Below are 144179 nucleotides of genomic sequence, written 5' to 3'. Positions count from 1 at the left end.
ACGTTATTCTTGCCTGTGAGCTCTGTAAGCTCATTCATCAGACTGCCTCGAAATGTGCCAGAAATGTGTATCTTGTGGACTTGGGCTGAGGAGAAAGACCAGTGATATTTAAAAACTTGGACTGTGAGGTTTGCAAGTTACTGGAGCTCTCCTGGAGTCTGAATGCCTATAGGACATGAGTGTTTAAAAAGAAATCCTATGACTTAATCCTTAAAAAGAATGAAATAATGCCATTTGCAGCAACGTGGATGAACCTAAAGATGGTCATACTGAGTAACATTAAGTCAGACAGAGAAGGAGAAATATGATATGACATCCCTTATTTACATATTCTCAAAAGAAATTATGCAGATGAACTTATTTACAAAACAGAAACAGACTCACAGACTTAGAAAATGAACTTATGGTTGCCAGGGAGGGGAGAGAGAAGCAAAGAGAAAGTTAGGGAGTTTGGGATTGATATGTGCTATGTTTAAAATGGATAACAACAAGGACCTACTGTTGTTATATGCAGCACAGGGAACTCTGCTCACTGTTATTTGGCAGTCTGGATGGGAGGGGAGTTTCCAGGAGAATGGATACAGGTACATGTATGACTAAGTCTCTTTGCTGTCCACCTGAAACTGTCACAGCATTGTTAATTGCCTATGCTGCTGCTGCTAAGTCCCATCAGTCGTGTCCGACTCTGTGCGACCCCGTAGATGGAAGCCCACCAGGCTCCCCCGTCCCTGGGCTTCTCCAGGCAAGAATACTGGAGGGGGTTGCCATTTCCTTCTCCAAAGCATGCATGCATGCAAGCTAAGTCGCTTCAGTCGTGTCCGACTTTGTGTGACCCCATAGACGGCAGCCCAGCAGGCTCCTCTGTCCCTGGGATTCTCTAGGCAAGAATACTGGAGGGGGGTGCCATTTCCTTTTCCTCCAGTTCTATGCTGATCTATGTTAATACTTTTGTTTCTATAGCTTTCCCTATTCCAGACTTTCACATGAACTGAATCACTTATTATGTAGGCTCTTGAGACTGGCTTCTTCACTAATGTTTCCAAGGCTCATCCTAGCTTTAGCATGTATCAGTCCTTCATTCCTTTTACAGTCAATTAATAGTCTATTGTATGGACATCCTACATTTTGTATATCCATTCATTGATCCATTGATGGACACTTGCGTACTTTCTACTTTTTAGCTATTATAAATAACTCTGCTATAAGCATTTGTGCACAAGTTTTTGTGCAGGCATGTTTTTCTTAGATATATACCTAGAAATGGAAATCCTGGGTCATCTGGTAACTCTTGTTTAACTGTTAGAGGACAAACTGTTTTCCAAAAGTGACTACACCATTTTACCCTTTCACAGCAGTGCAGGAGAGTTCCAATCTCCCCACATCCTCAACACAGTTTATCGGGCTTGATTTCAGCTATCCCAGTCGTAGCTCACTGTGGTTTTAGTGTGTACTTCCCTGATAACATTTTGCATCTTTTCATGTGCTTATTGTCCATTTGCATATCTTCCTTGGAAAATTAACTATTCAGACCTTTGCCTTTTAACTGGGCAATTGCCTATACTCCAACATAAATAAAAAGTTAAAAAAATAATTTCTGAAATAATCTTTTCTAGTATTAGCAACAAATTTTTAGATGTTTTATTTAATTTCAGAGTCCCATAAGTTAGGATAAGGGTGAGAGCAGAACTGAAAATGAATCAGATCCAGAGCAAAATGTGCTTGCTTTTTAAATTAGGGAAGAGTCAAGCACAGCAGGGTCCAATCACCATTTACAGCGCCTGCCTTCTCCTCCAGTTCCCCCTCTACCCACTCAGCCAGGGTGCATCTGTAATTGGGCACAAGAGAAAATCTGATGACATTCAGTACCTCAGGCTGGTAGGCTGGCAATGCATGGGAGGTGTCTTGGGACCTCATGTATTTGGAAAATAACTAAAACGAGAAGGAAGGCTATTGCTGTGGGATGCTCCTAGTATGGCATGCCAAATTTTGGCCCTTGGGACTTTTGCCCCTGGTACTACACACGAGTTGTAGTTCAGTCGCTCAGTCGTGTCTGACTCCTTGCAGCCCCGTGGACTGCAGCACACCAGGCTTCCCTGTCCTTCACTGTCTCCCGGAGTTTACTCAGACTCATGTCCATTGAGTCAGTGATGCCATCCAACCATCTCGTCTTCTGTTGCACCCTTCTCCTGCCCTCAATCTTGGTAAAAGTAATGGCCTAAAAATATAATTATACCCTATTCTTACTGTTGAAAACTTTATCAGAATTCAGGATAAGACGATAGAGTCAAGAAAATGCTACAGTCCCTGGATTCATTCTCTTCCTGAGATTTCCCAGATGTTCAGGTATGTTGAACCATAGGACTAAGTTCTGGTTAAAAGAACGTGGGTAGAAGAGACAAATTACGACTTCCAACTTGGCCATAATTGTCCCCTGCAATCTTCCATTTTCTCTGTCCCCTCTCCATACATGCTAAAAATGAAGGAAGCCATCATAGCATAGCCAGAAAGTAGAGGGCCTGACATAAGGTTTCAAACTTTATATTTGACTCTCTACTGTTACCATTATTTCAAATAAGGAAGGTTATTTTAATATCAAATTAATAGGAAAGATTACATTTAAAGATTATCATCTTGGGAGTTTCCTGGTGGTCCAGTGGCTAAGACTCCCCATGCACGGGGCCCAAATCAATCCCTAGTCAAGGTACTCGATCCCACATGCAACAACCAATAAATGGCGCAGCCAAAGAAATAAATTTTTTAAAATGATCATCTTTCTTTCTCAAAAGAGATTAGTTGACACCTTTATATGATATGCATATATCATATTGTCTTTTATCTTTTTCATTTCACCTTCTATTACTGAAACCTTTGTCATGGACCAGCACTGACTTGAAGACAAGGGGAATCAGTCTACTGGGTGGGATCGTAAATGACATGTTCCCTCTAGGAGGGGACTGTAGAGCCCCTGGATGCTCCACCAGCATCAGAATTTCATGAGGACAATGAAGCTGAAGATTCAGGGCCCTCACGTGTACCGCCTCTTCCAGAACTCTGAAATATATTCACATGTTATATGATTTTACGAAATCCAAAAAAGTAAGATATTTTACCCACAATTAGTGAAGAGTTCTGTCTTCCTCCTCCCTGACTTTCCCTTATGTTCAATGCCGTTGCCACAGGCACTTCTGGGGTGAAATGAAGATACCTTCCGTTCACGGTCAGTTCCATATTCAGTGAAGTTGCTGCCAGCTCTCCCAGTGTAGAAACCGCTTCCTGGGACACCCTCACCATTGTTGTTGTTGTTATTGTTTAGTTGCCAAGTTGTGTCCAGCTCTTCGGACTTCAAGGTCTTGCAGCCTGCCAGCTCCTCTGTCCATGGGATTTCCCAGGCAAGCATACTGTGGTGGGTTGCCATTTCCTTCTCCAGGGGCTCTTCCCCACCCAGAGATCAAACCAACATCTCCTGCACTGGCAGGCACTGGCAGGTGGATTCTTTACCACTGAGCCACCCTTACCATACAGGCACTGTGCCAACTCACCTGGCATGGTGAGGTTGGAAGGATACAGCCAGTTCAAGAAATGAACCTCTCACATTGCAATTGGCACCAGAAGCACGTGGGTTGTTAATGAGAAACAGGTTTGAAATCTATGGAGACAAGACTTAGCCTGCAAAATTGATTCCAACATCAGACATGCAAAAAAGCAGTGAAGGAATCAGTTCTCATCTACACCTTGTCAAAGCAGAAGTTCACCTCTGTCAATAGTATACTCAGTGATGCAGTATATACACAGTTATAAAGACTCAGACATTATTTTTTCTTTTTTATGAGAATGGCATACTAAATTTCAACTGCAACTTGGCCGGAAGTTTAGCTTTTTGTTTTAAGTGAGAAATTACAAACCCCTGATTTGATTTTTATATAAAGCATAGCTTGTTTTATAATGTGAATGTGTTTAATAGATAGGAAAAGTTAAGATAAGTATCTACATTTAAAATAAATAAAAATGTTAACAGTTTACTTCTTTGCAAAAGCAGTTAGGATGAGAATAAAATAAATTGAACTTAATCTAATCTCAAGATTCAGATCAGATCAGATCAGTCCCTCAGTCATGTCCGACTCTTTGGGACCCCATGAATCACAGCACGCCAGGCCTCCCTGTCCATCACCAACTCCCGAGTTCACTCAGACTCACGTCCATCGAGTCAGTGATGCCATCCAGCTATCTCATCCTCTGTCATCCCCTTCTCCTCTTGCCCCCAATCCCTCCCAGCATCAGAGTCTTTTCCAATGAGTCAGCTCTTCGCATGAGGTGGCCAAAGTACTGGAGTTTCAGCTTTAGCATCATTTCTTCCAAAGAAATCCCAGGGCTGATCTCCTTCAGAATCGACTGGTTGAATCTCCTTGCAGTCCAAGGGACTCTCAAGAGTCTTCTCCAAAGTTTAAAAGCTTCAATTCTTCAGCCTCAGCCTTCTTCACAATCCAACTCTCACATCCATACATGACCACAGGAAAAACCATAGCCTTGACTAGATGAATCTTTGTTGGCAAAGTAATGTCTCTGCTTTTGAATATGCTATTTAGGTTGGTCATAACTTTCCTTCCAAGGAGTAAGCATCTTTTAATTTCATGGCTGTGATCACCATCTGTAGTGATTTTGGAGCCCAGAAAAATAAAGTCTGACACTGTTTCCACTGTTTCCCCATCTATTTGCCATGAAGTGATGGGACCAGATGCCATGATCTTCGTTTTCTGAATGTTGAGCTTTAAGCCAACTTTTTTACTCTCCTCTTTCACTTTCATCAAGAGGCTTTTGAGTTCCTCTTCACTTTCTGCCATAAGGGTGGTGTCATCTGCATATCTGAGGTTATTGATATTTCTCCCAGCAATCTTGATTCCAGCTTGTGTTTCTTCCAGTCCAGCATTTCTCATGATGTACTCTGCATAGAAGTTAAATAAACAGGGTGACAATATACAGCCTTGACGAACTCCTTTTCCTATTTGGAACCAGTCTATTGTTCCATGTCCAATTCTAACTGTTGCTTCCTGACCTGCATACAAATTTCTCAAGAGGCAGACCAGGTGGTCTGGTATTCCCATCTCTTTCAGAATTTTCCACAGTTTATTGTGATCCACACAGTCAAAGGCTTTGGCATAGTCAATAAAGCAGAAATAGATGCGTTTCTGGAACTCTCTTCCTTTTTCTATGATCCAGCGGATGTTGGCAATTTGATCTCTGGTTCCTCTGCCTTTTCTAAAACCAGCTTGAACATCAGGAAGTTTATGGTTCACATATTGCTGAAGCCTGGCTTGGAGAATTTTGAGCATGACTTTACTAGCGTGTGAGATGAGTGCAATTGTGCGGTAGTTTGAGCATTCTTTGGCATTGCCTTTCTTTGGGATTGGAATGAAGACTGACCTTTTCCAGTCCTGTGGCCACTGCTGAGTTTTCCAAATTTGCTGGCATATTGAGTGCAGCACTTTCACAGCATCATCTTTCAGGATTTGGAATAGCTCAACTGGAATTCCATCACCTTCACTAGCTTTGTTCGTAGTGATGCTTTCTAAGGCCCACTTGACTTCACATTCCAGGATGTCTGGCTCTAGGTCAGTGATCACACCATCGTGATTATCTGGGTCATGAAGATCTTTTTTGTACAGTTCTTCTGTGTATTCTTGCCATCTCTTTGATTAGATTAACTGTAAAATCTTTTTCAGATCATACCAAAAACAACAATTAAGAAAAAGTGATAAATTTCAAATAGAAGTAGCTAGTAGGTGTTTAGATTACTTGAAAAATCTAAATAATAAAGAAAGGTGAATTATTGAAGAATGTTTTAGATTTTGTTTTTGCTGATTTGACATCTACAAAGATATACAGTAAATATAATGAGGAGGTGGACATCAAACTTATTCATGTGTCACCAATTCAGAGTATTTACAATCAATCACTGCATAGGCACATTTTTGATGAACTGAAATCTTTATGGTCATAAATGAAAGAAACATGAGAGATGTTTTCCTAGATTCGACAGTATTTTAGGTTGAAATGTGTCCTTTTAAAATTCATATAAGACTTTCCTGGTGACTCAGTGATAAAGAATCCACTTGCAACACAGGAGACATGGAGATGTGGGTTCAATCCCTGAGTCAGGAAGATCCCCTGGAGAAGGAAACGGAAACCCACTCCAGTATTCTTACCTGGAAAATCCCTTGGACAGAGAAGCCTGATAGGCTATAGTCCATGGGGTCGCAAAAGAGTCGACATGAATGAAAGACTTAATCACCACCAAAATTTACATTGGAAGGTTGTTGCTGAGCCATGAAAGACACCAGGATTCTTGGCCTCTGGTGGAGAGAAATTCAATCTGGGGCCAGTGACAAGGCTTCATCTCTCAGAGCTTTTGTGTAATAAAGTTTTATTAAAGTATAAAAGAGAGTAAGTTTCTGACATGGACATTAGAAGTGGGCAGAAAGAGTGCCCTCCTGCTAGTCTTTAGCCAGATGTTTTGTCTGTTAGAAAGTTATTAATCAGATAAGAGAGATACCTCAAGGCTGACAGAGTTTCACCAGGCCCCTCTGCCACAATATGCATTTTTGAGATAGGATGGCATGAGGTGTATCATCCCGCAGCCATAAAACATTTGATATGAATACTGATTTATTAAGCTATTATCCGCCCAAGGTTTGAGAAAATAAAAAATGTTAGTCTCAGGTGGAACGATTTTGAAGAAAGGCCAAGTCCAAGGCAAATACACAGTTTCATTAACATAGCTTAAGAAAAACAATTCCAGAAGAAAAATTGCAGTGGTTAGCTCAAGGTTTGAAAGGAGTTAAGTTCAAGTGGAAACAGGTGTCATCATGGCAACACAGACTTTCAAGAGAAATCTCCTTTTAATTTTGTATAGAGAAGGAAAAAAAAAAAAAACCTGACACTTGGAATTTGTTTCCTCCTGCCACTTCAGGAGAGAGAAAAAATGTCTGACCCTTGCAGCCTGTTTCCTCCGTTTGGAGACCCCTGGCCTTCCTGCCTGTTACCCTCTCAATATGTTGAAATCCTAACACCCACTACTGCAGAATATGACTACATTTGGAGGTAGAGCCTTTAAAGAGGTGATTAAGTTAAAATAGGGTCACTGGGGAGAGCCCCAACTCAACCTGCCTGGTGTCCTAATAAGAAGAGGCGATTAGGACACAGACGACAAAGACCAAGGGGCCACCTTGGGAAGACGCAGCAGGAAGGCAGCCGTCTACAGGCCAAGAGGAAATGCCTCAGGAGAAGCCAAGCCTGCCAACACCTTAATCTTGGACTTACAGCCTGCAGAAATATGAGAAAATAAATTTCTGTTGTTTAAGCTACCCCATCTGTGATGTTTTGTTATGACAGCCCTGGAAAACTAACACAGACAGCAATTTAAAAGTTTCATTTCAGTTTCAGACAGCCACACTAGGGAATTAATAAACATATTTTATGGCATTTTTCATGTTTGTGAGATTGTCAACTTTTAAAAATTTGTTATGCTTTTCTGATTCTGTGGAGAAAAACTTCTTACCTAATTTTGTATTATTTTTCTTAAAAAGAAGTCTAAAATTTTACAAGCTTCAGGCTCCACACCACCTGGCCTTCACTGGAGGCTCAGTGGTAAAGAATCTGCCTGCAATGCAGGACACGCAGGAGGCATGGGTTCAACCCCTGGGTTGGGAAGATCCCCTGGAGAAAGAAATGGTAACTAGCGCCAGTGTTCTTGCCTTGAGAATCCCATGGACAGAGGAGCCTGGAGAGCTACAGTCCCTGGGGTCACAAGAGTCGGACATGACTGAGCGACTAAACAACAACAAGAGGTAACTCAGCCCAGGTTGAGAGTTGCCGTCCTGTGAGGCTAGGGGTGTCATGCTTTGGGCGCTTTACAAAGGGTGGGTCATCGCTGATTATGGGCTATGGTATCAGTTTAGTGAATCCCAATCAGCACTGGCTTTTTTTTCCTCAACATTTTTTAACAGCTTTATTTCAGCATGATTGATTAGGTCAATTTAGAGTGCTTATTCAGAATATTCTCAACAGATGGAAACTGGCTGATTATCAACATTATACTGTTTTGCTTGCTTTATTGAAGTATAGTTGATTTACAATGTTGTGTTAATTTCTTCTGTATGCCTAAGTGATTCAGTTATGCATATATGTACATCCTTTTTTATATGCTTTTCCATATGGCTTATCACAGAATATTAAATATAGCTCCCTGTGCTATACAGTAGACCTTATTGTTTATCCACTTTATTTATAATAGTATGCATCTGCTCACCCCAAACTCCCATTCTATTCCTTTCCCACCCCCTTGGCAACCACAGGTCCCAATCAGCATTGTTTTAATAGGATGGAATGTGTGAGCCTGCACCACCAGGTTAATGGTTTCAGTTACTTCTATTTCGTTTCGTAGTTACAGGATCTACACTGCCCCCACAGGACCCATTTCTTATGTGTTTAACTATTTATAAATAGCCTACCTTACTTATATCTTAGGGATAACTTTATTATTGGACCTGTGGGGGAAAATTCAAGATATAGAAATTATGAGCTCCCCAAATTTTTTTTCCCAAGGGATGGTGATTGTGGGGTGTGTGTGTGTGTGTGTGTGTGTGTGTGTGTATGTGTGTTTTCAAATCCTGGAAATACTAAAATAGCTGTAGAAAGAGGAAAGGAAACTTGAGACTAAAAAAAAATTATTGTTTTACTATGCAAAGTGGTAAGGAAAGGCAATAGGAGTTTGGAAAGGTTTCCTTCCATGTAAGCAACAGTTTCCATCTGTGTGCTTGAGAAGGAAGTAATAACCGCAGACGAAAGAACGTGGTAGGAAAGGGAACGGTGTGACATTTGTAAGGCACAAAGACCGAGTTCTTTCTACTCAAAATAAAATGCTTAAGTGATGCTGTCTGGCAAAGCCCACTGATGCTTATAATGTGCTTATACCTGGATGTCTTTGTTTCCTGGAGGCTCTAAAAATAAAAGGACATATTCTACGCGGCATTTAGACTTAGTCATCAACTCACCGGACTGTTTTCACTAAGAACCTGCTGCCCTTTAGTTTGGACAGCAGTGAATCATCTTTTCTTCCAGCATTCGTGAGCTGATTATCATGAGCTTAGAAGACCTTCAAAATTTAATTCTGCATGCCTCAACAAAGATCCCATGTGTAGTAAATAAGACCTAATGCAGCCAATTTTTTAAAAAATCACCCCATAGCCAGCTCTCCTTCTTCTTCACTTCATTTATATCCTAGAATTTATCATCAGCTTAAAAATTATATACAGTGGCTTCATGAAGACAGAGACTTGGTTTGTTTGCTGCTATATCCCTATGCTATATGCCAGGCAGTAGGAACTCAATAAATGTGTGTGTAATGAATAAGTGAGTGAATGAGGACTTTTACTGTTGTTATGTATCATGTCTATATAGCAGATTTTATTGTGGACTTGAGCTAATGGAGGTTATCTACACCAGAGCTCAGAACAGGAAACCACTTAAAAGGGACCTCTTAACATCTCTATTTTCCAAGCTCCTGGGAAATCCCCCACAGGGGAATTTCTCACAAGACTTTCTCTTCAGACCATGTTTGTGACTTTCTTGGAACTTCTTTCCCCTTCTCTTTCAGACTCCATCTTGTTCCAGGTGCCAGGCTCTTGTTGCTCCCGAAACTGATCAACCAGGACTATTTCTGCACACTCAAAAGCCCAGTTGTTGTGTCTCCAACAGTAGGTGCATGACACTTGTTAAATCGTGATCCTTGATCCATGGCACAGGACATGACCTTGGACCAGGCATGGCCTTTTTTTTTTAACTTACTTACATGTTTGCTTGTCAAACAATAAATGCCTGTATACGTATTAATGGGCTTCCCTAGTAGCTCAGCTGGTGAAGAATCTGCCTGCAATGCAGGAGACCCAGATTCAATTCCTGGGTCGGGAAAATCCCCTGGAGAAGGGATAGGCTACTCATTCCAGTATTCCTGGGCTTCCCTGGTGGCTCAGATGGTAAAGAATCCACCTGTAATGTGGGAGATCTGTGTTTGATTCCAGGGTTGGGAAGATCCCCTGGAGGAGGGCATGGCAACCCACTCCAGTATTCTTGCCTGGAGAATCCCCATGGACAAAGGAGCCTGGCAGGCTATAGTCCATGGGGTCACAAAGAATCAGACACAACTGAGCAGCTAAGCACTAAGCACACATATGTATTAATACTACTAACATGAAAATGAGAGCATTCAGCATTTCTAACAGACACTTACGTTCTCTTTCCTTTCCTGTACCCTGCCTCTCTGCACTGCAGGTCACAATCTGGCAACTTCTATTATTCCCCTAGCCTTTTAGAAGGACAGTTTCACCACAACACAGATATTTCTTAAAATAACTTTGGGTAGTTCTAGTCATAACTTTAAAAAAAATACCAGATATTGTGGTTATATCTAATCTTTAGTGGTTTACTTTTTACTCAAATTATATTCCTCGGATACATTTACATTCACTTTCTTTTGGAGTAAAATATTTCACTGTCTGAACATACCACTAATTATCAGTTCTATCGCTGGGTGTAGGGATTTTCCTTAGTTTTTGCTATTTCAAATAGAACGCTTCTGTGAACACTCTTGTGAGTGTGTCTCCTAATATATGTGCAAGAATTTCTTTGGGGTATATATCCTGGAGTAAAGTTATTCATCATTGGTTATATGAATCTCCAACTTTAAAAGATAATGCCAAAAATAAATAAATAAATAAAAGATAATGCCGAATTATTTTCTGAAGTAGTCGAACCAATTTACACTACTGACCAGCAAAGTATAAGCTAGGCTATTCAGGCACATTCTCTCCAATATTAAATGATATTAGATGTCTTCAATTTACAAATGAATTGGGTTTAAAATTGTATCTCATTGCAGTCTTCTTTTTAGGCTGTAGATGTCCCTTTCATATGCATGCATGCTCAGTCCTAAATTGTGTCCAACTCTTTGCTACCCCACGGACTGTAGCTCACCAGGCTCCTTTGTCTATGGGATTTTCCAGGCAAGAATGCTGGAGTAGATTACCATTTCCTCCTCCAGGAAATCTTCTCAACCCAGGGATCGAACCTGAGTCACCTTCACTGCAGGCAGATTCCTTACTGCTGAGCCACCAGGGAAGCCCTCCCTTATATATATTTACTATCAATTCTTTGCCAAGGTGTTGCAATTATTTTGTTTCTATTTTTCTTTTTCACTTTCTTAAAGATATCTTTCAATACACAAAAATTTTCAGTTTAATATGTGAAATTTATTTTATGAGAGAAATCTGCTCTTATAAATATTCAAGGGGTAGCCTTAAAAGATAATAATAAGGAAAATCTCCTTCAGACTGTAGACCTGAACATCCACTTTCGGTGAAGAAAGAAGCAGTGAAGGTTAGAATATACAGGACCCACGATCAGTGGCAGATGCTTGGCCCGCTGGTCAGGGACCATGTTAGTTTCCTGGAGCTGCCATACAAATTGCCACAAATTGGGTGGCTTTTTTTAGACATATTTCTTCATAGTTAAGGTGGCCAGAAGTCTGAAATCAAGGTATCATCAGGGTCGGTTCCTTTGGAGGCTCTGAAGAAGAAACCATCCCACGCCTCTCTCCTGGCTTCTGGTAACTGCCAGGAATCTCTGGCATTCTTTGGCTTCAGACTCATCACTCCAGTTTCTGCCTTTATTATGACATCACCTTCTCTCTGTACCTCTGAGTGTCCTCTCCTTAATAAGAGCACCAGTCATTGCCTTAGGGCCCACCCTGATGTCATCTCAAGATTTTTAACTAGTTACATCTACAAAGATACTATTTTCAAATCAGATCACATTCTAAGGTTCTAGGTAAACATGAATTTTTGAAGGAATCTGTTAAATCCACTACAAGGCCTCAGAAAGATTAGACTATCAGGGAAAAAGAAAGTCCAGGAAACAGATATATCGCTGGACATGAGAGAACGACCATGAAGTATGAAGAGCTTCATAACACCCACCCAACAGCACCAACGTAGAAGAGGCTTCAAACAACCAAGGAGACAAAATGCTGAGCCATTTCCTGGCCAATCACAACGATTGTCATTCTCTGCCACCACACCTACTGCCAGCACTGTGGGCAAGTGAGTGGAGTGGCTTTATGTCAGGGAGAAAGGCTATGCATGTGCCCAGTGTAGAGTCCTATTCACTAAGACTGACGTAGCCACTGCCCGTGCCAAATGTACAAACCGCAAGCAGGAGAAACCAACACTAAGGCTCCATTTAGCATCTTGCTTACAATGTAGATACCTGGGTTCAGGCCCCGGGTTGGGAAGATGCCCTGCAGAAGGGTATGGCTACCCACTCCAGTTTTCTTGCCTGGAGAATTCCATGGACAGAGGAGCTTGGCAGGTTACAGTCCGTAGGGTCTCAAAGAGTTGAGCAACTAACACTTTCACTTATCTCACTCAATAAATTGTGTTGGGACTTCCCTGGTGGTCCAGTGGTTAAGACTTCACGTTCCAATGCAGGGAGTGCAGGTTGGATCCCCGTTTGGGGAGTTAAGAGCTTCCCAGGTGGCACTAGTGGTAAAGAACCCATCTGCCATTGCAAGAGATATAAGAGACACAGGTTCCATCCCTGGGTCTGGAAGATCCCCTGGAGAAGGGAATGGCTACCCATTCTAGTATTCTTGCCTGGAGAATCCCATGGACAGAGGAGCCTGGCGGGTTACGGTCCACAGGGTCACAAAGAGTTGGACTAGACCTGAAGCAATTTAGCATACACGTACATAGGGAACTAAGATCCCACATGTCTCCTGGTCAAGAAAAAACAAAACATAAGACAGAAACAGCATTGTAACAAATTCAATAAAGACTTTATAAATGGTTCACACAAAAATAAATAAATTGTGGAAATTGCTAGAAATCATTTGGATTCTATCTAATTTATTATTTTTAAGAGCCACACAGTACTCCAGGGTTCCAAGGCTGTTCCTACTATGGCCTCCCTTCACATGACAGCACTGTATTAAATTCCTCTTGTGGCAGGAGAGTGGACCAAGCAGCCAAGAGCAATAGCCAGTGAGGACACCTGAGAAGAGCTCCCCCCGCATCAAACAACATTCTTCCTCTTCTGCTCCAATTTCATGTTACCTATCTACATTTAATGGGCTTCCCTTGTGGCTCAGCTGTTAAAGAATCCACCTGCAATATGGGAGACCTGGGTTCGATCCCTGGGTTGGGAAGATCCCCTGGAGAAGAAAAAGACTACCTACTCCAGTAGCCTGGAGAATTCCATGGACTATATAGACCATGGGGTCACAAAGAGTCTACATTTAAGAGCTCGGAGCATTGAATTTCTTCAGCTGGTTAAGTTGAATTTTGGGAACTGACTTATGTATTTTAAAGCCATTTGGGGCCGCAAATCAATAAAGCTCCTGTTCTCCCAAATAAATGATGAAAACAGAGAAACTGAGAACCTTCCCAGGAGACTTGGCCCTAAGGCAACAGTGCTCAAAAAGTTAGCTGCACAAACATTCTCGGGGTCATTGTACATAGAGGAAGGTCAAAAGCAAGTATCCAAATTCTGGCGTGAAAGTTCACGTAGGTCCTTTTGGAAGATCACTATATATGCACAGTTTTCTTCCTGATAAGCCTCTGATGGACACACGCTCGGCTGACTTCCAGCTGTCCATGGAGAAGCAGCTGCTGCTGCAGGATGTCCTTACATGGCATGCGTTTCCTGTTGTCCCCAAGAGGAGTCTGCCGGGACACAGCCAGGCAAGTGGTACTTGCCATTTCCTGGAAGACAACCACAGGCCAACTCTGTAATTACTCAGAGGCCCCGTCTAAGCACCACAGCAGTAATCAGGCATCGGTCACCAGAAGCAAAGACGTATTGGGCTCTGGGTAGACATGTTGGTCGGGGAGGGTGAAGGGTCCAAACCGCACCTGGTCAGATCCTATCAGTAAAGTGATCCCCCCACAGATGCTGTAAGAAATATTTCTACACACAGCGGTTAACTACCACCTCAGACTGCCCTGCTATCCAGAACACGTGAGTGGGGGCAACATTTCATGGAAGTGTACGAAGACGTCTGGAATGTTTAGAGACTGCCGTTTGTATTGGCAACAAATCCTGTACTAGGTTAAGCTAAGTAGTTTTGCAGCTGCTTTGTCTTGCATAACTGGATCTCAGATTAAAAAATCACTGGTCTACCAGCTATCGGCTGGTTTTAAACAACTTCGAGGAAGACTCCACCAACAGTTTTATTTCCCTGAATGCAACAAGCAGGATACTAGTTATGGTTGCCATCAGCATCTGTAATTTCATAACATACAAATTCTGATGCCATGTCTAAAATATGAGGCTATTTGTAACCACCTCCCTTGGAAGTTGTAACCATTTGTTACCATAAATAATAATTCAAACTGCCTTCTAAAGCACAGCTACTGGGAATTCCTTAGCGGTCTAGTGGTTAGGACTCTGAGCTTCCACTGCCGGGGTCATAGGTTCGATCCCTGGTCCAGGTGTCCAAAAAAGAAAAAAAATTTAAATAAAGCATACCTACTTATTTTATTAAAAACTAAATTATTGTACACGATTTGATTTTTAGTGTCTCAAGAAATTTCTGTAAACTTTCAGAAGTGGTTTTCAAACTTTATCCCAGAAACTCTCTATAAGAAATCTTCCCAGAGGTATAAACAGATAAAAGTGGAACTACTCTAATTAAAGCATTTCCTCCTCTCCTCGCTTTCTTGTTGTTCAGCCGCTGCGTCACGTCCAGGCACATTCTTTACCGTCTCAGCCACCAAGGAAGCCCAAAGTGTGCAATAGCCATTTCTTGAAGGGGTATGACCTGGAACTGGCACACTATCACTTCTGCTGCCATTCCATTGTCAAGAACTTAGTCATAAGGGCACAGCTGGCTGCAGGTGAATTTCGGAAATAGAGTCTCCAGCTGAAAAGCAGAGTCTCCAGCTATGACTCAGGAGTTTTAATATTAAAGGAAAAGGGGCAGAATAGATATTTGTAGACAACTCATCATCTCTCTTGCAATGACTAGTGATTCCTCAATTATAACCAGCTCCCCATCCCTTTCATTATTTCCAGTATGTCACCAAGTCCAAGTCCAAAGGAAATGACCTGGAAAACAGGAACTTCTGCCCTCAAAGATGCTATTCAAATGACAACCCAAGGCATTTCAAGACTGCTTCTAGAGTCAAGAATATGAAGTGCATCCTCTTCCTCTAACGTCTTGCTAACATTCACTAATTTCTGTTGGTAAGTGATTGCTCTTCATTGATAAACAAAAAAATATATAAATGGATAGGAAAGAGCAAGAAAGTTTTTTAAAACTATAAGCAGAAGACTGTTAAAGAGTAAAGTTTATGGGTTTTTTCTTTTCTCCAAACTTGTCACATTGCCTAGTAATAAAACAAAGGTAGATGCAGTGGTTACAATAATAGTAATAGTAGTAATTGTAGTGTCAAATTAGAGAAGATGTCTTTTATGGCACACTTGTTATATGTCAGGTTTTCCCTAACTTATTTGTCTATGCCATTTTGTTGGATCCTTATAAAAGTCCTTTGCAGTAATTTGCCTCTTGAAAATGAAGCAGAAGCAAAGTAAGGTGAAGCATCTTGTCCCAAGTTGCCTAGCAAGTAAGTAACAAAGCCAGAATTTTAATTTTAATGGCTGCCTATAGTATACGTACCTAAGAGCTACCCTTTATTAAGGCACCATGATAGATACTTTGCATATTTATTAGCTCATTCTAGCCTCATATAACCTCTTGGTATTATTCACAGTGGCAAAACTGAGATTAAAAAGGTTAATAACTTTCCTAAGTCACACAGCTCTCAAATAATGGAGCCACAGGACTTCTTTGGTGGTCCAGTGGTTGTGACTCCGTGCTTCCAAAGCAGGGGCACCGGTTTGAACCCTGGTTGGAGAACTAAGATCCCACATGCCTCATGGCACTAATAATAATGGATCCAAGATTTAAGCCCTGGCAGTCTAATTCCTGTCCCCCAGACTAATCCAGAGCTCAGGCTCAGAGCTGTGCTCCCTAGGAGCACCCCTGTCCTGGGGAAGAACGCATAAACTAATATAACCTTATTGTCTTCTAATCCTCTTTCCCTCCTGCCTTCTAATTCAGCCAGTGCACACTGGGATATGAAGTTCAAACAGCTTCCCAGGAGTGAACAGGTGGGTCTGTAACACTAGATTTGTTTTGTCTGATGAGTCATCTTTGTCTTGTGTCTGGTAAAGATGAAGTTGTTTGGTCTCATTGTGGGCCTGAGAGATATTTGAGATCATATCCAGGGATATCTTGAGTTTGTCATCTTTGTCTGATGATAAAAATAAAACCAGATGGCCTGCTGCAGGTATGAGCAAGGAGGTTGGGTGTAGAGATGTGGAAGGTATGAGAGATTCAGTGAGTGACAGGAAATTTTTCAGCCACACCATTGCAATTTCTTGCAAAAATATCCAAGCATTTTCCTGCATCTCAGATACCCATCAAAATCAACCCTCGGAAAATTCATGCAGTGCAATATATATCACCGCTCTGCTCCATCTCTGTCTTCCTTCTGTCCTTGTTTTCAGAGTGTCTTTGAGCTGCCCTCTTGACACTCAGAAGTTCCTCATTAAGCCCCTGCCCTAACTACAACTCTGTACCTAGCTATATTTTAACCAACTCACTCTTTTATTCATCAAATATGAAAGACATGGCTACTGTGAGCTGGGCACAGATCTAGGCTCTTGAGACCCACTAGTGAGCAGAACAAAAATCTAAGCCCTTGAGAAATTTACATTCCAGCAGAGGCAGACCGAAAATAAACACATTGCATCATAAATAAATAAATTACTGGACTTCCCTGGCTGTCCACTGGTTAAGATGCCACCGTACTTCCACTGCAGGGGGCATGGGTTCAATCGTGGTTGGGGAACTAAGATCCCACATGCCACGTGGTACAGCCAAAAAAAAAGAGTGATTATTTAGCTCGTTAAAAGTTTGTAACTGTTGTGTAAAAATGGACAGATGTTGAGCAGGAGAGGAGAGAAGGATCGAGACAGCTGAGGGGTGAAATTAAAGGTGTGGTTTTTGATATTAAATAAAGCATTCAGAAGAGGTCTCCTGGAGGAGAAACTGCAGCAAGGACTTGAGGTTGTCAGAGAATGAGCCAAGTGGATAAGCAAGAAAAGAACATTCCAGGCTTGAGAAAGAGCAAGTACAAAGGCCCTGGGTCAGAGTGTGTCTGAAGGGTTTAAAGAGCAGTGAGGAGGCCTGCATTCCAAAGCAGAGTGATCCTGTGAGGGGAGAGGAGCCCTAGATGAGGTCAACGAGACCATGGTCATCATAGCCTCTGGACCTTGCAGGCCAACACCAGAAATCTAGATGTGAAATGAATGCAAATAGAAAGTAAATCCCATTTCCTCTTGAATTTAATTGATCTAGACAGAAGATTTCTCCTTTTTCAAGTTTACTTCAGATCAGTCACTCAGTCATGTCCAGCTCTTTGCAACCCCATGGACTGCGGTGCACCAGGCTTCCCTGTCTATCACCAACTCCCTGTGAGTTCAAACCCATGTCCACTGAGTTGATGATGCTATCCAACCATCTCATCCTCTGTCATCCCTTTATCCTTCTGTCTTCAATCTTTGCCAGCATTGGGGTCTTTTCCAATGAGTCAGTTCTTCACATCAGGTGGCCAAAGTATTGGAGCTTCAGCTTCAGCATCAGTCCTTTCAATGAATATTCAGACTGATTTCCTTTAGGATGGACTGATTTGATCTCCTTGCTGTCCAAGGGACTCTCAAGAGTCTTCTCCAACACCACCGTTCAAAAGCATCAATTCTTTGACACTTAGCTTTCTTTACGGTTCAACTCTCATATCCATACATCCTTTTTCAAGGAAACATATAAAAACCTAAAAAATAACAGAGTGGGAGGGCCAATGACATTACCAATGCAATTTCCACATCCAAAGTGTTTCCAGTTTGCTAGGAAAGAGCCTTGTACTGGATGCTAGTCACTAATCTCCCTTAAAAACTTTTAGGCAACTTAACTAGAAAGGCACATAAGTGTAAGTGTTAGTCATTCAGTCGTGTCTGACTCTTTGTGACCCCATGGACTAAAGCCCGCCAGGCCCCTCAGTCCATGGAATTCTCTAGGCAAGAATACTGAAGTGGGTTGCCATTCCCTTCTCCAGGGGATCTTCCCAACCCAGGGATCAAACCTGGGTCTCCTGCCTTGCAGGCAGATTCTTTATCGTCTGAGCTACCAGGGAAGCCTGGTACATAAGGCACATAAGTCCATCTTAAAATATATTCTTTTAGTCTGCATAACTCTTTGAGAAGATGTTCTGTATGTTGAAGCTAGAAGGTTCCAACCCTTCAAGTTTGATCTCCATTCATGTAGAAGCCACTGTTACCATGCGTGTTCTATGTCCCAATGAACCTAAGACCTCTAGAAAATTAACAAACAAACAAGGACTTCCTTCTTGGTCCAATGATTAAGAATCCACCTTTCAATACAGGGGACACAGGTTCAAACCATGGTTGGTGAACTAAGATACTGCATGCTATGGATTGCCTGCATGCTACAACTAGAGAATCCTGTGCACTGCTGTGAAGGCCCAGCCAAAGCTTAAAAAAAAATTTTTTTTTAATTAAAAGAAAGAAAATAAAAAAGATTAACAAGCAAACATGATTTCTTCCAATAGAAACTTGACAATTTAGATTTAGTAGACATTAGAAAGTGAAAGTGTTAGTCACTCAGTGGTATCTGACTCTTTGCAACCCCATGGACTGTAGCCTGCCAGGCTCCTCTGTCCATGGGATTCTCCAGGCAAAAATACTGGAGTGGACAGCTACTCCCTTCTCCAGGGGATCTTCCTGACCCAGGGATTGAACCCAGGTCTCTTGCATTGCAGGCAGATTCTTTACTGTCTGAGCCATAAGGTTTAAAGCCACAAACTTCTCTTTTCAGCCCCAAGTTAATATTTAAGTGAAGAGATTCTTTTCTCTGGTTTTCATTTTTTGTGCAATTCGCTATTTACCCATCACTTGAATAGAAAGGATGAGATGGGATCAAACTAATATACATTCAAGGGAAAACATTTACATTAAGACAAAGAAGAGTTTCTTTATCTAAATTTGTCTTGTAAGGACACTATATTTGTTCAGGAAAAAGTGCCGGCAAGCTTCTTGAGTGAAGGCTGAGACCTCAAGGGAATGCTTGAGTAACAGAAGATAGTTGATGAAATAACCACTGAATTAAGGGAGAAGGGATGAGAGGTTGGAAGAAAGCTATCCTTCAGGGAAAGAAAGGGGCCAGGAATGAGGACAGAGAGGAAGGAAAACGCTGGGACAGAGCAGCCACGGAGAGTCCGAAAAACACAAGCACTCTAGCTGTGGGTTTCTTCCATGGATTTCTGCACTCTGTGTCCTGTGACCTTCTCTCTGTGACCCCACAAAGGGACAACAGACATAGAGATTTTAAGTGTCTCTAAATTATTTAAACTTTTTTAAGAAGTCCTGAAGCAATAGAGCCACAAAATCTGGAGACAAGTAATTCTCTCTCTTAACAAAGAGTAATAATTCTCATTGTTAGGGATTTTTAGTGTTTGAATGGTTTACAGCATTTTATGGTCATTACTTCCTCCCAGGGAAGGACGAGATGTGCAGCTGTTATTAACCTAAGTTGCATATGATGACATCACCAAGGCAACAAGAAAGCAAATGGCTTGGGAAGGAAAAAGGAAAACGCTAACCATGTTATAGGGCAGGGTTTTGCAACCTCAGTACAACAAACATTTTGGACAGGAAAATCCTTTGTTGGGATGTTGGGGGTAGAGGGATCCTATCTTTGGCATTGTAGAATGTTTAATAACATCCCTGGCTGATGCAAAGTTGCACTAAGATTTCTATTAGTGCCTTCCCAGTCATGAAAATGAAAAATGTCTCCAGACTTTGCTAAATGAAAAATCCCTCCAGTGGAGACTAGTTGCTATTGTTATTGCTGTTCAGTCACTAAGTCATGTCCAACTCTTTGGGATTCTATGGACTGCAGCATGCCAGGCTCCTCTGTCCTTCACTATCTCCCAGAGTTTGCTCAATTTCATGTCCATTGAGCCAGTGATGCCATCCAACCATCTCATCCTCTGTTGCCGTCTTCTCCTTTTGCCTTCAATCTTTCCCAGCATCAGGGTCTTTTCCAATGAGTCAGCTCTTTACATCAAGTGGCCAAAGTATTGGAGCTTCAGTTTCAGCATCAGTCCTTCCAATAAATATTCAGGGTTGATTTCCTTTGGGATTGACTAGTTGTCAGAGAGTGACCCTATGGTACTATACATAATTCTTAGCTCATGCTCACCCTCAAAGAACAGTCAAAAACAAAAAGGAGTCTGATGATATGTATGTAATTTTGAAAACTATAACTGATTAAAAGGTCAACAGAAATAAAAAAGAAATTTCATAATTCTGCTTAGATGGGATCCAATTAATGCCTTTGCAGTGACCACGTGGATATTTTGCATAGAAAAGACACTATTTTATATAAATTGGTGTTTGCTGATGTGATCAAGAAATGTAATTCATGTAAAAAAAAAAAAAAAAGTATCAATTGCTGAAGGAACCGGAAGGCTGAATATTTTCTTTCCTTGGTCAAAAGGTGAACTTGTCCCTTTCCTTCTTCTTTTTAGTGAAATAAAGACATAGTTTGAAAACACACCTACCCATTTGGCTCAATGGTTAAGTCTTGTCTGGCTGTAGTGTAAAAATAGACATTCCTCTGTCTGAACATGAAAATAGTACTTCCCCAACAAAACCCAAACATCTTCGAGCTGCAAAAGATGTTTACTTTTATATAAAAGACTTTTCCTCTGGTGTTTATTTTGAGATCGTGTAGGTGTTCTAGCAGTGGTAAGCAGGTATATAAGGGTCAGAGGCAAACCTATAAGAGCATGCTTCCTGCAGCAGGTGAGAAAGTTGTGATAGTCACAACTTTCTACATGTTAGGTTGAGAATATATGCCGGTGTAATGGATATCCTCCCCTTATGAAAAGTTGTAGATGCATGAAAATAATAATGATAATTGTAACTAACTGTCTAATCTTTGTGGAACACTTTATACTCATTCATTCATTCAACAGCTATTGAAGACTTACTGTGCACTTTTCAGGCCACAGTGTTTCTCCCTCTGCCATTGTAGGGCAAAATCAGCCATAGTCAAGACATTAAAAAATGAATCCGATTGTGTTCTAAGAAAACTTTATTTACAAAAACAGGGGGTCATAGTTTGTTGACTTCTGAAATAGGGTGAAAGGAACAAGGAGTTCAAGAGGGCCATCAATTTAAAATGAGATGATCAAGGTGAGGCTCAATGAGAAGGTAACATTCTATCAAACACTAGAAGGATTACTCAGCCATAAAAAGGAATGAATTTGAGTCAGTTCTAGTGAGATGGATGAATCTAGAGCCTGTTATACAGAGTGAAGTAAGTCAGAAAGAGAAAAACAAATATCGTATTAATATATTAACACATATAAATGGAATCTAAGGGCTTCCCTGATAGCTCAGCTGGTAAAGAATCCGCCTGCAAGGCAGGAGGTCCCAGTTTGTTTCCTGATCTGGAAGATCCCCTGAAGGGATAGGCTACCCACTACAGTATTCTTGGGCTTCCCTGGTGATTCAGATGGTAAAGAATCCACCTGTAATGTGGGATCCCTGGGTTGGGAAGATCCCCTGGAGGAGGGCATGGCAACCCACTCCAGTGTTCTTGCCTGGAGCATCCCCATGGACAGAGAAGCCTGGTGGGCTACAGTCCATGGGGTTGCAGAGTCGGACAGTACTGAGCGACTAAGCACAGTGCAGTATGGAATCTAAAAAATGGTAGTGATGAATCTATTTGCAGGGCAGGAATAGAGATGAGGATGTAGAGAACAGACTTGCGGACACAGTGGGGGAAGGAGAAGGTGTGACAATTGAGAGAATAGCATTGGCATATATACAGTACCATGCATAAAATAGGTAACTAGTGGGAAGCTGCTATATGGCACAGGGAGCTCAGCTCGGTGCTCCGTGATGACCTAGAGGGGTGGGGTGGGTGGGGAGGAGCCTCAAGAGGGAGGGGATGCATAGATACTTCTGGCTGCTGATACAAGTTGTACAGCAGAAATCAATACCACAGTGCAAAGCAATTATCCTCCAATTAAAAATAAAAGCAAATAGAAGGAGGTGAACAAGTCAGACACTTGGTCATAGACAGGAAGAGCATTCCAGGCAGAGGCAGCAGCAAGTGCCAAAGTCCTGTGGCATCACTGTGTCAGGTGTGTTTAGAAGCTCAGGAAGGAGACTGGTCTCATTAAAACAGAATGAGGGAGTTACTCCATTTCTAACCACTCTCAACTGGTCTCTCCAATTCCTTTTCCTCTTTTCTCCTTTGTTTCCCCCTCGCTTAAATGAAGGGTGTTTTAGAACAGTAAGTGAGGGCTCAGAAAGGGCTTCCCAGGTAGCTCTTATGGTAAAGAACCCACCTGCCAATGCAGGAGACATAAGAGACAGTGATTCAATTTCTGGGTCAGGAAGAGACCCTCGAGGAGAGCAAGGCAACCTGCTCCAGTATTCTTGCCTGGAGAATCCCGTGGACAGAGGAGCCTGGTGGACTACAGTCCATAGGGTTGCACAGAGTTGGACAGGACTGAAGCAACTTAACACACACATGCACGCACACACACACACACACACACACACACACAAGTGTTCAGAAAGGTAGCAACACTGACACATGTTTTGTTTTGTTCCCATGAAAGTCTTGTTTCAACTCAATGCCGAGAACTGGAGTGACCAATTCAAGAACACCAGCCACAGGGGTTTCCTCTAAGACTCTTTCACCAACGCTTTTCTAATCCTCAGCCCAGCTGGCAGAGTGAAGGCTTATAATCAAAAAGCAACTATAGAATACCGCCTTCTTATTCACTCGGCCTGTTTGTTCCTGTGTGTTTTTAAGAGGCTGAGGACGGTAACACTTAACAAAACCAGAAGGCAGGGGTATTATTTCTAAATTGTATATAAACCTGTCTTCTAGGAAGAACTCTCTAATTCTTGATCCTGACGTGCTGCAAAGGAGGAATCACTCGGGATGCCATCAGAGCAAAGCCAATCTGTTCTCAAGCCCACGGGTTCACTCAGAGGGACCTGAACACCTGTGTCTGTGAGTGAAACCCCATGTACACGAGTGAGCCTTGATGGAGTCGTGATACGTGTGTGAGATTGTTTTTCATGTAACGTCTGATGGAGGCAGTTGGTAATGCAATGCAAGTACGGGAATAATGACGTTTAATTTATCCCCCATCTTGTTCCACAAAAACCAAAATGTTTTTGTTGTGAAAAGATGACACACACACAAGATAGAGGGTGAAACAGAAGCCTGGGTGAGCCCAGGGTGGAGTCTACCTGCAGTACAGGAGATGCAGGAGACACTGGTTCCGTCCCAGTGTGGTCAGGAAGATTTCCCTGGAGGAGGGCATGGCAACCCTCTCCGGTATTCTTGCCTGGAGAATCCCATGGACAGAAGAGCCCGGAGGGCTGCAGTCCAGAGGGTCACAGAGTCGGACACGACTAAAGCGACTGGTCACACATGAAAGACCACCCAAACCTCGGTGTCCTCTCAAGCCCGGCCTCATCCCTTCCCCACCTGTATCTACACTTCAGCCCTCCTGGAACTTACCTTCCAGTTGCCAGGATGCACGATGCTGCTCCCTTCGGTCAGGAATGCCAGTGCCCCACCCCTCCAACCCCACCCCTCACCTCAGGCCATTCCTACTCATCCGCAGGTCCAAAGGGCACGTCTGCAAATTAAGTCCAGTCCCCCTTACAAACGTCATGCTATAAAGCTTCCTTTCCTTCATCGCCCTTTTCAGTTTACACACTGACCTGTATGATTAATGAATATCTGTCCCCTCCACTAAGCTGCAGGCTTCACGAGGACAGAAATCCCCTACTTGCACTCCCCATCACAGCTGGCACAGAAGGGGTGCTTCATAGATACCTGTTGGATAAAAGAAGGCTCCCGGCACAGGGAAAGAGAGAAAGATGATACATTAAAGCATTTACAAAGTCATTGAGGAAAAGCAAACAAGTTTTTCAGGCAAAACACAGCTTTTCCTATGTTCTGAGTTTTGAATAAATTTTCTCCCATAGGCCCTCAAAAACAGAGCATTGTGTGAATTTTCAGGCAATATCTTTATGTTGATATAATAATACATTTTAAACAGCTGTCTCTTAAAGTATCCCTAAATATAAGCCTATGCATGCATACAAAGTTGCTTCAGTCATGTCCAACTCTTTGTGACCCTGTGGACTACAGTCTGCCAGGCTCCTCTGTCCACGGGATTCTCCAGGCAGGAATACTGGAGTGTGTTTCCATGCCTCCTGCCGACCTGGGGATCAAACTCACATCTGCCTGCATCTCCTGCATTGCAGGTAGATTCTCTACCCACTGAGCCACCTGGGAAGCCCCATACATATAGAATATATACCCCCTCTTTTTTTTTAATTTTCTTCCCATTTAGGTCACCACAGAGCATTGAGTAGAGTTCCCTGTGCTATACAGTAAGCTCTTATTAATTACCTATTTTATACATTTTGCTTGCAGTGTATATATGTTAATCCCAATCTCCCAGTTCATCCCACCCCACCCCATCCCCTCTTTCATGTCCATATATTTGTCAATATAAACAATTCTTAAGGGGAGCAGAACAAGGTGATCTATGAGTGCAGGTTTCTCAGGGTTCTGGCTTAATGCAAAGGTAACATAACGTCAGCAAAACTGAGAGAGAGGGTTGCTTGTCCTTCAGGTCCTCTTCCCACAAATATTTCTTGCAGTCAGGATTAAAGTGTAAATAGACAGCGGAGAGCTGAAGGTTATATTCTCTGCGAACATAGAAAGGGCAAAGCCACACTCATCCTCTGACCATCAGCTGAAAGGAGCATGATTGTTCAGTTGACTGTTGCTCTGAAGGAAGCATGCGTTCAGCTGGAGAATTCTTCAGTTCCTCTCATTTGTTTGTGAAAGATGACAGTGGTTCATACTCCCCTCTTGTGGCCACTTTCAAGTTTACTGGCTTTCAGGTACACTACAGGAGCATAGTAAGGCAAATGAGAAATCATATTCCTTTTCTCAAGTCAGGTAATCTTAGAATCACCCCATCAGTCATTCTAGAACATCAGACCAATTTTTTTTTAAGTGGCAGGATGTTTAACAGTTTCTTAAAACAACATTTGAGTTAAAACTGGCAGAAGATTTGATGAAAATACATGAGAGGTCTGATCATTCCTTGTGTATTACCCTTCCTTAATTACATTTGGCTTATCTCAATTTGGGCTTCCTGGATGGAGGAATCTGGAGGGTTACAGTCAGACACAACTGAGCGAATTTGCTTTCACTTTCAGGGGAGATAGGGACTTATATACATATAACTGTATCACCTGATGAAAAGTGATAGATTCCAAAGAAAAAAAATAATACTCTCTTCCCCTCTGACACAGGACAATACCAGAGATGGGAAGCGTTAGGGGCACAGTAATATGCTACGTCTCCTGAACCAACACATTCTAGTGCAGGACAAATACGGACAAAGCACTTCCTCTGCATCAGATAATCTAAGCATCTTATCAAAACTAGTATGCTATTCACTCCACACCCATTAGGATGGCTGCTATCCAAAAAGAAAATAACAGAGACTTCCCTGGTGGTTCAGTGGTTAAGACCCTGCAGTCCCAGTGCAGGGGCCCAGGTTCGACCCTTGGTCAAGGAATATCTCACATGCATTGTTGCACAGCCAAAAATAAACTAGTAAATAAATTTTAAAATTTATTTAAATTTTAAATTTTGCAATTCTCTTTTTAAAAAAGAAAGGAAGTGTTTGCAAGGATGTAGGTAAATTGGAATCCTTGTGCACTATTGTTGGGAATGTAAAATGGTATACCTACTGTGGAAAACAGTATGGCCATTCCAGTCCTCAAAAATAAATAAATAAAATTGAATTACCATATCATCCAGCAGTTCTACTTCTGACTACATTACCAAAAAATTCAAAGCAGGGATCAAAGAGATATTTGTATATCCATGTTTATAGCTGTAAAAATAAACAATAATAAAAACGTGGAAATAACCCAAGTGTCCATTGATAGATGCACAGATAAACAAAAATGTGATACAGATGCACAACAGAATATTATCCAGCCATAAAAAGGAAGGGTATTCTGACATCCGTGCTGATGTGGATGAACCTTGAGGACATTGTGCTTAGTGAAATAAGTCAGTCACAAAAAAACAGTTACCACTGTGCAATTCCATTCATATGAGTTACTTAGAGTAGTCAGAATTGTACAGACAGAAAGTAGAATAGTAGTTCCAGGACTCTGAGGGATGAGAAGGGATAGGGGGCTATTGTTTAATGGGTAGAGAGTTTCAGTTTTACATGATGGAGAGTTATGGAGATGGATGGCCTAAAAAGTATTGAAAGTGTTAGTCGCTAAGTTGTGTCTGACTCCTTGCGACCCCATGGACTGTAGCCCGCCAGGCTCCTCTGTCCGTGGGATTTCCCAGGCAAAAATAGTGGAGTGAGTTGCCATTCCCTTCTCCAAGGGATCTTCCCAACCCAGGGATCGAACCCAGTTCTCCTGCACTGCAGGTGAATTCCTTACTGTCTGAAAGTGAAAGTCACTCAATCCTATCCAACTCTTTGCAACCTCATGGAATTCTCCAGGCCAGAATACTGGAGTGGGTAGCCATTCCCTTTGGTCAGTATTTGATGAGCATATAAAGTTTCAGATTTCTGACTTCTCTTTAAAATAGTAAAATGATCTGGCAACACTGAACATTTATTCCCCCATAGGAATAAGAATGCAATAGTAGAACAACAGCTGACCCCTTTTAGATCAGGGGTCCCCAACCTCCAAAATCTAATGTCTGATGATCTGAGGTGGAGCTGATGTAGTCAGAATGTAAATAAGGTGCACAATAATATAATGTGCTTGAATCATCCCCAGACCATCCCCCCACCCTGGTCCATGGAAAAATCGTCTTGCATGAAGCTGGTCCCTGGTGCCAAAAAACGTTAGGGACTGCTGCTTTAGATGGATCATACTTTACAGTTCCCAAGTCCCAAGCACTTCCTCTTGTCTTCCTGACACAGGGCCCAATGTCAGCTGCCAGACGTCATCGTCCCGAGTGTTGCTTTCTTGCCTCTGACCTTCTCTATTCATTCTGTGTCCTTCCTGGCCCTTGTGGGCAATTACACCTGTGAATGTGAGTCCAGAGGGAGAGAAGAGTTGGCTGTGAGGTGACCAGTCCTTCCCATCAGGAAGGTGACCACAGGAATGAAGAAGAAGGTCATGTGCTAAAAATACTTTTCCTGCTGTTTTTTGCTGAATCTCAAACTATTAACATATAACCCAAGAAAAGCTGACAAAATGGAACAAAACACTTATGAAAAATTTGACTACATTTCTTCAGAAAAGCAACTATAATCTTTTCAAAAAGTTTTCTGATCTTGTTCCTTTATATACGTTTTAGAGTAATGAATGCTGTTAGATATTGGAAAAGGTGTATGATTCATTACATATTCTAATGTATTGTCTATAGATTATAAGATAAAATCAAGCATGTACCTGCTGATACTTTTTAAGTTGACCTGTCTTTATACTTAGAAATGTCTCTTAATAGTAGGCTTCCCTGGTGGCTCAGATGGTAAAGAATCTGCCTGCAATGCAGGGAACCTGTGTTCAATCCCTGGGTTGGGAAGATCCCTGAAGGAAATGGCAACCCACTCCAGTATTCTTGCCTGGAGAATTCCATGGATAGAGGAGCCTGGCAGGCTACAGTCCATGGGGTCACAAAGAGATGGACATGACTGACTATCACTCATATATATTAAAGAGTTCAACAGGAAAACATAAATGACTCAGTCTCTCCAACCATGAATTATTATAGTCAACTGAGTGTGTGTGTGTGTGTGTGTGTGTGTGTGCACGTGCTAAGTCGTGTCTGACTCTTTGCAGCCTCGTGTACTGTATTGTAACCTGCCAGTTTCCTCTGTTCATGGAATTTTCCAGGCAAGAATACTGGAGTGGGTTGCCATTTCATACTCTAGGGGATCTTCCTGACTCAGGGATGGAACCCACATCTCCTGTTTGGCAGGTGGATTCTTTACCACTGTGCCACTTGGGAAAGTGATGAAAGTGAAAGTTGCTCTTTCCAACTCTTTGCGGCCCCATGGACTATAGAATCCATGGAATTCTCCAGGCCAGAATACTGGAGTGGGCAGCTGTTCCCTTCTCCAGGGGATCTTCCCAACCCAGGGATAGAATCCAGGTCTCTCACATTGCAGGGAGATTCTCTACCAGCTGAGCCATCAGAGAAGCCCAAGAATAGTGGAGTGGGTACCCTATCCCTTCTCCAGTGGATCTTCCCAACCCAGGAATCAAACCCAGGTCTCCTGCATTGCGGGCAGATTCTTTACCAACTGAGCCACCTGGGCAGCTTCAGTCAATTGATTACACTACAATAAATTGTATGTTTTTAAGCATGAGATGTGCTTTAGTCAATTGTTAAGGCTCTTTAGTCAAGGGTGCAAAACTGATTCTTGGGAGAGGTAAAAAATCCTATTCTTTTTTGTATATAAAACACAAGTATGGATAGAGTACATAAATGCATGTCCAGTGTAGCTATGGTATTACAGTTTCGTGAAGTGAGAAGAGCAGAGGCACTCAGGAAAACAGTTTCAAAGGGCCTTTGGGAGGGTGACAGTAAAGAAGCAACTTCGAGAACTACTAGACTAGAAAGAACAGGCATTGTTCAAATCACCCACTGTGTCTCCACTTGAGGTGCCAGCCAGTTAATGCCAGTGCAGACTCTGCGCTGTTTGTGCTTAGTTGCCCAGTCGTGTCCGATTCTTTGAGACCCCACGGACTGTAGCCAGCTAGGCTCCTCTGTCCATGAGATTCTCCAGGCAAGAACACTGGAGTAGGTTGTCATGCCCTCCTCCAGGGGGTCTTCCCAACCCAGGGATCGAACCCAGGTCCCCTGCATTGCAGGTGGATTCTTTACCATCTGAGCCACCAGGAAGGCCTTCTGATCAGTCCTGATCAGGCTTTCTCATCATTTGCTAGAGATGGAGCCTCAGTTGTAGCACTGCCAACACTCACGTGTACAACCAAGGCACGTGACACCTCTCTAACAACCCCAGTGCTCTTCCACGACTGAATTGTTGACAAAAACACAAATGCATTTGCTCAAAACCAAGAAGAAAACACAAGCAGTGGAGCACATTTCCAGAACAGGATTGAATTATTACACAAACATGACTTCTTAGTCGAAAACATCTTGCTCTGGGAACTTGACAGTACAGCCAAAAACACATCAGACAGATTTAGAGGAGGGCGGCCTTTGGCTAAGAACAGCAAAATGACCTCACCCCTGAGATGGCCTGAGTATAAACTTCAGTCCTGGTGAACAAGACACATCCTGTGAGTCAAATGCACAGAAATATGAAGTCCAGCTGCACCTCACTTGGACAAGAGATCCAAACACCAAATGTTTGATAGATTGCGTTGTGTGTCTAGCCCAAAGTGGGATCAGGATGAGAGCAGCTCCATGGCTCACACTGCTAGTACAGGGCCACCCAGATTCCCCCAAACTCAATGAGGGCTCTGTCTGAGAAAAGACAACAATCCAGGCCTCCACAGATGGATGTGAGCAGCTGCTGTGTTTGTAGAGCTTAACTGAAAGGATGTGTTTTATCCCTCTGCCTGAAAGCCATTATCCTTCAGAGGGTTTATTAGCAGTTTTTGTGAAAAGAGAGGGCGTTCTAATCTCTATTGCAGAAGGCTCCATGACACTTCCAGCAGCATCCAGCTTCCTTATTGGTGGCTTCACCATTCATTTATTCCCTAAATAAATCCACCACGGTTTATTATTATTATTATTATTAATGTATTGCTCCTATTCCAGTCATGCATTAGACAAAGCATTATGCAGACATCATCTCTTCCTCAAAGTTACCCTATGAGGTAGGTATTGGGTTGGCCAAAAAGTTCTTTGGGGTTTTTCTGCACCATCTTATGGAAAAACTTGAGCTACCTTTCGGGGAAACCCATTATTATTAACATCTTCATTTGACAGATGGGGACCTGAAGACACAGAGAGGTTAAGTAACTCCCTCAAGGTCACACAGCTAGCAAGGAGCTAGGACTTGAAGTCAAGTCTGTCAGACTCATCTATTCTCTACTGTACTTCATCCTGGGAGAAGGGTTTCCAATACATGCTCCATCACCTGAGAGCCGGATTGGTATAAATCATATTGAGAGGTAGTAGAACTTGTTTTTGGTGATATTCAATCACATCAGTGATTAGAAATATCCTGTACCTTTTTAATGTCCTTTGATAATCTGGCATCTGATAGGGAAGTCAGCACAAAAGATTGAAGGTAGAAGAAAATGACAGGCATTGAATTTCAACTTTTAATGTCCTTCAATTTAGAATTTACCAATTCTGAGTCAAATCACTGGATTTATGTATCTACGGATAACTTTTTAGACTGGGACTCAGACATGGGTCTTGCATCTTAGTAACAAATTTAACAATTATGTTCATAGTCAAATACTATCAGACTGGGTCCTTTAGGAATCTTTCAGTGGTGATTAAAACTTCTCAGGGGACAAAAAAGGAGAGAAAAGATTTCTTGCTATTGTGATGAAGGACTTCAAGAACACAAAAATGGAGACAGACGCTTAACTACTAAATGAAAACCATCTGCTCATATGCAGGTGCAAAAATATCATCATGAACTGGGCAGCATAAAAAACAGCTGTGGATTTTGATTAAGCTGAGAATAAACTTAGGCAATTACAGAAGACAAAAATATGTATGAAATTCTCCTGTTTCCTTCATCAGGCCATTTCAGCTTCAGTTTTTTAAATTTCAACTTTATTTTTTAAACTCAGCTGTCTAGAACAGAGACACAGACATAGAGAATGGACATGTGGTCACAAGGTGAGGAAGGGGAGGGTGGGAGGAACTGGGAGATGAAGACTGACATATGCACACTACCATATGTAAAATAGACAGCTAGTGGGAACCTGCTATTAAGCCCAGGGAGCTCAGCTCGATGCTATGTGATGAGCTAGAGGCATGGGATGGAGCAGAGGAGGGGCAGTCCAAGAGGGAGGGGATATATGTATACATACAGCTTGATCTCCTGAAGGAGATCAACCCTGAATATTCATTGCAAGGACTGACAGGAAAGCTGAAGATACTTTGGACATCTGATGCAAAGAGCTGACTCATTGGAAAAGACCCTGATGCTGGGAAAGATTGAAGGCAGGAGGAGAAGAGGGCAGCAGAAGACGAGATGGTTGGATGGCATCATTGACTTAAAGGACATGAGCGTGAGCAAACCCCAGGACATGGTGGAGGACAGGAAGTCCTGGTGTCCTGCCTGGGGTCCCAAAGAGTCAGACACAACTTAGCAGTTGAACAACAACAACACAGCTGATTCACTTTGCTGCAGAGCAGAAACAATACAACACTGTAAAGCAGTTATACTCCAATAGTAAAACAAGAAAAGAAAAACTGAGCCCTCCACCTGAAAGTTACACACAATCATTATTTTCCTTATGTCTTCAAAGACTTCTCACATGTTCCCAGATTGTCAGTAATCACATCTCCAACTCTGTAGTCTCTTGCATGGCTCATCCGGGGTCATCCACTGTCTGGGAAGCTACTTGAGGTGGGTCCTGCTCTGAGACCCATGACTGGGTCACCAGCCATTGCCCCCTCCTATTTAGTTCCTATTTAGTGCCCTTCTTGGGCACCACTGTTAGTGCCTAAGCCACCAACCTCACCAGGCCCTCTGCCTCTGCCCAGTACTGTTGCTGCTGGTCGACATCACTATTGCCATCACCCCAAGGGCCTATACTGTACACTGCTGCTGGAGCCATTGAGGTGCTCCAAGTAGCTCCATGTGCTCTGGAGTCATCCATACACCAGAGCCTGCCATGCCTTGCATGACACTGAGTCACGTGGTATGCAAGGAGGACTGCTTATCAAATCAAGAGACTTAATTAAATAGCTTGTTCCATTTAAACCTAGTGTCCCGCTCTTCCCAGAGTGCACTTGAGTCCACTGAAGACTGGCTTAGGGTCAAATATAAGAGAAATAAACTGTTGCACCACTCCAAAGGCTAGATTATGGAGCTAATCTTATCTCCCTGGCTTCCTGTTCCCTTAGAATGAGTCTTTCCCATGAAGTTCTTAGTTCTTCCCAGAGGATCCATCCCACTCATCCTGCAGGCATGCCCAAATTTTTCAGTTGTGCATACAACTAGGGGCCAACTGAACCAGAGAATAGATATCAAAATTTAATTGCAAATAAGAATTACATTTTTTTTGGAGTTTTGCTAATATCAAAACTGAAGGATAAAAACCAAACTATCACAGATTGTTACTGTCTCACAAAATCTTTTATTTAACTAGACTTTAACATTTTTCCATTACCTATCCACCTTAAGGATGTTTTAGGAAACAGTGTGATATTGTAAAGAAGTGTGATATTGTAAAGAAGTGTGATATTGTAAGCATGCTCTAAGGGTGCCATTTGCTGCTCTATATAGTGCTTTATATGTTTTTTTGAAATTTGTTTACCCTATGAGTTTTACCATTCATCATAGTTTCCACATTCCTTCAATTAAACCGGAAGCTTATGGTTAAATTGCAACCCACCTTGTAGTGGGTCAAGTTGTGACCCTCAAAAAGATATATTCAGGATCTTCCTGGTGGTTCAGTGGTTGGGAGTCTGCTTTGCAATGCAGGGAATGCAGGTTCCATCCCTGGTCAAGAAATTAAGACTCCACATGCCATGGGAAACTAAGCCTGTGCCCTGCAACAAAGCCTGGGCCAGTGCAGCCAACATTTTTTTTTTAAAGATATATTCAAGCCTCAATATATTCAAGCCTTTGGTCAATGAAATGTGGACAAAAGTGATGTGTGTCACACCTGGCAGAAACTTTAAGAACTAAGCAGAGTTTCATCATTGATCCTATGTATAAAATAGGTAACTACTGAGAACCTGCTGCTACTCAGTGGTGACCAAGTGGGAAGAAAAAAGAGGGGAATATATGTATACATATAGCTGATCCACTTTGTTGTACAGCACAACTGCTGCTGCTCCTCTTTCTGTGTTGGTCAACCCGAATCCTGAGTAAAAACAATGCAGAGAAGAATTTCCATAGAGCACGATACACTTCACGGCAAATAGATGGGGAAACAGTGGAACCAGCGGCGGACTTTATTTTGGGGGCTCCAAAATCACTGCAGATGGTGACTTCAGCCATGAAAGTAAACGATGCTTGCCACTTGGAAGAAAAGTTATGACCAACCTAGACAGCATATTAAAAAGCAGAGGCATTACTTTGCCAACAAAAGCCTGTCTAGTCAAAGCTATGATTTTTCCAGTATTCATGTATGGATGTGAGAGTTGGACTATTAAGAAAGCTGAGGGCTGAAGAATTGATGCTTTTGAACTATGGTGTTGGAGACTCTTGAGAGTCCCTTGGACTGCGAGGAGACCCAACCAATCCATCCTAAAGGAAATCAGTCCTGAATATTCCATTGGAAGGACTGATGCTGAAGCTGAAACTCCAGTACTTTGGCCACCTGATGCAAAGAACTGACTCATTGGAAAAGACCCTGATGCTGCGAAAGATTGAGGGCAGGAGGAGAAGGGAATGACAGAGGATGAGATGGTTGGATGGCATTACCAACTCAGTGGACATGAGTTTGAGTAAACTCCGGGAGTTGGTGATGGACAGGGCGGCCTGGTGTGCTGCAGTACATGAGGTCTCAAAGAGTCGGACACAAATGAACAACTGAACTGAATTGAACAGTAAACATCGAGCAGGGATGAAAACAAAACTTTTGTTGTGGGCCCCTGATTTTCTGGAATTCTTTTGTTATTTCAGCATAACCTGTCTTGACAGATGTATTTTATGTTTTTGCCTTCCTACTCTTTCTAATCTTCCAGAGCTCCTTTTTACCCAATGATAAAAAAAGCCAAATTGCTTAGCCTCACATACAAAATTCACCCAACCCTAACCAATATTCCTCTTTAGATTTTTTTTTTATTTGAGTTATAAGGAGAAAAATGGCAATTAATCACATTCAGCACATGATATTTAGCAAAATACTTTGCATATCTGCAGCTGTCTTACTTTTTAATTACTTCTGTCAGTCAAGCCTCTGCTTAAGACCTAGTAGAGGGTATGACTAAGCCCATAGGTGTGCTGGGCCAGGGGAGGATGGCTACAGCAACTTCTGCAAGTATCCATAGTCAGAAATTGACCCCACATCTGAGACATTAGAAAAACCAATTCAACCTCTTTCAGCACAGTCATCTCATTTCTAAAACAGGCATTTAATATCTACTGGGCTATTATGAAGATAAAATGTAAAACAGAATGTTTAGTGTTAGTCACTAATCATATCTGATTCTTTGTGACCCCATAGGCTGTAGCCCATCAGGCTCCTCTGTCTATGGAATTCTCGAGGCAAGAATACTGGAGTGAGTAGCCAGTCTCTTCTCCAGGGGAATCTTCCCAACCCAGGGTTCGTACCTGGATCTTCTGCACTGCAGGTGGGTTCTTTATCGTCTGAGCCACCAGGGATCCCATAGGAAAATAGAAAATAGTGATGGAATAAGTAAAGAAAAACTATATTCTCTAACTCAATAAAAAAGTATAAAGGTGAAAAAGAAAATTTAACTGAATGAGTTGATAACCAAGACAGAACTGAGAGATCTGAAGTGGTTTGGTGTCAGGATATGATGGTAGTGCAGAGGAATGAAGGAAATTCCATAGAAAGAGGCCAGAGACTAAGCCAGAATTGAGAAATGAGTGTGGTTCTCAGAAGTAAGGCCCATAAAGAAATAAATTAAAAAGCCTGAAAAATACATGGGATGCTATGGACTGAATTATGTCCCCACAAATTCATATGTGGAAGCCCTAAACCCCAATGTGACTGGATTTGGAGAAAGAACCTTAACAGGTTATTTCAACTAAGGTGAAATGAAGTCAAAGGGTGGGACCCTAATCCAACAGGTCCAGCACCCTCATAAGACACGGAAGGGACACCAGGGGGGTTTGAGAGCAGAAAAAAGAAGATAAAGTGAGGACACAATGAGAAGACAGCCATCTACAAGGTCAGGAGAAAAGCCTCAGGAGAAACCAGCCAGGCAGCACCTTGGTCTTGGACTTCCAGCCTCCAGAACATAAAGAAGGCTGAGCACCAAGGAATTGATGCTTTCGAATTGTGGTGCTGGGAAAGACTCATGAGAGTCCCTTGGACAGCAAGGAGATCAAACCAGTCAATCCTAAAGGAAACCAACCATGAACATTCATTGGAAGGACTGTTGTTGAAGCTCCAATACTTTGGCCACCTGATGTGAAGTGCCAACTCATTGGAAAAGACCCTGATGCTGGGAAAGATTGAAGGTAAAAGGAAAAGGGGGTGACAGAAGATGAGATGGTTAGATAGCATCACCAAGTCAATGGACAAGAATTTGAGCAAACCCCAAGAGATAGTGGAGGCAGAGGAGCCTGACAAGCTACGGTCCATGGGATCACAGAGTCAGACACAGCTTAGCAACTGAACAACGACAAAGCTTCCCAGTGTGTGTACTTTGACCCCAGAGAACTAACACAGGGCATCAGCAAGGAGAAGGTCCTGCAGACTAGGTCTTGGCCAATAGAATCATGGACACTCTGTTGTCACTACGTCTCCCCTTCATCCAGACTCATTTCCTACCTGGGACTTTCCACTCTGGGAAATAAAATTCCTATTTTATGGGACGACAAGAAAAATTTAAACATAAACAATTCTCCGCCCTTTGTTCTCCCCTCTCCCTCCCTGTGCATTGTGTATCTGTATTATACACAGACCAGCCCTCCCCCATCAGCAGGATTACCTGCCCAACCATAAAGAGCGATGTTCTCTTAGCATCAACACAACAACTTCTTTAAACAATTGCATTCCTTCTTGATCTTGTACAGGGTCGCGTGAACAACCATGAAGACACTCAGATCTGGAGTAGGTAAACTGTCAGGAATAATGTTGTCTGATCATTCTATAAGTCTGTGAGTGCTTATATTTAAAATGGATAACCAACAAGGACCTATTGTATCACACAGGGGACTCTGCTCAGTATTCTGTAATAACCTAAATGGGAAAAGAATTTGAAAAAGAGTAGATACATGTGTAAACATAAGTAAATCACTTTGCTGTACACCTGAATATAACACAGCATTGTAAATCAGCTATATTCCAATATAAAATAAATTTCAAAAAATATTATGTCATTTGATGTACAGCCCTCTGTCTCAAAAAAACTTATATAACTGTGCCTTGACTTCTAATGGGTGGAACAAGTCTCAGAGCTTGCTGAGATGTTCTTCCTGGGCTATAATCCTCAAATCTGGCTCTATTAAAAATTTCCTTTTTTTTCTTAGGTCAGCTGATTAATTGTTCATCAACAACTTGTCCAAGGGAACCATGCCCTCTTCTGACAATGAGTGTACTCTTGTCTCTTAGGTTCCTATGATGCAGAAACTATGACATTTCTCTACTATCACCCAGAGATTTGTGCTGTGTATAACAAAGGACTTATCTGATGCTTGAGGACTGATGAATGTGTTCCCTGGCCCTTAACCTGAATCAAAGGTTCTTAACTTCATGGAATCCCTTGGGGGAGGGGAGGTTCATGGATGGACTTTAGGAGTTTGGCCACAGCTTTCACTAGGGTAAAAGGGAGTCCTAGCAATAAAAGCTTGAAAAACCACCAACTTTGAAAAAACACTTCTAGGGCCTGACTTTTGTTGGATCCTTCTGACAGAAGCTGATTTTATGTGGGTCAGTTCATATGCAGGAATGTAATAAGCTCCTTTTTATCAAAGTTCTCCCATCACATTGAGATACTGGATAAGTGTCTAAATCCATTCCACAGCTCCATCTGTTAGTGCGGTATTGGAGTAGGCTTATTGTCCTCAACTTCATGAGCTGTAGACTATTTTAGAAACAACAATTTTAGAAACAATTAGTTTGGATATCTGCCCATAAGCATTCCCAAAATAAAGTCATACTTAGATATTGTGGATTCAAGGTCCTTTTTAAAAAAATACACACACTCTCTCTTTTCTCTGTTATCTAATTGTAAGAAATACAATGGGTCTTTTTAATCATTTAGATTAATAAGACCTAGAGCAAAATCCTGTATAACTGAGAGTCAAAATTCTCAAGCTTTGCCACCTACAAATTCCTTAGGTACATATTTACATTTGAGAGATAAATCCAGTTTACTCTAACCAAGTTATTTGTTATGTTAACAGATTTCTGTAAGAAATTTTATTAGGATCATTTTGTAAAAACATAAAATATCAATTTTAGTATTAAAAAAAATACTTTCCTCAGTCAAATCTTTTCCCCACAGCCCTCCAGCTGAAACTTTCCCTACCTTCTCATTGAATTGATGTAATTACCTGAAACCAATCTCATGAAGCCATGTCAAACAAACAAGGAATGTTGTTACAAGAAGTTAACATTTAGGTCCCAGAGAAAATCTCCTTTAGCCTTTCCAGGTAAAATCTTCAGTAACGCTTGTCCTTCAGTAACGCTTGTCCTGTGTACCCTGTAGGGCTTCCCAGGTGGCACTAGTGGTAAAGAACCTGCCTGCCAGTGAAGGAGACTTAAGAGACATGGTACCTTCCCTGGGTTGGAAAGACCCCCTGGAGGAGGGAATGGCCACCCACTCTGGTATCCTTGCCTGGAGAGATATCCCATGGACAGAGGAAGGAGCCTGGAGGGCTACAGTCCATGGGGTCGCAAGAGTTGGACACGACTGAAGTAACTTAGCTCGCACACACGTCCCCTGGAAAAGTCCCACCACACCTGAGGTCCTCGGAGCCTTTGAAGAAATGGTGCCCATATCTCCCACACTTCTCAGACCCAGAGATGTGTGCAGAGGCAAAGCAGAACCAGAGTTTAACACAGCCCACCCCTTTGATCCTTCTCTGAGGAGACTGCTCACACCCCGGACCTTGGCTAAGGAAAAACATCCCATTGTCTGAGGCAAAAGGACATCACGTCATTTCATCCTGTGCTTCGCAAGGCAGTTTGGAACAAGCGATCCTGATTGCAGAGACATTGAGACAGTTCCCAGCTGCACCGTGACTTGTTTGCAGTTCCTAGGCAACTTGCCCAGTTTCCTCTGCTCCCAAATTTTCCCAACTGCAAAACTGAGATAATTCTTATTACCTTTCTCTTGCAGTGATCTGAAAAATAAATAGGGCCAACGTGACTAAAGACAATTGTCTGAGGGCGTATTTGCCTACAATTACAGGTGGGGTTTTTCTTTCTTTTTGATAATGTTGTTTGGCTTTTGTACTGATTTTGGCATAAACGTAGTAAAATTTAAAGCTACTTTAAACTCTGACCTACCTAATGTCAATGGAACGTTCACATTATGCCAAGCACTTCGCTAGGCACATGGAGAAAACAGAGGAACGTTTCCACCCTCAGGGACCTCGCAGCTTACGGAGAAGGAAGTGTTAGAGCCTAGATATTGTGTAGTGTCAGTCAGCAAGGTAGCTGGGTTAGAATCCTGCTCCACATTCTACGAGCTAGAGACCCTGGAAAAGTCACTCAGCTTCACCAAGCTCCCGTCTCCTTATGTAAAGCATAATCACTAACATTTGAGGGTCTACTGGGTGGCAGGAGGTATTTACCTACTTAGGATGCAGAACAGCTGCCTGAGATGGACACTATTATCATCTCCTTATCTGTATCCACATCTTATAGATAAGGATTCTGAATCATAGAGACGTTATGTGACTCATCCCAGGTCATACACAGTTAGGAACCAATGTGCAAACCCACGCGGCGTGACCTCAAACGTGCAAACTTTCCCACCAAACCACACTATCATCGAATGGACGTGATGGTCACTTCATGTAGACTGGGCAGGATCAACTGAGACGGGTGCGTAAAAAACTGTTAACCAATGTCTGACACATAACAAATGTTCAATAAATGTAGAAGTTGCAGTGGAAGAGATGAGACACATATAGAAGTAAGGAAAATGCTAAGTCTATTTCATGGGAAAGCTCCCTCTTACAGATCAATCATTATACAGGGGGTTATGGTAGGGAGTTCTGTTGCGGAAAGAATGGTTTATGAATTGCAACATTTCTGGATCAACATACGATGAAGGAATAGTGCTTCATATATATGTAAATTTCTGAAGGTCATCTTTTGAAAAGGTTAAAGTACCTGCAATATCCTGCTGTTAATAAATTCAGACGCATTCGTGAGAACAGTTTTTGCACAGGGGACATAGAAAATGCATCTGCTACGATTATTCTTTCCCCTTCTTTAACCCCCATCCCCCCTCCAATTTCCTTTAGGAAGAAACCACAGCATGGAGTCTCTTTTCAGTCTCTTTTAAAATTTAAAAACCCCCAAAAAGAGATCCTGCTTGTAAAACCTTTCAGAGTTGTTTGAAAAAGAGAAGGGGGAAAAAAAAAAGGCATAAGGAGCCAAGTGCTTATATTCTGGCCAAGTTATGAGCCTTTGAGAACAACAGCTTGAGGGGAGGACAGTTAACCCCATTCTCTTGGGCAGAGTGAGCTCCTTCCCACGGGTCTGCACTGCCTGTGACGCTCAGCCCACCCTCGCCCTCCTCGGGAGAGGCTGGACCGCCGGAGAACTGCGGGAATCTGCAACAAAAAAAACGATGACAGTCTGAAATACGTCCCAGTGCCAACCTCCGAATTCGTCCGTCACCTCAGACCCTGACGAGTTGACAGAGCAGCAGAATTTCAACTCCAATAGACCTGAATGTGTTTCTGGGCAAAGAAGCAGAGCTAAACAAGGACAGAGATTTAAAGAATATTGGGCATTTGTCAAACTTATTTCCAGGCTGTGTGCGAAGACAGGATTCAGCTGCAATTTTCTGCCAAGGGTCTGGGTCCAGCCACCTACCTGAAGGTAAATTTTAAGAAGTTTACTGTATTGACTTAATTGTATTTGTTAACCTAGTTTGCATGATCAGACAGAGAGGTCTAATATTTTTGCCTAATACAAAGCCACTTGTTAACAACAACAATGAAAACAAAAATCCTTTTGCATGATTTACAGAAAAACTACTTACTAGGGAATTTTAACACTAGAATTCATGTTTCCTTTTCTTCCCCATGGTTAAAGAGCAAATACTAATAAATGATGCTTAGAAATGGAAAAATATTGTTGGCCAGACTAGCATTCAGATCTTGGTGAAGTCTGAAATCCTGAAATGTGTTTTGCAGAAATACTTGACTAACTGTATTAAATAAATCAAAAGGAAAGTGGTTGTTAAAAATGAACTTTCAAATCAAAGTAATTTGGGTGTTTTCCCTGTTTAAATTATCTAAAGTTATTCAATCATCACCACTGTCCCAGTCTTTTACCTAATAGCAATGTAGAAATGGAACATTTTGCTTTTCCAAAAGATAAGAAACTTTCTATAGTATTATATTCATCTTTGATCATTTCTTTAGTTATTGTGACTATTTTTTTCCCGATTTCCTTTTAGAGTTTTCTGACTCAGTGTCTCTTGTCTCCTTCCATTATTTTTTTAGGATGCATACTCACATACACAAAATTCCTAATTCCTAATAATGTCTTATTTAGGAAGAGATAAAGGGGGAAGGGAATCAAAGAGCTAAAAAATTATCATAACTCCTATATTGTAAGGTATCTTCATTTCTGACTCTGTCTTCTAAAATAAAACAATAATGCAAGCCATGCTCCCTCATTCCTCCTGGGAATTAGAGGTCACCCTGGAGGAGAAAGCCGTGCTTTCAACTGCAGATCAACGCTGTTGATCTATAACCAAGAGGTCTTGCGGAGAGTGTATCCCTTTTGAACTGCCATTAATCTGCAAAGAGGTTAAATATGTCACCTTGGCATTATATCCGAGCTCCCCTCTGGCCCAGGGCCTAAGTACACTGAATAGAAATGTCCACTTGGTCCAACTCAGCAGAAATCCTTTTTTTTTTATTCTCCCCTTTCTCGTGGATATCAGTCTTTTTCAGTTCACAGCTTATTCAGCTCAACCCTGATGGTTATGACTATCATTCACTATGACTATTTAAAAAAAAAAAAAGGACACCCCTTTCAGGAAATATTTAAGTTTGTATTTCCGTCCATCCAGTAAGATCCAGCAAAGCACAGCAGTGTGTTCCATCTGCTGACCACCCAGTGCTGCTTTCCACATTTTGGAAAACAATATATACGTGTTATTAGTGAATCTTGTTTATTTTCTTTCAGGGAATTTTTGTACAGCCATTTAGCAATTCAATTCCTGGGCTTTCCTTTCCAGATCCTTTGGTGTTTAATCCCCAATAGGCACTCAGGCACAGTTTCACTTATCAACTAAGTAAAAATAATAAATAGTGATGACAGAAATGAAATGAATAATGATGTGTCTGGACAGTTTCAAACATTTTTCATTTCATTTCCTCTCAACTGCTTGTTATTTTTATTCAGTTGATCTGTAATGTAAAACATTGCTATTTTATTTAAGAAGGTCCAGAATGTGTTGGGAATCTTTTTCCCCCAAGAATATAAATGATTATTTTTCAAACTCCACATATGATTTTGGAACAACCTCCAGTGAAGGAGAAGGAAGCCCCCAACATTCAGAGGAACTTCCCCTGTAGGCCTGGATGCCCAAGGGATGTCCAATTAGGCTAGGAACTGGTTCACACAAGGCCCACAGAGCATCTTCTCCCAAGGGCTGTGCTTGCAATGGTGGTACCACCTGAGGCTAGCCTGATTTTTATCTTGGGCATTAAAAGATGGTCAGAAGTCTGGGGAATAGAGTGTGTGGTATGGTCTTGACTGATTGTAGGGAGATGGTGTAACAAAATGAGTAAGATCGTGGGCTCTTTAAACATACAGATCTGGTTTACATCTGGGCTTTACCAGGGTCTGTGACTTTGTGAAAATGACTCTTTGATCCTCAGTGCCCTCATTTGCGGAAATTGGGGTCTTAAAATTAGTTACTGCCTTAGCAATCTGTTGTGAGAATTGAGAGGAAATTAGCTATGCCTGATACATTTGAATCAATCTATCGATCATAACTAATATGAATGGAACTCTGTAGAAAGGGAATTTATTCTAGGTTTTCCCTCAGGATTTCTTCCTTGTAGTTACACACACTGTAAAATAAAATGACAATGCCAGGTCTATGCCTAGAAAAGTAGGTAGAGCATGGGTTTCAGTGTCTTACACACCTGAGTTTAAATCCTGACTTCTGCCTCTTACAGGCTATGTGAGCTTGGGGGGTCACATCACACCTTCTGGACTGAATTTACCCATCTGTTAAGCAAATAGTGATAATAATGCCTCCACTAGGGTTGTTGTAGGATTTAAATAAGGTGTTTTTTTAATGTCAGGTGCAGCACTTGGCAGAATACTAGACACACAGTGAAGAAGTTTTTGTTTTTGTTTTAATTCATTTGTATTGAAACATAGTTGCTTTGCAATGTTGTGTTAGCTTCTCCTGCATAGCAAAAGCAATCAACCGTATGTATACATATATCCCCTCCTTTTAGATTTTCCTTCTATTTAGGTCACCGCAGTGCAGCTAAGTAGAGTTCCTTGTGCTATGTAGTATGTCCCCATCAACTGTCTGTTTTATACAAAGTATCAATATTGTATACAGGTCAACCCCAATCTAGTGAGGAAGTGTTTGATTACACACTTGGAATAATTTTTCTTGCAATAAAATTGGGGGTCAAGAAAGAAATATTCTTTGAATTTTCTTTTGATCCAAAGAAATGGAAAAATAAATAAATCTGACCCTAGTGAGTTCCCTTGTGTGTGTGTGTGTTGGCGGGGAGCAGTGGGGGGAGAAGCTCAACATAAAGTATTACTGCTTTATCAATTAGTTGCTTCATAATGGTCAAGTCAAGTGAAACCAAAGTGAGCTTTCTGTTTCAGATTGCTGTTAAGAGGGGTGAGACGAAATAGGGCTTTGTGCTCAAATCTGTTTTATTGGCTACTTGGACAGGAGAGAAGGCCCCAACATTTCTCCTTTCTTATCTTTTCTAAAGGCAAGAATAGGGGTTTTGACTTGCTCTTAGGGGTTTGGTTTTTTTTTTTTTCTTTCTTTCTTTCTCTAACTGAAATTCACACGCCAGGGTTTGGGTTTTGTTTTTTGTTTTTGTAAACCTCTCCCCTATGTTCCTAGGACCAAAATGTCAGCTGCTTTTTCTGGCTACATGCAGCAGGAGCCTCCTGTCGTCATAGCAATGAAAGCGTATAGAGAGACTCGAGTTTCACAACCCTCTCTGTGAAATCACTCTGAGTCGGCTTTGAAAAGCCTTCTTTGGAAATGGAGCCTCCCGTCCTGGCTTCTTTCCTTCCTATTATGCAACCAACTTATGTACAGCAGCGGCAGTAGCCAAACATTTCCTTTAAAAAGTCAGTGAATGGATGTAAAGACAATGAACAAGAAAGTCACTAAATGGTGACCATTGTACTGTGGAGTGCAGGGAGCAACCACCAGGAAGGCCAAGGAGGAAAAAAAAGCAAGGACCTCACTTTCTAGCACAGGCTGCACATCCCACAACAGAGCCATTTTCCGAGTTCCCACTACCGCCTCCCAGCTTCACCCATGAGCTCACGCAAGTGTTTACCAATCAAGGGGATACATGGGCAGGTTTCCTGGAATCCTGGCACTCAGACTCTCTAGATTTTTATTGTCTCCACTCTTCACCTCATCCTCCCATATATAAAAGAAAGATAATAGTGGTCATAAATTTGTCATGGGAATTGCATGAGCTACTGTGTGTAAGACTCTTATTAAAGATTCTGACCAGTGGTAAAGGTTGGCTGTGAAGCCCCCCAAGCCTCAGTTTCCCCTGTGTCTTAAGTGGGAATAACAGCTAACTCATAGATTGTTCTAGGGTTCACTGAAACAATGGATGGAAGTGCTCAAGAAGTCGTAGCTCTTTTAATACTCTTCTCATTAGGTCCAACCCTGATAAGAATGACCTTTTTGAACCTTGAATTTCCCAGTAAGTAAACTGTAATGAAAACAGGCCTCAGAATTGTCACTGTATAAACACGAACCCTTGAGTGTCTTAAGAGAATAAAAGGGAATAATTGAGGATTTTTACCTTTATAAAGAGTAAAAAAAAGTCTTCTCATCTTAATTAATGCTAGGGCAAAAGATATCAAAGCACCTTATCTTTCATTAACATGCTTTTTTTTTTTTTTAGTTTCTGGCAGATCAGTGGTTAAACTCTGTGCTTCCACCATAGAGGGCACTGGTTTGATCCCTGGTCAGGGAACTAAGATTCTGTTGCCACATGGTGCAGCCAAAAAAAAAAAAAAAATCCATTTTAGTTTCCTCAGTGTTGAAATATTACTTATTTCTTCAGGTCATGAAACAAATAATATTTTTATCTTATGTCTCAAATGACTAATATGATGGCATCACCAAATCAATGAGCGTGAGTTTGAGCAAACTCCAGGAGATAGTGAAGGACAGGGAAGCCTGGTATACTGCAGTCCACGGGGTCACAAAGAGTTGGACACAGCTGAGCGAATGAACAACAATTCTGTGTGAAATGCCTGGAATACTACAGGTGCAAACAGAGAAAGATTATGTTCTTGTAGCACTTACTCTGTAGTTAGGGAGACAGGTATTAATCAAATCATTGCAGTAATAAAAAGTGGAAAAATATATATTTTTGTTAGGAACATATATATGTGTGTGTGTGTATAATTGAATCACTTTGCTGTACAGCAGAACTTAACACAAAATTGTAAATCAACTAGATTTTGATAATTTTTTTAAAAAAAGTATCTTTGCCCAAACATAAAGTGCTGCTAAGTCACTTCAGTCGTGTCCAACTCTGCGCAACCCCACAGACGCCAGCCCACCAGGCTCCCCCGTCCCTGGGATTCTCCAGGCAAGAACACTGGAGTGGGTTGCCATTTCCTTCTCCAATGCATGAAAGTGAAAAGAGAAAGTGAAGTCGCTCAGTCGTGTCCGACTCTGTGCGACCCCATGGACTGCAGCCCACCAGGCTCCTCCGTCCATGGGACTCTCCAGGCAAGAGTGCTGGAGTGGGGTGCCATTGCCTTCTCCGAACTAAAGTGACCTCAAACAAAAAGTCACCTTCATTTTTCTAATGAGAAGATCCTCAGCCAAAGTCTTTGGCCAGCCTAAGTGCACAGATGGATAATATATTGTAATGTATACCTAGGACACTTACTCTATTGTTACAAATACGTTATTTTAAATCTCATATCATTTTAAATATTTTATGCTTCTAAAAATAATTTTTTCCATTCTCCTATTTCATGAAACGACATTGTTAAAACTCTCTCTGTGCATCTTTAGCATCGTTGTGTTCACTGGATCGACTCTGTAATTATCTAAAGAGAAACGTGCATCAGCCATCTTCTGCACGTCACTTCTCAGAAATCTGCTGAGTCTGCAGATTTGAGCCCCAGGCATAAATTCTCATCCTCTGGTTATGATCTCTACATTTAATGACCTTCTATATAACTTTTTTCCAGTGCTCTTTAAAGGGCTTATTTAAAACCACCTGAGTCTATAAAGTGTGGTTTTCTAAAACTGTGTGATTCCAACATTTGCAAAAATGAAGTCATGCCTCAGGAATAATTACCAAATCTGCCTTAAATATCTTCATCTCCTTTTTTCTTGCCCAGGTGACCTTCTTAAGATCAAAAATAAGCCTTGCTTGAGATCGTTTCAGGCTGTTTGCCTGAAATGGTGCTTTGTTGTTGAAAATGAAATAACTGAGATCATGACCTTTCATGTAGGAGACATCAGAAGTACTAGAATCCCTCTTTTCTGCAAATCCCTCTTTTCTGTGGCTTGATTTGGGGCAGGGGGAGTTTGTATTATATGGAGCATGAATTGTGTATAATTATATGCTGATTACTAAGTGTTAAGAAGGCAAAGCACCTTTGTTCTAAGAAAGTATATAAGGAACCTGACCTCCACTCAAGGTCAGTGATGGCTTCCCTTGATCCAAAGGCTAAACAAAGATTAACTCTATGAGAACTGTGTGTGCTGGGCAGTGGTGGTTGGGGCAAGTGGTGCTGGCAAGAGAATTCTGAGTGTGTCAATACTTCGTGCAAAGACCCTGTAGCAGGAGGGATCATGGGATATTTGAGGAACAGAGAGAAGGCCAGCTCCTCTGTGGGGAAGGGGCAAGGCAGTGGGAGACATGAAGCCTAAGCAGGTCCCCATAACACCCTTTCCCTAAGCACTTAAAGTATTTATCCTCTGCTTGAGTCATGATTAATATTCAATTCTGGTTAGGATTGAAGATCCAATGGGTATGAACTGTATCTGTCCCTGCCTAGAATCCCATAGGTGTTGTTTTTGTTCAGTTGCTCGGTCATGTCCAACTCTTTGTGACCCATGGACTGCACAATGCCATGCTTCCCTGTCCTTCACCGTCTCCCAGAGCTTGCTCAAACTCACGTTCTCTGAGTTGATGAGTCGATGATATCCAATCATCTCATCCTCTGTCGCCCTTTTCTCCTCCTGTCCTCAATCTTTCCCAGCATCAGGGTCTTTTCCAAAGAGTCTACTCTTCGCATCAGGTGGCCAAAATATTGGAGCTTCAGCTTCAGCACCAGTCCTTCCAATGAATATTCAGGGTTGATTACCTTTAGGATTGACTGGTTTGATCTCCTTGCAGTCCAAGGGATTCTCAAGAGTCTTCTCCAGCACTACATTTTGAAAGCATCAATTCTTCAGTGCTCAGCTTTCTTTAAGGTCCAATTCTTACATCTGTATATGACTACTGGAAAAACCATAGATTTAAATATATGGACCTTTGTCGGCAAAGTGATGTAGGTTCAATTAGTCAAGATGACAGGCAGGTGAAGGTCAGAGCCTTAGAAATGTCTGCATCTGTGAGTCTGAGTGTATCATACACTGGAAGGTCTGAAACACTTTGATATCAAATGATGATTCAGCAGAGATCTCGAAATAGAAAGCCATCTTTCTTAATCCTTCAGATTACTGTAACACCCAGATACAGAGCTCTCCCAAGAGATTCACTAATACTTTAAAAGCCCTGAAGCAACAGAATTAACTCTGGATCAGGTAACAACATGTATACCTTAGCCAAAATGTGACTAAGGGATTTGCTCTCTGATAACTTGGCTATGTGTAAAGGCAGGATGGAGGAGAATGTTCTGTTTGAGTCTGATTATGAAATATCTATAATAATCATTTTGTTCACTCCATTTCCTTGAAGGGAAATTTTTCCATAGCTGTAATAATTACTAAAAATAGCAGCCTACAGTCTTCCCGATATAAACAAACTTCACCAAAGATACCTGGCCTTATTTGGAAGTGTGGACATACATATGCCGGGAAACAAGATTCTAACAGTAAGAAGAAAAGTAAAGTAACAGGGCAAACGCTCAGTGCAAACCTCTCCTTTTTCTAGGGCATATGTTATGTCGTGTTCAGTTCTTCTTACTTCCGATGAGGCAAGATGATCAGATCAAGTAGTCATCATCTGCCTTGAAAACCGAAAATGGTAAAGGAAGTTTCCTAGGTCTCAAAGAGAAGGAGTAGGACTTATAAGTTTGGCGGAGGCGGCCAATGAAGGAACCAACAATGGTAGAGTATATACTGGCTGCCTGAGGATCTCGAGTCAACATGAGAATTCAATTACAAAATCTCGAAAGGATAACAGAACTAAGATTTCCAAGGAGTCGGCATAGCCAACACAAGAGATGGAAAAGAGTAGACTCCAAGCCCGTTCCTAACTTTAAAGGCACGGAAGGCCATGTTTTCATTCCAGTTCAGTGGTCAGACAGCTTGTCAACACTTAGGAGAAAAAGAAAGAGCAGGGAGATAAGAAGAGAGAAGAGATACAGAAAGATTTGGAGTACCCCATGGAGATAGATGGTTGGAGTTAGTAGATTTATATGGCAAGGCAACAAGCAGGACTTTAAAAATAAAATGTGACATTTAAAATGTAAATTTAAACTCATGTTCTTTTTTAAAAAAAAATCTATAGGAACTGAAAATAAATCAAATACAATACCTACTCTGACCCAATCCTATTCCAATTTAAATTTCTAGAAAATATTATGGAAACTGAAATGGAACCAATACAAATAAGAACTCAAAATGAACCACAGAGCCCAAAATGTTTTCTGGCTGTTTGTGTAAATTCTGTCTAAATCTAGATGGAGAATGCCAAATTCTAGAATATGCCAAACTTTAGGTGCCCTTGCCTTCTCTAAGAAGTAGAAATTTTAGGAAACCCAGAGACAGAGAGACCAAGAGTCAGAGGGCTTCACTCGGAGGAACGTCCTATGTTTCCTACCAAATGCCAAGCAATATTTAGCTATCACTTGCACTGCTTTCTACCCTCAACCTGAAGGACCGCACACTTAGTCTTGGAGACCAGAGCTGAGATTACTCTGTCAGAGGTCAAGGGTGGCTGACACTCACATGGCCCATTCTACCCGTTCCTTTCAGACCAGTCTCTGCAGGCTTGGCTGGACTACCCTTCTAGCTAGAGGGAAGATTATTCAGACCCTTTGCTGTTTTTTCCAGTGACAGAACTCATAGACCTGCTGAGAAATCTAATTACAATCTCCTTTCATGGTGAAATCCAATTACAACCTCTCCCACCGTGAAAGCTAATCCTTTAGATACAAAAGGAAACTCAACAAAGCTGTTTCAGACTTGAGGATGTGTCTATGTCCAGTCTTTTCTCTTAAGCAACTATGCAGAAAGGTTGCAGTGACCTTGACCTGCCTTGTTTAAGAACAATGGTCATTCTATTACTACTCCCATTCCCATAAGAAGGAAAACTATGTTCTTATTTGATCCCAGGAGTTTCTAAACTCCTGTCTCAAGGATCCATTACTTGAGCAAAGCAAATCCTCCACGTGCACATTCTTGATTCTGCAAAACGACTTCTCTTTTTGAATGTGGAATGTCATGTCAAACAAGAAAAAAAAATGGTGAGTTTATAGTCAATATCTTTCTATAATGTTTTCCTGACATCTTTTTTTAACATTTATTTATTTTCATTTCTTTATTTGGCTGCTCTAGGTCTTAGTTGCCGCATTTGGGATCTAGTTCCCTGACGAGAGATAGAACCCGGACTCCCCGCATTGGGAGTTCAGAGTCTTAACCAATGGATGGATCACTAGAGAAGTCCTTTTCCTAACATCTTTAATGCCCAGTGCCACCCTTTCAGCCAAATCATTCCCTTGAGGATAATGAGAAACCGCCATGCTGCTTGAAGAAGGGTCACCCCAAAATCCTAAAACTTAATTGAGATAAATAAGACATTTCTCAAGATAGTCATTTATGGAAATACATATTTTACAAATACCTGGCAAAAGTCTGTAATTGTTGAAACAATGAAACTACCAACCACATTCCAATCACATCATTATTGCTACCACATAATCACTCTAGTCCACCGAATAAGTGTAAGACCCAGATTTGCAGCCTAGCCCCCAAAATGGGCAATATTTTTAGAAGGAGCATCCAATCAACTTGCAAGTTTTTTTTTCAGTTCAGTTCAGTTCAGTTCAGTCACTAAGTCATGTCCAACTCTTTGCAACCCCATGAATCGCAGCACACCAGGCCTCCCTGTCTATCACCAACTCCCAGAGTTCACTCAGACTCACGTCCATCGAGTCAGTGATGCCATCCAGCCATCTCATCCTCTGTCGACCCTTCTCCTCCTGCCCCCAATCCCTCCCAGCATCAGAGTCTTTTCCAATGAGTCAACTCTTCGCATGAGGTGGTCAAAGTACTGGAGTTTCAGCTTTAGCATCATTCCTTCCAAAGAAATCCCAGGGCTGATCTCCTTCAGAATCGACTGGTTGGATCTCCTTGCAGTCCAAGGGACTCTCAAGAGTCTTCTCCAACACCACAGTTCAAAAGCATCAATTCTTCGGTGCTCAGCCTTCTTCACAGTCCAACTCTCACATCCATACATGACCACAGGAAAAACCATAACCTTGACTAGATGGACCTTGTTGGCAAAGTAATGTCTCTGCTTTTGAATATGCTATCTAGGTTGGTCATAACTTTCCTTCCAAGGAGTAAGCGTCTTTTAATTTCATGGCTGCAGTCACCATCTGCAGTGATTTTGGAGCCCAAAAATATAAAGTCTGACACTGTTTCCCCATCCCTATTTCCCATGAAGTGATGGGACCAGATGCCATGATCTTCATTTTCTGAATGTTGAGCTTTAAGCCAACTTTTTCACTCTCCTCTTTCACTTTCATCAAGAGGCTTTTTAGTTCGTCTTCACTTTCTGCCATAAGGGTGGTGTCATCTGCATATCTGAGCTTATTGATATTTCTCCTGGCAATCTTGATTCCAGCTTGTGTTTCTTCCAGTCCAGCGTTTCTCATGATGTACCCTGCATATAAGTTAAATAAGCAGGGTGACAACATACAGCCTTGACGTACTCCTTTTCCTATTTGGAACCAGTCTGTTGTTCCATGTCCAGTTCTAACTGTTGCTTCCTGACCTGCACACAGATTTCTCAAGAGGCAGGTCAGGTGATCTGATATTCCCATCTCTTTCAAATTTTCCACAGTTTATTGTGATGCACACAGTCAAACGCTTTTGCATAGTCAAGAAAGCAGAAATAGATGTTTTTCTGGAACTCTCTTGCTTTTTCCATGATCCAGCGGATGTTGGCAATTTGATCTCTGGTTCCTCTGCCTTTTCTAAAACCAGCTTGAACATCAGGAAGTTTTTTCAAGGGGTCACTTATTTATTTATTTACTTTTGGCTCTGACAGGTCTTTGTTGCAGTGTGTGGGCTTCCCATTGCCGTGGGTTCTCTTGTTGCAGGGCACAGGCTCTAGGGTGTGTGGGCTTCAGTAGTTGCGGCTCCCGGGCTCTAGAGCACAGGCTCAATAGTTGTAGCTCATGGGCTTATTTGCTTCAAGGGATGAGGGGTCTTCCCAGACCAAGGATTGAATTCATGTATCCTGCCCTGGCAGGTGGATTCTTTACCACTGAGCCACCAGGGAAGCTCAACTCATAAGTTTTTAATTGCATATGAGCAGAACAAGAACACATAAATGCTTTTGTTTTGTTCTGTTCTGTTATATAATAGGGTAAAGTTTACCATGGGCTTCCTGGGTAGCTCAGCTGGTAAAGAATCCACCTTCAATGCAGGAGACTCTGGTTCGATTCCTGGGTAGGGAAGCTTCCCTAGAGAAGGGATAGGCTACCCACTCCAGTATTCTTGGACTTCCCTGGTGACTCAGACAGTAAATAAACCATCTGTGAGAGGCCTGGGTTTAATTGGGAAGATCCCCTGGAGCAGGGCATGCAACACATTCCATTATTCTTGCCTGGAGAATCTCCAAGGACAGAGGAACCTGGCGGGCTACCATCCATGGGATCACAAAGAATCAGACACAATTGAAAGACCAAGCACAGCACAAAGTTTACCATAGTTTCATAACACTGCTATGACCAAAGAGCTAATAAAAGTAAATAAACAAGGATAAGAATCCAATATCCAGAGTGACCCTCAATAGCCCCCAAAGTAATGTATTTTTACTTGATTCAAGTTGAGTTACCTAATTATCTATATAAAATGATAGAGACACAGAGGGAAGATGACCTAAAATCTACAGAAGTCAGAACTGATCTTGATCATGGATCAAAGAAAACCTGTAGCTGGTTTCAAGGCATCATGATTGGTCAAGTCTTCATACTGCCTCTATTGCTGTTGCTGTTTATTCACTAAGTTGTGTCCGACTCTTTGTGACGCCATGGACTGTAACTCTCCAGGATGCTCTCTCCGTGGGGTTTCCCAGATAAGAATACTGGAGTGGGTTGCCATTTCCTTCTCCAGGGGATTTTCCTGACCCTGGGATCAAACCTATGTCTCCCGCATTGGCAGGTGGATACTTGACCAGGAAAGTCCCTCATGCTGCCTTAGCACAGTGGAATCATTTTTAACTCTCAAACCATTTGTTCAGTAGACTTTGCAGCCTTTTATTGGGGACCAAACAACTTTGAGCTAACTCTAAATCGACAAAGCATTCTGTTGGAATTCACAAGGGACAAAATACAGATGCCGAACCCCGAGTGTCTTCTTTCCTTCTCTTTTTCTTCCCTGCTTCCCGGTTCCAGCACACATAACAGCAGGCTTTTAAGGGGATATAGATTAAGCTCTTTCTAGGACAACATTTCAATGATTTCTAAAATATAGGCAGAGAAAACTACGGGAAGCTTTTGTTTTAAACCAAGAACTTAGAGCTTTTGGCATAGACCTTGGCATTCCCAGTGGTCTTGCATCAGTATCTTTTTAGATAAGTATAGGGGGACAGAGAGGTAGAAAGTACCAGCATCATCTCACCTATAAAAACAGATGATTGATGTCTTCCTGTGATAGGAAAACAATGCAAAGTGATTGATTTCAAAAATAAATGTTTTCTTATAATTTGAAAAATAACCTGGGTAAAAAGTTGGAGATTACCACGGCCTGAGATCTGGATATGATTAAATTCCTTTCTTTCTCAAAAGGTGACACACAAAATTCCAGCCCATGCTGCCTCTAAATTTGATTTTTGTTGTTTTATCTTTCCCAAATCCTGTGTTTAGATGGTGGCCACAGTAAGGTCTGACGTTGTGGTCATGGCTGGAGGCGGCCAACTCACCTCACGCTTCCCAGCATCTTGTTAGAGGGGTTAATATCTCTAGAGATCCATAGCCAGTTATTGAATGCGGTGTGTACATATCAGTGCCATGAAACCCAAAATAGCCATTGTCCAAAAACAATTAACAACAGATTCCCTTGTGCAGTATTTTTCATCCAAGATACAATTTTGTTTTAATTTGGCTAAGTAGATTACTCTTGATTGGGCAAATTTCTACCCATTCTGGGACTAATCATCTAAAACCAGTGTTTTTTAGAAATGTTCAGTCAGCCTAAGCTGATGAGTTGTGTTTCCTTTGGTGTGGGAAGGGAAAAGAACAAAGAGACTCATTTACTTCCCAAGTCTCCAGATTAATCCTGGCGTCAGGACACTCTAGAGACTGCGTGAAAAGGAAATGGAAGAGTAAAGTGAAAAATGCCGCGTTCCAACTCAAAACACTCCCAGAGCTAATTGCCCATATTTCTTTCTAAAATTCTTCTATTGTATAACACCTTCAAATCCTGTGTGAAATCATTTGAACTGAGTGCTAATCACATGTAATATCTTGTAATTTTTTTATTGTCTCCAAAGATAAGGACTGATATGTTCCATTTAAAAAGAAATATGTGCACTTGCTAAGATATGTAAGGGAGAAAAAATTTTTCCTCACCCTCTTATGTTAAGTAATTGCGGTCTGCAAATTAAACTGACCAAATACAGATTAATAGGAGAAAAGGGTTATTCCCACATATAGAAAAGCCAACAAAGGTTCAGTTCAGTTCAGTTCAGTCACTCAGTCGAGTACAACTCTTTGCAACCCCATGGACTGCAGCACACCAGCCTTCCCTGTCCATCACCAACTCCCAGAATTTACTCAGACTCATGTCCATTGAGTCAGTGATGACATCCAACCATCTCATCCTCTGTCGTCCCCTTCTCCTCCTGCCTTCAATCTTTCCCAGCATCAGGGTCTTTTCCAATGAGTCAGTTCTTTGCATCAGGTGGCCAAAGTATTGGAGTTTCAGTTTCAGCATCAGTCCTTCCAATGAACACTCAGGACTGATCACCTTTAGGATGGACTGGCTGGATCTCCTTGCAGTCCAAGGGACTCCCAAGAGTCTTCTCCAGCACCACAGTTCAAAAGCATCAATTCTTGGGCATTCAGCCTTCTTTATAGTCCAACTCTCACATCCATACATGACTACTAGAAAAACCATAACTTTGACAGACCTTTGTTGGTAAAGTAATGTCTCTGCTTTTTCCTTAAGCTGTTAAAGGCTTGCCTACCTAACACAGTGGGAGAAAGAAAAGGGAGAGAAACAGCTTCCATTGGAAAAGCAAAAAGGTTTCTTTAGGAAAGACAAATAGTTTTTAGAACAAATGAGATAAGAGTTTGTGATACTTGTCTATAAAGATACAAGTGGTTTTTTGGTCTCCCTCAAAGTCATAGAACTCCCTTGAAGGGGAGTAGATCTTATGGTAGATTCACTCGGTCTCTCTTCTGGGAGTAGAAGCCACACTGAAAAGGGAATTTATATGACAGTTCTCACTTCTCAAATTTTCTGTTTGTAGTTAAGCAAGGGAAGCTCTGAGAAGGTTTCTTTTTGCTTCTATTGAATTTCAAATGTCTTCATCCTAATAATCTGTATACCAACTCCAGGATTCTGAGTGTGTCCTTATAGCTACTATAGGAAGACTTGAAACAGGGCAGGACAGGGGAGCAGGAGGAAGTTTTGTTGGCAGTGGATCTGAATTATATTTAAACCCACGAATCCTAAATTTGAATCAAAGACTGTGTGGTTTAAAGTCCCAGCAAGGAAATGATGGATCCAGGAAGGAAAACTGAATTTGTGGACTTGAGTGTGTTTCAGTCGTGTCTGACTCTCTGCGACCCCGTGGACTGTAGCCCTTCAGGTTCCTCTGCCCATGAGATTTTTCAGCAGGTCCAGGGAATTTGAGAAGAGTGAAATTAAGGGGTGATTTACAAAGGAGTGAGCAGAGCAGAGCGAAGTCACAGGGGTTGTAGGAATAGACTAGTAAGAGCTAAACTTGTATGAAGCAGGGAGAGGAAGACTTTTTGAACTCAGAAAATGCTGTGTGGAGAGGGACACTAATCTTCAGGTGAGGGACATAGTCACCAAGAGGATGCTGAGAATATATATTCCCTGATTTACTCTCCTCCTTCCCTCCAATCTCTCCTGACAATGCACCCCATTGGCTGAACCCAACAGAAACCATCATGCAAGAAAACCTGCTGATGCAGTTCACACAGGCCCTGGGGCAGCTCAGGACGAAGAACACTGGAGAGTGGGTGTGGAATGAATCTAAGATGTGTGGATGTTCAGAAGAACAAAATCTCTTCCCAATGTGGGAAAAGCAGAATGCACAGCTGTAGACCAGCTGTGTCTTCTCCTTGCTTGAAAGAATTTTCTGGAACATCCCCTCTGACAGCATAAATAAGCCTAGGGTTTTCACCCTATTTTCAAAGAACTCCCCAAACCCCAGCCACGAAATCCACTAGGGTTTATTGTATCTGCGGCTTTCACAGAAGGCAGATAAGGAGTAACGGAGCACCACGGGGTGGGCAGTTGTTCTCTGATTCAGCATGTTGGCCACGTGACAAGCCACTGCGACCATGAACTGAATTCTGAAGGGACTTCTGCTTGGAGTGAGTGCTTTCATTAGCAGTTCTCAAAACTACTCCTCAAAGCCCATCATTGTTCCCCAACACCATGAGAATGAGGTTACTTGGAACTGTTCTTAGGTATGACTTGCTGTTTTTCTTAATCCTGGAAAAGAACAACCCCAGTGAATGAGTCTTGGTACATTCACGGAGCCGAAAGCACTTGAAATTCTTTTCCCAACTAGCTGAACTCAACAACCGACTTACTCTGTTAACAAAAGAGTAGAGACAATTTCCATTGAATCCAAAGAGGTTTTATGTGCTGGTAGAGTTTAACTAATAAGGAAAATTCAAATAAGAGCAGTCAAAGGAGAAAGCTAAGAACCTGGCGTTGAGAGAAAAGACATTCCAAGGAGGTTGAGAACAAAATTAATTAGGGGGTTGAGAGAGGAACTAAAGGCAGGCAAAGAATAGGACTAATGTAACTGATCACTTCAGGGGCTAGGTCGGCTTTGAAAGGTGACTCGTCATGCTACTAGCCCTAGGAAGCAAATCACTTAGATATTAATTCTGTAATTGACAAGTGCCACAGGCCTTCAGGTGAGCCATACTCAGGAGTGGATTCAGAACTTGTGAACCAGAAGTTGACACAACGTGTGGGCCCTTCTTTTTTAAAAATAGAAAAATTGAAAGTAGGCATAGGGTTTTGTAAGAAGCCTGCACAAGTAGGGAGCCCTAGAATTTGAGCTTCTTGGCTTTGTGGCACATCCACCTCTGACCATACTCAGAAGTCTGTGCTTCAAAGGATATGCAAGAAAAGGGAGAGGAATGAATAAATGTAATGTATGAGAAACCCCCACATTCACAGAGAAAGAGGAAATTGACAAATATCAGAATATGATTTGAGGAAAGAAAAATAAATATGGCCCAAGTCATTTCTTCCCTACATCCCAGGGCAGGGAGGGGTGGCAATTTTCCAGAGGACTGTCAAATGCCTCAGGAGGAAAACAGAGCACTGCCTCCAAGGGTCCATCCCATACGAAGCTATGAAATGAGACCGAGGTTGCTCCATGTTTAAAGAATCCACCTGCCAATGCAGGAGATGCAGGTTCAATCCTTGGGTTGGGACATCCCCTGGAGGAAGAAGTGACAATCCACTCCAGTATTCTTGCCTGGAAAATCCCATGGAAAGAGGAGCCTAGCAGGCTACAGTCCATGAGGTCGCAGAGTCAGACATAACTTAGTGGCTGAGCAGGCACACACGAGATTAGTGAGTGGTGGATGGCACAGTAAGATAAGGAACTCTGAAAGGAATGATGAAGAGATGTCAAAACAGGGTTATTGCACAGTCTTGCCTAAGATAAGCCTGTGGGGATCCTCTAAATATAGTTGAAATAATCCCTCAATTATGCATTACAGGATGGAAAGAATGTACTAATTTCTCCTGAGCTAGAAAGAGAGAGATTCTTGAGAATGTCAAAGCCGCCCCTTTGGAAATTCTTGCATCCTTTGGCTTTCATGCTCCTCAGTCACAACTGGGCACAGTGGTCAGACAGATGTGCAGGAAGCTCTCCTTGAATGGATGGGTGAATGGATGGAAACTGAAGCAGAAGTGAGGTGACAAGTGAGAATACATGAATGATGCATGGGTGAAATATTTACAATAGCACCTGGCACATAGTAAAATCTCAAAAAAGATAAGCCATTGCATCAGTTACTATATTAACCAGCCAAGAATGAGAACCTATTTTTTTCAATAAAATAATACATTGTTGAATATGTGATTCTACTTCTAAAGAATATTTCACTCAAGATATTTAATGCCCATGCCAATTCTTCATTGCTGCTTACAAATGTGACTTTCAAATAACACTTATTGCACAATTTCTCAAGATTTTGTGGGTCAGGAGTCTGGGCACGTCACTCAGGGATACTGAGTTGGCAGGTGAGCCGCTCTGCAGGGTCCACAGTGGCTCCACTCAGACACACTGTGCCTTTGCAAACTTTGAAAGCTGGGGTCAGCAGGAATCATTGAACAGTGTCTACAGTAGGGTGACAGTCTCTCACAAAATGGTTTGGAACTCCCAAAGCAAAACGTTCTGAGAGATTCAGGTCAAAATTCCAAGGCTTCTTATGAGCTAACCTCCAAAGTCCCAGGACATCACTTCCACTTCAATCATTTGATCAAGTAAGTCACTAAAGCCAGTCCAGATTCAAGGAGAGGAGAATTTGACTTCACTTCTCAAAGGAAGATGCAGCAAAAAAATTTACAGTCATCATTACTATACTATATGTTTATACATATTAAATGAAAAATGTTAGAAATTGTCTCAAGACAACTACTCACATGAATTAGAATAGAGTTGACATTAGTGGGTATTTAGTTTTTAATGGAAGACCTGTTTCTGCCATATCAATGCTTCATATGTATATTTGTTTTGGTGGTCTATGAGCCAGCCAGTAGAAGACCTCCAGGCATTTGAAATTTCAAATCCTGGGCTTCTGCAAAAAGGCTATAAAACAGTCTAGTAGTCTAGTAGTCATCTTGTAAAACCCCAGATGAGTTCTCTTACAAATTTGGTAACAAGACACTTTGTTTCTAAGAGATGAAAAAGGCTCTCCTTGAATTTCCCTACCATCTCTCATCTTTAACCTCTGTTTTCCCACGGTGGGAAAAAATGGGACAAAGGGAAGAAAATAATAACTTAAGGGAATTCCCTGGTGGTGCAGTGATTAGGACTCCATGCTTTCACTGCAAAGAGCCTAAGTTCAATCCTTGGTTGGAAAGCTAAGGTCCTGCAAGTCAGATGGCACAGCCAAGAAAAAATAATGATAATAATTTAAGAACTCCAAGTAAAAGGATGAATTAAAGTTTCTGTGAATTATTACTTATTACAGTTATTAAGCCATCTTTATCCATATGAATATTTCAATGAAATGATATCTTTTTTCATTTTTATAGTTAGTAAAATTGTCAAATGCCTGTTTGATCACATTTGAGTCTCAAAACAACCCTAAGAGATAAATAGGAAAACTACTATCGTTTTTCCTGGTTTGTAGATGAAGAAGACAGTGACTTGACCAAAGTCTCTTGCCTAGTAAAAAGTACATAGTTCAGGTCAGGGGACTTACCTAGTGGTCCAGTGGCTAAGACACTGCTCTCCCAATGCTGGGGTCCCAGGTTCAATCCCTGGTCAGGGAACTAGATCCCACATGTCGCAACTAAGACCCAGCACAGCCAAAAAAATAAATAAAATTTTTTTGTTTGTTTGTTTGTTTGTTTTAAATAAATGTTTTTAAAAATTTATATAGTTCAGGTCTAGACTTAGATCTTCCAATTCCATACTATGCTTAAATTCCAGGGCTCCTTACTTTCAGCTATGCTGCTGCCTTTGAATAATTTCATACATTTGGGCAAAATAACATTTATCTAACTTCATATAAACACTGATTATTTAAGTCTTCAAGAATAATAACTCTATATTCAAAATTTTTTCTCACTTCTGCATTTTTTATACAGAGTTTTATTTGCTCTTTCTGCAAAAATAACAATTTGTATTCTGTAGAGTGCACACCAAATTTGAATGTCTCAAAATATATGACTTTTTCCTTACCCAGGAATAAATGGTATTCATCATACTTAGCAAGATCATCATGGGTTTCATTTTCAAAGTATTTTGCAAGCATCAGCTAATTAAACCTTCTGTAGTCTCCAGCCTTACAGTTGTTTTAAAAAATTTCTCATTTCCCAGAAAAGTTCTCCACTCTGTCTTATTTACACAAATCAGTACATTTGTTCAGTTCTTAAAATAAGAAGCAAAAGGCTGTGAAATTATTTTTGATCAGTATGTCGCAAATACAATTAGCTCAGTGAGACAAAAATGCCCCGTGACTAGTCTGAAGGACAAAGAAGAACACAGCAGGGGAACTCGAGGCCTTTTGCCTTCTAGATACTGGTGAAGTGAAGTGAAGTTGCTTAGTCGTGTCCGACTCTTTGCAACCCCATGGACCATAGCCTACCAGGCTTCATCCATGGGACTTTCCAAGCAAGAGTACTGGAGTGGGTTGCCATTTCCTTCTCCAGAGGATCTCCCCAACCCAGGGATCAAACCCAGGTCTCCCACATTGTAGGCAGACACTTTACCATCTGAGCCACTAGGGAAGTCCTTTCTAGATACTGGGCTATTCCACAAAGCTCTGTCTTTAAAAATACAACACAGGCATCTGCTTTACAATTAAAACTTAAGGTGCTTTCCTGCTTGGATCATTCTAAATGACATAACCATAGTCTTCCTTTAAATTTTGTTTTTAATTTCATGTGGAAATAAACAGAGACCCCTAAAAAATAGTTCCATCCTGGGACACAGTAAAGAATCAGGAACCATGCAAGAAAGGTTGGGGTTGACTCCCCAAAAGCCTGCACAGCTGACCACTGAAGCTCATACAACAAACTCATCCTGTCTTCAAATGTCTTCTCCACAGCTATGCCAAGATTCTCAGCATTCTATAGTTCATTTGAGATAAGGCAAATGTGAAAATAGCTCTTAACTAAGACTAGAAAGACACTGACTTGCAAATTTTATCTCCTACCTATGGATTAGATGTATGTGCAAAACTAGAATTTAAATGTGTGGAATATAAGGCAAGTGATCTGGTTTTACTAAGAGAACTAAATGTGAACATATTCTGGAATTAGGACTCCTGGGCAGCTTGAAATCCACAAGGGGAAGAAGACTTGAAAAGAGGGAGGAGAAAAAGTAAGGAACACTGAAGGCTGATTTCTCTTACACCACACTAAATATAGGTTGCCATTCCCTGATAGCTCAGCTGGTAAAGAATCCACCTGCAATGCAGGAGACCCTAGTTCGATTCTTGGGTCGGGAAGATCCGCTGGAGAAGGGATAGGCTACCCACTCCAGTATTCTTGGGCTTCCTTTGTGGCTCAACTGGTAAAGAATCCGCCCACAATGTGGGAGACCTGGGTTTGATCCCTGGTTTGGGAAGATCCCCTGGAGAAGGGAATAGCTACCCACTTCAGTATTCTGGCCTGGAGAATTCCATGGACTGTTTAGTCCATGGGATCTCAAAGAGTCAGATACTACTTGAGCGACTTTCACTTTCATTCTAAATATAAGACATAATGGCTATAATGATACTATTATTATGGGATTTTTTTTTCTCTCTTGCTGGACCTTTATTGCAGTGCACGAACTCCATAGCTGTGGCTCTGGGACTTAGTTGAGACATATGAGATCTTAGTTCCCCGACCATGGATTAAACCAGGCCCTCTGTATTGGGAGCATGGACTCAGCCCATGGACGTCAGGGAAGTGGTCCCTATAATTATAATCTTGATGACAAGCACCAGACAGAGCAGTAGAAATAATACTCATTTACACATGTATGTTTCGAGTTCACAAAGAGCTTCCCCGCCTCAATGGTGCCCTTTGACACTGGATTTGTAATTCCCATTCTGTAGATGAAATTTGGTGAGTTTCAATAATTTGCTCAAAGTAGTATTTAGTACTTGGCAGAGCCAGGGCCCAAAGCCAGACTTTGGATTTCTATTCTGCAGCCTGTTCTGTGAAACCATGAGAGAACCCTGGACTTGGAGTCCAGAGTGCCATGTTCTAGTCCTTACTCACCACTTACGCCTTTACATGTGTGCTCAGTCACACAGTCATGTCTGATTCTTTGTGACCCACGGACTGCAGCCCACCAGGTTCCTCTGTCCTTGGGACTCTCCCGACAAGAATACTGGAGTGGGTTGCCATTCCTTTCTCCAGGGAATCTTGCTGACCCAGGGATTGAACCCGGGTCTCCAGAATTGCAGGCAGATTCTTTACCATTTGAGACACCAGGGATATATATATAGCCAAATAAGTTAGATAATTCAAGCTTCTGTTTCTTTTTTTTTTTTTTTTTGGTCACACCATGCTGCATGTGGGATGTTCGTTTCCCAACCAATGATGGAAACCATGCCCCCTGCAGTGGAAGTGCAGAGTCCTAACCATTGGACCACCAGGGAATCCCCAAGCTTCTGTTTCTTTATAGTTAAATATTATCTCTTCTCCTTTCCTTATTGGATAAAATGAGACAGTATGCAAGAAAATATTTTACATGCTATGAAATGCTATATAAATGTGAGGAAGGTGTAAATACATCCAACTTAATGAACTGATATTTCTAGGGGCCTCACCTCAACGGATCCCTACAATTAAGCTTTCCTCCCTTTTGTCTGGAAGAACAAAGACTCTTTCCTCTTCTAAGTAGTATCAAAGGCTTCAGTTCAGTTCAGTTGCTCAGTCGTGTCCAACTTTTTGTGACCCCATGGACTGAAGCACGCCAGGCCTCCTTGTCCATCACCAACTGCCGGAGTTCACCCAAATTCATGTCCATTGAGTCGGTGATGCCATCCAACCATCTCATCCTCTGTCGTTACCGAGCAAATATGTATCAAGGGCTTACTGACATTTTATCATCTTACTTAATCTCCATCATCACTTTACAGATAAAGAACTGAGGCTTCAAAAAAGCTCAATAATTTACCCAAGATTAAACAAATTAAGTACTAAAGCCCAGAAAGTCCCCTTTCAGAGCCTATGCTTTTAATCACTGAGCAATACTGCCTTCCCATTGACTGAGGCAGCTTCTCTGTTTTTCCCCCATTTTCATTATCTATTACTGCATAACAATCCACCGCAAAATCAAATGGCTTCAACCCAGTCCCCTTATTTGCACATGACTCCGCAATCCGTCCTGAGCTCACCTGGGTCGTTCCTCTGTTGACTTTGTCTGGAGTCACTCAGGAGGCTTCAGCCAGCTGGGAGCTCTGCTGGGGCTGAACCTCCCACAGGCTCTCATCCTCCAGGTTCTTTTTCATGAGGCCACTTACCGGTCAGCAGTCTGGACTGGCCTCCAGTCCAGGCTTTTTTACATCATGGCAGATGGCTTCCACAGGACGACAAATCCCACCATGTAAGTGCTTCCCAGGCCTCTGCTGTCATCATACTGGCTGATGTCTCATTGACCAAGGTAGTCACAAGGCCAGGGGCAAAATCGCAGTGTATGTAACCCAGGAGGTGCGGTTCACTGGAGGTCGTCGTGTTTACCACAGCTCCCGTCTTCCCATCTACCTTCTCATTCATTACTTATGCCTTCCCCTCCACAGAGAAAATGCTTGGATGACCACGTAGGTGTCTGACTCTTTGTGACCTATGGACTGTAGCCCCCCAATCTCCTCCATCCATGGGATTCTCCAGGCAAGAATACTGGAGTGGGTAGCCATGCCCTCCTCCAGGGGATCTTCCTGACCCAGGGATCAAACCTGTGACTCTTAAATCTCCTGCATTGGCAGGCAGGTTCTTTACCACTAGTGCCTCCTGAGATATGGATCAGCATATTAGAATACAAATAAACATTTCCTGTGACTGCACTTTCCCCTCTAGCTATCATCTTACTCTCCTTCCTTTCATAGCCAGCTATCTTTTTATTATTATGATGATTGATTGATTGATTTGGCTGCGCTGAGTCTTAGTTGTGATGTGTGGGATCTTCAGTCTTTTTTGTGGCACACAGGATCTTTAGTTGTGGCATGTGAACTCTTAGGTGAGGCATGTGGGATCTAGTTACCTGACCAGGGATCAAACCCCGGCCCCTGCATTGGGAGCAGAATCTTAGCCACTAGACCACCAGGAAAGTCCCTCCCAGCCAACCGTCTTGAGAGTGGTCTACACTCACTGTCTTCACTCCTCTGCTGTCTATTTACTCCCCAGTTACTGAAGACTGGCCTCCACTGACACTATCGCACCAAAACCACCTACTCTTCTTCAACTCTCCACTAACCTCTGCATTTCCAAAGGCAAGGATAATCCTTAGCCGTGTTTACTCTGACCTCTCACTAACACTCAACATTTTCTTTTCCTTACGTGACTCTCCTGTCTCTCATCGTTTGTATCTTTCATCTTCCCATCCTCCAACAGCACCTAATGATCTACACTAACCAGGGTGCTGGCTCCTGCCCTCTGTTCTATTCAATTGTATGAAAAGTAAGCTTTTCATGCTTACTTCCAGACCCGTTTATCTAAGTATGTGGAAGTCTCAGTTGCTCAATCGTGTCTGACTCTTTGCAACCCCATAGACTGTAGCCCACCAGGCTCCTCTGTCCATGGAGTTCTCCAGGCAAGAATACTGGAGTGGGTAGCCATTCCCTTCTCCAGGGCCTGGAACCCAGGTCTCCCACATTGTGGCAGGCAATCCCTTTACCATCTGAGCCACCAGGGAAGCTGCTTATCTAAGTATATCTCTACTCAAATTCAACAAGTTCAAAACTAATTCATCATCTTTCTTCTAAAACTCTTATAATCCCTTATCTTAGTATTAACACTACTGTGTACCCAGTGGCCCAAATTAGAAATATAATAGCCCAACCCTCTTCCTTCTCTTCTTTCCACAGTATACAATTTGTCATTAAGTCCTACCTGTTCTGCCTTTTGGAGAAGGCAATGGCACCCCACTCCAGTACTCTTGCCTGGAAAATCCATGGACGGAGGAGCCTGGTAGGCTGCAGTCCATGGGGTCGCTAAAAGTCGGACACGACTGAGCAACTTCACTTTCACTTTTCACTTTCATGCATTGGAGAAGGAAATGGCAACCCACTCCAGTGTTCTTGCCTGGAGTATACCAGGGACGGTGGAGCCTGGTGGGCTGCCGTCTATGGGGTTGCATGGAGTCGGACACGACTGAAGCGACTTAGCAGTTCTGCCTTTAAATATTTCTCAGAACTATCCACCGGTATACCAGCAAATGTTTAACAACCAGCTTTTGCAGGGAGATGGTGGAATTAGGTAGCATTTGAAGATTTCCACGGTGTAATCCTCCCGCCCTGGTTGATTTCAGGCTATTAATGTGACATCACTGAACAGACTTGGGAAGAGAAGTGCATTACCACACATTATATAGTATTTCCACCTACAGATACAACAGGCATAAATACCTTAAGAGAATATGTGGTAAGGTAGTAAAAATAAGTATAAAGGGGTGACTTTTGAGTATTTCTTTTGTTTTAACATAATTAAATTATAAGTGTATATAATTTAATTTTCAATGATGGCTTTGTTTAATAGCCAGCTCACAAAATTCCTGGAAAGTTAGCAACTGGCTTTCATGAACCACAACAAGCTGGATCTGTCTCTTTGTTTTCCATTCTTAAGACCAAAGGCAAAATTTAAGGCTCTGACCATCTCTCATCTTGATATTGCAATTTCCTCCTGGTAAGTCTTTCTACTCATCTGTCCCACACATCATTGTACCAAGGATCCTTTCTAACATTCAGATGTGATTATATCACTCCCCCACTTACAATCAGTCATTGAGGCCCCATAGTTTTTCAGCTGGAATTTAAAATTCCTAGTTTAACACACAAAGACTTGCCTTGTTTGGAGCCTTATCTCCCTCTGCTTCACCCACTAACACCCTAGGAACACAAACCTACACTGTCTTACGACTCTCGACCATCACCCACGCTGTTTGCATCCTCAGATTGCCCTTCTGTCTTTCATACAGCTAACGAGTACTGACTGGTTTTTCAAATCTCAGGTCAAAAACTTCCTCTTCTAAAAGCCTTTTCTATACAGGAGCAGTAGAGTGTAATGGTTAAGAACACAGACACAAAAGCAAATTCCTAGGTCTCAAACATTGGTTCTGCCACTTAGCTGAGTAACCTTGAACATGTTACTTACCCTTAATTTCCTTACTAATAAAATGATGAAAATCAAGTGTTAGCTGGTAGAATCATTTAAAAGATTCAAAGAGTTAGTATGTGCAAAACCCTTAGAACGGTACCTAAAATTTAAGCCCTTAAGACTCAGTAAATGTTAGCAGTGTATGTGTGTGTGTGTGTGTGCTAAGTCACTTTAGTCTTGTCTGACTCTGTATAGCCTGCCAGGCTCCTCTGTCCATGGGATTCTCCAGGCAAGAATACTGGAGTCGGGTGCCATTTCCTTCTCTGGGGGATCTTCCCAACCCAGGGATCAAACCCATGTCTCTTATGTCTCTTGCATTGGCAGGTGGGGTCTTTACCACTTAGCGACACCTGGGAAATCAATGTTAGCATTATAACTACCTAATTGTAAATGCTTCTTATCTGTATTTCCACTGCATTATGTATACACTCATCACATTATACTAAATCATTGATTTACTTGATACCCTCCTTTGTAACTCTTCAGACAGGAACAAGGTGGCCCTGTGCTTAGGCAGAGTCTAGTAAGTGCTCAATAAATGGATAAAAGAGTGATTGAGTAATGCAGGCTCTGGCCAAATGGACACATATTTCTTTTTTACTCATTTGGTTTCATTCGATTTGAGAAAGTGAAGGGAATTTGTAAGATCCTGTGATCAAATCAAAGGGAAATGTGTTCTCAAATGTAATTACCTATACATAGTGCTATTAAATGGCAACTCACTCCAGTGTTCTTGCCTGGAGAATCCCAGGGACAGAGGAGCCTGGTGGGCTGCTGTCTATGGGGTCGCACAGAGTCAGACACGACTGAAGCGACTTAGCAGCAGTGCTATTAAAACTAAAATCAGATGGAAATTAGCCTTAAAACCCACAATATTCTTGCTGATTGATTCTGCTTTTGTGTTGCTACCATTTTAAAGAAGAGTGGTTAACAGTCTCTTAGCCCAATTCCATCGTTACTTGTGATGAATGTAGGAAAGACTCCTGGAGTTAAAGGGAGCTTTGGTCAATGTGTGGGCAAAAGGACTTTATATGTTCTACTGGAAAATTCTTCTGACCTCATGGCAAAACTTAGATTATATTATTTTCTGAGGCTCTACACTGTTGTCCAAGAATTGCTATTTGACTTTTACGGAAGATGAAAAAAGCAAAAAGATGAATCGAGCACTTCTTAGGCATCAGGCATTTTTACAAATACTATTTCTTCTGCTTTTCTTTCTTTTTAATTGAAGGATAATCACAATACTGTGTTGGTTTCTGACATACGTCAACATGAATCAGCCATAGGTATACACAGTCCCCTCCCCATTGAGCCTCCCTCCCACCTCCTACCAATAATCTTCACAGAACTGAATTAGATGTTGTACTAGGGTTCTCCAGGGTTGGTGGGGCGGATATATATGTTTATGTGTACAGACAGAGAGAATGATTGAGTGTAAGAAATTGGCTTATTCAATTATAGACACTGGTAAAGTTCTGTGATTTGCCTTCGCAAGCTGGAGACCCAGTAAGCATGGTGATTCCGGTTAACTCAGCAGCTCTGGTCTGAAGGCCTGAGCACCAGGGGCCCTGATGAGTATATGTTCCATCCAGAGAGCATCCATCCAGACCAGTGTTCCCGCTCAAACGGTGAGGCTGAGGGAGCAAATTCTCACTTATTCCATCGTTTTGTTCTATGCAGGTCCTCACCAGATTGGATGAAGTCCACCCACACTAAAAGGCAATCAGCTTTATGCAGATGACTGAGTCAAATGCTAATCTCTTCAGAAACACATTCACAGATGCACCTAGAAATAATGTTTAACCAGACACCTGGGCATCCCACAGGCCAGTCAAGTTGTCACATAAAATTAACCATCACATAGCCAACAAAGACCTACTGTATAGCACCGGGAACTCTGCTCAGTGTTATGTGGCAGTGTGGATGGAAGAGAGTTTGGGGAAGAATGGATACATGTATGTATATGGCTGAGTCCCTTTGCTGTCCACCTGAATTTGTCACAACATTGTTAATTGGATATATAACAATACAAAATAAAAAATTTTTTAAATAAAATAAAATTAACCATCACAGGTGTTATCCCCATTTTCAGATGAGGAATCTGAGGCTCAGAGGGTTAAGTAATTTGCCAAAGATTCCATGGATGGCAAGTGTGGGTTCACGTTCAACCATGTGTGTTTCTAATCCCAAAGCACCATGTTCCTTCTACTAAGCCAGTAGTTCCAAATCAGGTGAGTTTGCCCTCCAGGGTGACTTGGCAATGTCTAGAAATATTGTTGATTGCCATAACGTGTGGGGATTAGGGGACCTGCTACTGACATGTAGTGGGTAGAAGAAGTCAGCAAGGCTGCAAACATCCTACAACACACAGGACAGCCTCCACCACTAAGAATCATCCCGCCCCAAATGGTAATTGTGCCAAGATAGAGACACCCTGTGCTAAACTATACTATTTTATATTTTAACAGTTTTCTAAAACAGTAGAAAAATAATATGCTGATCTAAAACATAAATGATTCAGTTCAGTTCAGTCGCTCAGTTGTGTCTGACTCTCTGCGACCCCATGAATCACAGCATGCCAGGCCTCCCTGTCCATCACCAACTCCCAGAGTCCACCCAAACTCATGTCCATCGAGTCAGTGATGCCATCCAGCCATCTCATCCTCTGTCGTCCCCTTCTCCTCCTGCCCCCAATCTCTCCCAGCATCAGGGTCTTTTCTAATGAGTCAACTCTTCGCATGAGGTGGCCAAAGTACTGGAGTTTCAGCTTCAGCATCAGTCCTTCCAATGAACACCCAGGACTAATCTCCTTCAGAATGGACTGGCTGGATCTCCTTGCAGTCCAAGGGACTCTCAAGAGTCTTCTCCAACACCACAGTTCAAAAGCATCAATTCTTCAACGCTCAGCTTTCCTCACATACATGACCACTGGAAAAACCATAGCCTTGACTAGACAGAACTTTGTTGGCAAAGTGATGTCTCTGCTTTTGAATATGCTATCTAGGTTGGTCATAACTTTCCTCCCATGGAGTAAGCGTCTTTTAATTTCATGGCTGCAATCACCGTCTGCAGTGATTTTGGAGCCCAAAAATATAAAGTCTGACACTGTTTCCACTGTTTCCCCATCTATTTCCCATGAAGTGATGGGACCGGAAGCCATGATCTTCATTTTCTGAATATTGAGCTTTAAGCCAACTTTTTCACTCTCCTCTTTCACTTTCATCAAGAGGCTTTTTAGTTCTTCTTCACTTTCTGCCATAAGGGTGGTGTCATCTGCATATCTGAGGTTATTGATATTTCTCCCGGCAATCTTGATTCCACCTTGTGCTTCTTCTAGCCCAGCGTTTCTCATGATGTACTCTGCATATAAGTTAAATAAGCAGGGTGACAACATACAGCCTTGACATACTCCTTTTCCTATTTGGAACCAGTCTGTTGTTCCATGTCCAGTTCTAACTGTTGCTTCCTGACCTGCATATAGGTTTCTCAAGAGGCAGGTCAGGTGGTCTGGTATTCCCATCTCTTTCAGAATTTTCCACAGTTTATTGTGATGCACACAGTCAAAGGCTTTGGCATAGTCAATAAGGCAGAAATAGATGTTTTTCTGGAACTCTCTTGCTTTTTCGATGATCCAGCAGATGTTGGCAATTTGATCTCTGGTTCCTCTGCCTTTTCTAAAACGAGCTTGAATATCTGGAAGTTCATGGTTCATGTACTGCTGAAGCCTGGCTTGGAGAATTTCGAGCATTATTCTACTAGCGTGTGAGATGACTAGAGTTCCATAAATTTAATAAATACTGATGGAATGAGTGTGTGAATATTAAACTCTAGATTAAGATTTTAATAGCTTCACCTGCCTTTGAAAATTTGGGAAGAGTAAGTGATGGGTACCTGAGAAATTATTTTTAAAAAGGAGTCAGTTTCTAGATCCGGACAAAAGCAAAATATTGTTCAAGAAAATAAATTTTAAAATGATTCAACACAAGAAATTACTATTTGGCTCAGTTGTGAAGAATATTTACATTGTCATAATGTTAAATAATGATTTAAACAGGAATTGTGATACAGTTACTTTAGGAAGAGGGGGAAAAAGGAGAAGAATATTGTGTATATGTGTCCATGTATGTTGTGTGCATGCGTGTGTGTGTGAAGTGATAGCTGATATAGTATTAAATCAGTTGGATAATGTTTAATATTAATACATTTTTAAATACTCACTTAAGCATTTATTTTAAAATATGAGTAACTAACAGAAGAAACTGCTCCCTTTCCTTAAAACAGCAAAGTATTATTTAAGCTCTAGGGATGCATTTATATATAAAACTATGATTGTAAGAAAAATCATCTAAGACAGTCATCTCCCATTTCTAAAACTCTGCACTGAATGCGTGAGTTTCTCCAATACCAAGAAGCAGTTTGTTGAATCCAAACCTAACACACTGTATTACTTCACTTTGTGGCTTTTACATTCATTGTGAACACTTACAAACCTTCCGACCAAGATCTGCATACACCTCCAATTAAGGAAGCACAGTCAACAACAGAGACAAGTTCTGCCAAACACAGCTGGGCCAAAAAATCCAGGAGCAGTCTCACTGGGACACGACTGGGTAAAAACTGCCATGAATCTGTCTTTTCAGACACGTTAATCCACAAAGACAAGTGCCTTTAAACACAAAGGACAGTATCAAGCTCAGTATTTGTTAAGAAGAGTATCTTTTAACTTCTTACAAAGAAACTTTTACCCATGACTGTTAATTATCTTCTTGATTTACAGGTCTAGAACAATGAAGACTGTGGTTTTTTTCCTATGCATTTTGGGAACTGCAGGTGCTATTCCGGTAACTGTCCTTTCCTCTGTTGTTACTTAATTCTCTCCCTCCTGACATTCAGTTTAGGAATCCTCCATTAAAAAAAAAAAATGTTCTTGAGCTTGTGCTATTTACTTAGTAATGTGTTAATCATATCACTTGATTTTATAAAGCCCTAAACTGGTAAGAAATAAACAGATCAAGGACTGCTGCTGCTGCTGCTGCTAAGTCGCTTCAGTCGTGTCCGACTCTGTGCGACCCCATAGACGGCAGCCCACCAGGCTCCCCCATCCCTGGGATTCTCCAGGCAAGAACACTGGAGTGGGTTGCCATTTCTTTCTCCAGTGCATAAAAGTGTGAAGTGAAAGTCAAGTTGCTCAGTCATGTCTAACTCTTAGCAACCCCATGGACTGCGGCCCACCATGTTCCTCCGTCCATGGGATTTTCCAGGCAAAAGTACTGGAGTGGGGTGCCATTGCCTTCTCCAGATCAAGGACAGCCCCAACCAAAAAATAAATAAGTAAATAAAAGTGTTCTTATATAATAGTTTAAAATTCTTTTTTAATTTTAATCATTTTATTTTTCCCATGCAGGGAATGAATGACTAGTAAAAATGAAATAAGGGGACTTCCCTGGTGGTCCAGTGGCTAAGACTCTGAGCTCCCAGTGCAGGGGGCCCAGGTTCGATCCCTGGTCAGGGAGCTAGATCCCACATAGTACAACTAAGACCCAGAGCAGCCAAATAAATAAATAACATTTAAAAAAAAAATGAAATAAGGCACTTTTTCAAAATAAATTTCTTCAAGAACTATCAGTCTCTACAAATATAAATATAAGTGAAACTGTTTGGCTAACAGTCTATTAGCCCAATACCAAAGAGAAAAGGAAGAAATAAATTCTCCTGTGGAAGCTCACCACACTCATACGAGAAATCTAATAAATCAGTTTGAGAAATCTTGGCGCAAATACCCACACTCTTCAGTAGTAGTTTCTGCAAGATCAATACATCCTGACTGAAAAATTCTGAGTCTATAATAAAAAGAGGAACCAAGAGGTTAGGCACAGGAAAATGATATAAATTAATCAGATCCTCATTTATCCTTGGAGATATGTCCAAGCAAGCATGCTGAAAGCAGACAGGACTAAAACATTCTTTTCTTCACACCCAGATATACTGGCCCCAGCATTCACCCTGTAATAAATCAGCCACACAGAAAGCAGATTGTTTGAGACTGTGTCAGCAGCCTCAAAATATCTGAAAGCTGTCTTTGTTTCTTCGTTTGATTACAGCTTGGCTGATCATTTGGCTATCTCCCAAGAGATCTATATCATCCTTAGTCAAACTAAGGGATTTGTGCCTTTTTCCCTTTTCACCAAATGAAGGAATCAACCTTCTTAAAACAGACGAAGCACTTTATCTCTTGTCCCTTCCCTCCCTCTCTATTGCATCCAAGATTCTGTCCTTGCTTTTTGGATAGCTTCTGGTTGCCATCTGTGTCGGCAGGGATAAACATCATGCCACCCGGACCAATAGTTCTTAGAAAACTGAGTTTGTGACCACCCCTGAGAACCGTGCTTAAGTATCAAGGAGCTACTCCAGCTGGAATTATACATTGTCCTCTGAAATTACAGAAGTGGAATCACTGTTTTCAGCATAGAGGGAAGTTCCCACAGAACCATTGTTTTATTGCCCTTGCAGCTGTCATCACAAATGTAAACAGGCATCAGAAGTGTCTTTGAACCAAATGTTTGAATGGCACGCCTGTCTACAGACATATTCCAGATGTTTCCCTATTAGGAAAACGTGTTTTAATGCAGATTCGGTCCATTGGCAAAAAGCTAAGTATCTTTTCAAATGATGTACCTATGAAAACTTTTGTATCATTTTTCCCACCTGCCTGAATTCTCCAGAAATCAGTGGGTTCTGTATGGTTAGGAGATTCCACATGGATTTCCAGAGGGTATGTTGTTACAAATGTATACATGGACAGAATGATGAAACAGAATTTTGCCTTTGAAAATTCCTGAAAGATAAACTGTCGTGTTCTTCATGCATTTCTTCCAACTTGCTGAGGGGGCGTGGGGGAGGCAGGACACAGACCAGGGGAGCAACTCTCCACAAAGTCAAGATCCTCAGCCATTACTGCCATCCATCAGGCCAAACTTGCCACCGTTCTTTCTCCACATTCCTCTGAGGGCTTTTCTGGAGGGGTCTTCCCTGGTGGCTCAATCAGTAAAGAATCCGCCTGCAATGCAGGAGACCTGGGTTTGATCCCATGGTCTGGAAGATCCCCTGGAAAAGGGAATAGCAACCACTCCAGTATTCTTGCTGAGAAAATCCCATGGACAGAGGGGCCTGGTGGGCTACAGTCCATGGGGTCTCAAGAGTTGGACATGACTTTGCAACTAAATCACCAGACCACGCGTTTAAGACTTTGCCTTCCACTGCAGCGGGTACAGGCTCAATTCCTGGTCAGGGTGCTAAGAACTCACATGCCTTGCGGCCAAAAAACCAAAACACAAAACAGAAGCAACATTGTAACAAATTTAATAGAGACTTTAAAAACTGGTCCACATAAAAGATCTTCTTAAAAAAGTTTCTCTGGATACTTTATTTAGATCATTCCTTTTAGTTGAAAAGATAATAAGCAAGAGAGGAAGCCACATCTTAGAAAACCTCATACACTATATATTTCTTTATATTATACAATCAACAATACAGGACTTGCTAATGGAGTAGATGAGTCAATCCAAATAAAATCTGAGTTTTGGACCTGCCTGACATCTGAGTGTCCACAATATCTCTCTAATAAAGATCTGTGATAAATACCTGCCTAAGATACCAGACAGTTCATATTATTACCACTGTAGGATATTACTACTGGCTATAGTAATTTTTCACTTGGATTATCCCTTTAAAATACAGAAAATGTGTTATATACTTAGCCTTATCTTGATATTTCTTCTCCTTGCACCTTTAGAGATGAGAAAGTAGAGACGAACAATTTGTCAAACCACCGACAGATAGTAAATAGCACAGTCGAAACTTGAAGCAAGGTCGCTTGGCTCTACGTCCAGTTGTTTGACTTTCCCATCAAGCCTCACTGCCCACCTCTTCATCTATGCCTCCAATCTTGCTAGAAATAGAACCATTCCTCTAGAGGAACCAATATTCAATAGCTATTCAACCCTACTAGACCTGGTGTCCTGTTTCATATAGTTTATTAATTGTTCAAGATTCAATTATTTTTTACTATTATACATGATTTCTCAATGGATACAAGACTGATAGTGTTAGGAAATATATATAAATACAATATAAAAGACATAACTTTTTCTGCTAATTATCAGTGAGCACTTGTAAATTAACTTAAGAAAATGTTCAATGCAATGATAACCTATGATTAATCTGACTTCAATCTGACTTTATGCTAAAGAGTTTTCAAAATCATGAAGTTTAAATGCTTTGTAAAAGTTTGAAATAATTCCAAAAATGATTTTGGAAATAATTTGAAAATAATTCCAAAAGTTGCTATTCTTAAGATCATTGTGCCCTGTTTTCCCCTAGTCTCTGCAATATAACTTCTTTAATCATGACTGGGATTTTGTTATCACTTAAGATTATATTCTGACTATTTGCTTATATCTTTAAAAATTCTAGAGAGTATCTTTTTGCTGATGTTACAAATGAAATATATTACCACTAACAATGATGACAAGAAAAAATAACTAGAAATTGTAAGCATTAACATCTAGGCATGAATAACACAAGTCAGTTTTTAATTTTTTTTTCAGACACAAGCAAGGTTCCTATCTGATCATTCCAATCCAACTGCTGACTCCTTGAGTTTCTTCCAAGAGGCTGAAACATCTGAGCACACTGCAATCCCTCTTGTAGAGGTTGAAGATGCAGAAAATGAAAAGGAAACTGCAACATCCATAGAAGACCATTCCCATCATAAGGTAAAAGGAATACAGATGTACTAGGACAATTTTTTAAGTCTCCAAAGGCCTCAATTTTAAAGCATGGTTAAACAGGCTACCTTATTCACTCTAAGTTTAATTTTTTTAAGGTGATGATCATAGAAATACATGTGTATGTATGACTGACTCCCTTTGCTGTCCACCTGAAACTATCCCAACATTGTTCATTGGCTGTACGCCAATATAAAATGAAAAGTTTTTTTTAAAAAGATAATGATCATATCAACTGCTTCCAATCTCTAAAAGAATTGTGAGGATTAATGAGTTTTACTTCTTGGGCTGAAGTGGTACATAATTCTTATATTTCACAAAATTCAAATTCAGGTTAAACTCATAGTTGTTGAATGTGAAAAACATCATAAATAAGTTTATAAGACATTGTTTGAAGAAAAAGAATAATGACTATTCAGTGTTGCTTATGAATTGCAAATATGATGTAGATTAACATTATCATTTGTTTCAAGAATAAACTTTTTTCTTTTCAGCCTGAAAAATCTTCATTGCTAAAGTCAGAGGAGGAAAACCATGATCAGTCAGCAGATCAGGAAGAGAGTTATAACCAAAATCTGGGATTACAGGACCAAGAGAAAACTGAAAGTGACTTAACTGAGAATTTGGAGTATTCACCAACTGAAGGCACATTGGAGCTAAAAGAAGACATGAGTGAACCTCAAAAGGAGAAACTTCCAGAGAGCTTCCTTGCTCATGATGTTAGTTCCATTGTAGATTCTAACCAACAAGAAAGCATCACAAAGACAGAGGAAAACCAAAAACAACCTGTAGATGACTCCCATCCTCAGTTGAACAGTCAAGACCTACGTGATCAAGGAAACCAAGATCAGGACACAAATGGAGAAGAGGAAGGAGAGAAAGAGCCAGGTGAAGTGGGTACCCACAATGATGAAGAAGAACGGGAGACAGAGCTTCCCAAGGAGCCTTCTAACAACAAGCAGGAAGAAGACAGTACCCAATCAGATGCTGTTTTGGAAGAGTCCTATCAACCAACTCAAGAAAGCAAGATGCAGAAAGAGGAACTTGAACACGGTAGCCGAGAACAAGAAGAGGAAAACACCAATGCAGAAATGGAGGAAGAAACTGCATCAAAAATCGACAAGCCCAGTCAAGATACTGAATGGCAGAGCCAAGAAGGAAAGCCTGGCCCTGAAGTTATCAGCAACCATGAGGAGATGGATAAAAAGACCCTTTCTGAACCTCTATTGGTGGAGCCTACTGATGATGTTAACGAGGTGGCCATAAATCATGGGGCTAAGGATGACAGTGATGATGGCCCCGGATACAATGAAAGTGAGGACGACTTCACCCCAAGTGAGGAGTTCCTGAGTAATGAAAGAGCTCAGTCCATGTACTATCACTTGGAATATGAGGAGCAAATAGAAAATGCACTGAAGAATGAGAACGTAGATTCCAGTGAAACTGTAGAAAACCAACAGGTGAGATTATTTTCAATGATGCTTGTCTGATAAAGCGGTTAGCTTTATCAACAACAACAAAAAAATAGCCATGACCTTTCTCTGTGTTCTTGCAATCTCTTGTGTTTATCTCTCAGTACCTTAGTAAAATATTTGATAATTATGTATTTTTCTCTGCATCTCCATCGTTAGCCTGAAAATACCTGTTTTATTTGGGTTCCCCTAGAAGCGGACCCTGGATTTTAGTGCAGTGTGTTTGAGAGGTACAGGGACAAAGAGGAGTGGAGAAGGGATTCAGGAAAGAAAAGGAAGGTAATCAGTGATACATCAGTAAAACCATGTAAAGCAGGTTTCTCTGAATTATCGAATTTGGAGAGTGAAGGAGCTATGGCTTTTACATAAGCTGAGAGCTACTAGGAGAGGTGTCAATTTCCAAGTATTTCCCATCTATCCTTGAGAAGGCCTTCTAGAGTATCATGGTTTTCCAGGCACCGAGGCGCAGATACTGGCAGCAGAAAGTTCCTGGTGCTAACTAGAAAGGTAAATTCTAACAGATATGAGGATGGGAGATGTGACAACAGCTGCTCTCATGCCTTGAGAGCAGACACCAGCTTAGTCAGGCTGAATCACCAATATCTTGCAAAATGCCTCTAACATAATAGATCCAGCAATGTTTGTTGACTTGGCTTATAGGCAACGAACAAAGACTTCAGCCACAACTTTATTCAGCAGACATGCACCAAAATGATAATCAGGGAACAGCAACAGGATGGGGGAAAGGAAGAAACACATTGTTATTTGGTTGTTTAATCATTTGGAGCTTTCAAGCAAAACCCTGGCAGGAACCTACCAGAAGAACCTGATATAGCTTTTTGGTAGCAAGGTGGACAGTCATTTTGATTCCTGAGAACTCTGCTGCCATTCTAAGGTAGGAGTTTTCTTACATTTGAGAAACCTGCTAAAAAACTTTTCCCAACAGCTTCATAGAGATTACTGACGTAATCGTGTCTTAAGAGGATCGCATGGTAATACCACATTTCTACTGTCTTCCCAAACCAAACGGGGAGATTCCAACTTTGCTTCTGGTGTTGGTTCCAACTTTTACTGGGCAAACCCAGACATACACCACTGAGCCCAGTTAATAAAGATAACAAATCCTGTTTTCAAAGGGCTACTGTCTCTTTCCACCACTGTGGCTCATGTCTCCCTCTGAGATCTAAAATGATTGGGATAGGGACTTCCCTGGTGTCCAGTGGTTAACACTGTGCTGCCAATGCAAGGGGCATGGGTTCAATTCCTGGTCAGAGAAGTAAGATCTCATATGCCATGCAGTGTGGCCAAGAAAAAAATTTTTTAATAATAATTGAAGTAAAATAAAATGATTGAGGTATGAAAAGATCTGTGAAGGGATGCACAGTGAAACTATAAATAATGGCACAGCTTTCCTCTAAACATAATTCCACTTCTGCTTTTGTTATTATACAGGCCAAGAAAGCAGAGAGCTCACTGAAAGAAGATGAGCATTCGACTGAAGGCAACACGAGGGTGCACAGTGTCGGTGAGAATGGGCTAAGCCCACTGTCTGTGACTGTATCAGGGGAGAGATGGAATGGGCCATGCTGGGCTATCCCCACCTCTTCATCAGAATTTTTCCTCTCCCAATTCCTCCCCTGGGAAATACTCCCATAAATTGCTAACATTCTCCTGTGCACATCTGATAGACAACTATGGTTAACTGTGTTTACAGACTGGAAGTCCAGTTGCAATATTACTGGTAGAATTCTTTTTCTCAAAATCATTTTGCTTTGAAAAAGCATTAATTCTGCCTTATTTACACTCAAACCCATAACTTAAGAATTTAGATTCCATATTTAATTAAGACCTAATATCAATCTTCGGAGAAGGCAATGGCACCCCACTCCAGTACTCCTGCCTGGAAAATCCCATGGACAGAGGAGCCTGGTGGGCTGCAGTCCATGGGGTTGCTAAGAGTCGGACACGACTGAGCGACTTCACTTTCACTTTTCACTTTCATGCATTGGAGAAGGAAATGGCAACCCACTCCAGTGTTCTTGCCTGGAGAATCCCAGGGATGGGGGAGCCTGGTGGGCTGCCGTCTATGGGGTCACACAGAGTCGGACACGACTGAAGTGACTTAGCAGCAATATCAATCTTTGAGTTTCCCTGGTGGCTCAGATGGTAAAGAATCAGCCTGCAATGTAGAAGACCTGGGTTTGATCTCTGGGTCAGGAAGATCCCCTGGAGAAGAGAATAGCTACCCACTCCAGTATTCCTGCTGGAGAATTCCATAGACAGAGGAGTCCAGTGAAGTACAGTTCACAGGGTCACAAAGAATCGTACACAACTGAGTGACTAACACTTTCAATCTCAGTCTCACACCCCAATCACAAAATTTTAAATTTCAACCAATAAAATTCTCGTGGCTTATTTACCTTTTGACCAATTTGCACAGCCTGGCACTATAGGTATCAGACTATGAGCATTACAGGGTGGCCAAGAATAACTGTTTGTTCTTTTTAAATCCCCAATCCAAACTGTACAGAAATCTAGCGTATTGTGTAAAATAGCCTCATACCAGAGAGTCCCACTTGAAAACCAACACATTCATTACGAGGGAGGGGATATATGTAGCATACAGCTGATTCACTTTGTTGTACAGCAGAAACTAACACAACATTGTAAAATCATTATACTCCTCTAATTAAAAAATTTTTTTAATTTCTAATGTTTCCCCAAATTTTCTCTTACTCATGAAAATGGAACTATCTGGGTGAATCTGAGTTTATGTACTCAATTTAGCTTTGTCCATGTTTCCTGCCCAAATTTTTCTGTTAGATTCTTGCCTGAGCTTCCAGTGCAAAAGAGGACACATCTGCAAGGCTGATCAACATGGAAAACCCTACTGCGTCTGCCAAGATCCAGCATCTTGTCCTCCTACAAAACTCCTTGACCAAGTAAGTTTTTTACAAAATGGTCTTTAAGGGACATCAAACAGTTGGGTGATTTGATTTGAATGGAAGTAATTTGCAATTGAAATTTTTGTTTCAAAAAAAAAATGTAGGGACTTCCCTGGTAGTCCAGTGGTTAAGAATTCACCTGGCAATGCAGGGGACACAGGTTCAATCCCTGAACGGGGAAGATCCCTCATGCCCATGCCATAGAGCAACTAAACGCATCAACAACAGAAGCCACCATGGTGAGAAGCCCTTCCACTGCAGCTAGAGAGTAGCCTCCGCTGCGCAACGAGAGGAAGCCCATATGCAGCAATGAAGACTCAGCACAGTCAAAAATGTAAAAATTAAGCTTAAAAAGAAGTAAATGTCCCGGTTATCATCTGATATTTAAATAATAGCCAAGAGAAACAAATACCAACAAAATCAAAGAATTTCAACTGTGCCTTCAAATAATAATGGCATTTATGTAGAATTCATTTTAAAACTCATTCTATCCTTGGAATCATCTGCAATTTTTATTCTGTGTTTATCAGCTAGATTATCATCACCATGGGTATAAGTTAGTTGATTTTGGGCGTCAGATGGGATAGTTAGGGTTTTAATAGCATCCCCTAACTGACCACATTTTTGGCTCAGCAGTTGGTTAAACAGCCTTTAAAGAGCACAGTATTTTCCCAATGAACATTCGTCAACTTGAGGTTTTTCTTATGCTTATCTTTCCTAGGTTTGTGGCACTGACAATCAGACCTATGCCAGCTCCTGTCATCTCTTTGCTACTAAGTGCAGAATGGAGAGGACGAAAAAGGGGCACCAGCTGCACCTGGATTACTTTGGAGCCTGCAAAAGTAAGAGAACATCACTACTGGCATCTGCCGTTGCAAAAAAGTTGGGGTGAACCTGAATAAAATATATAATACATATGTATTCATATATATATATATATAGGTTCCCTAGTAGCTCAGCTGATAAAGACTCCACCTGCAATGCAGGAGACCCCAGTTCAATCCCTGGGTTGCGAAGATCCCCTTGAGGAGGCATAGCTACCCACTTCTTGCCTGGAGAATCTCATGGACACAGGAGCCTGGTGGGCTACAGTCCATGGGGTCTCAAAAAGTTGGGTATGATTGAGCAACTAAGCACAGCACAGCACTCATATATATGCAGACAACATGAACAACAAAATCTAATGTAGTTCTGAATTCAGGCTGTACATTAGGATAACTGGGAAGGCTTTTTTTTTTTTTTTAATTAGAAGAATGGGGACTTCCCTGGTGGCCCAGTGGTTGGGACGCCACGCTTCCAATGCCAGGGACGCAGGCTCCAACCACGGTTGGGGAACTAAGATTCCATGTGCCTTGCACTGCAGCCAAAATAAATGACATAAAATAAATTTTTAAAATAAAAATTAGAAGAATAACTCCTAGGCTTTAACCATAAGTGATTCTGATTTAATTGGACTGAGTTGGAACCTTGGCATTGTTCTTTCATTCGTTTTCAAAGTAACCTAGACAATTCTAATGTGCAGCCAGGGTTCCGAACCACTATGATAATGTTATCCACTTAATAACTGAGATGAATCATTGGAATTTTGTTAAATTAGTTGTCCTCTTCCCAAGTTAAAGTCTGCCAAGAAGTTTAATGACAACTTATTCTTCCAGACTTTTTGAAAAATTGTCTTCCTTCCCCAGGATACTCTCAATTGTGTTTGCATCTGCTGGTCGCTAAATGATTCTCCACACGAGCAGTGTTCACTAACCTCTCCTGTCCTTCCGGACACATGAAAGGAGCCTGTTTCTCAGTCCCCTTGATGTTAGACGCAGCCACACGAGTTGCTTTGTCCAGTGAAATCTGGGCAAAAATCATCCCTGTGAGTTCTGGGCAGAGCATTCAAGAGCTGGTGTATGGGGACTTCCCTGGTGGTTCAGTGGTTCAGACTTCACCTTCCAAAGCAGGGGGTGAGGGTTCAGTCCCTTATTGGGAAGTTAAGACCCTACATGCTTCTTGATCAAAAAACCAAAGCATAAAACAGAAGCAATATTGTAACAAATTCAGTAAAGACTAAAAATGGACCACATCCCAAAACATTCTAAAAAAAAAAAAAAAAAAAGATCTGATCTGACTTTAAAAAAATAAATAAGTGAGCTGGTGTATGGCTCTCCATGCTCCCTTCACCTCGTGTTGAGATGGTGGTGTCTCCCCTACCCTGAACCCCAGAGAGACTGAGATGAGCAGAGCTCAGTTGCCAACTTGTATGGGACATGTAGCAGGATTGAGAAATAAATGTTTGATGTGATACACAACATAACGGTCAGCACTGCTGTCTGATATATTTGAAAGTTGCCAAGAGAGTAGATTCTGAAAGTTCTCATCAGAAGGAAATAAAAAATGGAGGTCACTATACAAGGTTATTAATGTTAACCAAACTTGCTGTGCTATCCATTACACAATATATATGTATGTAAAGTCATTATGCTATACGCCTTAAACTTACCGGGTGGTATGTCAATTATATCTGAAAAAAAAAAATGTTCCTTTAAGTCGAGATTTAATATTATTATCACAGTATTAGCTGACTTCTGCCTTTTTCTCTTTTCTCCTAATAAATAACTCTTGTGACCTCCACCTCTGAATTCCGACTCTCTGATTCTAGTGCAGTGGTTCTCAGTCCTGGCTGCACATCACAGTTACTTACAGAGCTTTTAAAGCATCCTGATTCCTAGGCTCCATGCCAGATCAATCAAATCTTTGAAAGGCCGCTGGCATCTGGTATGGCTTTACAATGCTTCTGGCGATTGTGTTTCGGCAGCAGGATAAAGGACCACTGTTGTGACGGAGGACCAGTGAGGCTGCTGTCAGTCACCAGAAGGTGTGAAGCATCCTGTTATGAAGACTTTTCCTGGGACAGGAGTAAAACTTCAAAATTAAAATCTGTGTACTTTCTGTTTGGAACAGCTATTCCTGCTTGTACGGACTTCGAAGTGACCCAGTTTCCTCTAAGGATGAGAGACTGGCTCAAGAATATCCTTGTGCAGCTTTATGAACCTAACCCTGAGCACTCTGGATATCTGAACGAGAAGCAGAGAAATAAAGTAAGTCATCCACGGTCAGCTACCCAGTCTGTCTACCAGGAAAAAAGGTATGGGGCGGGAGGGAGGTATGGTGAAGGCTTGCCTTCCTCTGTAAAACCACACCTGGTTGATACATATGGAAGAACACAATAGTAGAGGTCATTGTTCATGCCCCAAAGTTTGGGACATGACACGACCAACCCCGCCCCCCCCCCCATTTCTACACACAGGGCCAGGGGCCTTAGCAAGGGCTCTGGAACTCATACCCAGAGCAAGCTCTACTGACCTCAATTCAGTGTTCATATCTTCAGGCCCAGACATATTCTTTAAATCTAAACCTCTTTCTTGCCCTCATAGGCCAGACACAGATTTATGATATAAGATCAGTTCAGTTCAGTCACTCAGTCGTGTCCGACTCTTTGTGACCCCATGGACTGCAGCACACCAGGCCTCCCTGTCCATCACTAACTCCCAGAGTTTACTCAGACTCATGTCCATTGAGTTGGTGATGCCATCCAACCATCTCATCCTCTGATAAATCCATTATTAACAATGTCAGTAATATATTAAGAAGAAAAAGGGCAGAATATTGGTTCTAGAAGTTCCCAGGGGAAAACTAGCATCTGATAGTTATTGAGTGTATACCAGGTACCTGGAATTGATTTACATGCTGGAAATACAGCAATGAGGAACCCCCCGGAGGCTCAGAGGGAAAGAAAAAGCCTGCAATGCAGGAGGCGCAGGAGACCCGAGTTTGACCCCTGGATAGGGAAGACCCCCCTGGAGGAGGGCATGGCAACCCACTCCAGTATTCTTGCCATGGATAGAGGAGCCTGGCGAGCTACAGTCCATGGGCTCACAAAGAGTCGTAAACTACTGAAGCGACTTAGCATGCGCAATACAGCAGTGAAGCAAACAAAAAAAAATCTCTGGCGTCATGAACTTATATTCTGAGCAAAGAGACAATATATAGTTATAAACATGCATGCTAAATCACTTCAGTCGTGTCCAGCTCTTTGTGACGCCACGGACCACACAATAGCCTGCCAGGCTCCTCTGTCCATGGGATTCTCCAGGCAAGAATACTGGAGTGGGTTTCCATGCCTTCCTCTAGGGGATCCTCCTGACCCAGGGATCGAACCCTTGTCTCTAGCATTTCCTACATAGGCAAGTGGGTTCTTTACCACTAGTGCCAGCTGGGAAGCCCATGTCAAGTCAAGTCAAGTCAAGTTGCTCGCTCAGTCGTGTCTGACTCTTTGCAACCCCATGGACGGTAGCCCACCAGGCTCCTCCATCCATGGGATTCTCCAGGCAAGAATACTGGAGTGGGTTGCCATTTCCTTCTCCAGGCGATCTTCCCGACCCAGGGATCAAACCCAGGTCTCCCGCATTGCAGGCAGACGCTTTAACCTCTGAGCCACCAGGGAAGCCTTGGGAAGCCCATGTATGTGTACATAATTATGGGGCTTCCCAAGTGGTGCTTGTGGTAAAGAACATTAGATAGAAAACAGGGACATTTCAGTGAAAATATCACGTGGCATCAAACCAAGACTAACCTGAGATGCAACAGGCACTGGATGGAAATACTTAGACCAGGGTCCCCAACCTCCGGGATCTAATACCTGATGATCTGAGGTGGAGCTGATGTAAAGGCACTAGAAATAAAGTGTGCAATAAATGTAATGTGCTCAAAAGTGAAGTGAAGTTTCTCAATCGTGTACAACTCTTTGTGACCCCATGGACTGTAGCCCACCAGGCTCCTCCATCTATGGGATTTCCCAGGCAATAATACTAGAGTGGGTTGCCATTTCTTTCTCCAGGGAATCTTCCTGACCCAGGGATCAAACCCAGGTCTCCTGCATTGCAGACAGACTCTTTACCCTCTGAGCCACCAATCATTCCAAAACCTTTCCCTCCTCTGGGTCTATGGAAAAACTGTCTTCCATGAAACCAGTCCCTGGTGCCATAAAGTCTGGGGACCACTGACTTAGAGGATTGAAAATGGAGCATGCCAATGGGGAAGAGCAGGACTTTTTGCCAACTAAGTGCCTAGATCAGTTCAGCCCTTTTCATTCAAACCTTCTCATTGTTTTAAGAAACATGATGGACATTATTTGGTTAAAAGATCAAAAAAAGATTTAAATTTATTCAAAAACCACAGGATTTTTTACTGTTAGCTATTATTCTATGGAGAAAGGCTATAGTGTTGATTAGTTAGAAGGCATGTAATTTATTCTCAAATAACATTCTGGTTTTGTTTTCCTCTGTTATGTTACAATGACTCTTCAAGTAAAGTTTATAAGTTTATTAAATGATAATTCCATTACACTTGTCTGATTCTCTGATGATCCTCTCCCTTTCGAAGGTCAAGAAAATTTACCTGGATGAAAAGAGACTCTTGGCTGGAGACCATTCCATCGACCTTCTCTTAAGAGACTTTAAGAAAAACTACCATATGTACGTGTATCCTGTGCACTGGCAGTTCAGCGAGCTGGACCAGCATCCTCGGGACAGGTAAAAGCTGTCCACCTTCCCATCACTAGGTCATGCCCCTGATATAATGGTGAGTTGCTTATACCAAGAGAATTCTAAACAGATTTAGGAAACTTCCCGCTATCCACTGGAGAACACAGAAATGCCAAACAAATATGGCTAGGAGTCTACACACAAAGCTGCTTTGAAACTAACAGAATATGGCCATGCCTCTGCTCCCTAGTTCACTTGTTAGGGTCCAGCCCCCCCCCCCCCTCTAGAGACTCTTTCAACTCTTTCTCATTTTTAAAAAAAAATATTTCTTTATTTGGCTGCGCTGAGTCTTAGTTGCAGCATGTGGGATCTAGTTCCCTGACCAGGGATAGAACCTGGGCCCCCTGCACTGCAAACTCGAAGTCTTAGCCACTGTACCACCAGGGAAGTCCCAACTTGTTCTCATTCTTTTTTTAAAAAAATTATTTATGTATTCATATTTTTGGCTGTGCTGGGTCTTGTTGCTGTACGGGCTTTTCTCTAGTTGCGGCAAGTGGGGGTTACTCACCAGTTGTGGTACACAGGCTCCTCATTGCAGTGGCTTCTCTAGTTGCAAACCACGGGTTCTAGGACTTGTGGGCTCAGTAGTGGCAGGTCCCAGGCTCTAGAGCACAGGCTCAATAGTTGTGGTGCACGGTCTTAGCTACTTCCCGGCATGCGGGATCCTCCCAGATCAGGGATCGAACACGTGTCTTCTGCACTAACAGTCCGACTCCTTACCACTGACACAACAGGGAAGCCCTCTTTCTCATTCTTGATCCTAAATTTCCAAGATACTCTGATGGACCCCACTTGAGTCAGATGCCTACAATCGGGTAGGCCAGTGGTAAGAGCTAGGTTGCATAAACATGATTCTTGGGGTGCATCCCGATAAATTTAGGGTGGAGGGAGGACAGTTCCTAGTGAAGAAGGAAACCTTATGCATTGACACTCAAAAAGCTGCATCTTACCGATAAACAGTTTATTTCTTTTGTAGCTTTTCATGAACGTACTATGTGTTTGCCATCCTCGGTAACCTTGTGAAAGAAAAAAGCCCTTGGTGATCTGAAGAGTCCACTTTTCATACATCAATTACTCAGTTAACTGGCTGCCATTTGTCTCGTCGCAGGGTCCTGACCCACTCTGAGCTCGCACCTTTGCGAGCATCTCTCGTGCCCATGGAACACTGCATAACGCGCTTCTTTGAAGAGTGTGACCCCAACAAGGATAAGCACATCACCCTGCAGGAGTGGGGCCACTGCTTTGAAATTAAAGAAGGTAAATTGATCATCAGCCCAGGGAGAGGGGTGCTCTCTTCCCCCAGACAAGCCCTAAGCCCTGCAGTTCCCAGAGAGGTCCTGCTTGCTGTGTGTTAGACTGCAACCCAGAAGCCACAGGCTGGCAGTGTCCCCAGTAGAACCGCTGCCACTGCAAGGTCGTTTCTTAATCTGTTCCAAAGGCTGTGCCAGTGTGCTCAGTCACTCAGTCACGTCTGACTCTTTGTGAACCCCTGGACTGTAGCCTGCCAGGCTCCTCCATCCATGGGATTTTCTAGGCAAGAGTACTGGAGTGGGTTGCCATTCCCTTCCCCAGGAGATCTTTCGGACCCAAGGATTGAACCCAGGTCTCCTGCATCTCCTGCACTGGCAGGTGGATTTTTTTAACCACTGAGCCACCTGTTCTAAAGGGTAGCATGGGTGAATATTTAAGAGATAAAGGCACTGAGGTCTCAGAAATTGGTTAAACCTAAGAAAGTGATGTGAACTCCAACAGCTGAGTCAAATCTCAGAAGGCTACCCTTCTGAGCAAGGAAGGAAGGATTTTATATCCTTCCTTAATTTGAATATTGGGCCTAACTTTAAAAATTGTATGTGAAACTGAAACTCCAATACTTTGGGCACCTGATGTGAAGAGCTAACTCATTGGAAAATACCTTGATGCTGAGAAAGATTGAGGGTGAAGGGGGTGACAGAGGATGAGATAGTTGGATGGCATCACCAACTCAATGGACATGAGTTTGAGCAAACTCCAGGAGATAGTGAAGGACAGGAAAGCCTGGTGTGCGGCAGTTCATGGGGTCACAGAGGTGGACACAACTTGGTGACCGAACAAAAACAGTGTGATTGTTGAACAACAACACTGAACAACAACAGTGTGTTGTCAATCAAACAGCAAGCTTGATTCTGAAAAATCAGAGATGCCAGAAGAATCTTAGAATTTATTACCAACACAAAAGATGTTCACCAGTTGTGCCCAGATATAACTCCTTTAATTCAAAAGGTGTTCCCCCTGCAGTGGAGGTATTTAAATTTAGACATTTATTTTGCTAGGCTATGTCTTAATCTACTTCCTTTTCTTTTCCTAAGTTACAGTCAATTTTTTTTTGAGCAACCATGCTTTTAATAATCAAGGTATGAAAAACAGTCAAAAATGAGCAATCAAATCTAGTTGCAGAATATAAATCAACAGTGAACATCAAATCTCTAGAGCGGAGGTTTGACCCATATGTTCACAACACACATACATGTAGGATGAATATACAACCAAAAAGTAAAAGAAAAGTAAGTTCATCAAAGGTCAGAGTTTCCCCAAAAGAGGGAATCTGTGGGGCCTTCACTTTAAAAGTATTCTTCATGCACATGTGTGATGCCTTGACATGGGAAAGAAAGAGTTGGAATATGAGGATTTAGTCATTTATGGATAAACATCCATTTATCCATAAACATAAACATTTATGGATAAACTAAGCATCTCTCTACAATGTTATTCTATGAAATAAACAGAACTGTAGTGAGCCAAGAATGAATAAGCACTTGAAAGTGAAAGCTTAGTCACTCAGTCACGTCTGACTCTTTGAGAACAGATGGACTGTAGCCCGCCAGGCTCCTGTGTCCATGGGGTTTTCCAGGCAGGAATGCTGGAGTGGGTTGCCATGCCCTTCTCCAGGGGATCTTCCCGATGCAGGGATTGAACCCGGGACTCTTGCCTTGCAGGCAGATTCTTTACTGTCTGAGCCACCGGAGAAGCCTGATAACATAAGCACAATTGTAATGAGCAAACAATGAAGAAGCACCTCACCCTGTGTATTAGTTGTGTGTTTCTGCACAACAAATTGCCCTAAAGGTTAGAAGTTTAAAACCTCTCTCAGTTTCTGAGGATCAGGAATCCCTGGTAGTTTACCTGGATGGGTCTGCTTTGGAGTCCACGCTGAGGATCCATGCTTTAGGATCCGCTCTAAGCTCATTTACATGGCTGTTGGCAGGAGCCTTCAGTTCCTCACCATGTGGTCCTTTCCATGGTGCTGCTCTTAACATGGTATCTGGTTTCCTCCAGAGCAAGTGATCAAAGAGAGACGGAAGGAGAGAGAGAGTCCAAGACAGAAGCCGCAATGTCTTTTAGGACTAATCTCAGAAGTGACATTTTTCTGCCATATTCTGTTTGTCACACAGTCGAACCCTGCCACAGTGTGGGAGGAGATCACAGGAGATGGGACTCACTGGGGGCCTTCATGGAGACTGGCGACCACATACTGTTTGCACCTTATTAGCATCAATAGGCGGAGAAGGCAATGGGAACCCACTCCAGTGCTCTTGCCTGGAAAATCCCATGGATGGAGGAGCCTGGTAGGCTGCAGTCCATGGGGTCTCTAAGAGTCGGGCACAACTGAGCGACTTCACTTTCACTTTTCACTTTCATGCATTGGAGAAGGAAATGGCTACCCACTCCAGTGTTCTTGCCTGGGAATCCCAGGGATGGGGAATCCCAGCAGCAGCATCAATAGGAAGTTAATGGGAAGTTAAAAACCAGACTCAAGCAAATAATGCCAATTTCCTTTCTAATATCTCTTCTATTAACACAGAATATGTGTTATCTATGTGGCTTAGAAGGTAAAGCGTCTGCCTGCAATGAGGGAGACCTGGGTTCGATCCCTGGGTAGAGAAGATCCCCTGGAGAAGGAAATGGCAACCCACTCCAGTATTCTTGCCTGGAAAATTTCATGGACAGAGGAGTCTGGTAGGTTACAGTCCATGGGGTCTCTAACGATGGGACACAACTGAGTGACTTCACTTTCACTTTCATAGATATCTAACATCTATCTTACACACTCACATACATCCCTAAAAAGGGTTAACACAGTTTTTTCCAAATACCATGTTAAAAAGACAAAATATACCCAAGCTTCCCCACCCGCTCCTCTCTACCAAAATCAAGAGAAAAATTTAGCTGAGACAGGACATATTTATGCACACCCTCTTAACACGGCATGTGATTTTAAGGGCGCGATCCAAAGGCAAATTTAAACAGAGGCCATTTCAGGAACCTAGTTGCCCTTCACTGTTCGTTTTGAAACTTCTGGCAGCTCTTCAGCATGTGGGCCCACTCAGGCCTTGTGCTGGCTGGTTGTCTGGGAGAAGTAGAAAGAGCTTCAAGTTCAGCCACTCGCAAAGCCCCTAATGATCTTGTTTGTTCACTGTGGTTTGGCCATGATTATGTTATTTAGAAGAAAGGAAAGATTTATCACAGAGTAAGCCAATAAAGCAGATATTAAATATTCAGTCGGAACAAGTACTGATTTGGGATGCAGCTAGGGGGGGAAAAAAGGCGATTTGAAGGCATACCCTTTACTCCCTTAGGACTGAGAAATCCACAGGGCAAAATATATGTTAGCCAGTGTTGTCCTGAATTTTAACTCCCTTTGCTCTGAACTAGATATGCTCAAATATTCCAGCTCTGTCATTAACGAGCTCTGCGGATTAGGGCATGCCACTTAACCTCAGCAAGTCTCATCTTCCTTGTGTGTAAAATGGGATTCAATGCAGAGATGAGGAGTCTTATTTATTGAATACCTATGACATACCATGGACTGACACATATCCATGTGAATCTTTAGGAAAACCTTCCAAGTAAGACTAACGGGAGAAACAAGTCACATCATGCAGGTCCTACTAAGCCAGTTAAAGACGTTATCCTCAGAGTACTGGAGGATCACCAAAGTGCTTTAAACAGGGCAGTGATTTCACTGGATTTGTATTTAAGAAAGATTCTTCTGGTTACATTGTGGAAAAGCCAGAGAACCCTTGTGGTAAATCCAGGCAAAAAACTGATGAGAACTTGAATTAGGGCAGTTGTAGTGGGGGTCGCACAGAGTCGGACATGACTGAAGCAACTTAGCAGCAGCAGCAGCAGTGGGGAGGGGGGGAAGACAAGTAAACATATTTCAACTATATTTATTTTATTTTTTATTTATTTGTATATTTTCTTGGCCTGGCCACGCAGCATGTGGGATCTTAGTTCCCCTACCAGGGATTGAACCCATGGCCCCTGTGTTGGAAGCAGAGTCTTAACCGCTGGACTGCCAGAGAAGTCCCCTCAAATATATTTTTAAATATCAACATATTCAAGATATAGTTGAGAATACAAACATATTCAATATGTATAGTGTGTAGAAATAATAAGACAATGTTTGATAAGAAATACGTGGAGGTGGGAAGCGGGCAGTTGAGAGCCTGAGAGGAAGAGGGGTACAGTGCCCAGGTTCCTGGCTCAGGCCGGGCAGACCAAGGAGAGGTACTTTCCACTGAAACAGTAAGCACAAGAACAGAAGCTGGCTTGGGGAAAATGTTAAATCCCATTTGGGACACATTGAGTTTTCAAGTCCTGACAGCATACAGTTGATAGTTGAATATATGGGTCTGCTTTTCAAGACAGAGTTGGGGAGTTGAAATATGTATTTGGGGATTGCCAGCATACAGATAATAACTGATACCAGGAAAAGAAATCAATTCCCTAAGGACAAGGTGCCGAGTTACATGGGAAAGGGTCTTGCATTGAGTACCAAGGAGCAACATCCAGACAATGGACAGAGGAGGATGGAGTTCGTGAAGGAGAATGAAGAGGCTCCTGCAAGGAAAAAGAAAAGAGGAGAGGGCCACATCTCTGGAGGTGTTTCAAAGAGGAGGAGGAGACCACAGTGCTACATGCTGCTGAGAAGTCAAGTAAAGTTAAAAAGAATTTCCAATGGATGTAGAAATAAGGATACCCTCAGTAGCCTTGGAAGAGCTGTTTTTGTGAAACTGTCAAGATGAAAGCCAGACACAGTAAGAAAGAAGAGGTGACGAGAAAGGCTAAAGGGAGGAGGTTTGAAGGCAGGAATGAGCTAGAGAGGGATACAGAGTTGAGAGAAGAATTTCTGAGAATAAAAGAGGCTTGAGCTCTCACTCATTCATTCCTTCCTTCAACAAATCTTTACTGGTAGTCTGCACAGTGCCAGGCACTGCTCTCAAGGCTGGATATGCAGCATAGTTAAACATTAATGGGAAGGACCTGGTTAAAAAAAGAAGGAAAAGGAAAGACTGTGGATATAAGAAAAAAAGAGGAAAATGGGGGTGAAGAGACCCTGAACACAGGCAGAGGATTCGCTTCCAAGTCAACAGGAGGGCTGAGTGCGGAAGAATTGATGCTTTCAAACTAGAGAAGCATCGTGCTAGAGAAGACTCTTGAGAGTCCCTTGGACAGCAAGGAGATCAAACCAGTCAATCCTAAAGGAAATCAACTCTGAATATTCATTGGAAGGACAGGTGCTGAAGCTCCAATACTTTGGCCACCTGATGACTCATTGGAAAAGACCCTGACGCTGGGAAGGATTGAAGGCAAAAGGAGAAGGGGGCAGCAGAGGATGAGATGGTTAGAGAGCATCACCAATTCAATGGACATGAATTTCATCAAGTTCTGGGAGTTGGTAATGGACAGGGAAGCCTGGTGCGCTGCAGTCTATGGGGTTGCAAAGAGTCAGACACGACTGAGCGACTAAACAATAGGAGGAACATCTCTCATCCAAACAACAGAAAGAAGACAAAAAGTATAAGTGCAAATATAAGTAAATTTATGAGTAAGCAGACTATTATCCCTACTTTACAAATGAAGCCAGTGCTCAAGAGAAATACACCAGAAGTCTGTACTCTTCCCCTCTCTGGGGCAAGATGAAGACTGACATCAGGCAGGGAAACTGTCTGGTGTTCCAGACAGGTTTCAGTTCAGTTCAGTCACTCAGTCATGTCCAACTCTTTGCAACCCCATGAATTGCAGCATGCCAGGCCTCCCTGTCCATCACCAACTCCCAGAGCTTGTCCAAACTCATGTATTCTTCTATTTATTTGGGTTATATCTCAGCAACCCTTATAGATTAGTCCAGTAAGTCCCCTACATACAAATGAGTTCCGTTCCCAGAGCACGTTCAATTGGTTCGTTAAGTCCAACAACATGTGCCTAGGTATCCGTCTAATACAATCAGCTACATACAACTGCTCTTACGCTTGCTTCTGGACATCCTGGGTTTGAAATAAAGGTACTGTACAGTGCTGCACAGTAAAGTACACAAAACCATAGCTAATTGTAGAGGATGCACGCATGTGACAATGTACACCAGATACGAACGCACTTACGTGACTGGACTTAAGAATGCATGTTCACATCTTTGAAAGTTCTCAACTTGAAGCTTCATATGTAGGAGACTTACTATTTGGCAGTTCTTGGCTGGGTTTCCCCTCAGCCTCCTCTATCAGCGGTTCTGACCCTACATCAGAACTACCTGTGTGCTCAGTTGCACAGTCATGTCCAGTTCTTTGCAACCCCATGCACTGTAGCCCACCAGGCTCCTCTGTCCGTGGGATTTCCCAGGCAAGAATGCTAGAGTGGGTTGCCGTTTCCTTCTCCAGAGGATCCTCCTGCCCCAGGGATGGAACACATGTGCCTGTGTCTCCTACATTACAGGTAGATTCTTTACTGCTGAACCACCGAGGAGCTCACAACCAGCTGCAGAGCTTTCCTAAATGTATGCATGTCATTGGTCCACCCTAGGGATGCTGATTCAGGAGGCCAGGAGCTAGGCCCGAGGATATGTATTTTTTTATTTCATGGGTGATGTTAACACCCTTCCAGGACTGAGAACCACTGTCGTACTGCCTTATTCATGGCTTCTCTGATGCCCTAGTTCTAACATGGTTTATGTTACTGCTCTGACTACTTTCTAAAAGCATGTTTTATGTTTGTTTTTTTACAGAAGACATAGATGAAAATCTCCTGTTTTGAATGAACTCAAAATACCCAGCCTCCTCCTTTGTTCTGACCACTTCTGAAGTATATCCAATGTGATACTTGTAGATTTATATTTAGCAAAATTCTTGCATGTCTGAGAAGATAATGAGAGTAACTGCTTGATAACAGTATAGGCACCGGGCATTTACCATTAGCTTTAGAAATAAAACTTTAAACTTAAAGAGTCAATATATGTAAAATATTGTACACTGTGAACAGGAGTTTAACTCATTACTCTCTGCATCCATTTTTAATATACTTAGAGATTATAAAGCTAAAAAAATACATTCATTTTTTCCATAGTATCATCTGCACTTCAAAAAAGTGAAATAAGTTTCTTTGTTACTGGTGTGTGTTATTGTCAATATCTTAATATCCTAATAAAAATCCATATACATCCAACGCTTATTCAAGTTTATTTACAGTCATTTAGTTAAATAATTATACGTGAATGACCAAGCCAGGGCTCATAGTTCATATCAAATCACACTTTCTAAAACCTACTACTTAAAAAAAAAGTGAGAATAAGTTCACCCAGTACCACTTTTCTAGATTTCTAGTTTGTTTTCTCTTTCTGATTTACTTCACTCTGTGTAATAGGCTCTAGGTTCATCCACCTCATTAGAAGTGACTCTAATGGCAATGGAGACGCAAACATAAGAGAACAGACTTGTAAACACACTGCGGGGAGGAGAGGGTGGGACAAATTGAGAGAGCAGCATTGAGACATATACATCGCCATGCGTAAAATCAGACAGCCAGTGGGAATTTGCTGTGTAACACAGGGAACTCAGAGCTGGTGCTCTGAGACAACCTCTAGGGGTGGGAAGGGGTGGGAAGTGGGAGGGAGGTTCACGAGAGAGGGGACACATGTATAACTCTGGCTGATTCACGTTGATGTATGGTAGAAACCAACACAATATCATAAAGCAATTCCCCTCCAATTAAAAATAAATAAATTAAAAATTAAAGTGTGAGTGTGGTTGAGGGGGATGTTTCCTATGGCAAACAAATATTCAGTTGTTAAATGGTAGCTGCTCATCAATGTTTTTTGTCATAATGTAAGTTTAAACAGAAAAAAACTAAAGCCAAGCACTCTTCACCAAAGTCAGTTTAAAATAAGGATGATTATACACTGCTTGATACAACTAATTTTAGCATCTGTGCGGGTGTGCATGTGTGTCTGATAAAAGGGAGGCCCAGCAAAATCTCTCCACATTTCATGTCCTCAAAATAAAGAGACTGTAAAGATAATAGACAGTGAAGGGCCCTGAGGAGTCTTGATGTCGTGTAGTCAGAGATGAACACCACTAGTCATTTGATAGCAAGACAATGTGTCCTAAGAGAAAGCTGGTATCTTTATTTGAGCTCTTCTTTGGGAACTATTAATACAGTAAAAGCCGGATTGTACAAAGAAGATACCAAAATAAAGTTTAACAAGGGCTGGAACAAGGCAATAAAAAAACTGTCACCCAGTTAAATATCTACTTACCATATATTTTTTTAAATATAAAATATCTTTTACATATTATCCTTTTTTTTTCCTGGCCATGCAACTTGACATTTGGGATCTCAGTTCCCTGAACAGGAATTGAACTCCTGTGCTCTGGAGCAGAAGTACAGAGTCCTAACCACTAGACTACGGGGAATTTTCCACATTTCCCATCTGAAATGGAATATGTCAACACAATTGTCTTTTTCAAATAATCAAAACTGTGTTGTTATTTAGAGGCTTTTTGTAATAGTCACTGAAAGAATATTCCTGTGGGTGTTTTATCTGAAGGATACTTGTAGAAGAGTTTTGTTTTTTTTAAATCAAAATTGTATTTATTATCTCTTTTCTTAGTTCAATGACTAACTTGTTCTTAATCAGACCACATCACACCAGGTCATGTCTAAATAATTAAGTTCACTGTGATTAATCAAAATCTAATTAAGCTAGCCAGTGGGAATTTGCTGTATGACTCAGGGAACTCAAACTGGGGCTCTGAGACAACCTAGACAGGTGGGATGGGGTGGGAGGTGGGAGGGAGGTTCAAGAAGGAGGGGATATATATGTATACCTATGGCTGATTCATGTTGATGTATGGCAGAAGCCAACATAATATTATAAAGTAATTATTCTTCAATTAAGAATACATTAAAAACTCTAATTAAGCATTGTTTATAATTTCTTTCAACTACAGAAATAAATTTAGAAATTATCCCCAAATTCAAAATGTTATTTATGCGTGCCTACACAGAAATATCACGGAAGGTCCTAATTAATTAGAAACCAAGTTTCTAATTGCACGTTTGCTCAGAACAGTAAAATTAAAAGACCTGATTTACTATTTTTAATGTTTTAAGTATTTTAAATGTTTTTAAATAATGAAAGTGATTTTAATGCTAAGGATACTACCTAAATATTCACTAAAAATGTTTTATTTGAAAATAACTTTCATTTTGAAATAAAAATATTATTTAATAATAGAAAGTTTTAGAATTTTAAAACATGTTATTAGTTAAGGCTCCCACAGGTAAAACTGCCTTGGATGATATATTGTAAAAGCATTTTAATATCCTTAATAATCACAATTTTTTTATTGTGAATTGTTTGCGATAAAGACATTAATCCCAGCCAAGGAGATTAAGTTATTTCTCAGTAATCAGTCTTTAAGCCTATCTCTGTGTAATTTAAATTCTTTAGACATTGGTGTTCCTAGTGTAGAACCAATTATTCAATTTAGCTTCAAATTCTGTGACTCATATTACCCATGACCACAAAGGCATTAGCAATATGGCTTAAATATGAGATGGGCATAGAGATTCTAGATCACACAGCTCTTTGAATTTGTTGCCCAAGGACCATTTGAAGCGAAGGTAATTGAAAAGACACAGTATACTTTGGACTGATTCTATTGCACTTGGTAAAAGTTACTGTGTTGGATAATTTAATGAATAGGTCCACTTTTCAAAGGAAGAAAAAAAGCCGAGGGTTTGAATGCAGAAGGAAGAAAAATACAAAGAAGAAACGTGAAGAGGGGAAAGGGAGATGGGCTGTCTAAACTCAGGCAAAGTGAAATGGCACAAAGATAAATCTGAGTTGTTTCAAGTACATATGTGGTAAAATAGTTGAAGAGTGACTTGCGTATCAAGAGATACAACTTGCTTCAGATGCTGGGGACAAGTCTTAATAGGAATATGATGAAATTGATTTTTCTTCCAAAATTCAATTTCAGAGTACAGTGATTTGGTTTGAAACTCCTAAGGTAAGTTAATCTGAATTAAATGTGAATTAAGATCATAAAAAGTTTACTTTCAGAAACTGCTGGCCAGTAAAGACCACATTGACTTGCTTTATTGACTTTATTCATAATGTGCATTTTCTCTACCAATCCAAAATGCCTTTCAAGACTTTTCCCGTATCATTTTCTTCTTGAGAAATTATAATTGTCAGTAATAGCATCCATACCATGTGAAGACCTGGTAAATCTCATGGGGGTAGAAGCTCAAGATGGATTTATTTGTATACTTTATTTGTATATGTAAGAAATTTCACTTGAGCCAGTGGTACTGTATCTCAAATAATAAGCATGCTATGACACTGATGTTTGATTTGTGGGTAGAGACCACAAATTTGAATAACTTCAGGGACCAAGCAGTACAGGTTGAACCGTGAGATTACAACAAAGAGTGGTAAGAGTAACATTATGAACCAGGAAATGCATGTCTTGTCTAAACACCATTTTAAAAGCACTGACATAGGCTTACAAAACCTGGATCTAGGGGCAGAATTTAGTCTCATCACTATTTCAACACCTCTGACTAAACAGTCTATTAATAATAGAAATAGGACTTGGAAAAAAACTAAAAAAATGATCTCCTAACCCTTCAATTCCAGACTCCTTCTTCAGAATGAAATGTCTTCTTCTGGCTGGCCTTTTGATTATGGCCACTGCTTTGCCCATCCCTGTGAGTACTGCCCTCAATTTTCCATTCCATTTCTGTCCTAGAGACAGGACCTAGAAAGCACTTCCTGTATCTTTTCATTTCATGGAAGAGGAAAGTGGACCCCAGGAAAATTGTAGAACCAGGAATTACCACTCTTCTTCAGTCCAAAGGTCTTCCCCATACAAATCCCAGCTCTGCGTGCCATTTGCAAGCTGCATGACCTTTTTAAAATATATATGTATGTATATATATACATATATATATTTGGTTGAGTTGGTCTTAGTTGTGGCACACAGGATCTTTGATTTCATTGTGGCATGTGGAATATTTTATTTGTAGCATGCAAACTCTTAGTTCCAACATGGGATCTAGTTCCCAGACCAGGGATCGAACCTGGGTCCCCCACATTAGGGGCACAAAGTCTTAGCCACCAGATCACCAGGGAAGTCCTGCAAGCTGTATGACCTTGAGCAAGGAAATAACCCATGGCTTCCTAGCCTGTATCATGAGTTATAAGAACTACCTCAGAGCTGTGCAAGGATGATAAAAATCCATCAATGCAGTTAAGAGTCCTAATTGGAATATAGGAAGCTCTCAAACAAACTTTGCAATATAGAGCAAGTATTCCACACTGACCTAAGTCTTAATTAGGCAGTTTAAATTGTTTCATTTACAGTATCCTCACCCCAACTTGTCTCATGTTGACTATAGACGTGCTTCCTCATCTACACAAATGAGATCTATGAGTTTAAGCTGTGTTTATTATGATCTGAATATGTGGGGCACCTAGGAAGCAGGAGGATTTCCCAGGTGGCACTAGTGGTAAAGAACCTGCCTGCCAATGCAGGAGACACAAGAGACGTGGGCTCGAGCCCTGGGTTGGGAAGATCACCTGGAATAGGAAATGGCAACCCACTCCAGTATTTTTGCCTGGAGAAGCTCAGGCACAGAGAAGCCCAGTGGGTCACAGTCTATGGGGCCCACAAAGAGTCAGACAGGACTGAGCTGACTGAGCATAGCTATTAATAGTAGGCAGGAACACCTGCTCCCTGCACATTTTCTAACAAAGGAGCTCTCAGAGAAGTGAGGCAGCTTTCAAATTTTTATTTGGGGATACCAAATTTAAGTTTACATTTCCATACTCTCTCTACTTTGAACTTCTAAGTGCTGAGAATTAAATTGAGAACACTGTTGATTTGCAGATAAAGAGATATGCAATATGTACCTATGTGTGAAATATGTATGAAATGTACAGAAGAATATTCTTTGGAAATAAGTTCAAAGGTAAAAAGTACAATGTCTAAATTACTGGACAAAATTCATTCAATCTTTCTCTATTAGACTCAACTGCTTTTTTTTCTTTTGACTTTTTATTTTATATTGGAGTATAGATAATTAACAATGTTATGATAGTTTCAGGTAGACAGCAAAGCGATTTAGTTATATATATATATACATATATCCATTCTACCCAAACTCCCCTCCCATCCAGGCGGCCACATGACACTGAGCACAGTCCCCTGACCCGTGGTGGTTATCCATTTTAAATATAACAGTTTATACATTAGACTCAACTGCTTTTTATTCCAGAGAGAAAGGTACATCGCTGATGAGTATAATGCTTGATAGTGGCTTGAAGCCCGTTCTCATTTAGAATCAAATCTCTTTGTAATGAATAACGCATTGCCTCATGTTGTTTTACCTTGTTGCTGTTTTTTTTACAAGCTTGAACAATCTGGAGAAAGTTCCAGTGCTCAGGTAACCTTCTGGTTGTATTTTCAAATGATGCGTTCATCATTTTAAGTTTTTAAATGTTTGAAATGACTGACATCATGTCTCTTGTTACAGAGATTTAACACTTACCCACCCCAAGGAGCAACATTTTCCCCTCAGATCCCACTTGCCCCACCTGTACAACTGCCCCTGGTAAGCATGGGTTTGGGGAAATCTCAAGTTACGAAAAGTCGTTATTAGTCGGATGACAGTTATAACACTTTGCAGATTTGGACACAGACATAAAAGGCATTAAGAAACCATCAGGCAGCAGCTATTCAGACTTCCCTCCCTGCACAGCTTGCAGAGTGCGACCAGGGGAGCAAGTACCCCTCCAGGGCTTCAGTGACTTCTTCCAATTTCTCCCTACACTTGTGATCAAAGAGGTGGTTATACTGAATTACCTCGACTATGATGAGCTTAGTTACGCTTCAGTCGTGTCCAACTCTGTGCGACCCCATAGACAGCAGACCACCAGGCTCCCTCGTCCCTGGAATTCTCCAGGCAAGAACACTGGAGTGGGTTGCCATTTCCTTCTCCAATGCATGAAAGTGAAAAGTGAAAGTGAAGTCGCTCAGTCATGTCCAACCCTTAGGGACCCCATGGACTGCAGCCTACCAGGCTCCTCCGTCCATGGGATTTTCCAGGCAAGAGTACTGGAGTGGGGTGCCATTGCCTTCTCCATACTTTCAGGAAGGGAATGCTAACCTTTGTCTATATTACCTGTTCTTTTTCTCCTTTTAAATCACCTTGTTGCCTTCTCTAAGAAGTTTTTCCCCCCACCCCTAACGTTTTCTCACAGGTCAAACAATACAATTATTTTGCTCTTCTTGTACCCTCTTCAGTCTCTAATATCTGAATTCTTACAACATCTTGTTTAATAAAGGCCAGAACAACACTAACTACATAACAGAAACACCTTTATTGGGACAGACAGGATTCATTTGGCTAATATTTACTGTCTGCCAGATAAAGTGGTCTATAGTGATCGCTAGAAAAACAAAAAATATGAGTAAGCTTGCAATCTGATAAAGAAAAGAGATTCATAAATGAAAAAAAAAAAAAAATGCACTGGGCTGGCCAAAAAATTTTGCTCAGGTTTTTCTGTAACATCTTAATGGAAAAACTCCAATGAAGTTTTTGGCCAACCCAATAATTTGCTAAGTGCTTCTAGACGGAAATCCAAATCCAACTGACTTAGGCTGTGCGTCAGAGTTCATTCACAGAGGAGAGACAGCCAAGCCAGGTTATGAGGAGTGAGGCACTCCAGGTACAGGAACAGTCAGTGCTGAGGACGTGGCAGCTCAGGGAACAACCAGCGCAATGAAGCTACAACACAGGCTGGGACACATAACATAAACAATAGCTAGGCAATGTTGTTTGGAAAAGTTTATACACATTTTAAAATAGCATCTTGTTTAACTGCTTGTCTATTGTCTAAATACTTTTAAAGTAGAAACACAACTTTGCATAATTTTTTTCATATTTAAATGTAACAAAATAACTTCCCTTTGCTTATATTTAATTTCAAACTGTTTCTCTGCTTTAAGTAGGCTTTTGTAAGCTGTTACTAAAGTGACTGTCCTCAGTGGAACATTCTTTCCCTTTAATGTTTTCCCATGACATAACGGACTCTGAGGCTTCCCAAGTGGCACTCATGGTAAAGAACCTGCCTGCCAATGCAGGAGACCTAAGAGACACAGGTTCAATCCCTGGGTCAGGAAGATCCCCTGGAGGATGGCAACCCACTGCCATATTCTTGGCTGGAGAATTCCATGGACAAAGGAGCCTGGCAGGCTACAGTCCATAGGGTCGTAAAGTGTCAGACACAACTGAAGCATAAGGACTTAGCCTGCATGCAATGGACTCTTAAGACACTAAATTTCTAAGTTTTTGCGTTTATAACTAACTGCTATTTGTTTCCAGTCAGGTACACTGGTTCTTTTCTCTTTTTTTTGGCTGAAATCCAGTAAGATTTGTTTTAAATTGATGCAAAACCTTGGAGTCTTGGTTTATAATTTGAATTTATTAATTGCTACTAAAATCATATGCCTAAAATTATGTAAATCTATGTGTAATTCTTGCCCAGAGAATTCCATGCATAGAGGGAGCCTGGTGGGCTACAGTATATAGGATCGTAAAGAGCTGGACACCACAAAAGAGACTTAGCACACACATGTGGCGATAAAAAGAATTACTAGTATTTGAAACAGATGCTCTTCCTTCCACCAGATGGCAGAACAGTATTAAAAATCAGGCAAAGATGGCCTACCAAAACTATCAACGCATAAGGCAGGTTTCTGGGCTTTAGGTTTGACTACTTAAGCAAAATAAACATACTTTTTACAAGAAAAATATGACTTGAAGTTCAATCTAGAGTCTAATTTCCACCAACTAGAAGGTGGGCTCTATGAGAGCATATAATTGCTCAATAAATACTTGGGTGGGTGGATGGACTGACGAGTAATCAATGAACACATGAGGAAAAAAAGCTAAAACAAAATGTTCCACTTTGTTTTATTCACAACTCACTTCCCCTCCCCCGCCCCCCCCTTTTTTTTTTTTTTTTGTAGATTCCAATTCCTCTTCCTCTCCCATTTCCTAATAATCCAAATCAGGTAATTATACTTAAAGTTTTCCTTCAAGAAAGTATTTAAATGGGTACAAAAACCTTGAAAACTCTTGAGATTCATTTGGAAAGGAAGTTGATACCAAAAATAATGGTTCTCATTATCCTTTGGGGACCATTAGTGGGAACCATTAGTGAAGCCTTTGAACTAGATTTAAGGTTATGGTTATGGTATAAAAGGATTATGTAAATTTTACTTTTGACAAGACTTTACTGGATGAGGAAAAATTACACAGAATGACAAAGTCACAAACCAAAAAACAGTGTATAACACAGCATATTAATTCCAAATTTTTAACAATACTTCTATTATAATTATAGGAAATTATATTATTAAAGTTGTGAAGTTATTGGGAATTTCCTGGTCTCCGGTGGTTAGGACTTGGCACTTTCACTGATGGGCCAAGGTTCCATTCCTGGTCAAGGAGCTAAGATTCTGCAAGCTGTGAGTCTTGCCCAAAAAAAACAAAAAAAAAAGATTCCCAAATATAGTCTTTTTTCCAACATCGTAAGCGTAAGTTTCATCATCTTTCCAAGAAATCCCAGCTACATTTGCAGTCAACAACAACAACAGAATAAAAAATTTGGACTATATGTTTCCAGAGATAGCAGGTGTGAAGGCTGGGTGGGTACCATGGTGTGGGAGGGGGAGTGGAAGCCTTAAAATATCAGTGAATCTCAATCTTACTAATGTCCTTTTATATAAGCTAAGAATTCCAAAAAGCTGTTTTCATTAATCAAGTTATTATAAAATATATAACATACAAAAGATAAAATGCTGAATTATAACTTCTTGATTATTTGATTGTGTCCTCTTTATTCTAGGTCCTGACACTTAATGATCTCATAGCGGTAAATACTGCCCTGTTAATCTATAAAGTTTATAAAGACACTACATTCAACACCTACAACAACACATTACACTTAAGATGAGCCAGTTCATCATACAAATTACTGTCTTTATTAATCCAGTTCATTTGGAAATGAAATAAAGCACAGTTGTTAAGTTCAAAGCCAGAAAACTATCTCAATGCATGCAAGCAGCTCTACATTCACTTATTCATCTTCTCCAAACTATAAACTGACAAAACAACCTGTTCTATCATCGATGAGGATGAAGGTGAAGAGTCAAAAGATTTAAGAGTTATAGAAGAAACTACTTTAGGAGAGATGAAATAGACTTGACTATTTCTTCACTAATGAAGCATTTGCATAAATGCATATTATAATCAAACTTAAATCCCAATAGATAATTTTTTACTGAACTGCACAAAGTTCAACTTTTTAATGAGGCCCTATATTGATATAGTTTTTTTGAGTTTCAGTTTATGAAAACACAGGTAAAACACTTGGGAGTTAAAAAAGAGAAAACTAAAAAATTTCATTTCCCACATACTTTGCACACAAACATTTTCTGAAATCTAGATACCTCTCACAGCGGATGTATTTAACCTGGGATATCTTTTTCTTTAAGATGCATCATTAACTAAATGGTATACTTTATAGCTGATGGCATCTTAGAATTAGAGACCTGCAGTATTTCATAAAAATGGCAGAAAGTCAGGCCTAAATTATTGTTTGCCTGCGGTAAAACTTTTCAGGATTCGTCTATACAGATTATTTAAAGGCAATCATCCTGAGGAATATTTAAGTGTTCCAAAAACTTTAAGGTCAAACTAAATAAGAGCACAAGCCAAGTTTTAATTAGTGCTCTTTCTACAATCCACTCTAAGCATTATGATAGTCCATTTCCAAATGTAAATCATAGAAGTTCTAGCATACTCCTAATCATGTTAGAATTTATATATATACATATATATATATGAATACATATTCTGAAAATGTCTGGGGAAACTACTGTCAACAATTAATTATTGATGATTCCAAAATCGGCAAGTTCATCTTCACATCAAAACATGGCTAAAACAGCACTGGCCTGTGGTGGGTAAGTCCAGATTCTAAGCTCATCTTTAAATTAGCTGTGTGACCTTGGGTAGATGTATTGATTTACCGCCAAAGTCTCTTCCAGTGAAAATACTGACTCCTCACACATACGACTTATTCGAAAGTTACCAAATCTGATTTCATAATACTATACTTTATTTTTCTGAATTTTATTTAAGGGTATTGTTCTTGCCTAAGAATAAGCAGACCAGTGTTTAGCTTACACATTCTTGCACATATGTTGGGATGGACAGCACTATAAACAGAGGCATTTGCCTTTTTGACACAGGGGTCGATTCCTCAAGCAAGCTGCCGGTCTCTTAGAACAGGGCCCCATGAAAGCTACGAAGCAATACTAACAAGTGGAACTGCCTGTGTAAGCAAACCCTAGAAGCAAAATCGTAGCTGTCCTAAAATTCTGGTCCAAGTATCGTTCTCACAGGGAATTCACACACAATTTAAGAAAGATGGCACTTGTATATAAGTGTATACAGCCAGTTTCTCAACCATTCACATCAATTTTCTGTATTTCAGATATAGTAAATACCATTACAAAGCAGTTACAAAAAAACAGTTCTATGAATTAAGGGAGTTCAAATCTAAATCTTGCATATTCATTTTAAAATCTTACATCACCTAAATAAAACATAAGTAGCAAAATGGAATTAATTTCTCAGCAAAAACAAAGATTTTCATATAGAAAATAGTTTAGCTTATATACATACTAAGTTAAAAATAAGCTAAAGCTAAACCCATTGTTTTCACTGATCCTTGATATTTTTTTCTTTCACAGTTAATCATTTCTATCTTGAACCAACTTGGGGTAAGTATTCATTTTTAAGCTACTATAAACTACAAATCTACTTAATGGGCTGAAGCTATCCCAATAATTTTTTTTTAGGGCTTCTTTGGGTAAGACTTTTTTGCTATGGTTATACTGATAAAATCAAGTGATATTTAATCTCAGAAAAGGTAAGAATAATTCTTCTGAACCATAAAAATCTATGGCCGAATGGAACCCAAGTAATCAACCTAAGGTAAAACTCATGAGTTATAAACTCATTTTCCTCCAAGATCATTAGATCAGAATTTCAGCAGATCTAAAAAGGTATTCTTTTGATAATGCCCATAGCATTTGACAAAATTTCAGCTTACATAAATTAGGTTAAGAAATTTCAAACAGTAAATTTTACCTCAAGCTTATTTTTGTCTTATGGACAATTCATAGTTAACAGTGAGAAAAATCCACTCTGAAACTACCAAATCTAGAAACGCTCTCATCTCCAGGCAAGGCAACAAATCTCCTTAACACAAAAGCATCAGCACTCTCGATGGAAACTCTACAAACTTTGAGACTTCTACTCTGATTCTCACCCAAGTTTGCTTTCATTTAAAATATATATAAAACAGAGAAAGAGACCAAAAAGGTATATTCCTTTTAAATATCTGAATTCATGTCAAATAAAATTAAAATTGATGCTTTTGAACGGTGGTGTTGGAGAAGACTCTTCAGAGTCTCTTGGACAGCAAGGAGATCCAACCAATCTATGCTAAAGGAGATCAATCCTGAATATTCATTGAAAGGACCAATGCTGAAGCTGAAACTCCAATACTTTGGCCACCTGATGCGAAGAACTGACTCACTGGAAAAGACCCTGGTGCTGGGAAAGACTGAAGGCGGGAGGACAGGGGGCGACAGAGGATGAGATGGTTGCGTGGCATCACCAACTCAATGGACACGAGTTTGAGTAAACTTCGGGAGCTGGTGATGGACAGGGAGGCCTGGCGTGCTGCAGTCCATGGGGTCGCAAAGAGTCGGACACAACTGAGCAACTGAACTAACTGAAGATTATATACAGTATGTATTTATTTTAACTTATCTCAAGAGAAACTGATGAATCAAAATATTCTCAATTTGAATTTTGAGAAAGAAACTGGATTTCACCCAAGTTTTCCTTCTGACAAAGTTTCATTGCCCCAGAGTACTTATTCTGTGTTTCTTACCACTTCAAATGATCTTATCAGGCCACCAAGGGTGAAGTGAGAGGAATTAAGCTCTGTGTTGCAGAAAAGACACTTAATGGTTCAATTTATTAGCATTTAGGTATAAAAGAACCACGTTACTTTCCTTCTCCCAACACACATGACTGTACCAATACTAATCCATCAATGTTAAATAAATATAATATGGGAGACATGGGAGGAGGCAAGAAAAAAATGATGGCAAAAATACCTAGTTAACTATAATCTGTATTGTATATTTTGGCAGAAATAATTCTCTTACTACTATGTCAGAAGTTACACGGTGAGTAAAATCTCCAAATAACTTTTTTTTTTTAATTTATTTATTTGGCTGCATCAGGGCTTAGTTGTGGCACTTGGAAACTTTAATCTTCGCTGTGGCTTGCAGGGTGCTTTTTTAGTTGCAGCATGTGAACTCTTACTCGCAGCATGAGGAACCTAGTTTCCTGACCAGGGATCAAACCCAGGCCCGCTGTGCTGTGAGCATGGAGTTTTAGCCACTGGACCACCAAGGAAGTCCCTCCAAGTATCTTTTAAGCATTACTAGACATTTTAAATCAGAGAAGGCAATGGCACCCCACTCCAGTACTCTTGCCTGGAAAATCCCATGGACGGAGGAGCCTGGTAGGCTGCAGTCCATAGGGTCACTAAGAGTCAGACATGACTGAGCGACTTCACTTTCACTTTTCACTTTCATGCATTGGAGAAGGAAATGGCAACCCACTCCAGTGTTCTTGCCTGGAGAATCCCAGGGACGGGGGAGCCTGTTGGGCTGCCGTCCATGGGGTCACACAGAGTCGGACACACTGAAGTGATGTAGCAGCAGCAGCAGCATACATTTTAAATACTTTTATCCTAAGAGTTGAATAGCCTCAGATTGTGCCCATACTGATGTTAATAATATGATTAAAATAGATGTAAACAAGACCAAAAAAATTACACGTGCTTCTTCAGATGATGTACTTTAAAATCAATATATTTATTAAAACTTCACAAATATTTCAGAAAATAACAGCAACCACCGTAAGTCCTTATACTGTAAGACAGAGTAGCATTTAGCTTCTGAAAGTGGTTAGAAATTTTAGGCGCCCTCTTTGGCAGGTTTAGTATCTTGCTTCTATTTGCATTTGAAATGCTTTAAAGTCTTAAGAACAACCTGCTACCAAGACAAACACTGGGCGTAACCACTCATCCGTAGGTTAAGATATGATCAATAAGTCGTCTCTGGGCCATGATTACGCCAACAAGCTCAGTAACATGAGCCAAATCAGATGTGGCTCTTAAATTTCAAGTAACAAGCCATAAATGTGCTATGGATAACATGAGTATTGCTTAAGTAATAAAGAATCTACCAAACTACAAACTTAAAGTAAGAAATAATAAAAGCTTCACAACCTTAGTAAGGAACACAAAAGACAGAGAATTGTTTCTGGGACCTCGCAAATCCAGTTCTGTTGCTTACTGAATAAACCTTGGGGCAACCTTTCTAAATTTCATTTTCATCTGTGAAGTGGGAATAATACCACCTAACTTCACAGGATTCTTGTGAGGATTGAGAGCTATAACATAGATAGTCAAGAAATGGTATCCACACTATTTATTTGACTAAATGTCTCTAAAAAACAAAAATGTTCCTTATATCTAAAATATAAGAAAGGCAAATGTGAAAGCAATATCACCTATTATAGGAGTAGATATTCCTCCAGAAATGTCTTAAACTAAAATTTTAATCAGTTTTTTCTCTATTATAGATGGTGCTGGATACTTACAGTGAGATTACCTACTTCTACCCTGTCCACAGTGTACAGTAGTTTTATCGTTTTACATACTTTGTAAACGTTCCAATGAAAACTCTAAAATGCAACATGTGGATCATGTGCTTTAGTTATTCTTTAAAGACAATTTTTAATACAACCTAAAATCTTCACTAATGTCAGTTTAGATGCATCAAAACTATTAAAACATAAATAAATGTCATTCTTCAGGCAAGTACTCAAGCTTTCTCGAGAGATTTTGTTAGCAGCTTGTTTTAGAAAATCCTTTTCAGTGTCAGTAAGAAGCAATTTCTTCCTGTCAAACAGTGAAAGAAGAATCAAATTCTTCCACGCTGGGTCAAGGTCGTCCTACCCTTCACTCAGGGAAGCACATCCTTGTCAAGCACAAGTCCCATATACACACCCAAGGACCAGGATTTTGTGGATTTTAGAAAACAAATACTGAACATAAACCCTATAACTCTTTCCGAGGGGTTTGAGGCAACAACCTGAAATCAAACATTCTAATGTTTCTCAGCAAAACAGAGGGGGAGTAAAGCCTCCTGTCAGTTCAATTAAAGTTTACCACCAAGAGCTTTGACATTAAATAAGGGGGGAAAAAAACAAAACCTTTTTTTGTTAATTTATCTTAGCCCTCATTTTGTTCTCTAGCCTAATACCTTTATCAAATATCTGAAGAAAACAACCATGCCTCTATTCCCTAAACCACCTTTTCTTCAAATGACCCACCTATAGTCCAACCGGAATGAGGATGGAATTATGACAGTCCCTCCCTCAGGTGGATAGGTGTTAGTACTATGGGACTTTCCCAACGGATATATAGGCCAGAAAGTGATAGGTCCACTGAGACAAGGCAGTGTTATCTTCCTTCCTCTTCCCTGCTTCCAAGAACACCTGGAACACCAACTCTTTCCTTTCCTCAAAGAAGGACAATGTTAACAGTGAGTCTCAAAAACTTAAGTCAGTCCTTAACAACCCCTTCCTAACAAAGGACACTTTTAACTCCCAAAGACCTCCTCTGTCTCATTTCACTTATTTTCTGAACATCATTTTTAATTCATTTATGGTACATACAGTTACAGTAGTGAAAGTGAAAGTGGCTTAGTCATGTCCAACTCTTCTGCAACCCTACAGACTATACAGTCCATGGAATTCTCTAGGCCAGAATACTACAGTGGGTAGCCTTTCCCCACAGTTACAGTAGAGTGGAATGCATATTAAATTTAAATTACTAGTTGTCTGGACACATTTTTGTAATTCAGAATTTTTGGAAATGAGAACATGATCTTTTGTTCATCGGTCTTGATCTTTTTTGACTAAAAGGGTGACTGAAATTTCCTCATATAACTTACAACTCTAAAGTCAAGAATACAAAAGTTTTCCGTTTTTGAAACCAGCTTCAACAAGATCATATAAAGCAAAGTGTGAACCAAATAATTTAAAGATAAATCAGATTAGGCGATAGTGATCGGCACTCCTCTGAGAGACGCTTGATTCGATAGGAATAGCCTTCATACCTCAAAAGTCAATGGAGAAAAACAAAACTGACACACAAGAATTACATAGAAAGCAGAAATTATGGCTGAACAGAAATTCATCTAAATTTATCTTTGTTCGAATTCTGATTCTTCAAAGAGCATCAGTTGTTTCAATTTGGTTTAATACATGCTTAAATATATACAAAATGATTGTTTACAGCGCTTTTGACAGAAGAGCAGAAAATTATGTGTTGTTTCACCATACCTGCTAATTTTATTCTGATGCAAAACCTAACTGCCTGTCATTTAATGAATAATTTCCAAGTGACCTGCCCTGCCCTTTTTACATATGAGTTCTGTGATACTGTCTTCTCCTCCGTACATGCTCCTTTCCTGGCTTTTGGCTTACATGGAGACTGTGAGCTGTTACCCAGGGCAGCCAGTCTCAGAGTCCTTACTCCAGTGTGCATCTCGTTTCTCTGCCACACTTTTGATGAACTGAGCGTGACTAGCATAAAGCTTGAGTTTATCGCTGATATCCATCCATTTCACCTTTCCAGCATCATCTCCAGCTTCTAAAGTAAGGTTATCCATTATTTCACCTGGTACCAAAGAAAAAAACATCATCAAGAAAATGTAATGTATTTAGTCACTTCTGTTTCTGCATAATCCTGTACCTTCAAGTATTCTTATTCAAAATAATTTTAAATCATCATATTAACTGGCAGACTGAATTAAAAATGAGAATATTCCAAATTTCCCAAATGCCCAAATTTTAACCAAGTTTCTAAATTTCAAGTAAAGGTACCAATAAGCTAGCTTTTCTCAGACTTGCCTAGAGGTTCAGTGGTGAAGAATCTGCACTTCCAATGCAGAGGGTGTGCACTCAGTCCCCTGGTCAGGCAGCTAGGATCCCACATGCCACAGGGTGCAGAAAAAAAAAAAAAAAGAAGCTTTTCCCTCTCTTGCTCCTTCTCAGTTCAACTCAATCACTCAGTCGTGTTCAACTCTTTACAACCCCATGGACTGCAGCATGCCAGGCTTCCCTGTCCTTCACCATCTCCCAGAGCTTGCTCAAACTCATGTCCATTGAATCAGCGACCCCATCCAACCATCTCATCCTCTGTCGTCGCCTTCTCCTCCTGCCTTCAATCTTTCCCAGCATCAGGGTCTTTTCCAATGAGTCAGCTCTTTGCATCAAGTGGCCAAAGCATTGGAGCTTCAGCTTCAGCATCAGTCCTTTCAGTGAATATTCAGGATTGATTTCCTTTAGGATTGACTTGTTGAATCTCCTTGCTGTCCAAGGGCTTCTCAAGAGTCCTCTCCAATACCACTCTATTTATTTATGTATTTACGGCTGCAGTCCATGGTGTCGCAAGGAGTCAGACACAACTGAGCAGCTGAACAATTTATGGCTGCATATGGGTCTTCGTTGCTCTGCGCTGGCTTTCTCTAGTTGCGACAAGCAGGGGCTACTCTTCGTCGCTGAGCGTGGGCTTCTCATTGCGGTGGCTGCTGTTGTTGCAGCATGTGGGCTTAGCTGCTCCACTGCGTGTGGGATCTTCCCAGACCAGGGACTGAACCCATGTCCCCTGCATTGACAGGCACATTCTTAACCATGGACCACTGGGGAAGTCCAGCTTTTCTCTTTAAAAAGTAAAAATATTACTCTTAAAAAAAGAAGTTTAACATTAAATAAACATGAAACCTCACATCAAAATTCCAGAGGGATTAGATTTAAACATTAAAAAAATGAAAGAAAACAATTATAAATGATTCACTTTAGAGTCATAAGGTAAGTACACTTTTCCAAGTATTACACCAAATCAGAAACCATATACTTATAAATTTTTATTAAAATATCTATAATTATCAAAAATTTAAAATAAATGTTTTCAATCACAGTTCGCAATCTAAATGGGATATTTCTGTAGGATAGTTTGGCAGTATTTATCAAGAGCTTTTAAAAAGCAAGTGCTCTTTGATAAGCATTCATGCAACAAATATCAGATTGCCTCTTATGCACCAGACTCTGTAAGAGGCACTAGGGAGACCATAAGCAACCAAATAATTTCACTTCAAAGGATTTACCCTAAGGAAATAAAAAGAAAAGCTTATTGAAGTATTCAAGACAACACTATTTATAAACAAAGAGGAAAACGAGGACATAACCAAACTTTCCATTGAGAGGGCACAGATTAAATAAATGATAAGAGTCCACTGGATTCCCATATAATCATTAAAAGTGAAGAAGCTCTCCACATACTGACATGGAAATATGTCCGTTATGTATTAATATATTAAGTGAAATTGTAAGTAACAAAATAAAATGTAGAGTGTTAGCCCATTTTTATTTTAAAAACAGCTATACAAATGTGGAAGAAAATAAAATGTTAACAGTCATTATCTTTGGGAAATGAAATAACTGCTGCTTTAAAATTCTTTCCACTTTATGTCACCTATTTCCTAAATAACTCATTCTAAACACATGTATCCTTTATAATGATTACATTTGAAATAATAAAATAATAATGCTGCTTCTTAAAAGAATCAATCGAATAGTTTAGCACATGAAAGAGAAAGTGTTAGTCACTCAGTCGTGTCCAACTCTGTGACCGCAAGGACTACAGGCCCGCCAGGCTCCTCTGTCCATGGGATTTCCCAGGCAAGAATACTGGAGTGGATTGCCATTCCCTTCTCCAAGGGATTTTCTCAACCCAGGGATCAAATCCAGGTTTCCTGCATTGCAGGAGAATTCTTTACCGTCTAAGCCACCAGGGAAGCCCATTTCAGCACAAAGGTTTCTAAATCCCAGTGCTAAAGTGACAGCTCTTGGTGTACCTTCATGGCAAATACAATAAACGATAACCAATGGAGAACCAGAATTAAGAAGTAAACCTGAGTCTAAAAGTTAAAATATGATTATCTAAATAACAATGTTCTCCAACAGGCTCTTTATCAGATCCAATAACATCTGAAAAGTATACTGCCCTCTGGTCAACTAATAAACTACACAAAGCGAAATTTTAAAAAGTTAGTAAAGTTTATATGTCTGACATTTAAAGAGCCTGCAGGTCATCACTCCCATCTTCACACCAAAAAAATACAAACTGAAAATCAACAACTCTTCTTGAATATGCACAGGAGCCTGCTACGTCCCCCTTTGCCTGGCAAAGCAATAAAGCTATGCTTTTCATGTAAGAAGCTATGCAACTTCACCCAAAACTCTATCTCCGAGATTCGATCTGGCACTAGCTCAGAGAAGCTGAACTTTTAGTGTCGCTTCCAACTTAACACCCACAGCAATAGAGATTCCATAAAATAACAAGGGAGCATTAACTTAAAGAACTGCATGGCTCAGATCTTATTTAAGTAGTCTCTAGGGAAATCAAAAGATGAAAGGAGGTGAAAAAAAAAAACCACTGGGAGGAAATTTTGGTCTCTGACACCTACAATTATAGCAAATAATAAGTATAGCCTAACTCCTAGCTATGTTTAGACAAACATAAAACCTCACACTAGAGGTCTATTTGCCTCAGTCCCTTTTACTAGATACATCATGTTCACCTTCCAAAAACACTAGAAGGCATGCTAAAAGGCAAAGACCACAGTCTGAGGAGACAAAGGATCAGAATCAAACTCAGATATGGCAGAGATGTGAAATTATCAGACTGCAAAATTTTTTTACGTTTAGAGAAAGAATGAAACAGTGAAACCAATGATTTGAACAACTCAGACACTATATAATCAACCACTAGAGGATCAGTCATTGTTTTCTAACTTCAAAAATAAATAGCTAACAAATTTATCAGTACTTAAGTTGCAGAGACCTGCTTCTAAATCACATATGCATTATTTTTCCTTCTGAAATATTTAAGTTCTTAATACCAAAATGAATTGTTCTAATACTTAGCTTACAGTTGTTGTATAGAAGTAATGAAACTTGTGCTGGGAGTTTCCCCAAGTTCAGCAAGAATGTAAAAGTGACAAATCTAGTTGCAGACAATTTTATAAGGAAAAAACTGAGTCCAAGAGAACATGTGATTTGCACAAGGTTATATTGAGACAGGAAGGGGCAAGGCATAACCTTTAATGATACAGCCACTGAGGACACAATATAAACTGGTTAAACCCAACTAGGTCCAAGATGGCATACTAGATCTTGATATGTTCATTATAATACATCAGCATATGCTAAATAACACACCCACAGGAGTCGGGACAGTTCTGAGGCTAACCATAAAAGGTCAAAAAGTGAGTGTGATCCAATCCCTGGAAATCCCCTCCCCCTTTTCCAAAACAGCCAGAATAATTCTCCCACTCATTAGCCTATGAAATTACCCAGCCCATAAAAACCAAACACCCCATATTTCAGAGTCTCTTGCTTTCTGAGACAGCCTATACTCTGTCTATGGAGTGTGTGCTGCTGCTGCTGCTAAGTCGCTTCAGTCGTGTCCGACTCTGTGCGACCCCATAGACGACGGCAGCCCACCAGGCTCTGCCGTCCCTGGGATTCTCCAGGCAAGAACACTGGAGTGCGTTGCCATTTCCTTCTCCAATGCGTGAAAGTGAAAAGTGAAAGTGAAGTCGCTCAGTCATGTCCGACTCCTGGTGACCCCATGGACTGCAGCCCACCAGGCTCCTCCGTCCATGGGATTTTCCAGGCAAGAGTACTGGAGTGGGGTGCCACTGCCTTCTCCATATGTAGTGTGTACCTCCCTGAATAAATCTGTGCTCACTCTACTTCAGCTCGATCTTGAATTCCTTCCTGCATGAAGCCAAGGACTCTCACTTGGCAGTCCATCCCAGGGACTTGCCTGAAACCTCAGACATGATCAGTCTCTCTCCCCCCATGTTTCCAGCAACAGTTGGAATGCAACATGAAGGCAACATTCAGCAACCATGAATACAACAATTAGTTCCCTGATATGGTACCACTTCATTTTGCTACAGATGAAAACAAAGTATCTAAAAGGTCATCCAATTTAGCAATAAAATGTTTCAAGAGAAGCCACTCAACAAATATTAAAATTGCAATTAATTTTCTAAATAGCAGATTCCCCCTTGCTTTTTACAATAACAGATTTCCACCCACCTGCTAAATCTTTAAATCCACTGACCAGAAAAAAATCATCCATTTGAAGTTTGTTCAACAGTTGCAATTTTTTCGGTATTATTTTGCATTTTAAGAATACATGCTTACTATAAAATTATTTCAAACATTAAGACAGACGTAAATCCCATTTCCTTTATTATACTCGTACTTCCTACCCAAATCTTCTGCTTTTGCTTTTGCTTTTGTTTCATACAAATGGACTCAAACAATTTGACAACTTTAAGGCACATAATCAGTTTATAATTTTAACCTTAATTTTATATGCTGCTGCTGCTAAGTCACTTCAGTCGTGTCTGACTCACCAATGGATTAAAGGAGATTCGTTACTGGTAACACTTTTAAAGCTTTCTTCTACATATTCTTTCATTTTTTAAAATATATTATCTTAATATCAACAATCTGATTTCATACAAATATACTTCTATAATCACTAGATGATTGACTTAAAATACTGAAATAGTCCAGATTTAATTGTGTCCTAGTAGGCTGCTTGACTTAAATTGATCCACTAATTCAGTTAGTTTAATGAACATTAGTAAAATTACCTGTTTCATCATGGTAATTCACAGCTTCTGTCTCCATCCATGCATTATCAGTGTTTCGAGGATCATCAACATAACCTTTATATATCTGTTTTTTTAAAAGGAGACAGATGAGAAAAAAAGCATAGAGTGAAAAGGAATGGGTAGAGCAGAACATGCTGCCTTCTTCAGAATCAGAAATATCTGTTGCAAAACAATGCACATTTAATTAACATTAATTAATTGTACACTTAAAAAATGGTTAAGTGGGCATATTATATGCTATGTGCTTTTTATCACACACACACACACAAAAGAAATATAAATATTACAGAACCTTTAATGTAACATTCCATATGCTTGTTCTAAATGTCCCAGGGAGGGAATCCCCTGGTGGTCCAGTGGTTAGGACTTGGTGCCTTTACCAGGGGAAACTAAGATTCCTCAAAAAGAAAAAGTGGCCAAAAAAAGTCAATGTGAAAATGAAATTAACAAAGTAAAGTGATTCCATTTATAATAGCATCAAATGAACAAAATATTTTTTTAAATACATAAATTTCCCAGGAAACAATAGTCTCAAGAACATTCTGAGGTAGCGCTATCTAACATTCACAAAACCCTCAACACCTCAGATTCTAATTTCAGAATGTAAGAATAATCATATTTGGGCCATATGCTTTTTTTTAAGACTCTTCATGTAAATATTTTTCTGTTTTAATAATTTCTGCAGGGGGTGTGAGAGGGAGACTCAGGATATATGTGTACACACAGCTGACTCGTGCCACTTACAGCAGGAAAATTTTAATAATTTCTGCAGGGGGTGTGAGTGGGAGACTCAGGATATATGTGTACACACAGCTGACTCGTGCCACTTACAGTAAGCAATCATACGCCAATTTAAACAATTTCCATGGTTACAGTTTTGGACATACAAAGACAGACTCTTCTAGTTCAACAAAGATCTATAAACAAGGTTAGTAAAGACTAATATTTAAGCTCTTAATACATGAAAAGACTTGGATCCAGCCATCTAACACAAATGTGACCCAAAACCCAGACAATATAAACAACTAAGAAATCCTAATTCTAGGAAGAAAATAAAGCACGTCAAACAAAAGCCAACAGCAACAAAAAAGAAAATCCATTCTTCTCCTTATTGCTAGTGCACATATGCCTCATAGTGATTTCTTAAACCACAAAGGACACATAAGCAAAACAGACATCGGACTTAAACTGTTATGAACGAGAAGCGCTCTGAACGACCTAAGGTAAAATCTATGTCCTTTCAAAAAAGCTGAATTCTTGCAAATATTTTAAAAACAGGAAAGATTTACTGTTAGATGAGTGAACTCAGTATCACATTAGCTCACACTGAGTCTAAAGAAAAACTATGAGGAAAAAACGTATTATAATAAATGATGTAAAGTTGGGCTATAAAAATTTAAGTAGGAATTTAGTCACAGAGAAGAGCTACAATTTGTTTTATGAACATGTATTTCAAATATACAGGTATTTCACTTTATTCAGAGAATAATCTACCAGATTTTCAGGTGAATTTTAAGTAATTTTCATTAATTCCCAGGACTAAATCCTTCTTAGAAATCATTTCTTACCACTAGATGTTCCTGGTTGAAGAGCTTCTGCAACTTTTCCTGTAATTCTCTCTTTTCAGCGCTGGACTTCTGTAAGGAGTTCAGAGCTTCCTCACCAAATTCTCTTTTCAGTGTGGCACTAATCTTCTCTCCTGGATCCACCATCCCCTGAGAGTCACATTTTTGTTTAAAAAGAAAAAGGAAAAGCTTTAATTCAGTCCATAAATATTTACTGACTGATACAGCGGACATATATTGCTTTGTGGTGGGTGTTGGTTTAGGCGCTCAGTCGTGTCTGACTCTTGCAACCCCATGTTTTGTAGCCCACCAGGCTCCTCTGTCCATGGGATTTCCCAGGCAAGAATACCAGAGTAGGTTGCCATTTCCTTCTCCAGGGATATGTTGCTCTATCTGTCCATAATCTTCTGTAATATGCTCTTCTCTAAATCATTTGTTTCTAGTAGAAGTAGCTTAGCAGGGTATCAACCATATATATACTCAACCACAGTAAATGTCCAAGGTTAGCCTATGATAACTGAGCCTGTCAGACCCTTTCCTGGTATTTTCCAAAGTCAAGCTACAGAAGGAAGGGCTGGAGGCAAGAATATAACAAACTGATACTTTCCCCACCAGTCATTCCAGTGACCTCCTCAATGTTCCCAGGATGTGCCAGACATATCCCAACCTTAAGGCCTTTGCAACTGCTACTGCTTCTACCTAAAGGCGCTTTCCCCAGATATCTACATGGGCCACTTGTCCACCTCCTCCAGATCTTCACTTAGATGTCACCTTCTCTCAGGAGACCTTCTATAACCACCCTCTATCTATAATTGCAAGCTCTCCCAACACTTCCTAGTCCCCTTCTTTGCTTTAGTTTTCTTAATACTTATCACCTAACATACAAGAACTTATTCATCTTGTATGGTCTCCCTCATTGGAGTGCAGGCACCAAGAAGACAGGGATGCTTGCTCATGTAGCTCTGCCATATCCTCGGATGCTCAAAATACACTGAGGTGAACGACTCTCAAAAATATATTTAACAACAATAGTTCCCTGACTGATCAGAATTTCAAATGACAATAAAAACAGAAAATCCTATGATGATGATATCATTGTATTTTGCATTCAGCATGTGTGAAGTTTATTTGGCTCGTACAGCTACAATCTTCATTTTCATTCCATTTCACCCTACAAAGAAAGAAACCATTCTTGCAGATAGCAGAATGTGTATAGGACGAGTCATCCTCTTATCAAACTATCTCCGTTTAACAATACGGCATAAAATATAAAACCCGCTCTTGAACACATACACATTTTTTTAAAGCCACTTGAAATACCACTGACGTGAACTCAATAAAAGTATACTCTTCCTGATGATATTATAGAAACTTTAAAAACTGTAAGTAATGGTAAGTAATGTGTTATCTTTTTTTAAAGTACTGAAAATGTTACTTTGGTCTTAGAGTAGGGGATGGGTTCTAAGACAAGACTCAGCATTAGTGAGTATCTACAATACCAGGTGCTTTAAATGCTCTCTCTAATAATCCTGTGAAATAAATATGATTATTTTTAGAACAAAGGTCTGAACTCCACAGCACTCAGCTCCAAGTGGAAAGGCTAAAACACAAGCCCAGGTCTAACATCAAAGTCCATGTTCTTCCTCAAGGGTTGTAGAATTAAGACTCAGATTTTAACAGCTTTGTTGTATTATTCTACATTTGTCATTAACAATGATACTTCACTGCAAAGGAATTACTAACTGAAGTAGGGAGGAAAGAGACTTAAGGGAGTAGAAAAGATCCATATGCAATAACCTTGCGTTATATAAGTAAAGCAACTAAAAAGAACTGAAAACATTGATTTGACTTTAATGCTTACCCCTGGGATTGCCCATTCTCCACAGTCTTTCCTTTTTATTGCAACAAACTGCAAGATGTTTTTCCCAGAAATGGGATGGGTGATTTTATTTCCACTTCTATCCCTTTTCCACCTATAAACAGTAATGTAAGATCATAAGTGATTCAGAACAAAGATCAAGGTCCTAAACCAAGCTTAAGACAAAAATATAAAGATGTATTTTTCTTTATAATAGTGTATATACATTTACCTCAAATCAGCTAGTTTTATAAAGAAATATTGTTTTGCATTAAAAAAATACTCTTTATTTAGCACTGTTACAAACCAAATGTCTACTTTCAATAAAGGATATTATAGTCTCCATAATAAAAATTCAAGATATACTTTTTACTAAAGTAAAATTTATCAAAAAGATTTTAAAGCAGAACAAAATTTAAAGGAAGATCATTAAGAGTTTCTTTTCTTTTTTATCCAAGGAACCTTTTTAAGAATTATTAATATAAGTAGTAAAAAAGATCTGTAATAATTGCTTTTAACAGTTCACCCTGTTTTCAGAAAAGAAGATTATGTAATACAGGTTCAGTTCAGTTCAGTTCAGTTGCTCAGTCATGTCTGACTCTTTGCGACCCCATGAACCGCAGCACGCCAGGCCTCCCTGTCCATCACCAACTCCCGGAGTTCACTCAAACTCACGTCCATTGAGTCAGTGATGCCATCCAGCCATCTCATCCTCTGTTGTCCCCTTCTCCTCCTGCCCCCAATCCCTCCCAGCATCAGTCTTTCCCAACGAGTCAACTCTTCACATGAGGTGGCCAAAGTTCTGGAGTTTCAGCTTTAGCATCATTCCTTCCAAAGAACACCCAGGAATGATCTTTATAATGGACTGGTTGGATCTCCTTGCAGTCCAAGGGACTCTCAAGAGTCTTCTCCAACACCACACTTCAAAAGCATCAATTCTTCAGCACTCAGCTTTCTTCACAGTCCAACTCTCACATCCATACATGACCACAGGAAAAACCAGAGCCTTGACTAGACGAACCTTTGTTGGCAAAGTAATGTCTCTGCTTTTCAATATGCTATCTAGGTTGGTCATAACTTTCCTTCCAAGGAGTAAGAGTCTTTTAATTTCATGGCTGCAATCACCATCTGCAGTGATTTTGGAGCCCAGAAAAATAAAGTCTGACACTGTTTCCACTGTTTGCCCATCTATTTCCCATGAAGTGACGGGACCAGATGCCATGATCTTCGTTTTCTGAATGTTGAGCTTTAAGCCAACTTTTTCACTCTCCACTTTCACTTTCATCAAGAGGCTCCTTAGTTCTTCTTTGCTTTCTGCCATAAGGGTGGTGTCATCTGCATATCTGAGGTTATTGATATTTCTCCCAGCAAACTTGATTCCAGCTTGTGCTTCTTCCAGTCCAGCGTTTCTCATGATGTACTCTGCATATAAGTTAAATAAGCAGGGTGACACTATACAGCCTTGACGTACTCCTTTTCCTATTTGGAACCAGTCTGTTGTTCCATGTCCAGTTGGTCTCAAAAAAAAAAAAAAATGCTTCTCAATCTTTATCCCCTTTTTTGATAAAAGAAATCTCACTCTATCCTTTAATTTTATATTTCAAATTTAATTGAATATTCTTAAAGCATCAAGGCAATGTTAATTTCAAAATGTGCTTTTTGTAATCAGAGCCTCCTTCCCAAAGATGTTGATAAATCTCCCTGTCCCCTTCCCTACACCACATCTACCTCCCCCTGCCAAATGTTAAGAATAGTTCTAATAGCCCCTTAGGCAAAGACAAAGATTTTGAACTTGCAGTACAAAACCAAAACAGAAAGCCTACAATCTAATTCTCATTCTGCATGAGATTAAAATACACCAGCTTAGATATGAGTGTCCACGTCTTTATAATGTGGCTGAACACTACATCTAACCCATGAAAGTGAAAGTTGCTCAGTCATGTCCTACTCTTTGGGGCCCCATGGACTATACACTCCATGGAATTCCCCAGGCCAGAATACTGGAGTGGGTAGTGTATCCCTTTTCCAGCAGATCTTCCAGACCCAGGAATCGAACCCAGGTCTCTCGCATTGCAGGCAGATTCTTTACCAGCTAAGCCACAAGGGAAGCCCAAGAATACTGGAGTGGGTAGCCTAGCCCTTCTCCAGCGGATCTTCCAGACCCAGGAATGGAACTGGGTTCTCCTGCATTGCAGGTGGCTTCTTCACCAACTGAGCTATGAGGGAAGCCCCATCTGTAATTCCTCCTAAAGGAGTTCACAGCCTAGCAGTGGAGCTAGACATGTAGGTGAATAAACTGTAAGACTGACAGCTTGATGAGTACAGATAGCTAGAAATGAAAGAACAATTAGTACAAGACAAATCTGATTTTAAGGATGCAGAGGGAGGAAACAAAGTTATAAAAACGAAATAATGTATTCAAGAAACTGAAAGTGTACATGGCAGTATGAACATCAGTGAGGGAAAGATGGATGATGAGGTTGAAGTAGGCCAAGAATTCATCAAATTCATCTGCTTAGAGAGCCAGAGAACGTTTTTAAGCAGGTTAAAAGCTGTTAGCAATTTGTATTTCAGAAAACCCACTTATTGTTGACAAAAGTTTGGAAGTTGGTTTGGAGGTGATCAAGACCAAAAGCAAGAAAAGACAGCTCAATTCAGTTCAGTCGCTCAGTCGTGTCCGACTCTTTGCGACCCCATGAACCCCAGCACGCCAGGCCTCCCTGTTCATCACCAACTCCTGGAGTCCACCCAAACCCATGTCCATTAAGTCGGTGATGCCATCCAACCACCTCATCCTCTGTCGTCCCCTTCTCCTCCTGCCCCCAATCCCTCCCAGCATCAGGTTCTTTTCAAATGAGTCAGCTCTTCACATGAGGTGGCCAAAGTATTGGAGTTTCAGCTTCAGCATCGGTCCTTCCAATGAACACCCGGGACTGATGTCCTTTAGGATGGACTGGTTGGATCTCCTTGCAGTCCAAGGGACTCTCAAGAGTCTTCTCCAACACCACAGTTCAAAAGCATCAATTCTTCTGCGCTCAGCTTTCTTCACAGTCCAACTCTCACATCCATAGATGGCTACTGGAAAAACCATAGCTTTGACTAAACGGGCCTTTGTTGACAAAGTAATATCTTTGCTTTTTAATATGCTGTCCAGGTTTTTCATAGCTTTTCTTCCAAGGAGCAAGCGCCTTTTAATTTCAAGGTTGCATACATACATATATATATATATGCCTGTGTATATACCGACACACACACACACACATGCAGTCGGCTCTCTGTATCCACAAATGTGGAACCCACGGATAAGACAGGTCAACCATACTATTCCATTTTATGTAAGCGACCTGTATATCCATAGATTTTGCTACCTGCTTGAGGCACAGGGGCCTCTTCGAGAGCCAATCCCCTAAAATATCAAGGGATAACTATATATATAAACACATACATATACATACATACATTTGCATATGTATATGATGGACATGTAAAAACATGGTTAGTGTCTGTATTTTTCCAATTACTTGTCTCTTTGTTACTGAAATGTGTTTTCAGCTCTTACCTGGTTATGATGGGATCTGCAGCATGATTGGGGCCCCACCGCCCCAAAAGCCCCCGGCCAACCAGTCCAGTCCGTCCTGCAGGATTTCTGGAAAAACAAAAAACCATAAAACCAACTGAAGGTACTCATCTTTTTGAACCAAACTTGATATGGCCCAAAACAAGGTGCTAAGAGGGAAATCAGATCCCCACACAAATCCATTAGCACTATTACATATTTGACATTCAAAGCACGTATTTCTTTACAGTGTTATTTAACTTTTCTTTCATGCCTGGGCCTGTTCCAGGAGGAGGATCTCATTTCCAGAGTTGTTTTAAATCTGGAAGGCTGAAATGCTCTGCACTAATCCCAGTCTAACTCTGCAACAGCAATGCTTTATCCAGTATATCCACACTTCTCTTCCCTTTCTCATCATCCTCTTTTCATACTTCACTCTGTTACAACCTGTCTCACTCATATAGTTTTGATTACATTTTAAAGTCCATTTATTTCATAGTGGGTTCTAGATTTTTATTATCAGTAATAGATATTGTGTAGCATATAATGAGGGCTTCCCAGGAGGTGCTAGTGGTAAAGAACCTGCCTGCCAGTGAAGGCAGGCATAAGAGACACAGGTTCCATCCCTGGGTCGGAAGATCCCCTGGAGAAGGGCATGGCAACCCACTCTAGTATTCTTGCCTGGAGAATCCCACGGACAGAGGAGCCTGGAGGGCTACAGTCCATAAAGGCTGCACAGAGTTGGACATGACTAAAGCGACTTAGCCCACAGCACACAGCATATAATGAAGTAGAAATACTTAATATTTCAAGATTTCAAATATACCAAATTCAATTTTTAAAAACAATTTTATAAAAATGCCAACAACTATTTAACCTAATGCCACAACCCAATGTTTAAAAGTCTATCAGATAAACAGGGCACACTCACGCCTGAGTAATTTTCTTCCAGTCAATATTCCTTAAATGTTTAACTTTCATTATGTAAAATGAAATGCCCTAATCTGCAATCTTATCTATTTAATATCTTTGGTCCTCCCAGTATGTGAAAGTAAATAAACAACTCATCAAATTTTCCCTTTCAGCTATCTTTTTAACTATTTTTTTATTTATGGTTGCACTGGGTCTTTGTTGCTGCAGGGGCTTTCTCCTCTGCAGTGCTCAGGCTTCTCATTTCAGTGGCTTCTCTTGTGGCGGAGCATGGGCTGTAGGTACAGGAGCTCCAGTGGCTGCAGCACGTGGGCTCAGAAGTTGTGGGTCACAGGCCTAGTTGCTCCACAGCATTTGGGATCTTCCTGGACCAGGGATCAAACTCATGCTCCCTGTACTGGCAGATGGATTCTCAACCACTACGCCCCCAGGGAAGTCCCAGCCACTCTTTTTTATTTTGCTCTTCTTTGCGACTGTTATTAAAATTGAGTCAATTTTTATATTGTTTTATACTGGACTCAGAAATATTTCAGCAAGACTTGCAAATAAAAACAGAAAGGCAAGACACTTGGCCAGGTTACAATTACTCTACTTTGCAAATTCAGGAAGAGGAGCAGGGTGGTCAGTAACTATGTTTTATTCCATGTAACCATACACCCTTGAATACAAATGATCAAAGCCAATATTAAGAGAAAGGCCAAGCCTGTAACTGATAAACTAGAAGCTGTAGCAAAGATATATAGATTACCCTACTGCCTGAGCAACGGAGAAAGCTATTTGCAGAAAAAGCAAAACAAAGATAACATATAAAGGAAAGCAGACATAAGGCAGAGACAGTTCTAATGGATTTCCAAACTCTACCCTTTCCTAAAGTTAGCTGCATTTCTGCTTTGGATTCCTGAGATGATTCTGTAGTCCTAGAGTAAAGTTCACTTTTTTACTCAGGCAAGCTAGAGTTGGTTTCCATTAGTCAAGAGAGTCTTGACTAAAACAGGCTATCTTTCCTTTGCCTTTTCTGTCCTTTTATATGTGTAAATATCTTCTAACATATTTTGCCCAGAAGAGAACTTAAGGAGTAAGTCAAATGCAAGGCAAGTTTGACTTGAAAAGACTCAGTAACACAGAAAAGTGAGTAAGCTATGAACAAAGAAAGAATTTAGCAAAACTGAAAGACCAGGTTGGCATGAGAGGAGCACTACTATTTCCTTGCTTTAGAAGCACTAAAAATATTTTTAGCTTTTGCAAAATTTCTACAAGGTGATACGTATGATTACCAAATCTGTGATTTTTCTATTTTTTTTTATTGGAGGCATGCTAATTTTTACATTTCTTCCTTTTATGATGACTTAAGAAAAACTGAAAATTTTCGAGTTGTGTAGAAAAATCACTTTTAAAAGTACAAAAAGAGGGATTTCCTGGTGGTCCAGTGGTGAAGACTCCACGCTTTCACTGGGCACAGGTTTGATCCCTAGTTGGTGAACTAAGATTCCCACATCCCACCCACTTGCCACACGACATGGCCAAAAGAAAAAAACGATGTTAAACTGTTAGGTTGTTCTTATTTTTACTCTTACATATTTGGATAAATTCTTAAAAGTATTATCTCATTTTATAAATAATCACTGAAATACAATTCTTAATCCTTTCCTTCTGTTAATTTATTCAATTACAGTTGACCCTTGAACAATGCTTCCATATAAACTTATAGTCTACCATCTATACACACAGTTCCCCTCTATCTGTGGTTCCACATTCAGGTATTCAACCAAACTCAGATGGAGCAGTGCTGTAATATTTACTACTGAAAAAGAATCCATGTATAAGTGGGCCTGTGTAGTTTAAGCCCCATTTTGTTCAAGAGTCAACTGCTATTATTTCTATTTCAAGGTAAAGTTATAAGAAGATGCATTCAATTCCTTCCAGCACTTACTCACCATATGCAAACTACTTGCATTTTCTCTACTTATCTGTAAATGGAACTAAAAATATCCATCCACAGGGTTATTATTATGATTTAATTAAATCACATATATAAATTATTTCAGACAAGGTCTGACATATGCAAGCCCTTAATAAATGTTAATTACATTGATAAAATAAAATGTGTATTTTAAGGCAGGACAAAAAAATTTAGACCAAAAATTTTGTGTGTCCATCTGGGCCTCTCCTAGCATCCCTAACGTGCAGTGTATCTGTACATTAACCAGACCTCCTCAAAGATGAGAGTGCTTTCATGACCATAAAGATTATTATTTTCCCTTTCTTCTGACACTAGCAATGTAACTTCTTAAAAGAACATGACTACACCTTCTAACAGGGCTTCCCTGGTGGCTCAGTGGTAAAGAAGCCACCTGCTAATAATGCAGGAGATGTGGGTTCAATACCTGGGTCAGGAGGATCCCCTTTCTTGCCTGGGAAATCCCTAATGGGATCACAAAAGAGTTCACCAAGACTTAGTGACCAAACAACAGTATCTTCTAACAGGTGGGACACTTCGCAGAGCTTCCTGAGAGTCTGTCTTCCAAGTTGTAACTCTTAGTTTGGTTTACATAAAATTTGCTTTTTTCTTACCTTGATTGTTAAGTGAATTTTCATTGACAATTATTTTCTACCTTTTAAAGACCCATTATTGTAAGATGCCCCACCACAGTACTTACCTAGGTCTTCCATTTTTAACCTCATACAGGCCATTCTGGCTCTTTCTCTCAACCTGCCCATCCTTTTCATTAAACTTGGGAGAGAAGTTGCTTTCACTGTAATGAGAATACCAATGCAAAATAAGAAATAATGATCCAATATTACCAACAGCTTAATAATGCCAGCCAGTTATTTATAACAACCAGTATCCTTGAAACTAAATTTTTAGTACAAATTTAGTTTTCATTTACAAACTCATCAATTCCTTCAAAACACTTTCCGGCAAAAATTTTTTGTTTAATCAAAAGACTTTATAAGACAAGAAGGTACGTTGTAACCCCTGTGGGGAAGGACTAATGGCAGGCAAACTGGAACTGCTCCTACATCCTACAGAGAAGAATATATTACTATATACTACATCCTACAGAGAAGAATACATTACTATATACTACATCCTACAGAGAAGAATACATTACTATATACTACATCCTACAGGGAAGAATACGTTACTATATACTACATCCTACAGAGAAGAATACATTACCATATACTACATCCTACAGAGAAGAATACATTACTATATACTACATCCTACAGAGAAGAATACATTACTATATACTACATCCTACAGAGAAGAATACATTACTATCAGTAAAGCGGATTTGTCTGTGGACACAATACGGCAGTTACTGGTTCCTATTAATAAACACTTCTAAAAGTAAGATTCCTTCTGACATTTTGCTGTTTCTACTGTCTCAAAGTAATTTTAATGTCTTCTAATGTACACTGATTAATATCTGTATCAAAGTAAAACCCAAAAAACATGAAAACACCCCACAAACTTCATAATAACCATGATACAGATTAAAATAATAAGCTGGAAATAATAACCATGATGTAGATTAAAACAGATATAAGCTAGAACTACTCCAGATCTTGATCTGGACACGGATCTGGATTAGAGAGTTAGATAAATATAAAATCTAACTGAGCTACACCTGCACACCTAAGAAATGTATAGTTCATTGCATTTATGTCACACTCAATAAAAATATTTTTAAAGCTATAAATAAACTACTTTCTTCACCATTATGAAGCTGCTGACATAACTGCACTGAGTGAATAAAGAGTTATATAGCACTGGACAGTTCACAGGCAGTTCTGACACAAGTTTCACTTCCTTTCTTGCTTTAAAAGTAAGCAAGAGCATAGAGATATTTGCGCTCTGTTTTGGAAATAGTTTCCAACTTGAATGATGCAGTCATTTTCCCAAAACTTCTAACATACCTATAAAATTAAATGGTAAAAATCATGAAATTATAAAACCAGAGTTATAATGTTCTTGGGACTCTACAATTTCACCATTAAATGTGGAATCTTAAAAAAAAAAATAGTACAAATGAACTTACTTACAAAACAGAAAGAGAGTCACAGATGTAGAAAATAAACTTATGGGTATCAGGGTGGGGGAGGGGGGTAAACTGGGAGATTGGGATTGACATATACACACTACTATGTATAAAACAGGTAACTAGTAAGAACTCGCTAATACAGCACAGGGAACTTTATTCAGTGCTCTGTAATGGCCTACATGGGAACAGAATCTAAAAAAGAGAGAATAAGTCGGACACGACTGAGCGGCTTCACTTTCACTTTTCACTTGCATGCACTGGAGAAGGAAATGGCAACCCACTCCAGTGCTCTCGCCTGGAGAATCCCAGGGATGGGGGAGCCTGGTGGGCTGCCGTCTATGGGGTCGCACAGAGTCGGACACGACTGAAGCGACTTAGCAGCAGTAGCAGCAGCATATGTGTATATATATGTGTATATGTGTATATATATATATATATATACACATATGATTCAAACCAGTCAATCCTAAAGGAAATCAGTCCTGAATATTCATTGGAAGGACTGACGCTGAAGCTGAAGCTCCAGCTCCAATACTCCGGCCACCTGATGAGAAGAACCGACTCATTGGAAAAGACCCCAGTGCTGGGAAAGATTGAGGGCAGGAGGAGAAGGGGACGACAGAGGATGAGATAGTTGGATGGCATCACCAACTCGATGAACATGAGTTTGAGCAAGTTCTGGGAGTTGGTGATGGACATGGAGGCCTAGTGTGCTGCAGTCCATGGGGTCACAAAGAGTTGGACACAACTGAGCAACTGAACTGAACTGATAATGAACACAATACTGTAAATCAACAATACTCCATTAAAATTTTTTTAAATAAAAGAAACTAAATAAATATTGAATGCCAGTTAATGAAATACTTGTTGAAGTATACAGGCAGTGATGTACCAATACATCAAAAATCAAGATGGATGAAGGAGGGATTGATGGATATATATGTGATGAAATAAGTATAATAAAATGGTAATAAGAAAATCAAAGTGGTGAGTTATGAGTGTCCCCTGTAAAGTTCTTTCAAATTTCTTCTATGTTGGAAATGTTTCAGAATAAAATTTTAGATAAAGAGAGCCATTTTCTGGCGGGGGAAAGCATGAATCTAGTTATAATTTAAATATTAACATTAGTAAGGCTTTAGACATTGATAGAAATTTAACTTATAAAAAATAAATTGAATGAAACAGGAAGACTCATTCAGTCTTCCTCCATTTACACTGTATAGCGCCCCTTGTAATGTCACTAATTCTAATTGTGCATGTGTATGTATAATGTACATGTAAATATATATCAATACAGCCTCTAAAATGAGGGAAATGGAACTCATTTACAGGTAATAATTTCTTCACAAGTTGGCTTCATGATTAATTAACAACTCAAATACTACCACAAACACATCTTTGGATTAAATAAGGAAACTGTGGGTCAAAATCAAGTCACAGCAATGTGTGACTGGTAAAGTTTAACAACCTAATGAACTAATACTAGATCAACCCAACTAGCAAAAATGTTTATTTAACTGACTAAATAATGCCTTGAGAGGACTGTCATTTACAATAAATTTACCAATTAAATCAAACTTATAAAATATTCCAAAACTAGAGTGGCCATTTAGCAGAGTAGTTAAGGGCATAAATTCTAAAGTCATACTGAGTTAAAGGCCAACCTATCCCATTTACTAGCTCCATGACCATATGTAAAGGACAAACTTTCTGTGCTTCCATTTTTTGTGTGGTTTTTTTTTCCCTATAAAGGAGAAATAACAACCCTGTCTGCCTTCCAGAATAGTTATAAGAATAAAACACTGCTTATAAAACATTTAGTACAGTGCCTAGCTTGTAGTCAGTACATTTTACAACTCTATCACTGTATTTATCTAAAGAAACAAATATAAAATGTAAATCAACACAGCACTTCTATGAATTTAGTTAAAGTATTTATTTTAATTGGGGTATACCTGCTTTACAATGTTGTACAACAAAATAAATCAGCCATATGTATACATATGTAAATGTACCTGTATACACATATACACTCCCTCTTGGGCCTCTCTCCCACTCGCTCCCGTCCCACCCCTCTACGTCACCACAGAGCTCTGAGCTGAGCTCCCTGTGCTACAAGCAGCTTCCCGCTAGCTCTCTATTTCACACACGGCAGTGTACACAGGTCAATCCCAAACTCTCAATTCACTCCACTCCCCCTTCTCCACCAGTCCATGTGCACATGTCCCTTCTCTACATCTGTGTCTCTATTTCTGCTTTGTAAAATAAAACCACCTATACCATTTTTCTATATTTCACATACATGCATTAATATACAATACTTTTTTCTTTCTGACTTACTTCACTCTATGACAGACTCTAGGTCCATCCACATCTCCACAAATGTTACCCAATTTTGTCATTTTTACGGCTGAGTAATATTCCCCTGCATATATGTGCCACCTCTTCCTTATCCATTCATCTGCAGTTGCACATCTAAGTTGCTTTCATGTCCTGGCTAACGTAAACAGTGCTGCAATGAACACTGGGGTGCATGTGTCTTTTTGAATTATGGTCATATGGTAGTCCTTTCTTGGTTGCTTTCATTTGCAAATATTTTCTCCCATTCTAAGGTTGTTTTTTCATCTCATTTATAGTTTTCTTTTCTGTACAAAAGCTCTTAAGTTTAATTAGGTCCCATTTGTTTATTTTGTTTTTATTTTCCTTATTCTAGGAAGTGGGTCAAAAAAGATATTGCTATGGTTTATGTCAAAGAATGTTCTTATATTTTCCTCTAAGAGTTGTATAGGTGTCTGGTCTTACACTTAGATCTTTATTCCATGTTGAGTTTTATTTTTATATATGGTGTTAACAGAGTGTTCTCATTTCATTCTTTTACATGTAGCTGTCCAGTTTTCCCAGTACCACTTGTTGAAAAGACTGTCTTTTCTCCATTGAACATTCTTGCCTTCTTTGTCACTTAGGTGACCGTAAGTATGTGCATTTACCTTTGGGCTTTCAATCCTGTCCCACTGATCTATACTTCTGTTTTTGTGCCAGTACCATACTGTCCTGATGACTGTAGTTTTGTAGTACAGTCTGAAGTCAGGGAGCCTGATTACTCCAGTTCCATTTTTTCTTTCTCAAGATTGCTTTGGTATCTTTCTCAAGATGGCTTTTGGTATCTCGGGGTCTTATATGGATCCACAAAAACTAAAAATTTTTTGTTCTAATTCTGTGAAAAAGTCCACTGGTAATTTGATAGGCAGTGTACTGAATCCATAGACTTATCTTAGGGAAATTAAAATGGAAGAAGTCTTGTGCAGACATCAAAAGTAGGAGAGCAGGCCTCTAATCTCCCTGGATACTGCAAAGATTCTGTGCCTGCCTGCAAGGAAAGCAAGTCAGGTGGCACTTTAGATAAGACAGGGAGTAGGTCTTAGATTCTCTTAAGCCCCTGAGGGTCTGGCCAATTCCCCCAACCCCACTTCCCACCTCCAGGATCTAAGAAGTTGACTCCTCTGTCCATGGAATCTCCAAGCAAGAATACTGAGTGGGTAGCCATTCCCTTCTCCAGAGGATCTCCCCACCCAGGGATTGAACCCAGGTCTCCTGCATTGCAGGTGGATTATTTACTGCCTGAGACACTTTTCCTACCCCTCATGACTCACAAGGTGAAACAAACAGCAAAAAGTTAAAGTAAAACCAGAGCTGCATTTTTGTGGACAAATTGATGATGATATCAGTTTGCTGCTTGGAACTGTTAAGTGGAAGCCCCAAAACTACAATCTGAAGTCTCACCCACAGGGTAGACACACCACCTGGGACTTTTTCCCAATTAGGACTCCAGATTGCTGTTATTGAGGGACTTAACAGCACTGTCTAGATCTGGAGGTTTGTTGGTCCAAATTTGGTGATATACATGCTGTTACTTTTCTCTTTGTTTTTATTTCTCTTTTAATGATTGTACACTGAAATTAAGTCAAATAACCTTCTATTAAATACTGAAATTGTTTGTGTGATGTGTGGTTTCTTTGGTTAATAAATCCTTCAAAACTAAAATGAAAGTAAAACTTTCATCAAAACTACTGCTTTAAGTAGTATAGTCATTTTCATGATATTGATTCTTCTAACCCAGGAACATGGTATATCTCTCCATCTGTTTGTGTCATCTTTGATTTCTTTCAAAAATGTCTTATAGTTTTCTGAATACAGGACTTTTTCAAGTACCTCCTTGAAAGTAAAAGTGTTAGTCACTCAGTCATGTCCAACTCTTTGTGACCCCATGGACTATAGTCTGCCAGGCTCCTCTGTCCACAGAATTCTCCAGGCAAGAATACTGGAGTGGGTTGCCATTCCCTTCTCCAGGGGGATCTTCCCCACTCAGGAATCAAACCCAGGTCTCCTGCATTACAGGCAGATTCTTTTACCGTCTGAGCCACCAGGGAAGCCTTTTACCTTCTCATGTACGTTCATTCCTAGGTATTTTATTCTTTCTGTTGCAATAGTAATTGGGATTATTTATCTTTCTGATCTTTCATTGTTAGTATATAGGAATGCAAGAGATTTCTGTGCATTAATTTTGTATCCTGTAATTTTACCAAATTCATTGATTAGCTCGAATCAGAGGTGGCATATTCAGGATTTTCTATATATAGTCATATCATCCACAAACAGTGACAGTTTTACTTCTTCTTTTCAATTTGTATTCCTTTTATTTCTTTTTCCTTTCTGACTGCCACAGTTAGGACTTCCAAAACTATACTGAATAATAATGGCAAGAGCGGACATCCTTGTCTTGTTCCTGATCTTAAAGGAAATGCTTTCAGTTCTTCATCACTGATGTTTCCTGTGGGTTTGTCATATATGGCCTTTATCATGGTGAGGTGGGTTTCCTCTATGCCCACTTTCTGGAGAGTTTTTATCATAAATGGGTGTTGAATTTTGTCAAAAGCTTTTCTGCATTTCTTGAGATGATTCTATGTGTGTGTGTGTTTTTTTAATTTAACTTGTTAACATGGTGTATCACAATGATTGACTTATATATATTGAAGAACCCTTGCATCCCTCGGAAAAATTTCACTTGATCAGGGTGTATGATTCTTTTAACGTGTTGCTAGTATTTTGTTGGAAGATTCTGGTAACTATGTTTATCAGTGATATTGGTCTGTAATTTTCTTTTTTCGTGATATCTTTGGTTTTGGTATTAGGCAGATGATAGCCTCACAGAATGAGCTTGGAGTATTCTATAATTTTTTGGAAGAGTCTGAGAGATGGGAATACCAGACCACCTGACCTGCCTCTTGAGAAACCTATATGCAGGTCAGGAAGCAACAGCTAGAACCAGACATGGAACAACAGACTGGTTCCAAAGAGGAAAAGGAGTACATCAAGGCTGTATATTGTCACCCTGCTTATTTAACTTATATGCAGAGTACATCATGAGAAACGCTGGACTGGAAGAAGCACAAGCTGGAATTAAGATTGCCTGGAGAAATATCAATAACCTCAGATATGCAGACGACACCACCCTTATGGCAGAAAGTGAAGACGAACTAAAAAGCCTCTTGATGAAAGTCGAAGAGGAGAGTGAAAATGTTGGCTTAAAGCTCAACATTCAGAAAACTAAGATCATGGCATCTGGTCCCATCACCTCATGTGAAATAGATGGGGAAACAGTAGAAACTGTCAGACTTTATTTTGGGGGGCTCCAAAATCACTGCAGATGGTGACTGCAGCCATGAAATTAAAAGATGCTTACTCCTTGGAAGGAAAGTTATGACCAACCTAGATAGCATATTCAAAAGCAGAGACATTACTTTGCCAAAAAAGGTTCATCTAGTCAAGGCTATGGTTTTTCCTGTGGTCATGTACAGATGTGAGAGTTGGACTATAAAGAAAGCTGAGCGCCAAAGAACTGATGCTTTTGAACTGTGGTGTTGGAGAAGACTCTTGAGAGTCCCTTGGACTGCAAGGAGATCCAACCAGTCCCTCCTAAAGGAGATCAGTCCTGGGTGTTCACTGGAAGGACTGATGCTAAAGCTGAAACTCCAATACTTTGGCTACCTCACGTGAAAAGCTGACTCAATGGAAAAGACTCTGATGCTGGGAGGGATTGGGGGCAGGAGGAGAAGGGGACGACAGAGGATGAGATGGCTGGATGGCATCACTGACTCGATGGACATGAGTTTGAGTGAACTCCAGGAGTTGGTGATGGACAGGGAGGCTTGGGGTGCTGCGATTCATGGGGTTGCAAAGAGTCGGACACAACTGAGCGACTGAACTGAACTGAGAAGGATAGATGTTAGCTCTTCTTTAAATGCTTGATACATTTCACCTATGAAGCCATCTTATCCTGGACTTTTTGTTTGTTGGACAATTTTAACTGCAGTTTCAATTTCATTACTTGTGATTGGTCTGTCTATATTTTCTATTTCTTCCTGCTTCAGTCTTGGGAGACTGTACCTTTCTAAGAATTTGTCCATTTCTTCCAGGTTGTGCATTTTATTGGCATAGAGTTGCTTATAGTAGTCTTCTAATGATTCTTTGTATTTCTGGGGTGTCAGTTGTAATTTCTCTTTTTTCATTTGTAATTTTATTGATCTGAATCCCTTTTTTTTTTTTAATGAGTCTGGCTTAAAGTCTATTGATTTTGTTTATCTTCTCAAAGAACCAGCTTTTAGTTTCATTGATTTTTGCTATTGTTTTCTTCATTTCTATTTCATTTATTTCTGCTCTGCCTATGATTTATTTCCTTCTACTAACTCTGGGTTTTGTTTGTTCTTCTTGGTCTAGCTGCTTTAGTATAATGTTAGGTTGTTTACTGGAGATTTTTCTCATTTCTTGAGGAAGAACTGAATTGCTATTAACTTCCCTCTTAGGATTGCTTTTACTGCATCCCATGGTTTTGAGTCATCCTGATTTCACTGTCATTTGTTTCTATGTATTTTTTTATTTCCTCTTTGATTTCTTCACTGATCTCTTTGTTATTCAGTAGTCTATTATTTAGCCTCCATGTGTTCATGTTTTTACAGTTTCTTTTTTTCCTGTAATTGATTTCTAATCTCAAAGTGTTGTAGTCAGAAAACATGCTTGATACAGTTTCAATTTTCTTAAATTTACCAAGGCTTGATTTGTGACCCAAGATATGATCTATCCTGGAGAATATTCCATGTGCACTTGAGATGAAAGTATATTCTGCTGCTTTCAGATGGAATGTCCTATAAGTATCAATTAATTCTATCTGATCTATTGTGTCATTAAAGCTTGTGTTTTCTTATTTATTTTCTGTCTGGATAATCTGTTCACTGGGGAAGTGGGGTATTAAAGTCTCCCACTATTATTGAGTTGCTGCCATTTTCCCCTTTTAGGGTTGCTAGCATTTGCCTTATGTATGGAGGTGCTCCTGTACTGGGGGCAAAAATATTTATAATTGTTGTATCGCCTTCTTGGATTGATCCCTTGGTTATTATGTAGCATTCTTGTTTCTTATAACAGTCTTTATCTTAAAGTCTTGTTTATCTGATATGAATACTGCTACTCCAGCTTTTTTTTTTTACTTCCATTTGCATGGAATATCTTTTTGCAACCTTTCATTTTCAGTCTGTGTCTCTGGGTCTGAAGTGGGTCTCCTGTTGATAGCCTATATACAGGTCTTATTTTTGTATTCATTCAGCCATTCTACTTCTAATCAAAACATTTCTGCCTGAGTTTTTTGTTTTCCTCTTTCCTCTCTCCTTTATCTATCCCTTTTCTATCTTCTCACAATGGTCAAATTTTATCATCACCTTGTTGTCAGTAATCCAGAAAAAGTTTCTGAAAAACATTTTCACTATTCAAACACAAGTAGCTATGTTGGAAAATAACCACAAAAGATGTTATTGATAACCCAAGCAGAAGAAATGAAAACAGAAACTACCACTTGTCATTTCATAAAATAAAAAACTCTACGATTAAATAGATTTACCTATTTGGAAAGATCATCATAAAACCCCCAAAAGAATAAATAAACATGAATTGAATAGCTTTGGCAAAAATTCAAGTACATGTGGAAACAGTTTAAGTCAAGCACTAGATAAAAATTATTTTTCTGCTATCAAATGACAATTTACAAACACAACCATTACCTTCTCCAAAAGTCTCCTACCCAGCTAACACCAGCTAATTTACTCACGTGATCTGAGGATCTGCCCACTGAGGTCCAGCCAAGACAGAAACTGCAGTGTATTCCACAGGATTATAGTCATGCCACTCAACAAGCCAGTCCACTTTATCATTAGGAACCTGGCTGCGCTGAACTTTTGAACCTGGATAAGGAGATGTCCGAGCCTTGTTGTGGGAATTCTCTTTGGTACCATTAAAACCAGACATTATGTTGGAATTAACATGAAATCTGCAGGATGAAAGTGAGTTTCTGAAAGGGAAAAAAAAAAAAACGTTTTATGTAAGTACAAAATACTTAAATTAACTTAAAAACCTAATTCACAGTCTTCAAAATACAACTTTTCAAAGACTTAAAAATCAGAAAATCCTAATTTGATGCATACTGGAATAAAGGTCCAATATCTGTGAAACTATTTACAAACATAAAAATATTGCTAAATCTTACTAATTGAAACTTACTCACAGAGTTTATTTTAGCTGAGAAAAAGGGACAGAAGTTTACTTTTGTTAGCACAAATGTTGGAGAAGATAATTTTATAATAAAAATTCAACCATAAAAACAAATGTAAAGAAAGACTATTAAAGCCTACATGAAGGAATCCATTAAAAAAAAAAAAAAATAAGCTAATGGTCTAACACAGCAGTCCCCAAGCTTTTTGGCACAAGGAACTGGTTTCGTGGAAGACAATTTTTACACCGATCAGGGTAAGGGGGCAGGGATGGATAATTCAGGCCTGGTGGTAATGGGAGTGACTGAGGTGGGGAACAGTTCAGGTGGTAATACAAGCAATGGGGAACGGCAGGTGAAGCTTCACTTGCTTGCGCACTGCTCACCTGCTGTGTGACCCAGTTTCCAATAGGGCCTGGGGATTGGGGATCTCTGGTCTAACATACATATGTAAAAAATGGATGACAGAAATAGCACAAAAGAAGAAAAGGAAATGGAGATATACTGTTGTTAGGTTCCTACACTGTACTCAAATTAATGTAGTATTACTTGAAGCCAGACTCTGACAGAGGTACATATTATAAACTTTAGAGTAGGAGTTCCTGATGATTCCAGTAGTTAAGAAACCACCTGTCAGTGCAGGGGACACGGGTTCAATCCCTGGTCCAGGAAGATTCCATATGCCATGGAGCAACTAAGCCCATGCTCTACAACTACTGAAGCACACACACTCACAAGCCACAGCTACTGAGCCCACGTGCTACAACTAGTGAAGCCCACGCACTCCAGAGCCGTGCTCTGCAACAAGAAAAGCCACCATAATGAGAAGCCCAGGTACCAGAACTAGACAGGACCCCTGCTTGCTGCAACTAGAGAAAACCTGCGTGCAGCAACAAAGACCCAGTACAGCCAAAAATAAAAGTAAATATTTTTTTTTCAAAACACTTTAGAGTAAAATAAGTGTAGAGCTAAAATAATTAGATAGTATATATACAAAAAGGAAAACAAAAAACTGAAACTTAACCTTTACACCATACCATACACAAAAATCTTTCACTTCTCCTCCTGACTAAAAATGTAAATGCCTTCTCATTATTCTTAAAGATCAAAATTCCTAATGGCCCTAAATTAGGGTCTCTAATATGACAGAGGGGATTCTGAGAACAGTTCCCTTCTCCTGCTCTCACAATAATGATTAGCCCTACTTGAGATAAATGACCAATGGGAAAAACACTAACGTGATGGGGTGTTGAAATAAGTCAAATCCATGTGCCTTTTGATATCATACATACAGTGAGAAGTACACAGCAATCATTTCTGAGGATTCCTTATAAGAATATACGATCAGAGTCTAGATATAAGGAAATACAGGACACACTCACATTAAGGGATATCTTACATAATAAAGGTCCATACGTTTTAAATCGCTATGGTCATGAAAGATAAAAGTTGAAGGAACTCATCCAGATAGAGAGCATGAAAACGAAGTGCAATCAACGTTCCTGGGTTATCTCCTGAATCATGTAAAAAAAAAAAAAAAGGACAAGTATTGAAATGTGAATGGGGTAGGACAAATAATTTTTTAAAAAATTTATTTACTCCCGACAAGGAATCAATGGCTTCACCGATAAATTTTACTAAACATCTGAGGAAGAATTAACACTAACACTCCTCAAATGCTTCCCAAAAAACTGAAGAGGAGTGAATACTTCCAAATTCTATGAGATCAGTATTACCCTGATACCAAAGCTAAACAAAGATACTACCAGAAACTACAGACCAATATCCCTGAAAAATATCAATGAAAAAATCCTCTACGAGACAGCAGTGAACGTGACTTCCCTGGTGGTACAGTGGGTAAGAATCCACTTGCCAATGCAGGGGACACAGGTCTGATCCCTGGTCCAGGAAGATTTTGCATGCCAAGGAGCAACTAAAGCCCACGAGCCACAACTGCTGAACCCACAGGCTACAATCACTGAAGCCCATGCACCCAACAAAGGGTGCCCCCCACTCACTACAACTAGAGAAAGCCCATGCACAGCAACAAACACCTGGCACAACCAAAAATTAGTGAATAAATAGTTTTCTTTAAAAAGATAGTAGTGAACGGACTTCAGCAACACATTAAAAGGATTATACAGCATCATCAAGTGGGATTTATTCCTGAAATTCAAGAACAGTTCAACATACAAACATAAACCAAAGTAACATATCACATTAAAAGAATGAAGGAAAAAAGCATGTGATACTCTCAACTGATGCCCAAAAACGTCTCTGTCAGACAAATGCTGTATGATATAACTTATATGTGGAATCCAAAATATGGCACAAATAAACATATCTACTAAACAGAAACAGACTCAGACTTGAACAGACTTGTGGTTGCCAACAGGGAGAGGGATGGGGAGAGGGAAGGAAGAGGAGTTTGGGATTAGCAGATGCAAACTGGTATATATAACATGGATAGACAACCAGGTCCTACTGCATAGCACTGGGAACTATACTCAATATCCTGTGATAAACCCTAATGGAAAAGGAATATGAAAAAGATACATACGTCTGTGTGTGTGTATACAGGCCGATAGGATACAATAGAGAGTCCAGACATAAACCCTTACATACATAGTCAGATGATTTTCAAAAAAGGGTGTCAACTCTCAAACGGGAAAGGACAGCCCTTCCAACAAATGGTGCTGGGAAGGTTAGATACCCACATGCAAACAGATGAAGATGGACCCATAGCTTACATATACACAAACATTAACTTGAAATGGATCAAAGACCCAAACATTAAGACCTAAAACTAAAAAACTCTTAAAAGAAAACATAGAGGGAGATTTCATGATGTTGAATTTGGCAATGATTTGTCAGATATGACTGAAAGCACGAGCGACAGAAGAAAATCAGTAAATCAGACTGTATCAACACGAAAACATCTGTGTATCAAAGGACACAATCAACGGAGTGAAAAAAGCAAATCACAAACTATAATGTAGATGACATTCAAAGGGCTAGTAACTATAATATATTGAGTTCGTATAAACTGACAAAGGCTGAACTGGAATACGAAACTGGGCAGATTATGACCAATCAAAAAGAGCAGATCCAACTGGCTAATAAACATTAAAAGACAGTTATAATCACTAGCAATTAAAGAAATGAAAATTAAGTAACCTTAAATTCTTTTTTCCATCTAGACTAACAAACCTTTAAAAAGGTAACACCATCTCCCATACATTGCTGGTAGAGATGTGAACTGCTACAGCATTTCTGTAAAGTAATTTGGCAATAAAGATGAATATACTTACACCCTGCAACTCAAGTAATTTCATTCCACTAATCTATCCCATAAAAATGAAATAACCAATTATACATACAAAAAGTGTTTATTTCAGCAATGTTTAATGGGAATTAAAGGAAATGCCCAATAATGTAAGGATGGCTCAGTAAATATTAGAACAGCTACACCACGGGATGACTATTAAGTAGCTATTAGAAATAATGACATCAAGTGACAGTATTTTCATACGATATTGTTGAAAATGAAAAGGAAGATGCAAGAAAGTGTGTATAGTATGATCCCATCTTACACAGAAATGGTAGAAAAAATAAAGAAGATATATTTAAGAGTATGTACACAATGTATTCATTTTTTCACTGCTGCCATAACAAATTTCCCCAAATTCAGCAGCTTAAAACTATACAAATTTATTATCTTATTATCTTTATCTCCAGGTCAGAAGTCAGATAGAAGTCTTACTGGGCTAAAACCAACATGTAGACAGGGCTGCAAGACTTTGATGTAGCCAGCAAGGCTTTCATTCAGATTTCATAGAGAGATCAGAAGCTGATCTAACAGAGTTCAGCACCACCAATCCTGATATAAATTTACTTTTTACTTCTGTTTTATTATTTCCTAGCAGTTTATTTTCTAAACAATTTTATTTTCAATCAACTTCAGAACAATTAAGGGACCTACAGTTCTAAGAAGTAAAGTAAAAGTTAGTCATGAGAAACAAGGTTTCTTGTTTCTCATAAGAAAAATCTCAACCAACCAACCAACCCTTACACCCAAAGGAACTAGAAAATGAAGAACAAACAAAACCCAAAGCTAGTAGAAGCAAAGAAATCATAAAGACCAGAACAGAAATAAAAGAAACAGAGACTAAAAAACAACAGATAAATGGAACAGAAAAGAAAGCCCAGAAATGAACCCACACTTATATGGGCAATTAATCTACAACAGAGGAGGCAAGAATACACAATAGGGAAAGGTAGCCTTTTCAACCAGAGAAGGCGATGGCACCCTACTCCAGTACTCTTGCCTAGAAAATCCCATGGACGGAGGAGCCTGGTGGACTGCAGTCCATGGGGTCGCGAAGAGTCGGACACGACTGAGCGACTTCACTTTCACTTTTCACTTTCATGCATTGGAGAAGGAAATGGCAACCCACTCCAGCGTTCTTGCCTGGAGAATCTCAGGGACAGGGGACAGAGAATCTCTGGTGGACTGCCGTCTATGGGGTCGCACAGAGTCGAACACGACTGAAGCGACTTAGCAGCAGCCTTTTCAACAGATGCAAAAGAAACAAACCAGATTACTCTCTCACACCATGCACAAAAATAATTTCAAAATGAATTAAAGACTTAAATGCAAGATCTGAAACCATAAAACCTCTAGAAGAAAACATAATCAGTACATTCTTTGACATTGGTCTTAGCAAGATTTTTGGGGGTATGACTCCTCTGGCAAGGGAAACAAAAGCAAAAATAAACAAATGGGACATTAAACTAAAAAGCTTTTGTGCAGCAAAGGAAACTACCAACAAAACAAAAAGGCTGCCTACTGAATGGGAGAATATACTTGCAAACAATATATCTGATAATTGGTTAATATCTAAAACATACAAAGAACTTACATAATACAACACTAGAAAAAACAAACAACCCAACTTAAGAAATGGGTGGAAGCTCCAAATACATATTTTTTTCAAAGAGGACATAGAGATGACCAATAGGAACATTAAAATACGCTCAACATCACTTTTCACTTTCATGCACTGGAGAAGGAAATGGCAACCCACTCCAGTGTCCTTGCCTGGAGAAGCCCAGGGACAGGGGAGTCTGGGGGGCTGCCGTCTATGGGGTGGCACAGAGTTGGACATGACTGAAGAGACTTAGCAGCAGCAGCAACATCACTAATCATCACAGAAATGCAAATCAAAACCCACCTCATACCTGTCAGAATGGCTATTATCAAAAAAACAACAAATAAGTGTTGGTGGGGTTGTGGGGAAAAGGGAACCCTTGTGCACTACTAATGGGAATGTAAATTGATGCAGCTACTGTAGAAAACAGTAGAGATTCCTTTAAAAAATTAAAAATATTACTACTATATGATCCACCAATTCTACTCCTGAATATTTATCTAAAGAACATAAAAAGACTAATTAGAAAAGATGCATGCACCCCCACATTCACAGCAGCATTATTTACAACAGCCAAGATACGGAAGTAGCCTAACTGCCCATCAATAGGTGAATGGATAAAGATATCATGCACACACAACACATAATGGAATATTACTCAGCTATTTAAAAAAAAAAGGAAATATTTTCATTTGTGATGACATGGTTAGACCTAGAGGGTATTATGCTAAGTGAAATGTCAGAAAAAAGAGAAAGACAACTACTGTATGACTCTAATATGCGGAATCTAAAAACAAAACAAATAAACCTAACAAAACAGAAACACAGTCATAGATACACAGAACAAACAGGTAGTCACCAAAAGAGAGGACAGCAGGGGGTGGAAAGAAGTAGAAAGGGATAAGATGAAGAGGTACAAACTTCTAGGTACAAAATAAATGAATTATGTGTATGAAATGTAAGGTGTGGAGAGTAACTGTTATCCCTGTATGGTGACATATGGTAACTAAACTCACCCTGGAGATCATGTTAAGATGTATGGAAATATCAAATCACTATGTTGTATAACAGGAACTAACATAGTGTTATATAGGTCAATTATACTTCAAAAAACAAACTCATAAAGATTGTGGAGGGCAGCGGGGAACTGGGTAAAGGTGGTCAAAAGGTCCCTACGACTTTCCAGTTATAAGATAAGTAAGTACTAGGGATATAATGTCCAACATGATGTATACAACTAATACTGCTCTATATTATATATAAAGTAATCCTAAGAGTTCTCATCACAACGAAAATTTTTTATTCTAATTCTTTAATGTTGTGTCTATAGGAGATGATGGATGTTCACTAAACTTATTGTGACAATCATTTCATGTTTGTGTTGCAAATCATTATGATATACACATTACTCTTATACAGTGCTATACATCAATTTGATCTCAATAAAACTGGAGGGAAAATAAATTTCATATTACACATACATAGGTTAAAACCAAATCTATATACTAAGTCTTCAAACAAAGAATTCATCAATGTTTGTTTTTATTCCATTTGTTACATTTTATACATAACTGCATTATACACAAACTTTACTTTTAGACCTTCATAGACAAGGAGAAGACTCTTGAGAGTCTCTTGGACTGCAAGGAGATCCAACCAGTCCATCCTAAAGGAGATTAATCCTGGGTATTCATTGGTAGGACTGATGTTGAAGCTGAAACTCCAATACTTTGGCCAACTGACGCAAAGAGCTGATTCATTTGAAAAGACCCTGATGCTGGGAAAGATTGAGGGCAGGAGGAGAAGGGGACAACAGAGGATGAGATGGTTGGATGGCATAACCGACTCAATGGACATGGGTTTGGGTGGACTCCAGGAGTTGGTGATGGACAGGGAGGCCTGGCATGCTGCGGTTCATGGGGTTGCAAAGAGTCAGACACGACGGAGCAACTGAATTGAACTGAAGTCAAAGCAGAGTGAAATCAATTCTAGTAAAAGTATTAGAAGGCTTCATCAAAATGTCCCCAGGATCTCCTTCACTCCTTTGATACGAAAACCATTCTTGCTTGAAACACTATGCTTTCATTGGTTTTGTCAACTCTTTTTTTTTTTTTTAAACAAGAGCATTATGTCTTTTATTTTCCACATACCAGTCCCTCTGTGCTTTGAGGAAAGTAACAAAGGATTCTACCTGCTTTTTTAACACTTTTGTATTTTTAAACAGTTTCAGCTTCAGGGCAAAATTGTGCAGAAAATAAAAGAGCTCCCATGTAAACCCAGCTTCCTCACCACAAACACAAAAAACCCCAACACCACCACCACCATGTCCCACCAGAGTTACATTTGAAATAAAGTGAAGTTGCTCAGTTGTGTCTGACTTTGCGACCCCATGGACCGTAGTCTACCAGGCTCCTCCATCCATAGGATTTTTCAGGAAGAGTACTGGAGTGGGTTGCCATTTCCTTCTCCAGGGATGTTCCCAACCCAGGGATCAAACCCAGGTTTGCAAGCAAACACTTTACTGTCTGAGCCACCAGGGAAGTTAATACCTTTCAAATAAGGGGGCCGAAACATCCTACATGAGCAGTGGGACAGTAACCACAGAAATCAGCCCTCTCTCCCTCCTCATCCTACAAACAAAAAGTCTGTAGTACTTGTTGATCCCCAGGACAAAACCAAAATGTAAAGAAAAGGGCTGGAACCTCTATGGTCAATTAGGTATTAAAGAACACAGCAGAAACTTCGGCTTAATATCTGTACAGTTCACACTGAGGAAATAAAGTTGAGGCAGCTACAGTCAGCAGGGAAATTTGCTCCTCAAGTGTAAAGTCTGGACCAGAAGAGGAAGGGGACGATTCCAGCCTGTCCACCTGTTGCTACTTGCTCACACACCCTCAACCGAAACCTTCCAGTCCAGAGGGCTATCACTGGAGTTGCGGGGGTTGGGGGGTGGATAGAAGAAAAAAAATGGAAGAAATAGAAGGAAATTTCCTTGTGTCTAATGAGGTGACAAAAATAATTAAAAACACACACACTCCTAGAGGCAGCCTCACAACACTTGTTTATTACTCAATGCCTAGCATGGGCATGGTACCTAGGACATGTGTTCAGAAACCACGAGAAAAGAATAAGAGGAGGAGACAGTATGAGATACCACAAATCCCTAAATTTATCCAAGGCAATTTTTTTAAAAAGAGGTAAATAATAAATATATTATCTACATTGAAATGGAGAAGTAGAGGAATAACGACTTACACTTTTACACCGTTTAAACGGTTCGCTATTTAAACTCCCTGGGGACAAACAATGTTAGTGACTCACGGAAGAGGACAAATTTCAAGTACCGTGAGAAAGCGTGCCACCACTTGCTTTTCTCAAAAGGCAGGTGAAATATTTAAGTCTTTTTTTAAAAACGTGCGTATGGCTGTAAAAAGCTGGGACCCAAGCGGAGCCTCCTGAAACCACCCGACCAGAAGCTGGTTCCCAGCCGCAACAGAAAGACTCGGGAGAAGGAGTCAGCGCTAGAAGCGGGAATACCTGCACGCCGCGACGCTGCAACTGCCCAAGGACTTAACAGTCACAGAGGCCAGGGCGACAGGGAGGGACACGGCGGCTAAAGTCTTCCCCAGGAAGCCTCCGGCCATCAGCGGCCCGCGGAAGATTCGCGGAGAGAGGTAGCTCTTAGCTTGGTCCGCAGCCTCCGCCCTCCCCACAGCCCCGAGCCCCGAGTGTCCAGCGGGTACTGGGACCGGGCAAGCCCTCCGGTTCCGTAGAGGAAGTAGCTACGTCAGTCTCATTAACACACAGTGACTAGTTGGCCTCCCAAAATAACAGCCCACTTCGAACCCCCAAGTGACGTGCAAGGTACAGCTCCAGTTGCCGGGAAAACAGTCGGCCCGGCCGTAACGCCCCGCTGCGTGACGGCACTTTACGACAGCGCCGCAAAGCGAGGAGGTGCGGGCTTCGTAGCGCCTGCCTTCTTCGGCTTTTCATTCGTGCGGGTCCGGTGATTGTGAGGGGGGTTGGATAGGGGTCTCGGGGTACCATCGAGAAAGCGGTAGGGAAACGGGAGGATGAAAGAAACCGAGAAGTTGGAAAGGAGAAGAAAAAGGAAGGGGATTCAGAAAAGTGTGCCCTCCTTTTTTTTTTTTTCCACCCCAGGGAGGAAGAGGTTACGATCCTAGTCATATCTGATTTCAAGTGGTTACAGGGAAAAGAAATAGGCGAGAGACTTGGAATTCCCGTATTCTTTTTTTACCAAGATGTTCATGTCATGGGTAAATTTCACGAGGCTTTGACGTGTGTGGCCTTAGCAAACCTGCGGAGGAGTAAAACCAGCTGTGAAATAAGTACACAGCGTGGAGGAAGGACAAGGGCAACATCTGATATATAACTCCAGAGGCAGCGATTAGCCGAACCGGAAATTGTAAACCAACATTGTTCAGAACAGTTTGTAATGCGATTTTTGTTTGACACTTGGTTTGTCATTATCTTTTTTTAGGTCTGAAATTATAAGACACAGTAGCATACCCATTTTAAAATATATTTTTAATATTCTTTTTCAATATAGTTTATCACAGGGTATTGACTATAGTTCCCTATGCTATACATTAAGCCCTTGTTTTTTCTTTATTCTAAATGTGATAATTTCTATCTGCTAACCTCAAACTTCCAGGAGCAAGTCTCTTCTTCCTCTCCTACCCCTTGGTCACCACAGATCTGTTGTCTATGGCTCTGCTTCTGTTTCATAGATTCCTATTGTCATTTTTTTTAGATTCCACATAGGGGTGATATCCTATGATCAGTATCTTTCTCTTTCTGACTTACTTCACTTAGTATGATGATCTCTAGTTACACAGCCCTAGGTTCTCATTAGTCATCTATTTTATACACGATAGTGTATCTATGTCAACCCCATTCTCCCAGTTCATTCCACTCCCCACCCTTTCCCCCTTGGTATCCATACTTTTTTATCCTCTACATTTGTGCCTCTATTTTTGCTTTGCAAATAAGATCGTCTTTACCGCTTTCCTAGATTCCACATATATGTGTTAATATACTATATTTGTTTTTCTGACTTACTCTGTATGACAGCCATCCACATCTCTGCAAATAACACAGTTTCATTCCTTTTCATCACAAAGAAATATTCCATTGTATATATGTACCACATTTTTATCTGTTCTTCAGCTGATAGACATTTAGGTTGCTTCCATGTCCTGGCTGTTGTAAACAGTGCTTCTGTGAACATTGGGGTGCATGTATCTCATTATCTTATTAAAGTGTGTGGATATTTACCTTTTAAGTATGTAATCCACTGTTTCAGTGGTGGGGTATGGACACTGACATAAAACTTCTCACCATCTCAAAAAGCCATATTTATCAAACCTCTGTAAAAGGTCGGTTTTCATTCCA

The 144179-nt window shown here is 40.5% G+C and overlaps 2 protein-coding genes and 2 long non-coding RNA genes across 6 annotated transcripts; 3 read left to right on the top strand and 1 right to left on the bottom strand.

Moving 5' to 3' along the window:
• Positions 1-7633: 7633 nt before the first annotated feature.
• On the top strand, positions 7634-30030 carry LOC104968931 (uncharacterized). Its single transcript, XR_001500532.3, has 6 exons — positions 7634-7841; positions 9650-9753; positions 15121-15291; positions 16169-16218; positions 23102-23227; positions 27216-30030. It is a non-coding gene; the product is annotated as an uncharacterized lncRNA (long non-coding RNA).
• A 9848-nt stretch (positions 30031-39878) lies between these two features.
• Positions 39879-92448, top strand: SPARCL1 (SPARC like 1). Its single transcript, NM_001034302.2, is given in 11 exon segments — positions 39879-40110; positions 69960-70023; positions 73789-73956; positions 74463-75428; positions 76893-76965; positions 78264-78382; positions 79107-79227; positions 81335-81471; positions 83816-83964; positions 85085-85233; positions 92015-92448. Coding segments are annotated over 10 exon segments (1965 nt in total). The 5' UTR covers positions 39879-40110; positions 69960-69969; the 3' UTR covers positions 92044-92448.
• Positions 92449-94594: 2146 nt separating this feature from the next.
• On the top strand, positions 94595-105641 carry LOC132345541 (uncharacterized). The gene is made up of 2 exons (XR_009494942.1): positions 94595-103151; positions 104598-105641. It is a non-coding gene; the product is annotated as an uncharacterized lncRNA (long non-coding RNA).
• NUDT9 (nudix hydrolase 9) lies at positions 105309-142653 on the bottom strand. Of its 3 annotated transcripts, none has more exons than XM_005208183.5 (9): positions 142302-142391; positions 135233-135347; positions 133396-133635; positions 123852-123947; positions 120268-120354; positions 116712-116823; positions 114854-115000; positions 113265-113349; positions 105309-108205 (listed from the first exon to the last, which is right to left on the bottom strand). In XM_005208183.5, the coding sequence occupies exons 3-9, from the start codon at positions 133590-133592 to the stop codon at positions 108030-108032; spliced, it is 900 nt and encodes a 299-aa protein (XP_005208240.1). In that variant the 5' UTR covers positions 133593-133635; positions 135233-135347; positions 142302-142391; the 3' UTR covers positions 105309-108029. The 3 variants fall into 3 exon arrangements, with proteins under 3 accessions (XP_005208240.1, XP_010804588.1, NP_001094566.1); XM_010806286.4 differs by having other exon boundaries at positions 135250-135347; NM_001101096.2 differs by lacking the exon at positions 135233-135347 and having other exon boundaries at positions 105311-108205; positions 142302-142653.
• Positions 142654-144179: the final 1526 nt, after the last annotated feature.

This window comes from Bos taurus, chromosome 6 (genome assembly GCF_002263795.3).
Source record: "Bos taurus isolate L1 Dominette 01449 registration number 42190680 breed Hereford chromosome 6, ARS-UCD2.0, whole genome shotgun sequence".
In the NCBI taxonomy this organism is placed as follows: domain Eukaryota; kingdom Metazoa; phylum Chordata; class Mammalia; order Artiodactyla; family Bovidae; genus Bos; species Bos taurus.
The sequence above is the reverse complement of the archived record's forward strand: the minus strand, read 5'-3'. Positions and strand labels throughout refer to the sequence as shown.

Coding starts and splice junctions, on each gene's coding strand:
- NUDT9 (NM_001101096.2), bottom strand. CDS start 142,408: ATGGCCGGAGGCTTCCTGGGGAAGACTTTAGCCGCCGTGTCCCTCCCT. Junction 133,636..142,301: donor TGCAGCGTCGCGGCGTGCAG/GTATTCCCGCTT, acceptor TTTCCCTTTCAG/AAACTCACTTTCATCCTGCA. Junction 116,824..120,267: donor GCAGATCCCATCATAACCAG/GTAAGAGCTGAA, acceptor TACTGTTTATAG/GTGGAAAAGGGATAGAAGTG.